Source organism: Rhinopithecus roxellana, chromosome 7, assembly GCF_007565055.1.
Source record: "Rhinopithecus roxellana isolate Shanxi Qingling chromosome 7, ASM756505v1, whole genome shotgun sequence".
Taxonomy (NCBI): Eukaryota; Metazoa; Chordata; class Mammalia; order Primates; family Cercopithecidae; genus Rhinopithecus; species Rhinopithecus roxellana.
Window position 1 is genome coordinate 89862082 of NC_044555.1, and position 144179 is coordinate 90006260.

The 144179-nt window shown below is 42.6% G+C and overlaps 2 protein-coding genes and 1 pseudogene across 7 annotated transcripts; 1 reads left to right on the forward strand and 2 right to left on the reverse strand.

Annotated features, from left to right (window-relative positions):
- Nucleotides 1-7032: 7032 nt before the first annotated feature.
- APOO (apolipoprotein O) lies at nucleotides 7033-73953 on the reverse strand. 4 transcript variants are annotated; one of them, XM_030934394.1, is made up of 9 exons: nucleotides 73707-73953; nucleotides 54545-54652; nucleotides 52632-52751; nucleotides 48051-48105; nucleotides 42509-42604; nucleotides 31897-31988; nucleotides 29548-29628; nucleotides 13001-13065; nucleotides 7033-7188 (listed from the first exon to the last, which is right to left on the reverse strand). In XM_030934394.1, the coding sequence occupies exons 1-8, from the start codon at nucleotides 73713-73715 to the stop codon at nucleotides 13030-13032; spliced, it is 597 nt and encodes a 198-aa protein (XP_030790254.1). In that variant the 5' UTR covers nucleotides 73716-73953; the 3' UTR covers nucleotides 7033-7188; nucleotides 13001-13029. The 4 variants fall into 4 exon arrangements, with proteins under 4 accessions (XP_030790254.1, XP_030790252.1, XP_030790251.1 ...); XM_030934392.1 differs by having other exon boundaries at nucleotides 7033-7290; XM_030934390.1 differs by lacking the exons at nucleotides 7033-7188; nucleotides 13001-13065 and adding an exon at nucleotides 18152-18446.
- Nucleotides 55090-55724, reverse strand: LOC104677174 (annotated as a pseudogene). Its single transcript, XR_750014.2, has one exon. The product of XR_750014.2 is annotated as a protein S100-A10 pseudogene (transcript).
- Nucleotides 73954-74018: 65 nt separating the features above from the next.
- Nucleotides 74019-105845, forward strand: C7HXorf58 (chromosome 7 CXorf58 homolog). 2 transcript variants are annotated; one of them, XM_010382139.2, is made up of 9 exons: nucleotides 74019-74341; nucleotides 76565-76700; nucleotides 78018-78117; nucleotides 82004-82098; nucleotides 82524-82635; nucleotides 92683-92814; nucleotides 101093-101322; nucleotides 104885-105038; nucleotides 105580-105845. In XM_010382139.2, the coding sequence occupies exons 2-9, from the start codon at nucleotides 76585-76587 to the stop codon at nucleotides 105637-105639; spliced, it is 999 nt and encodes a 332-aa protein (XP_010380441.1). In that variant the 5' UTR covers nucleotides 74019-74341; nucleotides 76565-76584; the 3' UTR covers nucleotides 105640-105845. The 2 variants fall into 2 exon arrangements, with proteins under 2 accessions (XP_010380441.1, XP_010380442.1); XM_010382140.2 differs by having other exon boundaries at nucleotides 104885-105032.
- The last annotated feature ends 38334 nt before the right edge of the window (nucleotides 105846-144179 follow it).

Sequence of the window (144179 nt, forward strand, 5' to 3'; positions counted from 1 at the left end):
AAAAATACAAAAAATTAGCCAGGCCTGGTGGCGGGCACCTGTAGTCCCAGCTACTCGGAGGCTGAGGTGGGAGAATGGCATGAACCTGGGAGGCGGAGCTTGCAGTGAGCCGAGATCGCGCCACTGCACTCCAGCCTGGGCAACACAGCGAGACTCCGTCTCAAAAAAAAAAAAAAAAAAGAGCCAGTAACACAACATGAGGAATGGAAAACAATACCATGTTTGTTTGGTAAGATAGAGAGGAAGTATGGAAAGGAGAGGAGGTACAAACAGGAGACAAGTAGGGTGTATGAAGAAGCACGGTGTATCCGAGGAGCACGATGCTTCCAGTTCTGAAGAGCACCTGCAAGGGGAACAATATACTAAGTGGTCTCTGCTTTTCTTCATAAAATGACACAACTTCCAATCCAGGGAAACAGGTCCACCAACAGGCTACAGCTTCCCTCTTGAGCAATGTTGGAACTGAGGGTTGTATTCCTGACAAAAGATTCAGAAAATGAATCAGAGCTTTTTTTTTCTTTTTTTGAGACAGGGTCTCATTGTCACCCAGGCTGGAGTGCAGTGGTGCAATCACAGCTCACTACAGCCTTGACCTCTGGGGCTCAAGTGATCCTCCCACTTCCGCCTTCTGAGTAGCTGGGAATACAGGAACACATCAGCACAACTGGCTAATTTTTGTATTTGTTGTAGAGACAGAGTTTCACCATGTTGCCCAGGAGTTGTCTTGAACTCCTGGCTCAAGCGATCCACTCATCTCAGCCTCCCAAAGTGCTGGAATTACAGGCATGAGCCACCATGCCTGGCATTTTTTTCTTCCCCTTGGAGACAGGGTCTCACTGTCGCCCAGGCTGGAGTGCAGTGGCACAATCATGGCTCACTGCAGACTCGATCTCCTGGGCTCAAGTGACCCTCCTGAGTAGCTGGTACTATAGGCGCATGTCACTAAGCCCGGCTAATTTTTAATTTTTTATAGAGATGGGGGTCTCACTGTGTTGCCCAGGCTGGTCTCAAACTGCTGGGCTCAGGCAATCTTCCCATCTTGGCCTCCCAAAGTGCTAAGATTACAGGCATGAGCCACTGCACCTGGCTGAATCAGAGCTTTGACAAAGTGCCACAGACACAAAGACACCTATAACCTTCTAAATTTTTTTTTTTTAATGGTGAGAAATCTATCATATGCCTTCACTACAGGAAGGGTCCCAGTGGACACACAGAATCAAAGTTTACAAAATAAATACTATATATATATATATATATATATATATTTTTTTTTTTTTTTTTTGAGAAGGAGTCTCGCTCTGTGGCCCAGGCTGGAGTGCAGTGGCGCGATCTCAGCTCACTGCAACCTCTGCCTCACAGGTTCAAGCAGTTCTCCTGCCTCAGCCTCCTGAGTAGCTGGGATTACAGGCGCCCACCACAAACTAGCCCAGCTAATTTTTTTATTTTTTAGTAGAAACGAGTTTTCGCCATGTTGAACTCCTGACTGCAAGTGATCCGCCTGCTTAGGCCTCCCAAAATGCTGGGATTACAGGCTTGAACCACCGCACCTGGCCAAATACAGGGTTTTAATACTAACTTCCTTGCCTTTTGTAGAATTCGCTTCTAAATATTTTCATTATTTTTATTTTTGTCAATGTTACATGGGTACAGAGTTTCAAACAATTCTGCTGAGTCTGTTGTGAAAAACAAGTCCCATTGTCTCCTCTCTCCATCCGTTTTCCTTTTTCTTTCTTTTAGTGATAGAGTCTCCCTCTGCGCTGCCCAGAACTCCTCCGCCATCCTTTTCTTACATGCGAATGCTACATAAAAATCCCTTTCTTCCTGTCTTCCTGGGGTTTCAGGAGTGAGTTATGTATGTATTCACACATACCATTACCTGGAGGCCATTCTCTCATAATTTAGAAGGGATATGGGAGATAAATTAAACAGCTGATATTAAAAAGCTGATGCTTTTTCTGTAGTAAACAAAACATTTAAAAATCATCCTCTGACCATACACAAATTGGGGGTTCCTCCTAACAAAATCCCAGTATTATGTCATCTAAGCATTTGAAGGGCTCACTATGACTTCTGAGTGTGGAGAGCAGTCTTTGAATTCTATATTTTTCTCCTTCTTTGTCTTTCCCTTGTTCTTCTATGTGTTCTCTACACCTATCAACAAATCAGCATTGAACAGCAAGTCTCACCAGGCATACCTGAGGGGAGAGAATTTACAGACTGACTATAGGGATACTGAGTCTTAAGACTATTTTTTTTTTTTTTTGAGACGGAGTCTCGCTCTGTCGCCCACCCTGGAGTGCAGTGGCGCGATCTCGGCTCACTGCAACCTCCACCTCCTGGGTTCAAGCGATTCTTCTACCTCAGCCTCCTGAGTAGCTGGGAGTACAGGCACGCACCACAATGCCTAATTTTTGTATTTTTAGTAGAGATGGGGTTTCACCTTATTGGCCAGGCTGATCTGGAACTCCTGACCTTGTGATCCACCTGCCTTGGCCTCCCTAAGCCCTGGGATTACAGGCTTGAGCCACTGCGCCTGGCCTGAGTCTTAAGACTATTTCACAGGTTGCAGGTGGGCAGGAAAAAGAATTACTTCCTTGGCTATTCTTCTGTCTTCCAGAGTCACAGCTAAAGTCCAGCAACAAAACTCTATAGTCAGTTAAGATAAAGGCCCCTACATGTGAAATACAGATGACTTATTCTGCACTGCTAAGTGAATGAAATGTGAAACACCTGCTTATAAAAACAAACTTTTCTTCCACCCAGGCATTTCCTTGGCTATAATTTCATAAACATAATTAAGCCTGAACTTTGGTCACATCTGGAGTTTGACCTAACTGTATACCCTTAGTGTTATGTGTTGGTTAATTACAGGTTGAGCATCCCTACTACGAAAATCTGAAATCCAAAACACTCTGAAATCCAAAGTTTTTTGAACACAGACATGATGCCACAAGTGGAAAATTCCGTTATCTTACCTTGTGTGACAGGTAACAGTTAAAATATAGTGAAAACTGGCCGGGCGCGGTGGCTCACACCTGTAATCCCAGCACTTTGGGAGGCCGAGACGGGCGGATCGCCAGGTCAGGAGATCGAGACCATCCTGGCTAACACGGTGAAACCCGTCTCTACTAAAAATAGAAAAAATTAGCCAGGCATGGTGGCGGGTGCCTGTAGTCCCAGCTACTTGGGAGGCTGAGGCAGGAGAATGGCGTGAACCCGGGAGGCGGAGCTTGCAGTGAGCCGAGACTGCGCCACTGCACTCCAGCCTGGGCAACAGAGTGAGACTCGATGTCTCAAAAAAAAAAAAAAAAAAAAGTGAAAACTGACCAGGTGCGGTAGCTCACGCCTGTAATTCCAGCCCTTTGGGTGGCCGAGGCGGGCCATCACTTGAGGCCAGGAGTTTGAGACCAGCCTAGTGAATATACTGAAACTTTGTCTCTACTAAAAATACAAAAAATTAGCTGGGTGTGGTGGCACATGCCTTTAATCCCAGCTACTAGGGAAGCTGAGACACGAGAATTGCTTGAACCCAGGAGGTGGAGGTTGCAGTGAGCCAAGAGCATGCCACTTTACTCCAGCCTGGGCAACAGAGTGAGACTGTCTAAAAAACAAAACAAAAACTATATATATATATATATATACACACACACACACACACACATACACACACACATATACACACACACACTCAAAACTTTGTTTAGTGCACAAAAGTATTAAAAATATTTTATAAAACTACCTTCACCCTAAGTGTATAAGGTACAAATGAAACAAATGAATTTCATGTTTTAGACTTGGGTCCCATCCCCAAGATATCTCATTATGTATATGCAAATATTCCAAAATCTAAAAAAATTCCAAAATCCAAAATATTTCTGGTCCTAAGCATTTTGGATAAGGGATACTCAACCTGTACTGACTTTAAAGTTGAACATATCAGAAGGGAAACAAAACATCAGACAGGAGAAGGTTTACAGGGTGAAAACCAAAACCTAAAGCAAGTTTCTTTCAACCACTGGTGAATGAAAACATGATTTCCAATACTTACTTTAAATGAAAATCAAGCCATAAGGAGAGTTTAGTCCTACAAATGTACTACCAGTTCCCTGACAGTGGTTTCTGCATTAGACTGGGTTGGTACATTGAATTAAAAAGTGGAAACTTGGGCTGGGCACAGTGGCTCACGCCTGTAATCCCAGAACTTTGGGAGGCTGAGGTGGGTGGATCACCTGAGCTCAGGAATTCCAGACCAGCCTGGGCAACATGGCAATCCCTATCTCTACAAAAAATACAAAAACTAGCGGGGCATGGTGGCATGTGCCTGTGGTCCCAGCTACGCAGGAGGTTAAGGTGGGAGAGGCATCTGAACCCAGGGAGGTCAAGGCTGCAGTGAGCTGTGATCGTGCCGCTCCACTCCAGCCTGGGCAAGAAAGTGAGACCTTGCCTCAAAGAAAAAACAAAACAAAAGACTTTCCAAAATGATGAGTGCAAAGTGTATTCATTAAGATAAGACAAGGTGGAGGCCGGGTGCGGTGGCTCACGCCTGTAATCCCAGCACTTTGGGAGGCTGAGGTAGGAGTTCAGGACCAGCCTGGCCAAGGTGGTGAAACTCCGTCTCTACTAAAAAATACAAAAATTAGCCGGGTGTGGTAGCAGGCACCTGTAATCCCAGCTACTCAGGAGGCTGAGGCAGGAGAACTGCTTGAACCCGGGAGGCGGAGGTTGCAGTGAGCTGAGATCGTGCCACTGCACTCCAGCCTGGGCAACAGAGCAAAACTCCATCTCAAAAAAAAAAAAGACAAGGTGGCCGGGCACGGTGGCTCACGTCCGTAATCCCAGCACTTTGGGAGGCCAAGGTGGATAAATCACTTGAGCTGGGGAGTTCGGGTCCAGCCTGGACAACATAACAAAACCTCATCTCTACAAAAAAATAAAAGATTAGCTGGGTGAGGGGGTGCACACCTATAGTCCCAGCTACTCGGCAGACTAAGGCAGGAGAACTGCTTGAGCCTGGGAGGTCAAGGTTGCAGCAGCTGTGACCATGCATGCCACTGCACTCCAGCCCAGGTGGAAAAAAAGAAAGAGATAAGATGAGGAAAATATAACCCCTATCTATTACTTTTTCTGAATTCAAGGATTCTGAATTATATGTTTAGACTAATAAAAATCAGTAATATTCACTGCATGACCTAATTTTACCTGCCATTGATTTGCTATTTAACCTCGAGCAAGTCATATTTTTCCATTTATATATGTGAGCACAGGCATTTTGCCTACATTTTGAGTTTTTTTTTTTTTTTTGAGACAGGGTCTTGCTCTGTGGTCCAGGCTAGAGTGCAGTGGTGTGATCTTGGCTCAATGCAACCTCCTCCTCCTGGGTTCAAGCTATTCTTGTGCCTCAGCCTCCTGAGTAGCTGGGATTACAGGCACCCGCTATCATGCCCAGCAAGTTTTTGTATTTTTAGTAGAGACAGGGTTTCACTATGTTGGCCAGGCTGGTCTTGAACTCCTGACTTCAAGCAACCCGCCTGCCTTGGTCTCCCAAAGTTACAGGCGTGAGCCATTGCGCCTGGCCTTCTTTCTTTCTTTTTGAGACAGTCTCACTCTGTTGCCTAGGCTGGAGTGCGTGGATTGATCTTGGCTCACTGCAAACTCTGCCTCCTGGGTTCAGGCAATTTTTCTGCCACAGACACCCGAGTAGCTGGGACTACAGGCGTGCACCACCACACCTGGCTAATTTTTGTATTTTTAGTAGAGACAGGGTTTCACCATGTTATCCAGGCTGGTCTCAAACTCCCGGCCTTAAGTGATTCACCCACCTCGGGTGATTACAGGCGTGAGTCACCGTACCTGGCCTAAAATGTTTTAAAGCAATGTTTCAATACTGAGTAAAAAATTTAAAAAGGGAGGTAATATCTTAGATAGGAGGCACTCAAATTATTGATTAATGACCTGAGCATGCTGACGTGTAGGCCATTTCTTCTTAATCTTCTCTAGGTCAGGCAACTGCAAGGAAGAAACTCAAGGAATCGCTACTTTCCAGAGGTGACATGGGAGGCCAAGCCAAATGGAGAAAGCCTGGAACAATAGCATATTTATAATGAGATATAGGCATGGCTTTCATATATTTGGGTGATTGGTACAATAACACAAAAGTACTTTGGCATAAAGGAAATAAAAGACTTCTGGGTGACTATGGAGATCATTCTAGGGACAAATTTGCTTCAGCTCATTAATCTGGTAACAGTGCTGCCACTGTTCCTGCCATTTTGGCTCTCTTAAATATATATAACACGAATATGTGCATGTCCATCTGTGTATTGCTATCTTACTGACTGCTATCAGTTCTGGAAGGTCAACGATTAGGAATTCAATTGATGATACAAGTATACAAGGAAGATTTAGAGTTCCCAAATCTAATTGAAATCTGGAAATTCTAAATTCTCTTTGACATTCTGTTCCCCTGCCATCCTTACTGGCTGGCTGACAAGTCAAAAGAGGCTCCTGCAGTGGGACTACAGCGTTCAATGAGCTGTGCATTCAGGGGCCACAGAGGAGGAAAATACAAGCCATACACATACAGAGAATCCAAACACACACCACATCCCCATTCATCCACTGGCAGAGGACAGAGACCTCTTCATTCTGAATCTCCCACTGGCATTCAAGAATTGCAAGTTCTGTACAAACTAGGAGGTGACAGCCACAATAAGGGGTCACTGTTACTGTTTCCTTTTATATGTCTTTAATCATTGTCAGGGAAACTGTATTACAAGTTTTGGACCTTGTGCTGGTTATTGAAGCATCTCTCGGACTCCAGAGCTACTCTTCTATACTATGTGTTGTGGGGCTCAGACTCTGCAGGCTGCAAGCTGGTACTTCCCTAAGAAGAGTTACCTGTTGTCTCTAACTCACATACACCATCCATACCACACACACACACAAACATGCACCACACACACAAACCATGCATACACACACCATACACACAGGCACCAGATACACTTAGACCGTCACTCAATGATATCGGAATTTTTTTTTAACTTGGGTTTTAATTAGGTACATAAATAGCAACATGAGAACGAGGAGTTCTAAGGCTTGTACATTATCTCTAGGTGAAGGGATTCCAGATTAGTTTGCTTGTAGGATGATATCACAGAAGATAACAGAGGTCTGGTCTAGTTTTTCCTGAAGAAGAAAGCCAATTTAATACATTCAATACTGACTTCTCTGCCATTTTTCTGTAGAAATACTGATTTACTCTATGGAGTTTCCAATGTTTACCTATAACTAAAAGAAGGAAAAGAAAAACATAAGTAAACTGTGCCAGAAAAAATTTTGCATTATGAAAATTCTTCAGACTTAAATAGAGAAACCAGGCCGGGCGCGGTGGCCAATGCCTGTAATCCCAGCACTTTGGGAAGCCGAGGCGGGTCGATCACCTGAGGTCAGAAGTTTGAGATCAGCCTGGCCAACATGGTGAAAGCCCATCTCTACTAAAAATACAAAAAAATTAGCTGGGCATGGTGGCAGGTGCCTGTAATCCCAGCTACTCAGGAGGTTGAGGCAGGAGAATTGCTTGAACCCAGGAGACGGAGGCTGTAGTGAGCTGAGAGCATGCCATTGCACTCCAGCCTGGGCGACAAGGATGAAACTCTGTCTCAAAATAAATAAATAAATAAATAGAGAAACCATAGACAATATTTACATCACCATTATATAACCATAAGAAACATGAGCCAGAGAAAACTGTAATTATTCCCATTTTACAGATAGTTAAACTAAGAATCAGAAAGAAGGCCAACTGTGGTGGCTCACATGTGTAATCCCAGCACTTTAGGAGGCTGAGGCAGGTGGATCATCTGTGGTCCGGAGTTCGAGACCAGCCTGGCTAACATGGTGAAACCCCATCTCTACTAAAAATACAAAAAATTAGCCGGGCATGGTGGTGGGCGCCTGTAATCCCAGCTACTCGGAAGGCTGAGGCAGGAGAATTGCTTGAACCCGGGAGGCAGAGGATACAGTGAACTGAGATTGAGCCATTGCACTCCAGCCTGGGTGACAGAGCAAAACTCTGTCTCAAGAAAAAAAAAAAAAAAAAAAGATTTTGTGTTCCATTAACAGTACATATACTACATTCAGATCCTCAACTGGCTGTGTATCTGAGCGTAATTAGCCAAATGGATGGGTGAATAAAAAAAAAATAAATGTCTAAATGGCACAGTACACATCACATCTGAAGATTAAACAACTACATTTCCATCTATCTGCTGGAAAGCATGATTACATCACCCTCAGTTTGATGTGTAATTTTCCTCACATCACCCTCATCATACTTTTCTGGAACAAAATACACTTATATTCAAAGACATGTCAAAGACAAACCGAGTCTTCTCCAGATTGCTTTTTTCATAATTTTTTTTTGAGATGGAGTCTTGTTCTGTCACCCAAGCTGGAGTGCAGTGGTGCGATCTTGGCTCACTGTAACCTCTGCCTCCCGGGTTCAAGCGATTCTCCTGCCTCAGCCTCCTGAGTAGCTAGGATTACAGGTGCCCGCCACCACGCCCAGCTAATTTTTTATATTTTTGGTAGAGACAGGGGTTTACCATGTTGGCCAGGCTGGTCTCAAACTCCTGACCTCAAGTGATCTGCCTGCCTCAGCTTCTCAAAGTGCTGGGATTACAGCCGTGAGCCATCACGTCTGGCTTTTTTTCATAATTTGTAATGAATATACTCAGCAATTAGAGATTTCTTTTTTTTTTTTTTTTGAGACGGAGTTTCGCTCTTGTTGCCCAGGCTGGAGTGCAGTGGTGTGATCTCGGTTCACCACAACCTCCACCTCCTGGGTTCAAGCGATTCCCCTGTCTCAGTCTCCTGAGTAGCTGGGATTATAGACATGTGCCACCAAGCCTGGCTAATTTTTTGTATTTTTAGTAGAGCTGTGGTGGGGCAGGCTGGTCTCGAACTCCTGACCTGAGGTGATCCGCCTGCCTCAGCCTCCCAAAGTGCTGGAATTACAAGTGTGAGTCACCATGCCTGGTGCAATTAGAGATTTCTAAATATTTTAGAGGCCAGTGACTATTCACTTGATTTTTTAATATACAACCAAAAATTCTTAAACATGTAAACTACTAGCTTATTTTTTTATCTCAGTTTATTAATCTGTTTTTGTCTTCCCTAGGAATTTGATAGATTTATTGCGTTGTTAAAAACTACAAACTGAAAACAACCTATGTTGATAAGGATTAAGTAGATATGGTAGTCCGTACTAGGAAACCATTAAGCAACTAGAGAAGGAATGGGCAGATCTATTAAGTACTGACAGGGAAATATTTACATGATATGTTATATAAAACAAGTTCATTCATTCATTCAACATAGCTTAACATAGTACTGTCTATGGCATTCTTAGCAAAAAAAAAAAATTGAACCTAAGTCCAATTAGGCCTTCGGATCCAACTACAAGTTTATGGGAAATATAGAGAAGAAAGGAACCAAGAGATAAACAGAATGATACTAAATGGATACATTCAGCCACAGCCAGAACATGAGAAATTATTTTTTTCCCCTCCCAGCTCAATCCCTGTAGAACACAGGAAATTCTAAAGGACAAATAAGCCAGGTTTTTCAACAAACGAATAGCAAGGGACAATGAGGGAGCAGAAACTTTTACAGTTTTAAGAGACCTACCAAACACAACAGGCAGATCTTGTTTGGATCCTGGTTCAAACGAACCAACTGTAAAAAGTTATTCATGAAACAACCAGGCAAATATGTACATTGACTGGATACTGGATATTAGATGATGTTAAGGAATTAGTGCTAATTTCTTTCTTTTTTTTTTTTTTTTAAGACGGAGTCTCTCTGTGTTGCCCAGGCTGGGAGTGTGCAGTGGCACGATCTTGGCTCATGTGACCTCTACCTCCCAGGTTCAAGCAATTCTCCTGCTGCAGCCTCCTGAGTAGTTTGAACTACAGGTATGAGCCACCATGCTCGGCCTTAATTTCTCTTTTCTCTTTTTCTTTTTTTTTTTTTTTTTTTTGAGACGGAGTCTCACTCTGTCACCCAGGCTGGAGTGCAGTGGCGTGATCTTGGCTCACTGCAACCTCCACCTTCCGGGTTCAAGCGATTCCCCTGCCTCAGCCTCCTGAGTAGCTGGGACTACAGGCGCACACCACCATGCCTGGCTAATTTTTGTATTTTTAGTAGAGACAGGGTTTCACCATATTGGCCAGGTGGTCTCAAACTCCTGACCTCATGATCCACCCGCCTCAGCTTCCCAAAGTGCTGGGACCACAGGCGTGAGCCACCGCGCCTGGCCCCGGCCTAATTTATTTATGTACGATAATAAAATTACAATTATATGCCTTCAGAAAGTTTTCTGTGCAGCTACTCAGAAGGGTGAAGTGGGAGGATCACTTAAACCCAGGAGTTGAAGTCCAGCCTGGTAATACAGCAAGATCCCATCCCACCAGATAAATAACAGTAAAAAGAAAGTTTTCTGTGAATTTGCAGAACAATATGAGGAATATGATCCCATTTTGTCAAAAAAACGAAAACATGCATGTATGCATGAAAATATTATAAATATACAAATAAATTTATCTAATTTATACATTTTAAATATAAATAAATACATATATATTTGTTTTTGAGACAGGGTGTCACTCTGTTGCCCAGGCTGGAGTGCAGTGGAGTGATCATGGCTCACTGCAACCTGTTTCTCCCAGGCTCAGGTGATCCTCCCACCTCAGCCTCCAAGTAACTGGGACTACAGGTGTTCGTCATCACACTCAGCTAATTTTTTAATTTTTCTATAGAGACAGGGTTTCGCTATATTTCCCAGGCTGTTCTTGAACTGCCAGACTCATGTAATCACCTACCTCGGCCTCCCAAAGCGCTAGGAGTACAGGTATGAGCCACTGCACCCGGCCCATCTATCTATCTATCTATCTATCTATCTATCTATCTATCTATCTATCTATCTATCTATCTATCTATAAGTCTGGAATGATACACCAAACTATTAACAAAAATTACCTCTGGAAACAAGAATAAAGTGGCCAGACATGGTGGCTCATACTGGTAATCCCAGCACTTTGGGAGGCCGAGGCAGGCGGATCACCTGAGGTCAGGAGTTCGAGACCAGCCTGACCAATATGGTAAAACCCTGTCTCTACTAAAAATACAAAATTAGATGGGCATGGTGGTGCATGCCTGTAATCCCAGCTACTTGGGAGGCTGAGGCAGGAGAATCACTAGAACCTGGGAGGCCTCAGAGGCTGCAGTGGGCGAGATTGCACCACCGCACTCCAGCCTGGGCAACAAGAGCGAAACTCCATCTCAAAAAAAAAAAAAAAAAAGAAAAGAAAAGAATAAAGGATAAGACAAGCTTTAAAAATAGTTAGCTAAAAACATTTTTTACAACCAACACGAATCACTTTTACAATTAAAAGCTATACCTCCTCCAATGAAGTTCTAAAAACAATAAAGAATGAAATCAAGGTTGTGTATTACAGCAAGCTGAACTCTGGCGCAGAGTATCTTTGAAAACTGAAAGGGATACTTACCTAATTTCCCTTTATTCTATGTCTTTTTCATTGTCCCTGTACAGAAATATAACCATTCTGGCTGACAAGGATTTAAAAAAATGAGAGAAATATAACCATATTAAAAGTCAAGTCCCTAGAGGACATGTGTCACTCTGTGGCTGCTCACCCTCTAGTCATCCTTCTAATGGCACATCCCATGCATAACTGGCAGATATGCATTCCCATGCATTCACCAGAGATACTGATTCTGGGGTGGCCTTTGCCTTTTACCAACTCCCCGGGTAATAGTTTGTATCTGAGAACCTACTGATTTTGGGTTACTGTATGAACGGCTATGCAGTGAAAGAGGAACTGGATTTGTTTTCTGTGGCCACTAAGGAGACATATTTTTGCTTAGCAGAAGAAAGAGCTTCCAAAAAATCAGAATTGTCCCAGGATGGCTGCCCCATGGGGTGAGTTTCCCATCAGTGCTGGTGTAAAAGGAGGAACATACAGGGCTTCAGGGGAGTCTGTTTGAGGCTGGGGGTTGGGCCAGATAACCACTTTCAAATTCTCAGTTTATGTGACTCTTTGGGTCTCCAAAAATATAAAGAAAGCTTGAAGAAAAAAACGTTCAAACTCAGGGTTTTCCTAAATTTTAAGTAGGGGCCATGATTTACAATAAATGTAACACCAATTTTCAAAAAACTTTCTGATTATAAAACACATATTCATTGCAGAAAATTTTTAAAATACAGAAAGTTATAAAGAAGAAAAAATATAAAAATCATCATACCACTGAAAGATATACACTTTCTGTTGTATCTCCTGGCTTCATCCCCTCTATAAACATATCACACTACCTTTTTTCATTTAACAATAATTGTGCACATGTTCCCATGCAATTAAATACTGTAGAAACAGAATAATAATATTCCACTTTATGGATATACCATAATTAAGCCATTTTCCTATAGTTGAATATCTAGGTTGTTTCCAATTTCAATTATAGTCTTCTAATTACCAGGAAATCACAAGTGTTATTACACAATTTTTCATATATACACAAACAATATAACTACTGTTTTGAGCCTCTGTGTAACTGTCATGCATTCCAGTGTACACTGAGTATTAGATAAATACAAGTGTACTTACTATAATAAAGTGTTGTTTGAAAAAAATAAACCTAAGGAATAATGACACTTTCCAACTGTTTGAAATACATTTGTAGACAAATCCCAACTGTCTGATTCTAGCTTGTCTAAAAAACCCAGGTAACATCAGTGGAACAAACCCAAATATATAAGTCACAGCATTTAAGCCCAGAAATTAAAGATGGAAGAAAATATGACCCTTATGTTTTCACATCAAGTTGAAACTGTTACAATTAAATGAAATTAATTAAACACAACTCATTTCAGCTGGCACTACAATGCTGAAAACAATCACAGAGATTTCTTGTTCTTTACCTGATTAAGATGGCAGAGCAATGAGCTTTCTACTTAGTTCCAGGTGAATTCTTCACATTTCCTGGCTTTTAAAACAAAAGAAAGAGCTTGAATGCAGTTTGAAAAGAAACAGTGCAACTCCTTAGTGTCCTGAGTATTTGGCTGAACATGAACATTAAAAATTATTAGGCGGGACAGGGTCAAACTATTTTATTGAGGACTTGGGGGGTTGTTGAAGAAAGGCTGAGGAGGACAATGAGATTCCACATTCTCGCAGTTGCCGACCATTAAATATTATTATATTGCAAAGTGATCCATCTCTCAGTAAATTGAAGAAGTTACTAGGGCTCTCTGAGGGCCCTGCTGTAGAATGACTTGGGCAGAGAGAGCAGGAAATAAAGCGCCATTAATCCTCATTATGCAGATTCAGCCAAACAGTTGATTCTATTTAAAAAAAATCAATATATCGTCCTATTTTATTTCCCGAAATAAAGGTTTTACACCTACGGGAAGGCTTCCTGTAGGTATTTACTCCATGCATTATTCACCATTATCCACCATAGAAGCCAATCCACAAAACATGTTTACTGTGAAAGAAGTTAGACCACACCCATTCTGCCTAGTGGCCATCCGGGAACATATAATTAGGTCATGTAATCCATAAGAAGCAGTGTAAGAAAAGCTTGTAGTGGGAAAAGTTCACGTGCTAAACTTTTAAGGCCTTACTTTCTTTTCTATATGTTTTTTAGACTTTAATTCTCAAAACACATTAATAGAGATCAGATGGCAGTGTGAAAAACAGGAGGCTGCAGCTGGGTGGCCTACAGGGCTATGATTCTGTTGTATAGACTTGGAGCAGTTTCTCCTGGTGCCCCTCTTTCAGTTATTAATGGGTGAAGGAAGGGGAAAAGGTGACAAAGCAGGAGCACATGACTAACCCTGTCATTTCAGAGCACGGTTTCTAGGCAACTTTGGGGCTCCCTGGAGTGGCTGAGAACTGGTCTATAAGTACTGTTTTATACCCGTTGTCCCAGCATAATTAATAGTGTCCCCTTTCACTCTCAAGAGTATCCCGGTTTGCTGGGTGTGTTGGCTCACGCCTGTAATCCCAGCACTTTGGGAGGCCAAGGTGGGAGGATCCATTGAGCCTAGGAGTTCAAGACCAGCTTGGGCAATATTAAAAAAAAAAAAAAAAGTTTAAAAAAAAATGAGGCCGGGCGCGGTGGCTCAAGCCTGTAATCCCAGCACTTTGGGAGGCCGAGACGGGCGGATCACGAGGTCAGGAGATCGAGACCATCCTGGCTAACACGGTGAAACCCCGTCTCTACTAAAAAATACAAAAAACTAGCCGGGCGAGGTGGCGGGTGCCTGTAGTCCCAGCTACTTGGGAGGCTGAGGCAGGAGAATGGCGTAAACCCGGGAGGCGGAGTTTGCAGTGAGCTGAGATCTGGCCACTGCACTCCAGCCTGGGTGACAGAGCAAGACTCCTTCTCAAAAAAAAAAAAATAAATAAATAAATAAAAAAATAAAAATAAAAAAAAATGAATATCCTGGTTTTGATGATAAAGTATATGGTTACCACATCCGCTTGATTATGGAGTTCTGGGAAACAAGGCCATACGAACTGCTTGGTGGACCAATGATCAACAGACAATTCTCAGCTCTACCTGACGTTCTGAACAGGAGTGCTACAGGACTGAGAATCTGCGCCCTTCTCCTCCTCCAGAGCCACTCCCCACCCCGCCTCCTCACATGCATGCACACAAGCGAACACACATACCCATATGTGAACACACACCCACCTACACCCCAGAGGCCTTTTTGCTGTTGCTTGAAATTGCCAAACTCCCTATTGGGACAAGACTTTTGCAAAATATACCCCTTGACCAAGACCAGTCAATCCCAATTTTTGCCTAGCTAAATGTTATTCATCCTTTACATCGAGGCTTTCTTTGTACCCTGTCCTTCAATTTTGCAGAATCTTCCATTCCCTTTCATAGCACTCATGTACTTCCTGATTGTATCATTATTTCTTTCATGTTTGAGTCCTTCATTAATCTGTAAGCTTCATGAGGGCACACTATCCCTAGGGCCTCCTAGCACATACTATTCAAATATTTGTTGCATAAACAAATCGAAAGCCAGGGGCAGTGGCTCACATCTGTAATCCCAGCACTTCAGGAGGCCGAGGCAAGTGGATTACTTGAGCCCAGGAGTTCAAGATCAGCCTGGGCAACGTGCTGAAATCCTGTCTCTACAAAAAAATACAAAAATTAGCCAGGTGGGATGACACATGCTTGTGGTCCCAGCTACTCAGGAGGCTGAGGTGGGAGGATCATTTAAGCCAAGGAATTTGAGGCTGCAGCAAGTTGTAACTGCACCACTGCACTACAGCTTGGGCAACAGAGTGGGACCCTGTCTCAAAACAAACAAATGGAATGCGGTAGAACTTAGAGATCTGATGACTGTAAAAAAGTTTGGGTTTCTATTTTCTTAACACGTTCATGAACACGAATAACACTTTCTGTTAGCAAAATTAAAACTTTAAAAAAATCAAAACACTGATTTCTAATTAGTATGACTGCTATGTGAAGGCTGATTGCCAGCCAAACCTTTGAGGTACACCAGCCTACTGAAATGTCTGGGTCCCTCACCAGATTAATGAAGAACAAGAAGAGAGAAAAAAAGGCTTATGAGAGCCAGCGAGATAATCATGTCCAACAATTGGGTCTGGCATAAAAACAAGGTGGTTCTCAGCAGGGCGCAGTGACTCACACCTGTAATCCCAGCACTTTGGGAGGCCGAGGTGGGCGGATTACCTCAGGTTGGGAGTTCGAGACCAGCCTGAACAACAGGGAGAAACTCCAACTCTACTAAAAATACAAAATTAGCAGGGCATGGTGGCACATGCCTGTAATCCCAGCTACTCGGGAGGCTGAGGCAAGAGAATCGCTCGAACCCAGGAGGCGGAGGTTGCAGTGAGCCGAGATCGCGCCACTGCACTCCAGCCTGGGCAACAAGAGCGAAACTCCATCTCAAAAACAAACAAACAAAAAAACAAGGTAGTTCTCTACCTAAATATAGTTTAGGTCTGAATTAGCATACTGCTTGCCAAATACTTCCAATGATAATCTTATATATTCTACTATCTATACTCGCCAGTACCTCAATCTCAAAAAAAAAATAAGATGCTAAATTCACAAGCTTTTTTATCTTTTGGACAATAAGAAAATGAGCACACAAAAGCATTCTTCTGATTCGGGAAAACAACTTTGTTGCTAGGAAAATTTCCTTGTTTGGTTACATATCACTTATAGTATAACAAAACATCACAGTCCAATATCTCATTAAAAAAACATTGAGCCCCTCCACCACCCTATTACAAATCAGATCTCTCTTGACACAGAACTCCATGATCTCAGACAAAACAACATTCTGACTTCAAAAAACAGTTCGTGATTTAGCACAACCCAGAAATCAATTTTTTTTTGCATTTTCAGACAGAGAAACAGTTTTATCTAGAATATTTTGTAACTTAACCATTTTAATACATATCTGATTTCAGTTTTTATTTTCTTACCACGTCCATGAACACAAATGACAATTTTTTTTCTTTTGAGACAGAGTTTCCCTCTGTCACCCAGGATGGAGTGCAGTGGTGCAATCTCAGCTCATGTAACCTCCACCTCCTGGGTTCAAACGATTCTCCTACCTCAGCCTCCCGAGTAGCTGGGATTACAGGCGCGCACTACTACACCCAGCTAATTATTATAGTTTTAGTGGAGACAGGGTTTCACCATGTTGGCCAGGCTGGTCTCGAGCTCCCGACCACAGGTGATTCGCCTGCCTCAGCCTACAAAGCGCTGGGATTACAAGCGTGAGCCACCGTGCCTGGCCACAAATGACAATTTCTGCTAGCAAAACTGAAACTTTTTAAGAAAATCAAGACACTGATTTCTAATTAGTATGCCTGCCATGTGAAGGCTGATTGCCAGCCAAACCTTTGAGGTACAGCAGCCTACTGAAATGTCTGACTCCCTCACCAGTTGAATTATTTTCAACAATTACTTAACTTCTCCAAAATGCAGTTTCCTCACTTATAAATGGGGATAATAGAACCCACCTCAAAGACTCTTCCTGAGCAAAGAGCTTAGCGCAAAGGGCCAAGCTCACAGCAAGTAAGTGCTCAATAAACATTATCTATCCTATATGGTAGGCCACTTTATTTTTTATTTATTTATTTTTTTTTGAGACGGAGTCTGGCTCTGTTGCCCAGGCTGGAGTGCAGTGGCCGGATCTCAGCTCACTGCAAGCTCCGCCTCCCAGGTTTACGCCATTCTCCTGCCTCAGCCTCCCGAGTAGCTGGGACTACAGGCGCCCGCCACCTCGCCCGGCTAGTTTTTTGTATTTTTTAGTAGAGACGGGGTTTCACCGGGTTAGCCAGGATGGTCTCGATCTCCTGACCTCGTGATCCGCTCGTCTTGGCCTCCCAAAGTGCTGGGATTACAGGCTTGAGCCACCGCGCCCGGCCACTTTATTTTTTGGATGAAGAAAATAAAAGGTAAGGATAAATGGCCTGTTAAAGATCCCAACAAAATTCTAGTTTACTGGATGAGTAGGCAGAATAATGGCCCCTCAAAGATGTCTTCTATTTCTGGAACCTGTGACTGTTACCTTACACGGCAAAAGGAAATTAAGGTTGCATTGGAATTAAGTTTACTAATCAGTTGCCCTTAAAATAGTGAGATGATCTTGGATTATCTGGGTGGGCCTGATTCAAGCATATGAGTGCCTGTAGTCTAAGAGGGAGGCAGAAGAAGGGGTCAGAGGGGGGACCTGCAAAGGACTTGCTGCAGGCTTTGACAATAGAGGAAGGAAGCTGGAAACAGCCCTCAGCCAGCAAAACAGACCTTGGTCCTACAACCTCGAGGAACTGAGTTCTGTCAACAATCTAAATGATCAGGAAAGAAATTCTCCCCTAGGGCCTCAAGAAAGGAACGCAACCCTGCTGATACCTTGATTTAGAATTGAACTTCTGACCTACAGAACTAAGATAATCATTTGCATTACTTTCAGCCTGTAAATTTGCAGTCATTTATTTTGGCACCAATGGAAAACTAAAACAATGACATAAGAACTCCTGACTACAGGGTATGGTTCCATTTTCTATTAGTGGACATTATCTTCTCAGGCAGAAGCGAAAATGTGCAGTATCACATGAGTGGTGGTTAATGACTATCATGTGGCTAGAGTCCATCCATTGCATATGTTCCTCACACAGATAACCTTACTTAATCCTCAAAACAGCTCCAGGAGGGACTATGCCAGTTCCCACAGTGCTGGAGTAACTTCCCAAGGTTTCAGGGCTAGTTAGAGGCAATGGTGGGGTAGGAGTCTGGTGCTCTTGCTCCTCAGTCCACTGGACAACGCTGTATCCTGCCCACTGATACCAGTAGTGCATTCCTTTCTAAGGAAGAGATGACAATTATTACTCAGGATTTCTAACTTTTCGTTTTGCTAAATAACGGTGTTTTCTAAAAAGAAAGAAAAAATCATTTCAAAATCATTTCCTAATACCTGTAGTTCTTAGAATTTTAGACAGCAAAAAATTACAAAGAACACAAATTCATAACTTTGTGGAAAACCCATCAAGCTGTCATTTTAAAAAAAATACAGTGGTAAGAATACTTAACATGACATCTGCCCTCTTGGCAGATTTTTAAGCGTACAATACAGCACTGTTACCTATAGGCACGATGTTGTGCAAGGGGTCTCTAGAACTTATTCTCCTTGCTTGACTAAAACTTTGTTGATTACCAACTCCCTATTTCTCCCTCCCCCAATCCCTGGCAATTGCCATTCTATTCTCTGCCTCTATGAGTTTGACTATTTTAGATACCTGATACAAGTAGAATCATGCAGCATTTGTCCTTCTGTGACTAGCTTACTTCAAAGATGAACATTTTAAAACCACATGACTTACTTTCAGCCAAACTTTGCTGTGTTTAGAGAGCCGAGGAATTTCTAATGGAGGAAGAAAAAGCAGTGCATGTTTACTCAGGGTGGTGGTTGCTGCTTCCCTTTCATTTTCCTGCTGAGCCAGCAAGGGCCTGAATAAAACTATTAACAGCTCAGCTTTAGAAGTTCTGCTCAGTTTTCATGGCCAGGCGCGGTGGCTCAAGCCTGTAATCCCAGCACTTTGGGAGGCCGAGACGGGCGGATCACGAGGTCAGGAGATCGAGACCATCCTGGCTAACACAGTGAAACCCCGTCTCTACTAAAAAGTACAAAAAACTAGCCGGGTGAGGTGGCAGGCGCCTGTAGTCCCAGCTACTCGGGAGGCTGAGGCAGGAGAATGGCGTAAACCCGGGAGGTGGAGCTTGTAGTGAGCTGAGATCCGGCCACTGCACTCCAGCCTGGGCGACAGAGCCAGACTCCGTCTCAAAAAAAAAAAAAAAAAAAAAAAGAAGTTCTGCTCAGTTTTCATGTTGGTAACAGGTTTATGCTTCTTTATTAATTTTCTGCCCTTTAAATAATTAGTGTTGGCCTTTAACAGTCATTCTACAATTCTGTGATAGTAATTTGTTGCATTAAAAAAAAAAGATAGTGAAAAACTAAAATATGATATTTATTGAGACATACTGCTGTGTTTAGCTAATTATATATAAGACAACTCTAGGCTGGGTGCGGTGGCTCACACCTGTAATCCCCTTTGAGGCCGAGGCAGGGGGATCACCTGAGGCCAGGAGTTTGAGACCAGCCTGGCCAACATGGCAAAACCCCGTCTCCACTAGAAGCACACAAAAAAATTAGCCAGGTGTAACAGTGAATGCCTGGAATCCCAGCAACTTGGAAGGCTGAGGCGGAAGAATCGCTTGAACCCAGAAGGCGGAGGTTGCAGTGAACCAAGATGGTGCCATTGCACTCTAGCCCAGGTGATAGAGCGAGACTCCATCTCAAAAAAAAAAAGACAACTCTAGTCGGGTGCAGTGGCTCACGCCTGTAGTCCCAACACTTCGGGAGGCTGAGGTGGGTGGATCACTTAAGGTCAGGAGCCCAGGACCAGCCTGGCCAAGATGGTGAAACCCCGTCTCTACTAAAAATACAAAAATTAGCCGGGTGTGGTGGTGCATGCCTATAATCCCAGCTACTCGGGAGGCTGAGGTAGGAGAATTGCTTGAACCCAGGAGGTGAAGGGTGCAGTAAACGAGATCACACCACTGTATCACTGCACTTCACCCTGGGCTATAAAGCAAGACTCCGTCTCAAAAAAAAAAAAAAAAAAAGATAACTGTAAAGAGCCATCTGTGACCCTGAGGACTGACACGTACAACTGGCCTTCATCTCTGATACTGAGACCTTGGGTTAGGACTATTCTGAAAGGGTTTCACATTAGCAATGGACAATCAATAAATATTTCATGCTTTTATTAAGCTCCTAGAGTCAAAGAGTGAAAACCATAATGGAAAACGGTCAATAAATCAACAAGAAGAACTTCTGATCATCGAGACACCAAAACTGAAAAGACAAGTCATATTGAGAAAAGACATCTACAAACATCTGGCCGAAACTATTAATATCTAGGAAAAAAAATAAAGAACCCTTATAAATCAATAAGGGACAAATGACCCATACAAAAAGTGGCCAAAAGACATGAACAGGCATTTCAAGAAGAAGTCAATAAACCTGTGAAAAAATGCTCAACCTCATTAGTAATCAGGGCAATGTAAATGAAAACCACGATGTGAAATTCTGGGAACATCTTCACATGCTAGATAGTGAGGTAACTATCCAGACTACTTGGGTCACGTCAAGAGGACTCAGAGCCAACTTCCACTAACAAAATGGGACAGTTTGAACTTGAATAAGACCAAGAATTACAAAGCATTCAAAACTATCAAATATGTTTAAATCTATAAACCCATAATGATTTTTAATTTATTTATTATTTTAAGAAACAGTCTCAGCCAGGCATGGTGGCTCACGCCTGTAATCCCAGCACTTTGGGAGGCTGAGGCAGGCAGATCACGAGGTCAGGAGATCGAGATCATCCTGGCTAACACGGTGAAACCCCGACTCTACTAAAAATACAAAAAAATTAGCCAGGCATGGTGGCGGGCGCCTGTAGTCCCAGCTACTCGGGAGGCTGAGGCAGGAGAATTCACGCCATTCTCCTGCCTCAGCCTCCCGAGTAGCTGGGACTACAGGTGCATGCCACCACGCCTGGCTAATGTTTTTATATTTTTAATAGAGACAGGGTTTCACCGTGTTAGTCAGGATGGTCTTGATCTCCTGACCTTGTGATCTGCCTGCTTCGGCCCCTCAAAGTGCTGGGATTACAGGCGTGAGCCACCGTGTCTGGCCCTATTTTTTTGAGACAAAATCTCCCTCTGTCACCCAGGCTGGAGTTCAGTGACGCGATCTTGGCTCACTGCAACCTCCACCTCCCAGGTTCAAGTGATTCTCCAGCCTTAGCCTCCCGAGTAGCTGGGACTACAGGTGCGTGCCACCACACCTGGCTAATTTTTTATTTTTAGTAGAGATGGGGTTTTACCATGTTGGCCAGGCTGGTCTTGAACTCCTGACCTCAGGTGATCCGCCCACCTTGGCCTGCCAAAGTGCTGGGATTACAGGCATGAGCCACCGCACTTGGCCGATATTTTTAAGGAAAAACTAACAGGTGATCTTCTGAGGAAAGGGAATGAATTCATTATTTTGAAACTGGATAAATAAGAGAAAAAAAATCAAGTAATTATCTTGTTTTTCCTATATAAACTATAACCGGGTAACTAGTAGATAAGGGGTTCTTTATCAAAATATTTCAGCTAATATGAAAAAATGAAACAACAGAAGTAAAATATCACCATTTTCTTTTTTTTGAGACAGTCTTGTTCTGTCACCCAGGCTGGAGTGTGGTGGCACGATCTTGGCTCACTGCCACCTCTGCCTCGCAGCTTCAAGCAATTCTCCTGACTCAGTCTCCTGAGTAGCTGGGACTACAGGCACGTGCCACCATGTGTGGCTAATTTTTTTTTTTTTTTTTTTGAGATGGAGTCTTGCTCTGTCCCCCAGGCTGGAGTGCAGTGGTACGATCTCAGCTCACTGCAAGCTCCGCCTCCTGGGTTCACACCATTCTCCTGCCTCAGCCTCCCGAGTACCTGGGACTACAGGTGCCTACCACCACGCCTGGCTAATTTTTTGCATTTTTAGTAGAGACAGGATTTCACTGTGTTAGCCAGAATGGTCTCAATCTCCTGACCTCGTGATCCATGTGCGGCTAATTTTTTTTGTATTTTTAGTAGAGCTGGGGTTTCACCATGTTGGCCAGACTGGTCTTTAACTCCTGATTTCAAGTGATCTACCCTCCTCAGCCTCCCAAAGTGTTGGGATTACAGGTGTGAGCCACTGCACCCGGCCAGTATCACCATTTCTATCCCCCAAAGATTCAATGGGTCTAGGCATTGAGCATCCACAGCTGCTAAAACAAATAAAAAACCAGCTGCTAAAACAAATAAAAAACAAAGCAAAAACCAGACATATGTGCCTATGTGGATCTAGAGCCTTGCCAAAAGAATCAAACAGGATCTGGATCAAGTAGCCTGTGGATCCAGCTGCCAATGTGCAGCAAGTACAGAGAACACGTTAAACTACAGCATAAACGTGTGCAAAACCCAAACTGTTAGAAACTCCATAGGTGAAATGTGCCAGATTGTTTTAACAGATAAACTGTAAGGAAGTCAACTCCAAAATATGGAAGGGGAGCCTGTAGATGAAGAGAGACTTAAAAAGAAAGAAAGAAAAAGAAAGAAAGAAAAAAAAAATAGGCCGGGCATGGTGGCTCACGCCTGTAATCCCAGCACTTTGAGAAGCTGAGGCAGGTGGATTGCCTGAGGTCAGGAGTTTGAGACCACCTGACCAATATGGTGAAACCCTGTCTCTACTAAAAATACAAAAATTAGCCAGGTACAGTGGTGTGCGCCTGCGGTCCCACCTACTCTCGAGGCTGAGGCAGAATTGCTTGAACCCAGGAGGCAGAGGTTGCAGTGAGCCGACATCATGCCACTGCACTCCAGCCTGGGCGACAGAGTGACACTCTATCTCAAAAAAAAAAAAAAAAAAAAAAAAAAAATCAAGAGTTGTTTAAGGCAAGTACATTATTGGGGCAACTAGGGAAATTTGAACATGGGCTATATATTATATAACATTTGTGTAAATAATGAAGTGTCAACTTTCCTGAGTACAATAACGGTATTGTGATTATATAAATGAATGTCCACGTTCTTTGGAAATACATGCTGAATTAGATACAAATGGAAAATGCAATGATATCTACAATTAATTCTCAAATGGTTCAGGAAAATAAAATATACTCGTGTGTATTAACACCATGCATAGGTGAAAAAACAGATTATGCAAATGTAGCAAATGTTAGTGAATCTAAGTGAAAGGTATATTCATTGTACTAGTCCTGCACCTGATCTGTAGTTTTAAAATTTTCTCAAAATGAAAACTGGGAAATAAAGTAAAGCCACATACACATATACTCCACAATGAAAAACTCTTTTAAAGTCACCAGACTGGCAAAAATGGAAACAATTACTTGGCATCATCTAGTAAAACTGAAGATATGCAGACCCTATGAATCAGGAACCCTGGTCTAGAAAAACTGTTCACAAATTATGAAGCCATGCTGTGTTGTAATAGTAATATACTGAAACCCACCCAAGGAGCCACCAACATGGGTATTTTCCCATAAAGAAAATATGACCAGGCACGGTGGCTCATGCCTGTAATCCCAGCACTTTGGGAGGCCGAGGAAGGCGGATCACCTGAGGTTAGGAGTTTGAGACCAGCCTGACCAACATGGTAAAACCCTGTCTCTACTAAAAAGACAAAAATTAGCCAGGGATGGTGGCGCATGCCTGTAGTCCCAGCTACTTAGGAGGCTGAGGTGGGAGAATTGTTTGAACCCAGCAGGCGGAAGTTGCAGTGAGTCATGATTGCACCACTGCACTCCAGCCTGAGCAACAGAGTGAGACTCCATCTATTAAAAACAAAAACAAAAACAAAACAAAACAAAACAAAAACACAAAGAAAACAGTCTACAGCAGTGAAAATGAATGTACTACTGCCATACATAACCCATAAACAAAATGTTAAGGGAACAAAACAAGTTGCAAAACAATATGTAGTAAGACCCATCTAGATAAACTTATATAATATGTTTATTTAGACTTAAATTTGGTATGTTTTTATAAAGGCAAAACCAGGCAGGCTCAACTACAGTATTTCAGAATATATACATATATGGTTAAACTGGAAGAAAAGTTCAAAGAAAAACAAGGGGATAAAATAAAATTCCAGATAGTGGTTCCCTCTGGGGAGACTTGGGGGTGAGGGGACCCATGGAAGCCTTGAAAGGCATTGGTAATTTCCTTTTTTTTTTTTTTTTGAGATGGAGGCTTGTTCTGTCGGCCAGGCTGGAGTGCAGTGGCGCGATCTTGGCTCACTGCAACCTCTACCTCCCGGGTTCAAGCAATTCTCTGCCTCAGCCTCCCGAGTAGCTGGGATTACAGACACCCACCACCACGCCTGGATAATTTTGTTGTATTTTTAGTAGAGATGGGTTTTCACCATGTTGTCCAGGCTGGTCTTGAACTCCTGACCTCGTGATCCACCTGCCTCGGCCTCTCAAAGTGCTGGGATTACAGGCCTGAGCCACTGCTCCCGGCCAATTGTTTGTGTTCTATTCATGTAACAGATGTACTGGCTTTTGGTTGTACATAGTCAGAGAAATTGTGGACACTGTGTTTAAAACAGGGCGCTGGCCAGGTGTGGTGGCTCATGCCTGTAATCCCAGCACTTTGGGACATGGAGACGGGTGGATCACTTGAGCCCAGAAGTTTGAGACCAGCCTGGACAACATGGCGAAACCCCGTCTCTACTGAAAGCACAAAAATTAGCCAGGCATGGTGGCACGCACCTGTAATCCCACCTACTTGGGAGGCGGAGGCACAAGAACCACTTGAACCCGGGAGGTGGAGGTTACAGTGAGCTGAGATTGTGCCACTGCACTCCAGCCTGGGCGAAGGCAGGGAGGCTGAGGCAGGCAGATCACGAGGTCAGGAGATCAAGACCATCCTGGACAACATGATGAAACCCCATCTCTACTAAAAACACTAAACCCCGTCTCTACTAAAAATTAGCCAGGCATGGTGCCATGCACCTGTAATCCCTGCTACTTGGGAGGCTGAGGCAGGAGAATGGCTTGAATCCGGGAGGCGGAGGTTGCAGTGAGTTGAGATCGTGCCACTGCACCCCAGCCTGGGCCACAGAGCAAGACTCTGTCTCAAAAAACAAACAAACAAACAAACAAAATATATATATATATATATGAATTAGATGATACCTAATTGAGACTGGTACTTAAAGCCGGACTTGAAAACCAACTCCCTTGAAACAAGCTAAGAAACAAAAAAGTCTCCTTCACGAAGTGTCCCTTAATTCCCCTCAATGAAGACAAGATATCTTCATCCAAAAATCATACCTTTTTTTCTGCGCCTTTCTTCTGGCATTTATCACATTTTATCTTGTATTTTGGTCATATGCTTTCCTCATCTCCTTTACTAGATTATGAATTATTTGATAGTCTATGAAGAGAATATACTCAGCTCCAGGGTCCCAGAAAGATTCATTTTCCAGGGTAGCTTACATCTTAGCTCTCATTAAAAAAACAAAAACAAGTCTGGGCCCGATGGCTCACGCCTGTAATCCCAGCACTTTGGGAGGCTGAGGCAGGTGGAGCACCTGAGGTAAGGAGTTCGAGGCCAGCCTGACCAACATGGTGAAACCCCATCTCTACTAAAAATACAAAAATTAGCTGGGTGTCGTGGTGGGCGCCTATAGTCCCAGCTACTCAGGAGGCTGAGACAGGAGAATGGCTTGAACCTGGGAGGTGGAGGTTGCAGTGAGCCGAGATTACGCCACTGCACTCCAGCCTGGGCAACAGGGCGAGATTCCATCTCAAAAAGAAATAAATAAACCAGAAAATAAAAAACAAAACCCCCCCTGAAGCCCATGAAATCTAAAGTGGGGGTGAAGCAAGATCAACAAAAAACAATGCCACTTCATTATATCAAGTAATTCCTGAACTCTAAGAATACTAAATTTTGAATTAATAGGGCCCTCTGCTATTTTTTCCTTTAAAATTTGTAATAGGCCAGGTGTGGTGGCTCACGCCTCTAATCCCAGCACTTTGGGAGGCTGAGGTGGGTGGATAGCAAGGTCAGGAGGTCGAGACCACCCTGGCTAACACGGTGAAACCCCGTCTCTACTAAAAATACAAAAAATTAGCCGGGCGTGGTGGCGGGCACCTCTAGTCCCAGCTACTCAGGAAGCTGAGGCAGGAGAATGGCATGAACCCGGGAGGCAGAGCTTGCAGTGAGCCGAGATCGCGCCACTGCACTCCAGCCTGGGTGATAGAGCAAGACTCCGTCTCAAAAAAAAAAAAAAAAAACTTGTAATAAAAATTTAATGCAATCAACATCAATTTTATTACCTTTTATTTTAATTTAATTTAATTTTATTTTTTTTGAGACAGAGTCTTGCCCTGTCGCCCAGGCGGGAGTGCAGTGGCATGATCTCGGCTCACTGCAAGCTCTGCCTCTCGGGTTCATGACATTCTCCTGCCTGAGCCTCCCGAGTAGTTGGGACTATGGGCGCCGGCCACCACGCCTGGCTAATTCTTTGTATTTTTAGTAGAGACAGGGTTTCACCATGTTAGCCAGGATGGTCTCGACCTCCTGACCTCGTGATCTGCCCACTTCAGCCTCCCAAAATTCTGGGATTACAGGTGTGAGCCACCACGCCCGGCTGTTTTTTTTTCTTTTTGTTTTTTATACAGGGCTTCACTCCCATTCCCCAGGCTGGAGTGCAGTGGGGTGAACATGGCTCACCACAAACTCCACCTCCTGGGCTTATGAGATTCTCCTGCCTCAGCCTCCCAAGTAGATGGGACTACAGGTGCATGCCACCACACCTGGCTAATTTTTTTTTTTTTTTTTTGGTAGTTTTTGTAGAGACGGGGTTTTGCCATATTGCCCAGGCTGGTCTTGAACACCTAGGCTCAAAGCGATTTGCCTGCCTCAGCCTCCCAAAGTGCTGGGATTATAGGTATAAACCACTGTGCCTGGCCCTGATTTTATTACCTTCTACTGAGAACAGACAGCTGTCAGTAAAATTATGCTTGGAGAGTAACAAACGGGAGAAAGTCTTAAGTTCTCAATGACTCTGAAGAAGGCAAGGGTATAAAGAGAGAGAGAAACACAAACCAATTAAAAATCTTTATCACCTCACTCCAAAAAGATCTGCATACAAATTTGAGTAGCTTTAATATCTAATGTTTTCAAATTATCAGAAAATGTTGGCCTGCTTAACTGGTATTCTAACCACAGGCCAGTTGCTTCTGCACTGGGCTGAATTCTTAGCACAGTCAGAGAATGCTGTTTCCAAGCCAGAGGCTCCCGCAGCCCCCACTTTAGCTTTGGTGTGCGTGTGTGTATGCACAGACACCACAGTGAGCACTCCAGGGAGCCTATGGGACTCCCTCCGGCTTTGATGTGCCTCAGTCTGCAGTCACACCACAGTGAAGGCTCACAGTTGAGGCTTTTAGGCTCACTTTCCACATTTCTGTCTAGGGCTGTGTAGAGATTGCTTGATATTTTACTTCCTTTCCCATATAAAATTTAGTGGGCATTTTTTTTTTGTTTGTTTTTGTTTTTTGAGATGAAGTCTCGCTCTGTTGCCCAGGCTGGAGTGCAGTGGTGCAATCTTGGCTCACTGTAACTTACACCTCCCAGGTTCAAGCAATTCTCCTGCCTCAGCCTCCCAAGTAGCTGGGATTACAGACGTGCATCACCATGCCCAGCTAATTTTTGTATTTTTTTTAGTAGAGACAGGGTTTCGCCATGTTGGCCAGGCTGGTCTCGAACTCCCTACCTCAGGTGCTCCACCCGGCTTGGCCTCCCAAAGTGCTGGGATTACAGGCATGAGTCACCGTGCCCGGTTGCATTTGTTAAGGAACTTTTTAAAAAGGAAAGGAAGCTTCCATAGAAAATATCAGAGAAATAAAACAAAAAAACAAACAAAAAAAACCCTACGAATATTTACTCTTTAAAAAGGATTGCCAAAAGACACTTGATATTGGTATAGTATTTCCTATTCAAGAGCTAGTTTAAATAGGCTCGAGAGGGACTAATTCCTTTAGAAACCACAGGTATAAAAAGTAGTGGGTTTTTTTCTTTTTCTTATTTATTTATTTATTTATTTTGAGACAGGGCCTCACTGTGTTGCTCCAGCTGGAGTGCAGTGGCGCAATCATGGCTCACTCTATTTAGCCCCTTACCTTCTGGGCTCAAGCAATCCTCCCACCTCAGCCTCCCAAAGTATGCCACCATGCCTGGCTAATTTTTTTATTTTTTGGAGAGATAGGATCTCACTATGTTGCCTAGGCTGGTCTCAAACTCCTGGGCTCAAGTGATCCTTCCACCCTGGCCTCCCAACGTGCTGGGCGTGAGTCACTGCACCTGGCCAAAAAATGAATCTTAAGATTTCACTGGAAGATTACTTATGTAAATAATAAAGAGGGCTTATAATTTATTCTGTTACTTCCAAATCCCAGTTCAAAATTCTGGATTTTAATTCTGAGATAGTTATTTATATGTATTTTTTTAACTTGTCAGTGATTTGAAGCTCATTTATATTTTTTAAAAAAGTATTTTCATTGAAAAATGAATTTTCTTCAATTTGTGATGTAGAAGGTATATTAATATAAGAAGTCCAATTCTTCCTTAGCTGGCTGTGCTTCTCAGTGCTTAGTAGAGACACGATACCTTATTCTCTACTCATTCTTCCTTATCAGTAGGAAGGGAATGTTCCAAGCGAACATAGGCAACATTTAATCAGCTATGTGGCCACTAAAAGAGATGAAAGGTGACAAGTTCTTGCAATTACACAACTTCTTCCCTCTGTTGCTCATGTACTAGACAGCACAGAGAACGTGGCCTTTAGCTGGTAGCTAGTCCTCAACATACCATGGCTCACACCCTCAGCTGAGTTGAGAAGCCTGGGGGATAAACAGAAACGGCAGTGCTAGGGAAAGAACAGAACTTATGATAAGTGAAAAACCAAGAGGAAGAGGCTCTCAATTATGTCTTTTTCCTGGGAGCATAGTACATTCCCTTTGAATTCAGTTTCAATAAAACTTTTAAATAATATGCTATACTTGGAGGAAACTATGAATACAATATAATGGAAAATATGGTCTAAGACTATGGTGGAATGCATTGCATTTTATGGTCACTACTTATTTGGCCCTGCCGATAATAACCAAATGCTCAGAAGTTCTACTGCTCTACCAAGGAAGGTCACCTGAAAAATCTGAGCTGGAGACATAACTAGAAGCAAACAGAAAAAGCAATAAATCAACAGGGTTATCAAATATTTTACAAAACCCTAGAGAAACCACATATTTAAACCAAAAGGAAGAAAATGAAAAAGATGTTTCTCACCTTTTGAAAGTTCTCCTTCCACAAATCTTCTATGACTATATATCCTCGTAAACCCCAGTCATATAATCTCTCCCCACTGACCTTGAAACAAAATAGAAAAGATCTTACCATTTGACCCAGCAATCCCTATTATTGGGAATAATAATGGAATGATGGAATATAAATCATTTTACTATAAAGATACATGCATGCATATGTTCATCATAGCAGTATGCATAATAGCAAAACATGGAATCAACCTAAATGCCCATCAATGGTAGATTTTTTTTTTTTTTTTTTTTTTTGAGATGGAGTTTTCGCTCATTGCCCAGGCTGGAGTGGAATGGCGCAATCTTGGATCACTGCAACCTCTGCCTCCTGGGTTCAAGCAATTTTCCTGCCTCAGCCTCCCAAGTAGCTGGGATTACAGGCACCCGCCACCACACCCAGCTAATTTTTTGTACTTAGTAGAGACAGAGTTTCACCACGTTGGTCAGCATGGTCTCAAACTCCTGGCCTCAGGTGATCCACCTGCCTCAGCCTCCCGAAGTGCTGGTGTGGTTCACCACGCCCGGCCAATGGTAGACTTGATAAAGAAAATGTGGTACTTATACACCACAGAGTACTATGCAGCCAAAAAGAATGAGCTCATGTCCTTTGCAGGGACAGGGATGGAGCTGGGGGCCATTATCTTAAGTGAACTAACATAGGAACAGAAAACGAAATACCCCATGTTCTTACTTGTAAGTGGGAACCAAACCTTGACAACAAATGGACACAAAGAAGGGAACAGAGACCAAGGCCTACTTGAGGGTGGAGGGTGAGAAGACGGCGAGGATCAAAAAACTACCCATCAGGTACTAGGCTAATTACCCAGGTAACAAAATAATCTGTACACCCAACCCTCATGACACACAACTTACAATAACAAACCTGCACATGTACCCCTAAAGCTAAAAGTTAAAATAGAAAGAAATGAAAAAAAAAAAAAAAAAAAAAAGACTCCTACTCTGGGCATAGCCACATAGGCTTCTCAACCAGCAACCAAGTTCACCCTCTCCACTCCAGCCATTTACTGCTTAAACCATAACAGGCTGAAATAATGTTTGATTATTTTTATATCTAGGGCTGGAAGATGTTACTCACTATTCCTGATCTGGGGCTGGAGCAGGGACAGAAGCATTAACTATCTGCCTCCAGGACTGTTACAAACAATGTTGAGCAAATGCTGGAAAGTACTGGTATTTGTCACCAAAGCCATCAAGCTCCCTGAGCTGGGGCCACTGGACTCCCACATATAACTATAGCCCACTTTAGGAATCTGGACTCAATTCTGTCATGAACAACCAAGGGAGCGCAGTCTCAGGTCAGTCTGGCTCAGAGTCCAATTAGGGTGACTGCACTGCTGTCTGCTCCTGGAACTGAGTTTCCGTGTGATGTGGTAGTTCGAGCAACTAAAGTCCCTATGTCCACAATCTGCCCAGGACCTCAAAACCTAGAGCCTGCCTTGCTCTTGCCAGTTTCTGAGGGACACCATCTCTAGCGTTCCACTAACTCCAGATAGCACCCTTTTCAGACTACCTACTGGTCTCCATCAGTGGTTCTCAAACAACATAGGCATTAATAACAAACCACCGGAGGGCTTGCTAAAACACAGACTGCTGGCCCTTATTCCCAGAGCTTCTGATTCAGCCAGTCTGGGGTGGGGCCTGAGAGTTTGCATTTCTAACAAGTTCTCAGGTGATGCTGCTGCTTCTGGTCTGGCAATGCACTTTGAGAATCAATGGTACAGCTTTATCCATGTTGCCTGCCACTGTGATCGACCTGCCTGCCAGGTTACCATAAGACTGAGGCTTCAAGGGTAAGAAAGGAGCAGCCAATTGAAAGCCCCGAAAAGGGCACTCCCAGCAGAGGGGATTACAGTCCCCAAAGTCCCCAACAAGGAAAGCAAGGGCACCAGTACCAGGGAGTAGAGGAGGTCAGAGTAGTCTGTGTCTACAATACCAGCAAGAGCAGGTTGTGACTGGATACGCATAAACTGAGTGACCCATAATTATCAGCTTTGGAATTTGAGTCTGTAGACTTCCATGTAAGTATACAAAAAATGTATCATAAATTTTTGCTGATGAATATTCAAACAATCATGCAAATTCGTGTTCAAATTCTGTGAACACTGGCATTACTGGAAGAAGGGCCAGAACTGAGACATACAGTGGATAAAATCATTTAAATTTGCTGTATTCACCTATATGTACAAACAAATTTTAGTCTGGTGTTATAAGAACTGCAAAATAAAATAAAATTAAGCATCAGATTCATACACACACAAACAAGAATGAGGGACATCAGGGATTACAGAGTTTCTCTTACCTGGGCAAACACGATGGCTTGTTGTGGATAATAGAGGGAGGCAGCTAACCCCATGAAACCAGGCGGATACACTAGCTTCTTTATTTTTGAACCTAATAAATAAAAGGTTGTACATGCCATCAGATGATCCATTATCCTCACCATCACAATTTACCTTATCCATTTAACACGGAACGAGGCCAGGCACAGTGGCTCACGCCTGTAATCCAAAAGCTTTGGGAGGCCAAGGCGGGAGGATCACTTGAGGCCAGGAGTTTGACACCTGCCTGGGCAACAGAGTCAGACCCTGTATCTACAAAAGTTAAAATAAAAAAATTAGCCAAGCATGGTAGTGTGCGCCTACAGTCCTAACTACTTGGGAGGCTGAGATGGGAGGATTCCTTGAGCCCAGGAGTTCGAAGTTACAATGAGCTACGATCACACTCTGCACTCCAGCCTGGGTGACAGAGCAAGACCGTGTCTCTTAAGAAACCCAAACAAAACTAAAATAACCCCACCAATGAATAAGATTTCTTTGGTCCTAAACTGAAAGAATGTTCCAAATAAAGTCGTGTGCACCAAAATGCTTTTGCACAGCTTTATTGAGATAAAATTCACATTCACCCATTTAAAGTACAGTTCAATGGCTTTTAGTATATTGATAGAGGTTTGTAACCATCATTACAATAAATTTTAGAGCTTTTTCATAAATCACCAAAAGAAACCCATTAGCAGTCACTCCTCAACTCCCCCGTACTGTCCAGCCCTAGGCAACCACTGATGTACTTTCTATCTCTATATGTTTGCCTACTCTGGATATTTCTTTTCTTTTCTTTTTTTTTGCTCTTGTCACCCAGGCTGTAGTGCAATGGTGCAATCTTGGCTCACTGCAACCTCTGCCTCTCAGGTTCAGGCAATTCTCCTACCTCAGCCTCTCGAGTAGCTGGGGCTACAGGCACACACCACCACACCCTGCTAATTTTGTATTTTTAGTAGAGATGGGGTTTCGCCATGTTGGCCAGGCTGGTCTTGAACTCCTGACCTCAGGTAATCCACCCATCACAGCCTCCCAAAGTGCTGAGATTACAGGTGTAAGCCACTGCGCCCGGCTCTCTGGATATTTCATATAAATGGAATCATGCAGTAAATACATGGTCCTTTGTGACTGGCTTCTCTCACTCAGCACCAAGTATTTTCAAGGGAACGCCTTTTTTTTCCCTAAGAGAGCAGAAAAAAAGATCGTTTTAAAAACAAACAAATGAGTATTTTGGTTTCTAGGGTTTATGTTCTTTTACAGCAATCTGGCTTCCTATTTAAATATTAAACACAAGCGTTCCTCTACTCCCCTTTCTGTAACCCCGTTAAAAAAACAGTAAGAAAAAACATTAATAAGCCGGGCGCAGTGGCTCACACCTGTAATCCCAGCACTTTGGGAGGCCGAGGTGGGCGGATCACGAGGTCAGGAGATCGACACCATCCTGGCTAACATGGTGAAACCCCGTCTCTACTAAAAAAAATACCAAAAAAATTAGCTGGGTGTGGTGGCGGGCGCCTGTAGTCCCAGCTACTTGGGAGGCTGAGGCAGGAGAATGGCGTGAACCCAGGAGGTGGAGCTTGCAGTGAGCAGAGACCGTGGGCACTGCACTCCAGCCTGGGCAGCAGAGCGAGACTCCATCTCAAAAAAAAAAAAAAAAAGGAAAAAACATTAATAAACCCACTATGAAGAGAAAATGTGTGGAGGGGCCACTGGCAGACAGGAAGTGTCAATCAATTTTCGGAAAATGGAGAGTGAATGGAAATAAGAGGACACACTGCCTTGAAATCTTGAAATCTTGAGGAGGAGTGCGGCCTCAGAGGGCCGTCCCAGGCAGCCCCAGGGAGATTCCAGATCCAGAGATGGCAGGTACTGTGGGGAGTGGAGATGGCAACCAGGGGGCAAGACAGGGGGACAGGACAAAGGCAAGTCCGATGCATGGACCAGCACGGCCCTTGCTTCCCCTATGCCATCCCAGTACAAAACTACCCCTGGCCAGGAAGTCACACCAGGTCAAAATGTTAAAAAGGGGCAGGGTTACTAGGCACAGTGGCTCACACATGTAATCCTAGCACTTTGGGAGGTCAAGGCGTAAGGATTGCTTGAGGCCAGGAATTGAGACCAGCTGGAGTAACATAGCGAGACTCCGTCTCCATTTCTATTTTTCTGTTGAGAGAGGGTCTCACTTGGTCTCCCAGGCTGGAGTGCAGTGACCCAATCATGGCTCACTGCAGCCTCGACCTCCCAGGTTCAAACTATCCTCCTGCCTCAGTCCCTCAAGTAGGTGGGACTAGAAGTGCAAGCCATCATGCCTGGCTAATTTTTTTTTTTTTTTTGTAGTTTTTGTAGATACAGGGTTTCCTCACATTGCCCAGACTGGTCTTGAACTCCTGAGCTCAAGCAATCCACCTGCCTCAGCCTCCCAAAGTGCTGGGATTACAGGCATGAGCCAGTATGCCCAGCCCCCTATCTTTATTTCTTAAAAAAAAAAGTGAGCCAGATGCAGTGGCTCACACCTGCAATCCCAGCACTTTGGGAGGCTGAGGTGGGAGGACTGACTGAGCCTAAGAGTTTGAGATGAGCCTGGGCAACTTAGGGAGACCACATCTCTACAAAAAATTTAAAAATTATCAGGTGTGGTGGCATGGGCCTGTGGTCCTAGTTTCTCAGGAGACTGAGGCAGGAGGATTGCTTGAGCCCAGGAGTTCAAGGCTGCTGTGAACAGTGTCTATGCTACTGCACTCTAGAGTGGGTAATATTTTGGATGTTGTTCCCTCTGAATCTCATGTTAAATTGTAATCCCCAATGTTGGAGGTGGGGCCTGGTGGGACCTGACTGGATCATGAAGGTGGATTTCTCACAAATGGTTTAATGCCATTCCCTTGGTGCTGTCCTCGTGCAACAGTGAGTTCTCTTGAGATCTGGTTGTTTAAAAATGTGTGACACCTCCCCCACCTCTTTCTCTTGGTTGCACTCTTGCCATGTGAGACACCAGCTCCCCCTTTGCCTTCCACCATGATTGTAAACAGCACAAGGCCTCACCAGAAGCCGAGGAGATGCTGGTGCCAGGCTTCCTGTACAGCCTGCAGAACTGTGAGCCAAATAAACTTCTTTTCTTTATAAATTACCCAGTGTTAGGTTATAGCAATGCAAGAATGGCTTAACACACTGGGCGGCAAAGCAAGATCCTGTCTCAAAAAAAAAAAAAAAAAAAAAAAAAAAAAAAAAGAGTTAAAACAGTGGGGGCAGGGCATCACTAAAGAAACACCATGGATTTCCTGCTGAGAACCAAGAGAGCCGGAAGGGGTGAGTATGTCAGTGCCTGAGAGTAAAGCCCTCCTCACACTGGCACCCTCGTATATGGTCACTTCCTATCCAGCTCCCCTGAGGTACAACCTGCCCGTCAGTGGGTCCCATGTATGGACAGGGAGTTCTTTTTATTTATTTATTTTTTTTGAGACAGAGTCTCGCTCTGTTGCCCAGGCTGGAGTGCAATGGCGCCATCTCAGCTCACTGCAACCTCTACCTCCTGGGTTCAAGCGATTCTCCAGCCTCAGCCTCCTGAGTAACTGGGATTACAGACACCCTCCACCACACCTGGCTATTTTTTGTATTTTTAGTAGAGATGGGGTTTTGCCATGTTGGCCAGGCTGGTCTTGAACTCCTCACCTCAGGTGATCCTCCCGCCTCAGCCTCCCAAAGTGCTGGGATTACAGGTGAGAGTTCTTATTAGCATTTCAGCTGCCTCACTTTGAAACATGACTGGATAACCAAGAATCACCAGTCATTTGTGGAAAGCCTGAAGCATAAAGGAGAAAGACCAAGACAAGCCCAAAGAAAAAAAAAAAGACCCCACAGGAAACAGAATTTCAAAACAAAACTAAACCTATTACTAAGTATCATCAAATAAATTTTAAAAGCCACTACATTAAAATAAAAAAGAATTCTATGAAAAAAAGAACATTCAAAGAACAGGAAGGAGCTCTTGGAAATGACCAAAGCAAAAAAAATTCAAAAGGAACAAAATAATCAAGAAAATATAAGAGACACATAGGGTCCTTTTAAATAACTCAATTGCTAATTAATGAGTTGAGGAAGGAAAAAGAATGAGAGTAAATTTTCAAAGATACACAAGATAGGCCGGGTGCAGTGGCTCATGCCTGTAATCCTAGCACTTTGGGAGGCTGAGGAAGGAAGACTACTTGAGTTCAGGAGTTTGAGACCAGCCTGGGCAACATGGTGACACCTGGTCTCCACAAAAAATACAAAAATTAGTCAGGCGTGGTGGTGCACACCTATAGTCACAGCTACTCAGGAGGCTGAGATGGGAGGATTGCTTGAGCCTGGGGAGGTCAAGACTGCAGTGATCCTTGATCATGCCACTGCACTACAACCTGGGTGACAGAGTGAGACCATCTCTCAGGAAGGGAAAGGGAAAAGGAAAGGGAAGGGAAGGATAGAAAGAAGGAGGGAGGGAGGGAGGAAAAGAAGATACTTTCTTTCAGCTGGATGCTGCAAGCCACCATATTGTTTAAGCAAGAATGAAAACACCTATATCCAAGGCCGGGCATGGTGGCTCATGCCTGCAATCCCAGCACTTTGGGAGGCTGACGCGGGTGGATCACTGGAGGTCAGGAGTTCAAGACCAGCCTGGCCAACATGGTGAAACCCCGTCTCTACTAAAAACACAAAAATTAGCCAGGCGTGGTGGTGCATGCCTGTAATCCCAGCTAATTGGGAGGCTGAGGCACGAGAATCACTTGAACCCAGAGGTGGAGGAGGTTGCAGTGAGCGGAGATTGTGACAGTGCACACCAGCCTGGGCGACAGTGAGACTCCGTCTCAAAAAAAAAAGAAAAGACCACTATCTAGTCACAACACCACAGAAATTCAGAACACTAAAGATTCACAGAAGATCTTCAAAGCTTCCAGGAAGAAAAAAAAAATGTATCACCTGTTCAGAAGCAGCAAATATCCAGACTGGCTATTGACTCTCAAATCTACAATGCCAGATGCTAGAATACATGGCTTTGAAAGTTTCAATTTCAATGGCAAACAAATTCAGTGCCCAACCAAACTATCACATGGTATGAGGGCAGAAAGTGATTTTCAGACATGGAAGGTCTTGGGAAGTTTACCTCCAACTTGGTATGCTTGGGAAGCATACCTCCACATGCTTTTTTGAAAGTGACTTAAGCATGTAGTTCGATAGCATGGCAGAGTAAACCAAGGAGAAGATGACATGGAACCCAGGTAAAGGGGGCTTAAACCCAAGAAAGTGTGAAGAAGACCAGTCCCAAAACAAGAACTGTGTTGAAGTCTCAGGCCAGATTGTAGGAGGATACAGAGCTGTGGAGCAAGGGGAATGGACAGAAGAGATAGCAGGACGCAGAGCTTGGAGAAACCTGAGAATGAGGTTAAAAAAACCAGTAGAGGATGAAACTAGAGAATACACATGGCCTTGACTCCACTGAGAGGCACAGTGTTTTTGTCATGGGACCCATATAGATGCTAGTAGAATGTGTGTGTTATTGATTTTTTTTTTTTTTTTTTTTTTTAAGATAGAGTTTTGCTATTGCTGCCCAGGCTGGAGTGCAATGGTGCAATCTCGGCTCACTGCAATCTCCACCTCTTGGGTTCAAGTGATTCTCCTACCTCAGCCTCCCAAGATTCTGGGATTACAGGCATGCGCCACCATGCCCAACTAATTTTGTATTTTTAGTAGAGACAGGATTTCACTATGTTGGTCAGTCTGGTCTCGAACTCCTGACCTCAGGTGATCCACGTGCCTTGGCCTCCCAAAGTGCTGGGATTACAGGTGTTAGCCACCATACCCGGCCGATTTTTTTTTTTTTTTTTTTGAAATGGGGTCTCGCTCTGTTGCTCAGGCTGGAATGCAATGGTGCAATCTCGCCTTGCTGCAACCTCTGCCTCCCGGGTTCAAGTGATTCTCCTGCTTTCGCCTTCCAAGTAGCCAGGATTACAGGCACCAGTCACCATGCCTGGCTAATGTTTATATTTTTAGTAGAGGTGGGGTTTCACCATGTTGGCCAGGTTGGTTTTCAACTCCTGACCTCAGGTGATCCATCCGCCTTGACCCTCCGAAGTGCTGGGATTACAGGTGTGAGCCACTGTGCCCCGCTAGAATGTGTATATTAATCCTTAAACAGTTCTAATCATGTAAGTGCTGCTTATTGGCTTTAAAACTTTAAACAGACAAATCCCCAAAGATGGAACTGGGGTTGCTGAAGAGAATACAAATGCTATCAACCTAGACTATTAATGATTTATTGTTTCTCTCCCGATCCTGTTGCATGAATTGAAAGGGTGTAATTCTCCTGGAAGAGAAAAGCCTGTCATATCCCTGCATAGTGCCCCTCCCCTGCTCCCATCCACTTGAAGCAGCTCACCCAAGTGAGGACCAGGGAAAGAGCAGCCAACCTGCCACCCAGTCATTTCTCACTCCTCCAGGGAGAGCCGAGAAGTGGCAGCTCTCGGGCCTCCAGCTCCTGCTGGTTCACACAATGAGCTGGGGACCCCAGAACTTCAGGAAGGAGGTGTAATCGTATTCCCCAGCCCCTACTTCCATGCCCACATCTCCCAAGAGGCCAGTGGTATGGGTTGTCACTATCAGCACTGCTAGGGGCAGGGGGAACCACTGGTTGCCAATGCTAGGGAGAGCCACCAGAAGGCAACAATAGTGTCAACAACCATGTGTCATCTTGGAGTGGTCCGGCTGGGCCCACCTCCTCTGAATGAACATCCATTCACCTCTCTGAGAGCCTCTTGTCACCACCACAGTCATGGCAATCCTCATCAACTGAAGCAGACTACCTTAGCAGATACGCTCAAGAAACCCCACCAGGCCGGGCATGGTGGCTCGCAACTATGATCCCAGCACTTTGGGAGGCTGAGGCGGGAGGATCACTCGAGGTCAGGAGTTCAAGACCAGCCTGGTCAACATGGTGAAACCTCATGTCTACTAAAAATACAAAAATTAGCCAGGCATGGTGGTGCACGCCTGTAGTCCCAGCTACTTGGGAGGCTGAGGCAGGAGAATCACTTGAACCCAGGAGGCGGGGTTGTGGTGAGCCTGAGATCACACCACTGCACTCCAGCCTGGATGATAGAGCAAGACTCTGTCTCAAAAAAAAAAAAAAAAGGAAACCCATCAGGAGGGACCTTCTGCACCCACCCATCCTGCTGCTGCCCTCAAAGGGGATCATCCACCTGGAGTGGCCTGCAAACCACTCTGGCTACCCACAGACATCCCTACCATCCCATTCATCCTGCTTGGTGAACCCCTCTGATGCTACTCACCTCAGGCCTTTCTATACCCAGAGCTCAGGGGAAAAGACCTGCTATTGCACATGTGTGTGTGCGTGCCCGCATGAAATATTTGTGAAAAAGAACTAAGGTGTCAAATTATTTTAATACTACCAAGCTCTCCCCAGGAAAAGGAAGAAGAGAGATAGAAACAAACAAAATCAGAGAACTAGGACCCACTGTAGCAGATGTCCTCATGCTGCTGCTCTGGCCAGGAGAGCACGGTCTCCAATCCTCCTTAGGATGGTCACCCTAGTGGGTGTGCCGGAGACAAACTCTCCGCACTGTAGGAACGTGCCTACAGCACAGAAAAAGTTTTCTTTGGACCTGGAAGACTTCCCTAGGGCCAGCTCTAACCACGGAGAGGGAGGGGGAAGCTCCTCTCACTCACTTCTACATTCCTATCTCCCTAACAATAGCTGAAATCCCAACACCCTGGCCTTGGGATGTTCATCAATCTCAAACACTATCTAAATAAGACCGAATGCTCTTTTGAACAGCTTTGCAAGAAATGAGGTGAAAGAAGTTTAGGGGAAAATGTTGGTTCATAAGTTTATTACAAAAAATAAGCTGGAAATTTAATTCTGACATATTCTGCATGAGACAGGAGGAGGGCATGAAGACTGTGACATGAGTTGCTTTCACAGGTGAGCTGGTAGTACCACCAGGGCAGTGTCTACCCTCCAAATTAAAAAATAACAGCCAGGCGGGTGCGGTGGCTCACGCCTGTAATCCCAGCTCTCAGGGAGGCAGAGGCGGGAGGATAGCTTGAGCCCAGGAGTTCGAGACCTGCCTGGGTAATATAGCGAGACCCAGTTCTCCACAAAAAGGAAAAAAAAAAAAAAAAAAGACAAAAAAAAAAAAAAATAAGCGCAACTCCCCTTAAAGCAAAAAATAACAGCCATTAGCAGGGCACAGCAGCTCAGGCCTATAATTCCAGCACTTTGGGGGGCACCAAGGGAGGTGGATGGCTTGAGTTCAGGAGTTCAAGACAAGCCTGGGCAACATAGTGAAACTCCATCTCTACTAAAAATACAAAAATTACCTGGGCATGGTGGCGAGTGCCTGTAATCCCAGCTACTTGAAAGGCTGAGGTGAGAGGATCACTTGAGCCCAGGAGGTCCAGGCTGCAGTGAGCTATGATCACACCACTGCACTCCAGCCTGGGTGATAGAGTGAGACCCTGTCTCAAAAAAGAAACCAATTTAAAAAAATAAAATAAGGCTGGGCGTGGTAGCTCACACCTGTAATCCCAGCACTTTGGGACATTGAGGCAAGCCAATCACTTGAGGTCAGGAGTTGGAGACCAGCCTGGCCAACACGGTGAAACCCCATCTCTACTAAAAATACAAAAATTAGTTGGGCGTGGTGGTGCACATCTATAATCCCAGCTACTTGGGAGGCTGAGGCAGGAGAATCATTTGAACTCAGGAGGCGAAGCGTGCAGTGAGCGGAGATTGTGCTATTGCACTCCAGCCTGGGTGACAGAGCAAGATTCTATCTCAAACTAAAGTAAAATAAAATAACAACTATTGCATGTAGAGGGAAGATTTTTTAAATTGGAGGAATAGGATCGATACGGTTTTAATGAGTCTACCCTCCAAATCTCATGTTGAAATGTGAATCCCCATGCTGGGAGGTGTTTGGGTCATGGGGGTGGATCCCACATGAATGGCTTGGTGCCCTCCCTGTGGTAATGAGTAATTTCTCACTCTATTAGTTCACACGAGGGCTGGTTGTTTAAAAGAGCCTGGCATCTCTCTAGCTCCCTCCCTCACCATGTGATGCACCTTCTCCCCCTTTGCCTTCCACCACGATTGGAAGCTTTCTGAAGCCCTCAACAGAAATAGATGTTGATGCCATGCTTCTTGTACAGCTTGCAGAACTGTGAGCCAAATAAACCGCTTTTCTTTTTTTTTGAGATGGAGTCTCGCACTGTCGCCCAGGCTGGAGTGCAGTGGCTCGATCTCAGCTCACTGCAAGCCCCGTCCCCCAGATTCACGCTATTCTCCTGCCTCTGCATCCCAAGTAGCTGGGACTACAGGCGCCCGCCACCACGCCCGGCTAATTTTTTGTATTTTTAGTAGAGACGGGGTTTCACCGTGTTAGCCAGGATGGTCTCGATCTCCTGACCTTGTGATCCGCCTGCCTCGGCCTCCCAAAGTGCTGGAATTACAGGCGTGAGTCACCATGCCCAGCACCTCTTTTCTTTATAATTACCCAGCCTCAGATACTCCTTTAGAGCAATGCAAAACAAACTAATACAGGGACCAAACTAGTCTCTATGGTTCTTGTATTGGGGTCTGATTACAGGGTTCATAAACTTTCTTCATTAGGAACGATGGTAATGTCAGAATTTTATATCATAAACATTAAGTTTCCAACCAGTGAAACTTCAAGTTGTTCATAACAAACTCATCTCATCATAGCAAAGTATTTTATCAGCCTTTATTTCCTATAGATATTTTATAATTTAGCAGTATAGTAATATTTTTAAGTTGGCATTTGTTAGCATTTAATTTTAAGCATTTTTAAAGTTTTTGTCGTCACTGACTGAAGCCATGACAAATCAAGAAGGTAATAAAATCTCTATTAAATCACTGCCCTATTTACTGTGATTAATACAGCCTGATCTTAATAGTGAAATGTTTAGGAACAGTTTCTCAGGTGTGAAAGACTTTAAAATTTTGCTCTTTCTGGACCAAAGAACAATAGAGATTTGATCAAGTAAATGTGCCTATAAAGGATAACTTCTTTTTTTTACCAAGAGTATACAATTTCTATTTATGTTTAAAATCAAATATGATAACCGTATCAATTATACATTAAGAAAGCCATATTTAGGAACCAACTCATTATTCTGAAACCTGGTAAATGAAGGGAAAGAATGAAACATATATTCTTTTTTTTTTTTTTTTTTTTTTTTTTTGAGACGGAGTCTCGCTCTGTCACCCAGGCTGGAGTGCAGTGACTGGATCTTGGCTCACTGCAAGCTCCACCTCCCGGGTTTACGCCATTCTCCTGCCTCAGCCTCCCGAGTAGCTGGGACTACAGGCGCCCGCCACCTCGCCCGGCTAGTTTTCCTGTATTTTTTAGTAGAGATGGGGTTTCACCGGGTTAGCCAGGATGGTCTCGATCTCCTGACCTGGTGATCCGCCCGTCTCGGCCTCCCAAAGTGCTGGGATTACAGGCTTGAGCCACCACGCCCGGCCTGAAACATATATTCTATCTCTGCTTTATGAGCTGACTGTTAAACCCACAAAATTGCACCTACCTCTAGCCAAAAGGAGTCCAATAAGGCCAGCAAAACCAATAACACCAAGTCTCGGAAAAAATCCAGGAGGTGCATTTTGGAGATAATCATAGCTGTCTACAATAGAATTAGACCAGGAAGCAGTTCCATAAATTTCTCATTAAAAAACAAAACAAAAAGTCTTATACAGTATATAATATGTATATATAATATCAAGGGCTTTTCAAATCACATATTCTCTGCATTCTACTACTGTACTGCTTTTCAACATATTCTTTTTATGTAACATGTAAACAAGATTTACTATTCACATAACAAGTGTCCAATTTTCTTTTCTTTTTTTTTTTTTTTTTTTTTGAGATGCAGTTTTGCTCTTGTTGCCCAGGCTGGAGTGCAATGGTGTGATCTCAGCTCACAGCAACCTCTGCCTCCCGGGTTCAAGCGATTCTCCTGTCTCAGCCTTGAGTAGCTGGGATTCCAGGTGCCCACCACCTCACCCGGCTAACTTTTGTATTTTTAGTAGAGATGTGCTTTCACCATGTTGGCTAGGCTGGTCTCGAACTCCTGACCTCAGGTGATCCACCCGCCTCAGCTTCCCAAAGTGCTGGGATTACAGGTGTGAGCCACTGCGCCTGGCTGCAAGTGTCCAATTTTCAACTACCTTTGGTCCAACAACCTACTGACAATGAAGTAATGTTAAATTGCTTTCATATTCCTGAAAGCAACAGATCTGAATCAGCAATTTGCACAGGGAGGAATACAAATACAGGGATCCTATGCTATTCAAATTCTTGTTATGCAAACACAAAAACAGAATAGATTTGGATAAATCTTTGGATAGATCTATTGCTATCTGAAGCTTTGCTACTTGCTCTCTGAAACTCAGGAACCAAAAACAAGCTGTGAGTGGTGGCTCATCCCTATAAGCTCAACACTTTTCAAGGGTAAGGCAGAAGAATCACTTGAGTCCAGGAGTTCAAGGCTGCAGTGAGCTAGGTCCGCGCCACTGCACTCCAGCCTGACAGCCTGAGCCACAGAGCAAGACACAGCCTCTTTAAAAAAAAAAAAAGGCCAGGCGCGGTGGCTCACTCCTGTAATCCCAGCACTTTGGGAGGCCGAGGGGGGAGGATCACAAGGTCAGGAGTTCGAGACCAGCCTGACCAACATGGTAAAACCCCATCTCTACTAAAAATACAAAAAAATTAGCTGGGTGTGGTGGCACATGCCTGTAATCCCAGCTACTCAGGAGGCTGAGGCAGGAGAATTACTTGAACCCGAGAGGTGGAGGCTGCAGTGAGCCAAGATCATGCCACTGCACTCCAGCCTGGGTGACAGAGTGAGACTCCTTCTCAAAAGAAAAAAGAAATCAAATACCTTAGACTCAGAAAAATAAGTATCCTTTGCCATCTGAACTCATTATTCGAACTCAAGAACAGAATAAATTTGGATAATAAAGGAAACTTGTAAGTTCACTCAGGAAATAGCCACTGTTGACCACTGCTGACGGTGATAGAATCAATAAAAATAAGTACAACATGTGAACCTATTCATGCCTGAACATGCCTTCTGACTTCATTCACATAATGCCTCCTCTCCTTTCCACTGAGCCAATCCCACCTCATAAAAGCCAGCTTGAGTCCTACCTCCACACAAAAGCCTTTCCTAAGCTCATCAGTCCATACCTCTCTCCCTCCTCTAAAGTACCATCATATTTATTCTCTGTACCATCACTTGCTACCTAATCCTATAGTATCCTGTGTTTAATTATTCAGGTGTGTATCTGGTGTCTCCCCAAGGAGAATGTAAGCTCCATAATGATGGATTGCTTATACTCCTGTGTTATCTTCCTTCAGTGGTAATAACGGATGTTCATTCAATAGATATTTATTAAGAATGATGGCCACGTGTGGTGGTTCACACCCGTAATCCCAGCACTTTGGGAGGCCAAGGTAGGAGGACTGCTTGAGTCCAGGAGTTCAAGAACAGCCTGGGCAACATGGCAAAACCCTGTCTCTCCAAAAAGTTTTTAAAAAATTAGCCAGGGGTGGTGATGCATGTCTATGGTCCCAGCTACTTGGGAGGCTGAGGTGGGAGGATTGCTTCAGTCCAGGTCAAGGCTGCAATGAGCTATGATCATGCCACTACACTATAGCCTAGGTGACTGAGACCCTGTCTCCAAACAAAAACAAAAACAGGCCAGGCTTGGTGGCTCATGCCTGTAATCCCAGCACTTTGGGAGGCCGGTGAGGGCAGATCACAAAGTCAGGAGTTCGAGATCAGCCTGACTAACATGGTGAAACCCCATCTCTACTGGAAATACAAAAATTAGCCAGGCGTAGTGGCATGTGCCTGTAATCCCAGCTACCCAGGAGGCTGGGGCAGGAGAATCACTTGAACCTGGGAGGCAGAGGTTGCAGTGAGCCGAGATCATGCCATTGCACTCCAGCCTGAGCAACAGAGCAAGACTCCGTCTCAAAAAAAAAAAAAAAAAAAAAAAAACACACTGCCAGGAGTTGATAAATACTGGATGAATTAACAAATGAATTTTAGCTAGGTCATGACTTAAACAAAGCCCTCATGTCTCCTTCTCAATCTCATCTTCAGCACTCCCTATCTGCTTAGGGTTCCTCAAACATCCAATACCAACTCACACCTCTAAGCCTGATCATGCTGTGACCAGTGCGCAATGCCTGCTTCCAGCAGTCCCATCCCCACCTTTTGGTGTGGCTAACACTGCTCCTTCAAGATTCATTTCAGAAATCCTTCCCTGACTGCTCCCACCTCCTCAATTTCAATTAAACTAATCTCCTTCCTCTGTACCTTCAGTAACAGTCTGTGATTATCTCTATATTTGCACTAGTACTAAATAATGTGTTACATGCATCTCAATGGTTGTGACCACTGTCTTAACCAATCTCAATTTTCAAGGTCTGGTAGAATGGTGACTTAGAAAATATATGCAGAACTGAAGTAATAAACTGGAAAACTCAGTATTTCTGTCCCCTAAGTAATACCAGATACATGCCAGTTTTCCTTTTCCTGGGTTCTTTGGGAAATGTGATCACTTTAAATACTACTATAGGGCTTGTATTATGTTTGCATTAATTATTGTCTGGCCTGTTACTTATTTTGCCTTTAGCCTAGTTTTTACTTTCCATCCTCTAGTCTGGGTCATTTGAGGCAATTTTTTACTTCCCTTTATTTTTGCCTACTAGCCCAGTGTTGCTCAATTCTAGATGTGTACACAGAGCAGTTGACGGAGGGACACCCAGATGGCTGTGGTGAGCTGGGCCAAAGTGGGTAAATCACAAAGAAAGGGGAAAGAAGATACGTTTTAAGACTGCACAGAGTCTGGGCAACAAAGTGAGACCCTGTCTCTACAAAAAAATGGAAAAAATTAGCTGGGTGTGATGGCACATGCCTGTAATCCTAGCTACTCGGGAGGATGAGCTGGGAGGATTGCTTGAGCCCAGGAAGTCGAGGCTGCAGCGAGCTATGATCACGTCACTGCATTCCAGCCTAGATGACAGAGTAAGATCCTGTCTCAGAAAAATTTAAACAAGAGACCGCTCAGCCACACATGTACAAATAGAAGACTATATCAGGAGTTCTCTAGTTTCCTCAGATAAAAATGAAGATAATAAGGTATCTGTCAGGTTGTTATGAGGATTAAATTAATATATATATATATATATTTCAAATTTTTGTGGGTACATAGTAGGTATATATATTTACGGAGTAAATGAGGTATTTTGGTTCAGCCATACAATGCATAATAATCACATCAGGGTAAATAAGGTATCCTTTACCTCAAGTATTTATCATTTTTCTTTGTGTTACAAGCATCCCAATTTTACTCTTTTAGTTTATTTACAATAACTAAAAGAGTATAGCTTTTTCAGTTAAATAAAATGTACAATAAGCCAGGCGCGGTGGCTCACACCTGTAATCCCAGCACTTTGGGAGGCCGAGGTGGGTGGATCGCCTGAGGTCAGGAGTTGGATACCAGCCTGACCAATATGGTGAAACCCGTCTCTACCAAAAATACAAAAAATAGGCTGGGCATGGTGGTATGTGCCTGTAGTCCCAGCTATTCGGGAGGCTGAGACAGAATTGCTTGAACCTGGGAGGCGGAGGTTGCAGTGAGCCAAGACAGCACCACTGCACTCTAGCCTGGGCAACAGAGTGAGAATCTGTCTCACAAAAATAAAAAATAATAAAATAATAAAAAATAAAATGTACAATAAAGTCTTGTTGACTGCAGTCACCCTACTGTGCTACCAAATACTAGGTATTATTCATTCTAACTATATTTTTGTACTCATTAACCATCCTTACTCCTCCCCTAATAAACTGGAATTTTTAAAGCACTTAGAATAGTACCTGATATATAAGTCTTAAATAAGTGTTTATGAAATTAATAAAATTAAGATGTTACTTATTAACATGCCTTAATAATTTAAAGAACCAGTAGGGGGCCGGGTACAGTGGCTCACACCTACAATCCCAATACTTCGGGCCAAGGTGGGCAGATCACTTGAGGTCAGGAATTTGAGACCAGCCCGGCTAACAAGGTGAAACCCTGTCTCTACTAAAAATACAAAAATTAACTGGACATTGTAATCCCAGCTACTCAGGAAGCTGAGGTGGGAGAATCGCTTGAATCTGAGAGACAAAGGTATTAGTGAGCTGAGATTGTGCCACTGCACTCTAGCCTAAGTGACAGTGAGATTTTGTCTCAAAAAAAAAAAAAAAAAGAACCAGTAGGCAGCTATTACTATGTCTGTCTTCTAATGATAAATTTATCTGACAGTCTCAGAAATATCAGGACATCAATACACTATGATGATCTTAGCAAAGAAATAAACTGTATTCATGTTTATTTTGTTCTATCATGGAAACAAACCCTTGTAAAAACAAGATTTTGTTTCCGAGATGCCGAATAAGGGGAATGAAATACGATCGGCAGCTTAACTAATTCACCAGTCTCTGATGAACATTAGTCAGAACATGGACTGTGAATCCAGTTTGTGAGTGTATGTGATAAGTGGCCCACAACTGAAAAACAATCAAGGAAAATAAAACCAAATGAAAAAAAAAAAATGTAAGAACACTATCAATTATGCAATAAGACCTTTCACAGGAGTACCAGCTCAGCTCCTTCCTGCTTCAAAACTTCTAGAGCATGTAATTGCAATGCAAATGAGCTATTCCGATTCAGAAAATCTATTGATGAATTAGTATGGTGTATTTATTACACTGCACCTGGAAATGAGATTTTTTTTTTTTTTTTTTTTTTTTTTTTTAAGCAGTGTTATCTGTACTTGCTAGCCCAAGAATACTAACGACCTGGAAGAGACTTACCTGACTATTTGGGGACACTAGTTGCCTGAAATCTGATGAAAACAACAGTTCCTCTTCCCAGAAAAATCCACATAGCTCTAAAATTCTGCATATACTTTTAAGGAGTCCACAGATTTCTTGGAGCTCATTCATGGAACTCCGATTAAAGAGTTCAATGTTAATGAAGTAGCTGATTATGCCTAATTTAAAATCAACTTACCTAACCCCCATTGAACCAAATTTTGCATCTTGGGCTTAGTTTGGGAGTACGTTTCCTAAAAAGGTAAAAAGAAACTGAATGAAACTATTCACAGGATCTGCTGATTAGAAAGTTAACAGAATAAATATACTTGTCTTTACTGAATAAATTATCATGTTATTAACACTTTTTGAACAAAGGGATACACTGTCTATCTGGGTCTTTTTGTTTGTTTTTCCTATTATAATCTTCCCTTCACTGCAAATAACTCAGTAGAATGGCTTACTACTGCCACAGGAAGCAGACTCCAAGCAGAGTGGTTTCAACAATCCAGCCGTTTCACTCTTCCATTAAAATGGAAAAAAGAGACTAAAAATCAATCTCCTCGATACTTAACTGGCAAGCTTTTCTCCATAAGATTAAATCTGTCTTTCATATTAACTACTTCCTGATCTGCCATTAATTAGAGCCTACATCTGGAAACTGCCCATTTGAAGCAAGAATGACCAGCTTTAATAAGACAAAGAAGCCTATAGCCCAAAGCAAATGAGGTGTCAACATTCTCTTAAAAACAATAAAAAGGCTTTGTGGCCAGGCATGATGGCTCACTCCTCTAATCCCAGCACTTTGGGAAGCCAAGTTGGGCAGATCACCTGAGGTCAGGAGTCAGAGACCAGCCTGACAAACATAGTGAAACCCTGTCTCTACTAAAAATACAAAAATTAGCCGGGTGTGGTGGCATACACCTCTAGTCCTAGCTACTCAGGAGGCTGAAGCAGGAGAGTCACTTGAATCCAGGAGGCGGAGGTTGCAGTGAGCCGAGATGGCGCCACAGCACTCCAGCCTGGGTGACAGAGCGAGACTCTGTCTCCAAAAAAAAAAAAAAAAAAAAAAAAAAGGCTTTGTACATGAACATCACATGATCCTAAAGAAAACAAGGGGACCGCTAGAAGGTACCCACCTTCAAGAAGTCTACAGTGAAGACAAGAAGAAATACATAGGTATCAGAAGGTATCAAAACTGGTTGCCATTTGGAAAAGGAATTTTTTTTTAAATTTTAATTTTTATTATTATTATTTTTTTTTTTGAGAGAGAGTTTCGCTCTTGTCGCCTAGGCTAGAGTGCAGTGGCGCGATCTCTGCTCACTGCAACCTCCGCCTCCTGGGTTCAAGTGATTGTCCTGCCTCAGCCTCCTGAGTAGCTAGGATTACAGGTGCCCACCACCACACCCAGCTAATTTTTGTATTTTTGGTAGAGACAGGGTTGCACTATGTTGGCCAGGCTGGTCTCCAACTCCTGACCTCAGGTGATCTGCCTGCCTCAGCCTCCCAAAGTGTTGGGATTATAGGCGTGAACCACTGCGCCCCGCCTGGAAAAGGATTTGTTTTCTGTACTTCAGTTCAAGTCAGGACAAGCTATTCTCATTCTTTTAAATGACCTGAAATAATAAATGCCGAATTAGGCAGAAGATCTAAAGAACTGAGTATCACTTCAATAGAATCCATTATTTCACGCCTGTAATCCCAGTACTTTGGGAGGCTAAGGCAGGAGTATCTCGTGAGGTCAGGAATCTGAGACCAGCCTGGGTAACAGCAGAGACCCCATCTCTACAAAAAAATAAAAATATTAGCTGGGCATGGTGGTATATGTCTGTAGTCCGAGCTACTTGGGAGGCTGAGGTGGGCAGATCTCTTGAGCCCAGGAGTTCGAGATCAGCCTGGGCAACACGGTGAAACCTTGTCTCTACTAAAAAAAAAAAAAAAAGAAAAAAGAAAAGAAAGGAAAGGAAAGGAAAAGAAAAGAAACGAAACCTTCAGATCAATATCTAGAATGACTGCCCACTTCTTTTGATAGCTTAATATTTTTGCTATTAAAAAAATTAAGGCTGGGCACAGTGGGTCATGCCTATAATCTCAGCACTTTGGGAGGCCGAGGTGGGTGGATCACAAGGTCAAGAGATCAAGAACATCCTGGCCAACATGGTGAAATCCCGTTTCTATTAAAAATACAAAAATTAGCTGGGTGTAGTGGCACATGCCTGTAGTCCCAGCTACTCGGCAGGCTGAGGCAGGAGAATCACTAGAACCCGGGAGGTGGAGGTTGTAGTGAGCTGAGACTGCACCACTGCACTCCAGTCTGGCGACAGAGCGAGACTCCGTCCCCCCCCCCCAAAAAAAAAAAAACAAAAAAAAAACTTAAATTGGTTCTTCAAGAAAAGGGCCAGAAATTCCTGGTCTGAAAAAGGAACCAGGAATCAGAAATATTTCTATTCATGAAGACTTTGTTCTACCCAGGAAAATAAAACCATTATAATTACAAAAGCTATTATAATTATAAGAAAGTTTTTATATTTAGTAGTAGTGGAAATAAACATGTAGATAACTAATCTATCATCCAGAGAGGTATTTTGCTGCAATGAGTATCACGCATGGAAGAAAAGGTAAAAAACAAAAAGCAACCTTAGGCTAAAAGGTACAAAGTACTTTTATTGCCAAAAAAAAAAAAAAAAGACAGACTACAAATAACAGTAGTCATGCCTACATGATACAAACACAAATGTGCTATCTTAACTACCAGAAGTTTTAAAATCTTCTAGAACAAGAGAATAAAGTCTAGTCATTTTACAACACATTATGTATAAAGTCTTTAGGTATTACTTAACTCAATAATATGGTTATGATACTTAAGTATAATGGCCTAATTTATATTGTTGATACAGTCCATGCTTACTATTTTCTTTCTAAATTGGTGAACAAAAGTTCAACAGCAGCATAGGCAAAGGAATTTAAAAATTTTTAAATAAGCTCTGGATGAAAATTGAATTTAGGCCAGGCGTGGTGGCTCACGCCTGTAATCCCAGCACTTGAGGAGGCCAAGGTGGGCAGATCACTTGAGGTCAGGAGTTCGAGAACAGCCTGGCCAACATGGCGAAACCCCATCTCTACTAAAAATACAAAAATTAGCCAGGCATGGTGGCTCATGCCTATAATCCCAGCTACTCGGGAGGCTGAGGTGGGAGAATTGCTTGAACCTGGGAGGTGGAGGTTGCAGTGAGCCGAGAGTACACTACTGCACTCCAGCCTGGGCAACAGAGCGAGAATCCGTCTCAAAAAACAAACAAAATAAAAAAACAAAAAACCAAAAACCAAAAAGACTAAATTTATAAATCTCAAGCAAGGTAAATCTAGACAATTTCCCACACATCTACATCTATTAGTTTTTATTAAATTTGTCCTCAATTTTCAAAATCAGGATCAAGTATAGCAAATATATGTATCAAAGCCTACAAAAGCATTCTGTAGATTGTAAACGTTGGTTACTTATGTTAAAAATCACAAAAATAGGCCGGGCGCGGTGGCTCAAGCCTGTAATCCCAGCACTTTGGGAGGCCGAGGCGGGCGGATCACGAGGTCAGGAGATCGAGACCATCCTGGCTAACACGGTGAAACCCGTCTCTACTAAAAAAATACAAAAAAAAAAAAAAAACTAGCCGGGCGAGGTGGCGGGCGCCTGTAGTCCCAGCTACTCCGGAGGCTGAGGCAGGAGAATGGCGTGAACCCGGGAGGCGGAGCTTGCAGTGAGCTGAGATCCGGCCACTGCACTCCAGCCTGGGCGGCAGAGCGAGACTCCGTCTCAAAAAAAAAAAAAAAAAAAAAAATCACAAAAATACTTTTCATTTACGTAATGACAAATGCCTGACCTAAAACCCAGGCAGGGACAGACACCAATCTGTGTATGTAGTTCTTTGGTCACTAGGACAAATAGTTCAGTAATCTAGTATGGAATTCTACCCTATTTTAGTATCTACCCTACTATTATGGCATTCAAAATGCCATATCCACTCCTGGTTTAAGTGGCACTGATTTGTATACTGGGGGAGAAAAACTTCACAATTTTTATGTAAGTGTTTACACTGCATCTTTTTCCTTTGTTTAGAGTTCCAGGCCACAAGCCTCCCCTGGTAGACAACAATGTTTTCATAACTGCAAGCAACAAGGTAGTTCCTAGCCCCTCTGCTCTCTAGTCAAGGTGTTACACACTGCCCAGGGAGAGGGAAATTCTCTCTGCAGCTGTGGCAACAGCTGTCACCAGGAAGCTAGAGCATCTCTACACCCCCTCCTCAGATGGCACTTAAGAACATCTGTAAGTCAGGCACTTTTAGCTTGGAGCCTGTTATTTAAAAATATTTTGTGGGTATGCAGTAGGTACACACATTTATGGTGTACATGAGATGTGTTGACACAGGCATGCAATGTGAAATAAGCACAATATGGAGAATGGGGAATCCATCCCCTCAAGCATTTATCCTTAGTGTTACAAACAATCCAATTACACTCTTAGTTATTTTAAAATGTACAATTAAATTATTGACAGTAGTCACCCTGTTGTGCTATCAAATAGTAGGTTTTATTCATTCTTGCTATTTTCTTTGCACCCAGTAGCCATCCCCACCTTCCCCCCAGACCCCCACCCTTCCCAGCCTCTGTCAACCACCTCAGGGCCCTTTATCATGTCTTTTTCCAAAAACATGCAGCCAATACAGACTTTTCTCTATTGACTCTAAACAGAAATGCGTTCACTCCATTTTCAGAACAGTTGTACCTGACACCAGGTTGTGTATGGCTCGCAATAGTGTCGGAGCTGTGAAATGCTTTCTTCAAGCTGGCTCCTTGCCTCCTCCACATACTTCGATTGACCCTCGGGAACTGAATAGAGTGAAAGCTGCACACATTAAAACAAAACAAATATTTAAAAGACGTATTGTCTACAGGATAAATTTACCAAATTTGTAAGTATTTAATATAATATTTCTAATAATTCATGAATTACAGTGACTCTGTGGTCGGGTGTGGTGGTTCACGCTTGTAATCCCAGCACTTTGAGAAGCCAAGGCAGGCGGATCACTTAAGGTCAGGAGTTCAAGACCAGCCTGGCCAACATGGCGAAACCCCATCTCTACGAAAAATACAAAACTTAGCCAGGTGTTGTGGTAGGTGCCTGTAATCCCAGCTACTCGAGAGGCTGAGGCTGAGGCAGGAGAATCGCTTGAACCTGGGAGGTGGAGGGAGCGGTAAGCCAAGATCGTGCCACTGCACTCCAGCCTGGGCAAGAGCAAGACTCCATCTCAAAAACAGTAATAATAACACTTCATTAATTCCAGTGACTCTTAAGGGTTATGAGCAACCTGAACTTTACCTCAAACCATCTTTGCACCTTATTTCCTTAATCAACAAGGCCAAGGCCAAAAGGGCAGGGCTATGAGGTATCCTACCTTCTCCCCACCCACTGACTGCAAACAAAGCAGCTCCTCTTTATCCATTTTATATACTGGTATTTGGTATTCCACCTTAGATTGAGTTTGGAAAAAGGATTTTATTACTCTAAAGGGTGGGTGAAGGGGTTAAAAGAGCTTGAGCGTAACCAAAGGGCATGTCATTCAGTTCAAATGATTGGTCTGATGTTAATCAAAGCAGGAGAGCAGGTTTGTTCCCCACCCAGAGAACTTCTCACAGCCATGGCTGGCTGCCTTCTTCACCCTCAAAAAATGCCACTGTGCCAAGGCCTGAGAAGAGAGTAAAGGGCAAAAGATAAGCTAATTAGCTTTATGTAAACACCAATCAAGTAACCCTACCTAGGACTGAAGGTAGATCCTTACCTCACTTTATTCAAAGGCAACAGAAACTGAATATCCAAAATAGTTAGTGGGAAGTACAGACCAAAAAGGAATGTAAACAGTAGAGAGAAGATTTCTTGTTTTTTTAAATTTAGTATTTATTAAGTATATACTTATGAGCGTCTTCTCCAGCCAAGAAACAGAAAGGATCCAGATCTCTAATTTCTTAGAGAAGAAAAAATGTGAGTATCTTCTTGGCTTGATAAGAATCAAGATAAGCCAAGAATCAGAGAGACCACTTAGAAAAGTGAGTTGTGCTTATAACCTATTTGGACACAGTGGATTCCCCAGTAAACATTTATAAAGTATTCCTTAATTGTGCCCTTAGCTAAGTATCATTAAAGTTTACCTGTTGAAAAAGCCATAGTTTAATAATTTCCCACAAATTAAACAAACTATAAGGAAATATATTTTCTCCGTTTAAATGTCTTCCGGCTGGGCACGGTGGTTCACGCTTGTAATCCCAGAACTTTGGGAGGCTGAGGCGGGTGGATCACCTGAGGTTGGAAGTTTTGAGACTAGCCTGGCCAACATGGTGAAACCTCGTCTCTACTAAAAATACGAAATTAGCTAGGCGTGGTGGTACATGCCTGTAATCCCAGCTACTTGGGAGGCTGAGGCAGGAAAATGGCTTGAACCCAGGAGGAGGAGGTTGCAGTGAGCTGAGATCGCACCATTACACCCCAGCCTGGGCAACAAGAGCGAAACTCTGTCTCTAAATAAATAAATAAATAAATGTCTTTTAAACAGTCACATCTTCCTGATAAACAATTTGAAAAAAATTATCCTACAGTAATTAATCAGACACTCAAAATATATCACAACATGAACAACATGTTACCTCATCAACCTTCACGGAATTTTTGGGAGGTGAGTCCTTTTTTGGTGCTGCATAGACTTTGAAGGTGAGCAAGCTCAGGCTGGCTGGCCCCACGGACCTCTGAATTACCTGAAATGCAGAAGCAATCTTAAACCTTCTACCTTACAGACCGAATGTGAAGAACGTGAGCATATTCATAACCTCAGCCACTCCCCACCCTGAAAGGCTTACTGTGCTTAATTTAATTTTTATGTTTTCGAGATGGAGTCTTGCTCTGTTGCCCAGGCTGGGCTGTAGTGGTGTGATCTCAGCTCACTGCAACCTCCACCTCCCAGGTTCACGTCATTCTCCTGCCTCAGCCTCCCAAGTAGCTGGGACTACAGGCGCCCGTCACCACGCCCGGCTAATGTTTTCTATTTTTAGTAGAGACGGGTTTTCACCGTGTTAGCCAGGATGGTCTTGATCTCCTGACCTCGTGATCCACCCACCTCGGCCTCCCAAAGTGCTGGGATTACAGGCGTGAGCCACCACGCCGGGCCCACCTGGGGAGTTTTTTTTTTTTTCCCGGAACTAAAAAAGAACTTTATTTATTGAGGGCAAGGGGATGCAAACAATAGAAAAATCAAAAGCTTATCTGGTATTTAACTTTCTTTTCTCAGCTTGTCAAATGGGAGTTTAGATTTTATTTTTACATTTGCTAAGGGTCCTGATCTGCTCATGAAATCCTTCTATGGGGGAAGCTGTGGGGCAGATTCCTTAAGCGATCCTTTGGGACAACTCTTATCAGGGAGGAGGGAATTGCTCGTTTCTGCCTACTTCTTTCCCTTCTGCTTCATGTGTACTACAAAATAGTCATTGCATGCAATGGTGAGGCCCGCAATTAGGGAAAAGAAGCTCTGGAAGCCCACTTTGCCACCTCTGCACTGGTCCAGGTCCTTCATTATTTTGTCCACGGCCAGAGGGTCTTTTTGATTTTCCAAAAATCCAGGGAACTCCTTTTCCATGAGTACTCTCAGGTCCTCCTTTGTTAAGTAGCCTTTATCCCCCGCGAATTTGTGAAATGTAAACATCATGGTTTCCATGGCGTGCTCCATTTGAGATGGCATTTTGGTGTGGTCTGTTGAAGCCTTGGCCGAGGCGCGGCGGACGCTGGGCGAGCTGGACGCGGGGCGGCGAGGCGAGCGCGGCGGGCTGTGCGCCTTCCTTCGGGAGTTTTTTAAAAGCATAGACTCTAACACCTTCCCCCAGAGTGTCTGACTCAGCGAATCTAAGAGGAGCCCAAGAATCTATTCCCAAGATAAGCAAAGTTTTGAAAACCACTATTCCACAAACATATGCTTAAAGAACAGTTATTCAACTTAAGTTTGTGTAAGCACTCAAACATACTTTTAAAAACATTTGAAAGTATAAAATGAAAACTGTCCTAAACATAAAAAGAAACAGAGTGACTGTTCACCCACTAGAGAAATTATGACATTTATTTACATTCAAGAAAATCTCTCCCATCTAAACAAAACAACAAATACCTTCCACCCCTAATTCCCTCTCTAACTACTACCTTACCCTTCTACCAACCTCCATTGACAAATTTATTTTAAAAGTAGACTATGGTTAGAAGGCAGAATAGTGGATACCCTTAGCAAGCCGGGGAGTGACTAGAAGGGCCATGAGAAGAGCTTCTAGGGTGCTAGTATGTTTAGTTTGTAAAAATTCACTTATGACCCGTTTACTTTCCTATATGTATGTTATACAAATGGTCTCCGACTTACAAATGGTTCAACCTTACGATGGTGCAGAAGCGATACGCATTCCATAGAAATCGCACTTTGAGTACTCATGTAACCATTCTGCTTTTCACTTTCAGTACAGTATTCAATAATGTACATGAAATATTCAATAGTTTATTATAAAATAGGCTTTGTGTTAGATGATTCTGCCCAACTGTGGGCTACTGGAAGTGTTCTGAGTACATTTAAGGGAGGGTAGGCTAAATTATGATGTTTGGTAGGTTAGGTGTGTTAAATGCATTTCTGACTTAATGATATTTTCAACTTATGATAGGTTTATCAGAATGCAACTGCACCACAAGCTGAGGAGCATACACATTTAAGCACAAAGTAAAAAAGACAGACTCTATTTGCCTTCTCAATTTTATCTCCTCCTCCCTTTACTACTCAATGCACCTAAAACCTTTCTTCCCAAGGCCACCAATGGCCTCCCAGTTGCTAAACCCCAATGGACATCTGGCATCCTGGTTGCACCCTGAAACTGGTGACTACTCTATATCTTCAAACCCTTTATTTGGCTTACAGGATTCTACCCTACCCCTATTCTAGAAGCTTTCTAGGTACTCTCCTCCCCTTTTGGGCCTTCTCTTCCTCTGCATAGCTCTTCAAGGTTGATGAGTCATGGAGTAGTCTTTAACTCTCTCCTCTTCTCACTCCAGGGCAATTTCATTGAAATCTAATTCTTTTTTTTTTTTTTCTTTCAGACAGAGTCTCCGCTCTGTCACCCAGACGGGAGTCCAGTGGCACGATCTCGGCTCACTACAATCTCTGCCTCCCAGGTTCAAGGTATCCTCATGCTTCAGCCTCCCAAGTAGCTGGGATTACAGGCACCCGCCACCACGCCCAGCTAATTTTTGTGTTTTTAGTAGAGACGGGGTTTCGCCATGTTGGCCAGGCTGGTCTCAGACTCCTGGACTCAAGTGATCCACCGTGCCTCGGCCTCCCAAAGTGCTGGGATTAGAGGCATGAGCCACCGCGCCTGGCCAAAATCTAAGACTTTAACTCCCACCCATATGCTACTGATGCTCATATCAGTATCCCTAGCCTGGGCCTCTCCCTAAGCCTCAGGCTTATGTGTTTCTTGTGTTTCTAACTCCCTGATTGACATGTTACCAGGCTCTTCAACTGCTACTTCAAACAGACTATATCCAAAGGTGACCTTTTCTTTTCTGAAGTGATGGAATGTATTATTTCTTTTATATTTTCCATATATATAATTTAAACTCTCTCTCTATATATAAGTATATACTTACACTACCTTACCCTTCTACCAAGTTTATATATATGTATATAAACGATGTGTCTATACATACTTATATATACTTATATATACTATCTATACTTAAAAATAGTTTAAATATATATAGTTTAAGTATATATAATATAGTTTATGTATTTCTATATATAGTTTAAATTTATATATTTAAAATGTATGACATTATGTTTTCAACTATCTTTCTCCAAAACCTGTTTTCCTGAGATTGTCTACCTTATTTGATGATCCTACAAGACACACAAAGGACAACATAAAAGCAACTCTTCAATGATAAAGAATAAAAAAAAAATTTTTTTGTTGAGACAGAGTTTTGCTCTTTCACCCAGGCTGGAGTGAAGTGGCTTGATCTCAGCTCACTGCAACCTCTGCCCCCCTGGGGTTCAAGCAATTCTCCTGCCTCAGCCTCCCGAGTAGCTAGGATTACAGGTGGCCGCCACCACACCCAGCTAATTTTTTTTTTTTTTGAGATGGAGTCTCACACTGTCACCCAGCCTGGAGTGCAGTGGCACAATTTCCGCTCACTGCAACCTCCATCTCCCGGGTTCAAGCAATTCTCCTGCCTCAGCCTCCCAAGTAGCTGGCATTACAGGCACCCACCACCATGCCCGGCTGGTTTTTTTTTGTATTTTTAGTAGAGACAGGGTTTCACCATGTTGGCTAGGCTGGTGGTCTCAAACTCCTGACCTCTGGTGATCTGCTTGCCTTGGCCTCCCAAAGTGCTGGGATTGGCCAAGGCAGGCAGATTACAAGGTCAGGAGATCAAGACCATCCTAACACGGTGAAACCCTGTCTCTACTAAAAATACAAAAAATTAGCAGGGCATGGTGGCGGGTGCCTGTAGTCCCAGCTACTCGGGAGGCTGAGGCAGGAGAATGGTGTGAACCCGGGAGGTGGAGCTTGCAGTGAGGTGAGATCGCGCCACTGCACTCCAGCCTGGGCGACAGAGTGAGACTCCGTCTCAAAAAAAAAAAAAAAAAAAAATTGTTGCTGCGATTTACAGGCGTGAGCCACCGCCCCGGCCTCAATCAACATTTTCTGCAATAATTTCCATTCTGACAGCATTTTTCACTCAAAACAAAACTATTTTAATCTGATTCTTTCTAATTATTTAGGAAGTAAAAATCTGAAATGGGTCTTTTACAAAAAAAAAAACTATGAAACACTGACAATACTTGTGAGATTATTCTTATTCTAAGTAACTAACATAAAACAAAGAACTATGCGAAAGAATTGAGTAAAACAACATGACGAAAACAATAAAAAAATTTTGTCCAAATCAGGCTACACTGTTGTCCTTAGTAAGGGGTTATAAATTGAATTAAAAATCAAGAGAAAGGCCGGACGTGGTGGCTCACGCCTGTAATCCCAACACTTTGGGAGGCCAAGGAGGGCAGATCACAAGGTCAGTAGATCGAGACCATCTTGGCTAACACGGTGAAACCCTCGTCTCTACTAAAAATACAAAAAAAAAAAAAAAAAAAAAAAAAAAAAAAAAAAATTAGCCGGGCGTGGTGGCAGGCACCTGTAGTCCCAGCTACTAGGGAGGCTGAGGCAGGAGAATGGCGTGAACCCAGGAGGCGGAGCTTGCAGTGAGCTGAGATCATGCCACTGCACTCCAGCCTGGGTGACAGAGTGAGACTCCATCTCTAAATAAATAAATAAAAATAAATAAAAATCAGGAGAAATAAAATGAGTCCACAATTCTTGAAACGTCAAAAGAATACAGAATACTCTCCTCCATAAGGAGCATTCAGGACAGTACGTACGTTTTATATAGGAATCTCTTATTTTATTTTTATATTTTTAATTTTTTGAGACAGAGTTTCACTCTTGCCACCCAGGCTGGAGTGCAGTGCCGCAATCTTGGCTCACTGCAACCTCCGCCTCCCGGGTTCAAGTGATTCTCCAGCCTCCTGAGTGGCAGGAATAACAGGTGCTCGCCACCACGCCCAGCTAATTTTTTTTGGTATTTTCAGTAGAGACAGGGTTTCTCCATGTTGGCCAGGCTGGTCTCGAACTCCTGACCTCTGGTGATCTGCCCGCCTCAGCCTCCCAAAGTGCTGGGATTATAGGCATGAGCCACCACGCCCGGTCAGCAATCCTTTCTAATCTGGAGGGTCACACACCAAACAGAACAGAGGCTTTCTCTGGGAAGGGGGCTGGCAGGAGGCGGACAATAGCAACCTGATCAACTGCACTATTTTGACTTTTTACAAGGAAAAGGTATTTCAGTATTACTTATAACATTTTTAAAAAATAGACGTTTTCTTTTCAAAGCAGTTACCTTGATAAATCATATGTGGAGTCGGAATTTATTGCAACTATTTATATAAATTTCATAAGTGAAATTTATCTTTTTAAATTATTATTATTATTTTTTGAGACAGAGTCTCACCCTGTCACCCAGGCTGGAGTGCAGTGGTGTGATCTCGTCTCACTGCCACCTCCGCCTCCCGGGTTTAAGTGATTCTCCTACCTCAGCCTCCCAAGTAGCTGAGATGACAGGCACACGTCACCATGCCTGGCTAATTTTTGTATTTTTAGTAGAGACAGGGTTTTGCCACGTTGGTTGGGCTAGTCTTGAACTCCTGACCTCAGGTGATCCACCCACCTTGGCTTCCCAAAGTACTGGGATTACAGACATGAGCCACCACACTCAACCAAAATTTACTTTTAATATGTAATCATATGGCTTCCATTTCTAAATGCCTTCAGATCATATTTTAAGCCTAAAAGACAATCAGTCTCGGCCAGGCGCAGTGGCTCACACCTGTAATCCCAGCACTTTGGGAAGCCAAGGTGGGTAGATCACCTGAGGTCAGGAGTTTGAGAGCAGCCGGGCTAACATGGTGAAACCCCGTTTCTACTCAAAATAGAAAAAATTAGCCAGGCATGGTGGCGTGTGCCTGTAATCCCAGCTACTCGGGAAGCTGAGGCAGGAGAATCGCTTGAACCCTGGAGGCAGAGGTTGCAGTGAGCCAAGATCACGCCACTGTACTCCAGCTTGGGCAACAAGAGTGAAACTCCGTCTTAAAAAAAAAAAAAAAAAGTAAAGAAAACCAGTCTCAATATATTTTAAATAAGAGCGGTAAAGAATAGAAAATGAGCCGGATGCAGTGGCTCAGATCTGTAATCCCAGCACTTTGGGAGGCCGACGGCAGGCAGATCACCTGAGGTCAGGAGTTTGAGACAAGCCTGGCCAACATAGTGAAACCCTGTCTCTACTAAAAATACAAAAATCAGCCGGGCATGGTGGTGGGCTCCAGCCCCAGCTACTTAGGAGGCTGAGGCAGGAGAATCGCTTTAACCCAGGAAGCAAAAGGCTGCAGTGAGCCGAGATCGTGTCACTGCATTCCTGCCTGGGCAACGAAGTGAGACTCCGCCCCCCCCAAAAAAAAAAGAATCACTATCTCCACACACACACACAAAGATTACAAAATGGCATCTGTACACGTATGTTTATTGCAGCACTATTTACAATAGCAAAAACTTGGAAGCAACTCAAATGCCTATCAATGACAGACTGGATAAAGAAAATGTGGCACATATACACCATGGAATACTATGCAGCCATAAAAGAGAGTGAGTTCTTTGCAGGGACATGGATGAAGCTGGAAGCCATCATTCTCAGCAAACTAACACAGGAACAGAAAATCAAACACCACATGTTCTCACTCATAAGTGGGAGTTGAACAGTGATAACACATGGAAGGGAACATCACACACCAAGGCCTATCAGGGGGTGGAGGGCAAGAGGAGGGAGACCATTAGGACAATTACCTAACGCATGCAGGGCTTAAAACCTAGATGACAGGTTGATAGGTGCAGCAAACCAACATGGCACATGTATACCTATGTAACAAACCTGCACGTTCTGCACATGTATCCCAGGACTTAAATAAAGTAAAATAGAAAAAAAAAATTACAGTATTAGTCATCATTAAAACAATCTCTACTTGAATCTTTTCTACATCTCCTAATTAAACATAGTGTCCAACATAAGCTTTTCTTTCTGTAGGGGTGGTGGTGGTGGTAAAGAATCAAGCTTTATGTAAACTTGATCAATAATAAGATTATCTCATTCTACAAAAAAAAAAAAAGAAAATGGCATTTGTTTAAAAAAAAGGGGGGGGGGAAGGGGACTTGTAGTATGATTCCACTGAGCTTTTTGAAAATTTCATACCAAGGGTATATTTGAGTATGTCCAGAATGGAGTCTAAAAAGATGTTAGGGCCGGGTGTGGTGGCTCACGCCTGTAATCCCAGCACTTTGGGAGGCTGAGGTGGGCAGACCACGAGGTCAGGAGTTCGAGACCAGCATGACCAACACGGTGAAACCCTGTCTCTACTAAAAACACAAAAATTAGCTGGACATGGTGGCGCACGCCTGTAATCCCAGCTACTCGGGAGGCTGAGGCAGGAGAATCAGTTGAACCCGGGAGGCGAAGGTTGCAGTGAGCCAAGATCATGCCATTGCACTCCAGCCTGGGTAACAGAGTGAGACTCCGTCTCAACAACAACAACAAAAAAGATGTTAACAGTGGTTGTCTATAGGTGGTGATATTAAAGGTAATTCTTAATATTATCTGTATTTCCTGAAGTTTTTCCAAAAAAACATTGATTTGTTTTGTAACATGCAAAGAACAAAAATGGCTTGCTCCTGAGAATATTCTAAAGAGCTTGCCACAAAGTTTGAAGATAATTCCAAACGAGGAAGAGTAAAAATGCTTTGATCAGTGATAGAATTTTTGGAATAAATATATTGACAGTATAATTAAATCTATCCTCTCAAAACAACTGTTTTGATGCATCCATTTGAATGTAAAATTTGGGAGCACTCATACTTTAACAATAACAATAAAAACCATAATCATTTTGATCTGTTTCACAGCAAAGGAGGTTATAAAGCCAAGAATTTATCTCCCTTTGTCACTCAGGCTGGAGTGCAGTGGTACAATCACAGCTCACCGTGGCCTTGAACTACTGGGCTCACCTAATCCTTCTGCTTCAGCCTCTCAAATACCTAGGACTATGGATGCAATGGAGCACACTTAGCTATTTTTTTCTTTTTCTTTTTTTTTTTTGGTACAAATGCAGTCTCACTACGTTTCCCAGGCTGGTCTCGAACTCCTGGCCTCAAGCAATCCTCCTGCCTTGGCCTCCCAAAGCGCTGGGATTACAGGTGTGAACCACCATGTCCAGTAAAGTTCAGACTTTAAACAACATAAAACTCTTCCTGCTGTGACAAACGTAGAACTATTTTATGAGAAATTTTTAATTCTTTAGTTCTGTACTACAGTAATTGGCATTTTCTAGTTCTTTCTCATCCACTATAAACAGACTACAATCTAAAGAGATAAGCAAAGAAAAAAATGAGACTGTTTTCAAGACTAATATTATCTTTTTCTCACAGAAAACCGAGTTTTATCTTATCTTTGGAGGGTAGAATTCACCACAAAATTAGGTCAGCAAAGCAAACAAAATGTCTCATCTGCAATTGTTTCATTTTCTACTCTTTAAAAATAGCGATTAGATTTTATAAAATTCATGTAGAAAAATAATAAACTTGTGTGATAAACAGGCCAAAGAGTGAGGTAATTGTTCATTTAGGCAGGTTTTGAGTCATCCAGTTGGGCTATACTGGTTTCAAAGTCTTGGAACACAGATAATATGTAATTTATCAGGTTCAGAATTTATTTTGAACTTCCTCATCCAGATAGAAATTTACTGCTACCTAAGACTCCTACATATATATGCTTTTTTCTCTATTAGAATGGCATCCTGGGATCCACTCAATCTTTTCTGAATTAAGGGAATATAGGGAGGAAGAAATCGTAGGGGAACATTTACTTCAAGTTTAGCTTTTCTAATGCATCTGTGTTTTCAAGCAACTAATAAAATGTACATCATTTAATAGGAGAGCTATTCTGTCAAAGTAAAATCTATCTGGGCTGGGTATGCTGGCTCACACCTATAATCCCAGCACTTTGGGAGGCCGAGGCGGGCAGATCCTTTGAGCCCGGGAGTTCAAGACCAGCCTGGGCAACAGGCTGAAGGTGAAACCCCCTCTCTACAAAAAATACAAAAAATTATCTGGGCATGGTGGCACGTGCCTATAGTCCCGGCTACCCAGAAGGTTGAGGTAGGATTGCATGAGCCTGGGAGGTGGAGGTTGCAGTGAGCTAAGATTGCACCACTGCACTCCAGCATGGACGACAAAGCATGACTGTCTCAAAAAAAAAAAAAAAAAAAAAAAAAAATCTATCTAGACACATGGCTCTGTCTCAAAAAAACAAACAAAAAAAATCTATCTAGACACAGGTTTCTATCTAGACATATGGCTCTCTCTCAAAACAAAAATCTATCTAGACACAGGTTTCATATCTCTTTTTTTTGGGGGGATAGGGTCTTGTTCTGTCACTCAGGCTGGAATGCAGTGGCACGATCACAGCTCACTGCAGCCTCAACCTCCTGGGCTCAAGTGATCCTCCCATCTCAGCCTCTTGAGTAGCTGGGACTACAGGCAGACGCCACCACACCCGGCTAATTTTTGTATTGTTTGTAGAGACAGGGTTTCACCAAGTTGCCCAGGCTGGCCTCGAACTCCTGGGTTCAAGGAATTCACCTGTCTCAGCCTCCCAAAGTGCTGGGATTACAGGTGTGAGCCACCACGTCAGGCCTAGACCCAGGTTTCATATCTTAACAGACCACCATGTGCACAGAGAACTGTGAACTCACTAATGAAAACTGCCTTCGACTTCATCTCAGTTACTCATGTGCGTGCTTCTTCTTTAAGGAAAACTGTAAGCCTTTTTTAGGAAAAAAAAAAAAATCACATAAAAGACTCAATTTGGCTGATGACCATCTGACCTCATAATGAAAATCTGCAAAAATAAGGAACAAAAACAAGGAAAGTAAATGTTTGGATTATACCCAGCAACTTTAACAGGACTCCCAAATGGTGTGACTCCACAAACAGGCTCAGTTGTATCTGCCAAGTGAGGTAAACCATCAACAGACAATTTAGGAAACTTCTTGGAGCCTTCATAATCACTTTTTGCTTACTTACTCACTCACCAGTCTAACCCATGTCACATGAATCAGCACCTCTAATAGGAGAGGAGACTCATTTCAGCAAGCACAAAGAAAAACAGGCTAGTTCACAAGGACTGAAGTTTGTGGAATGGGGGAAGAGAAAAAAGAACCTTTATTAGTTAGTTTCATATATCCTATTTTAAAAGACTGTTCAGAAGAAGGAATAGACATATCTGAAGAAAAAAACTACTGGGAATTCCTCCACACTAAGGCAATGAACATGCACTTGTGGATCTATCTCTAGCTCCCACAGAGGGGGCTCCTCATCCTCATGGAACCAAACAAAGAAGTCCTTAAGCGGGAGCCAGTGTGGGCTTTGAATAAAACACTCTGCATTGCTTCAAACGGCCAGAAATAGGAAGACAAAGGGTAACTGTACTTAAAGTGCCTTTAAAACAATATTCACTCAAAATTCAACTATACTATCCATAATGCATAAAGCTGTATCAGGAAAATATAGCTCAACAATCAAAGTTATAGGCTTTCAGCATACTGAAAACTCTACGACCCTTGCCCTACATTCCTGCTTCTCCAAGTTTTAGTGAACACCGAAAATAAGTTTAAAAACCTGCCACATTAAGAAATTGGCACTGATTAAATTTTCTAACAAAACTGGCATGAGGCCATGCAAAACTTAGGAAAAACTCAGCAAAAGTGAAAAATAAGTAACTTCCAAATTCTAAAATATATCTTCAGACTAGGATTTTTTTTGCCCCTGAAAATATATAAAGTTTCATGCTGTATGAACTAACTGTAAAATTCCACTTAAGCATTAGTGGGGAAAATCAACTGATACACTCTAAAAATTCCTTTATTTTAAAGATCTTTTAGTACTTTCTTGTCATATTAAAAATAAGTCTAAACTTTTTGAAACAGATATCTTTGCTACTGAGATTTATTATACAACTAATAACTTGCATTTATATATCTAATTTTAAATGTACAATACAAACAAACATGAAAGTTCATTTCCTAGCCTCTAAGAAGTCCCAGTCTAGCCTAGAAAGGACATGGGTGTAGAACACATATACATGTAGATTATAAATTAAACCTTTATGTCATAAAAGTCTATAAACATCAGCACACCTCATGGGGTAATCAATTCATTCATCATAAATGTCTGGTACATTATCTACTTTTTTCCTCCACTGTGTCTCTAATCTCCCCATTCTTTTTTTTTTTTTTTTTTATTTTTTATTTTTTGAGATGGAGTCTCGCTATGTCGCCCAGACTGGAGTGCAGTGGCGCCATCTCGGCTCACTACAAGCTCCGCCTCCCGGGTTCACGCCATTCTCCTGCCTCAGCCTCCCCAGTAGCTGGGACTACAGGCGCCCACCACCACGCCCGGCTAATTTTTTGTATTTTTTTTCTTCTTCTTTCTCCTCTTCCACTGTTAGTTACAACTGTGAGGCTATCTGCATTTTAGAAGTAGATAGAAGAATGCTACAGTGTCCTGAGCAGAATTCATTTCCAAATGAGAAGTGAAATAACCCAAGTTAATTCACTTTTTAGAGTTGTTAAGTCCAGAGTGCTAACCTGAAAGCATAGATCACTTCAGTGGACAAATGTGATACAAGAGGAACAGAAAACACCTTACTTACACTGATATAGTGCTTTGTAGTTCACAGTTCTTTTCATATATCATCTCATTTGAATCTCCCAACAACCCTGTGAGATATGGAGGGACATATCACTATCCCCACAGGATCATGATCAGAGGACGCTGAGAAATTAAGAAATCTCAAGGGGCCGGGCATGGTGGCTCATGCCTGTAATCCCAGCACTCTGGGAGGCCGAGGAGGGCAGATCACTTAAGGTCAGGAGTTTGAGACCAGTCTGGCCAACATGGTGAAACCCCATCTCTAATAAAAATAAAAAAACTAGCCAGGCGTGGTGGTGCATGCCTGTAGTCCCAGCTACTTGGGAGGCTGAGGCAGGAGAACGGCTTGAACCCAGGAGGTGGAGGGTGTGGTGAGCCAAGACTGTGCCACTGCACTCCAGCCTGGGTGACAGGGCAAGACTCTGGTGCAAAAAAAAAAAAAAAAGAAAGAAAGAAAGAAATCTCAACAAGGGCGCTCAGCCAGAAACACAACTAGAACCTGAGGCTGAAAAGATTGCATCCAGAGCTACAGAGCAGTTTTTTCTTTGTCTCTGTGATCTACTGTCTAACTTCTTTGAAAGGTAAGAAAGGAAAAAGAAGCAACCAATTAATTCTGTACATAAAAAATGTATTTGTGTGAGTAAAAATGTAGTTACTACAATTCCTCAAGAATTCCCCTGAAGATGCTTAAACTGTTAGGGAAAAAAACCTTTATTACCTTTCCAAATATGTGGCTTTTAAAATAATGCTCAAGTATAAAAGTTACATTACTTTTCCAATTTACAGATGATTTCCTTTTCCATTTAGCATTGTAATTCTCCTTCGGTTTGTACTAGTAACATACTAGTAACATGGTAAGAAAATTAATTTCAGGAACACAGGCAATGTAAGTATTACACTAAGCCACAAAGAATGTGTGAGGTAATAACGCCTTACAGCCATGGACGTGTTCACTCAGGCTCCTCAGTGTGGTGAGCTCTGAGTACAGGTCACATTACTTGCCCTTGAGGAAGAAAGTGACACAGACCAGTTTTCACTAGGCCACCTTCTTGCCCTGGAGGCTTTAGTTAGCAGCTGACGATTTCCCAATTTCCAGTCCAGGTCTGTGGCAGGAAAAGTCCATACCCTTGGGTTCTACGTCAACTGATTTCCCCCTCCCAATGCCCAGGTATTTCAACAAGCCCAACCCGCTCAAAACCAAACCATCACCTCCCCCTCAAACCAAACTCAACCTTCTTCCACTTTCCCACCTCAATGAATAGTTCCCACAGTCAAAAGTCAAAAGCCTGGGCAGAATCCTCAATTTATCCTTCTCCCTCAGTTGCCACATCCAACTGACTACCAAGTTTTAAAATAAAAAATACTTTTAGAGAGCCCCAAGACTGTGCACTACCGTAACACTATCTTAGCAGCCTCTTACAAGATGCCAACTAAAAGTTACAGCTCACATTTCCTGAGCCCTTACTTTGAGTCAAGCATTGTTCTAAGCTTTGGGTAGGAATGAATTTAATCCACGCAATAATTTGAGGTTGGTAAGCATCTCATCCTTGTTTTACAAATGAGGAAGCAGCTACAGAAAACTTTAGTATCTCTCACAAGGAACACAATGAAGCCCAAGGTCTTTAACATTGTTCTGAACTCTCTCACACTTCTGGGTCCTTGCATGCGCTTTTCTTCTCTGTTTGGAAGGCCCTTTCAACCTTGTCTGCCTAGCTCCAAAGGTCAGCATAGGCATGTTCTTCTCTATAAAGCCTTCTGATGCCCCCTGCTGTTGCTCTTCCCTTTCTCAGCCAGTAGTTCTCAAGGCTGGCTGCTTGCTCCAAAAACTAGATGCCTAATCCTACCCCTAGAGATCCTTGATGTCATTGGTATAGGTTCTAGACTGGGCATCGGGACTTTTAAAAGCTCCCCAGGTGGCTCTAACATGCAGTCAAGGTTGAGACCCACTGCATCGTAATGGACCTTTAATATCTGTGCTGGTAACTGCATTGTAAGCTTCGGAAATGAAAGTTTCATAATCACCTTGGGGGGCTTTTTCAAAACTAGTGGTTCCTGGACTCCACCTAAAAAGTCAGTCAGAACCATGGGCAGGGGCTTGGAAACCATCTCCTTGAATAATTCTGATGTGTGGCCAGATTTGGGACCTCTCTCCTAGATAAGAACTGGGTCTTTTCACTTGTACCCACCAGAGTCCAGCATGATGCCCAGCCCATAGCTGGACTAGGATAAAATCTGTATAATGAAGGAAATCTAATAACGTGAATCTGGGTATATGTATCCAATATTCAAACTTCCTGCAGCAGCACAAGGATAAGCTGCTTCCTACAATGAAATGCAAATACTGGGCAGCTTTTCAAATGTGTTTTTTAATCCACCAATGCCCCCTAGTGACCTGAAGATGAATAACTATATCAAAACATTGCAGTATTTATTTTAAGTACAGTGTGTACTTAATATGCACATAACTAGTCAGACACATTGTACTTGTACCACCATTGTACTTTTGCTACCAACACCTATACTATTAACTGCTTTGTCCTCCAGTTATAGTTGACCCAAGCTGTTAACTCCCAAATCCCGATCAATCCTACTGTTTACTCCATCCCCAGTCTGCACAAACATGCAGGAGGAGCGCTCTCAGTAGAGCCCTCAAAGGGTCTGGCCTATCTTTTTGTTCCTTGGTCAGTGCCAGTCCCAAATCCCACCACGTTCATAAAACCATCCATCTTGAAAACACAAGAACGATTCATCTACTGATTTGCCTCCATTCTTGCTACTTAAAGGGCACCAACGAAAACTACAGAACCCAGAGCTGGTCAAAAAATGGAGAATCTGGCCTGGTGCGGTGGCTCACGTCTGTAATCCCAGCACGGTGGGAGGCCGAGACAGGCAGATCACGAGGTCAGGAGTTTGAGACCAGCCTGGTCAGCATGGTGAAACCTCGTCTCTACTAAAAATACAAAAAATTAGCCGGACATGATGGCGTGTGCCTGTTAATCCCAGCTACTCAGGAGGTTGAGGCAGGAGAATTGCTTGAACCGGGAGGCAGAGGTTGCAGTGAGCAGAAACTGCAACACCGCATTCCCGCCTGGGTGATAGAGCGAGACTCCATCTCGGAAAAAAAAAAAAAAAAAAATGGAGAATCTGAGGCTGCATCCCAGACCTACTGAATTAGAATCCATTTTAACAAGAGTCACATGCCCATTAAAGTTTGACAAGCACTGGTTCTCAACTACTAGACCTAACATCACCATTTTATGACAAATATTTTGCGACACTCTTTTGGTATCCTGAAATAAAATTCATCACTAAGTTACATGCATAAGTCCAAAAAGTAAATCAGTATAGTATGATGGTAGCATAAAGGTGAATAAAAAGGAAGATTTATGTGAATTATATTTCAGTATGTAAATGTTCAACACAACTAAAGACATAAAGAACAACCCCATTTTCAGCTATAATTTTTGTAAAGTTTAAAAAAAAAAAAAAAAAGAGGGCTGGGCACAGTGGCTCACGCCTGTAATCCCAGCACTTTGGGAGGCCGAGGCGGGTGGATCACGAGGTCAGGAGATCGAGACCATCCTGGCTAACACGGTGAAACCCCGTCTCTACTAAAAATACAAAAAATTAGCCGGGCATGGTGGCAGACGCCTATAGTCACAGCTACTCGGGAGGCTGAGGCAGGAGAATGGCGTGAACCTGGGAGGTGGAGGTTGCAGTGGGCCAAGATCGCACCACTGCACTCCAGCCTGGGCGACAGAGCGAGACTCTGTCTCAAAAAAAAAAAAAAAAACAATCCCACAAGTTTCCAAAATGTACCATTCTGTATAGTCGTACCATTCTATAGAGAACCACTGGTCTACAATCCCTCGCACCTTTCTTTTCCTTCCATCTCTCGGGTGGGAATATCTCTTCCTTGCAAAGCTGAGGTATTCTCTCTAGAATCTTGACTGAACATATCCTTCTAGTTACCAAGTTCTCTCTCCTTCCCTTGACAGTCAAGCTTATCAACCACCATAGTGTCCATTTACTCAGCCCTCAGTCACCAACCCAGGTTAATCTACCCTTCACTTCAATCAATAAACCTAAAGTTTAAGGATCATAAAAGCTTTCCAAAGTGCCCAAATGAACACACCTCATGATATCTAACTAATTCATATCTCATCTAGCTTATATCTCCGTCATGGACACTGTTGGTTGCATATCCAGTCTCTACTCTCCCTCTTCCTTCCTAAAAGAACGCCATTGTGTTCATGAATGCATTCCTCTCCCCTGTGATTAAGTGATACCACCCTGGGTTGATCCTGTTTAGTCTAAGCCAATAAGATCACGTCCTTCCTCTGACAACTGTTATAGGGTCAGACAACTGACCCAAGTTGGTCCAATCAGACTGAAGGACTAATTGTGGGAGTTTTTTCTCTCTCCTCCTCTTGCTCTAGAGAATGAGAAAGTGTGTATGCTACTGACAGTCATTTTGCAACCCTAAAGGAAACCAACCTGACTGTGGAAAGCCAAGAAGAGATGGGTCCTTGATGACACTGTTGACCAACCGAATCAGAGCCTGGAATCCATTCTTCCTCTGGACTTTGTGAGAGAATTTTCCTTACTATTTAAGCAATTGGGTTTTCCCAACTGAAAGTATCCTAATATAGCCATTTCTCCTTGAAACTTTTCTCTCTCGATTTTCTAAACATCACTCTTTTCTGCTCCTACTGCTACTTCTCAAGTCTGGCCTCCCCCTTTCCTCTGCCTACTCCTTATATTTTGGTGTCCTCCAAGGTTTGTTGTGATCTTTCTACTTTGCTACCCAAAGTGCATGTTCACCTGAAATAATCTCAGTTCAGTCGGGCGTGGTGGGTCACACCTGTAATCCCAACACTTTGGGAGGCCGAGGTGAGCGAATCACGAGATCAGGAGTTTGGAGTTTGAGACCAGCCTGGCCAACATGGTGAAACACCATCTTTACTAAAAATGCAAAAAAATTAGCTGGGTGTGGTGGCAGGCGCCTGTAATCCTAGCTACTGGGGAGGCTGAGATAGGAGAATCACTTGAACCCGGGAGGCGGAGGTTGCAGTGAGCCGAGATTGCACCACTGCACTCCAGCCCAGGCAACAGGGCCAGACTCTGTCTGAAAAACACAATGATAACAATAATAATCATCTCAGCTCACTGTATCTTTCCCTTGACACATCAAAACTGAGTTTCCAGCACTTCCCCCAATGGAATACCACTGATGTTCCCCCGCTCATTACCTGAAGAACTCCTACCTGTCTCAAAACTAAATTTAAGTGTCCCGTCTGTGAAGTCGTCTCTGAAGTCCCCAGGGGTTCTTTACCTTTTTTTGTGCCATGGACCTCTTTGGCCGTTGGTGAGTCCTATAGACCCCTTCTCAAAATGATGCCTCTAATTGCATACAAAAAAGTGCCAACTATATTGAAATAATCTTATTTTTTAAACTCAAATATCTGATATAAACAGTATGTGCTTCTTTACTAGCCCACTAAACAAAAAGATCTAGCAGTAAGTCTTATTAACTACCATAGTTCTGAAGTAGTAAATAGCATAAATGATATTTTGAGATCTGCAACAACTGTAATGTGATATGAAAATGTCTGTGACTTGTGCTGATACTGTGACTTCCACTGGTAACAGGTACTGCTAATATTACTGTAGTTTGTTAAGGTAGGAGCTTGTAAAATGAATGGCCCCAGCGAAGTGCACCAACTCATGTCTATGACCTTGTGTAGTTCCCCACCATATCAACTCTGGACTTGGCTGCGTGACTTGTTTTGACATCAGCAAACATGATGCTGTGTTTGTGCCTTGGGACTTGCCCTCTTGGAAGTCAGTAACCAAGTGAGGAAGTCCAAGCTAGGCACACGGAGGGGCACCAAGCCCCCAGACATGCGAGCGAGGCCAACTTTCACTCAAGCCACCAGCAGAACTACCCAGCCAACCCATAGATTTTGAGAAACAATTCTTGTTTTAAGGCACTGGTTTGCAGTGATTTGTTACCCAACAATAGATAATTGAAACATTACCCACAACTAAAGGAAGTGCTCAATTCCAATTGGAGATTGCTAAAAATAGTTATATTTTTTCCCCATCAGAGTTCAGGGACCCCCTGAAATTAACGTGCAGGTCCTTTGAGGAGCTGAGGGCCCCAGGTTAGGAACCCCTGGTTAAGCCAAGTGGATCCTGCTCTCCTTTTCACTACCTTACTACAGTGTTGGTACACATATAGTTAAACTGGCCACAGCATATCTTTCCTTGTTGTAACCCTGAAATGGAGCTGAGCTCCTAGCACATAACAGGTGTTTAACACACAAATTTATCAAATGAATGTTGGTTATAGGATCTGTCTTCCTGACTAAACTGTGAGCTGCCTGAAAACAGAATAAGAGCAAATACTAGGCCTTTTCCAAGTGCTTTACACGTACCAACTTACTTACTCCTTATAACAACCCTATGAGGTAGATGTTATTACACCAATTTCACCAAAAAAGAAGATAGGCACAGAGAAGGTAAGTGACTTGCCCAAGGTCACACAGCTAGAAAGTGGCAATGCTAGGACTAGAAGGCAGAATGCATGTTCTGATTTTACAGCCTTTATTAACGTACCCAAAGCACATTGCAGAGCTCAACAAAACTTTTAAATGAATACTACAATTCTGAGATTTCATTTAGCACTATTTTATGGGTACCATGCTTCTTGAAGATTCAATTTTGTAGATTAATTTCTGGTAGCCTGTGATTTTTTATGACAAAATACATATAATTTACTTTTTAAAAGGTAGAATAATGGCTTTATACTACAGTGCAGATTTTCGAAAGTAAGTCTCCATTGTAAAAGTCTATTTTTTTCCAAAGGACACGAGTTCACAAAACGCAGGGAAGGGGGTCCACTGGTCCGTATTAAATAATGTTCCCTGGGGAATGGAGCAAAGCTCCAGCTTTCGTCGTCACCCAGCCATCCCACCCCAGCCTCCCCCATACCCTGCACAGCCTCTCCTAAAATGACCCTCCCCCATCCACACATCAGGTTCTGAAACCTGACCCTGCCAGGCAACTAAAGCCGCGAACCCCGCAGTGCCCTGAGCTGGCCTCCCCCTACCCACGATCCCAAGACGGCACCAGCCGAGGGGATGGGTACTTTGGGGGAAGGCACTTTACATTTTCAAAGTGTTTAATTCACGAAAGCACAACCCAAAGGGCCGCCCCCACCCACCCGGGGGTCTCGCGCCTCCGCCCGGCAGCCGCTCATCCCCAGTAAACCAGTGAATGAACCGCGGGGCCGGGACGCAGCCGGCCCAGTGGCGGGAAAAGCCTCGGGCCTGGCCTGTGGAGAGGCCCCAAGAGAGCGCGGGGAGGGCTCGGGCAGCCGGGAGGGGGCGGTGACAGCTGTGACCCGGCTCCACGCTCTCACCTTGAACATGTCGCTAGCAGCGGTGGCTCCAGCAGGGTCACCCCGGCCTCGGCCACGCCCACTATAGAGAGGTGACTACGGAGGCCCGGTAGGGCCTTGATTTCTCCAACCGCAAGCGGGCCGCGGTGCGGGTAACGGCCGTACTGCAAACTCGGTGCGGCGAAGACTTAGTTCAATCACCCCGTTCTAGAAGCCGCGTCGCTGAGCTGCAGCGCGTCGCGCCCGGGCGGCGGATGAACGTAAACCCCGCCCTCCAAGAGGCTCCGCCCCTGCGCCGGCGGTTGCTAGGCGGCAAGAAAGCGCTGGCTCTGTGTGGGTGGTACGCGGAGGCGCGAGGAGGGAGGTGCCTGGCGTCGCGCGGCGCTGGGAAACTGTCTTTGCCGCGGCGACCTGGCGCCCAGCGGCGTGGACTGGGATTTCTGTGAGCAGAGGCTGCCGGGAGGGGGCGCTTGGAGGGCCTCGGGCGGCTTCGAAAGCCTCGCAGCCGGAAGCCGCCGGTTGGCGACCTGGATTTATCTTACGAAAGGTTTTAACCGTGGACTGGAGGTTTCTCAGGTTTTAAATTTAAACTAATATGCTGTGTCCTTTAATCGGAAAAGGCTCTGACCTTATTTTTTCCCTTTAAGGAACAAGCGGTAAGCCTCCTCTCTGGGAATCAAATGTTTGTCCCTTAATACTTGTAGAAGTAAATGATAATGGCAATAATTATCTTATTAACAAGAGTAACAAGCACTGATACAGCAGTTTGATATGCGCAGTCATGATCTAAGTTCTTTATTCACATTTATCTAATCTTTCCAACGACAGAAGTAGGTGGGCATGATTATTATTCCCAATACATAGATGAAAAAACTGAGGCACATAGAAGTAATTTGTACGAGACCACACAGAAAGTGGGAAGCTAGGATCCAAACCCATTAGTCTGCCTTTGAAACCTGTGTTCTAGCCAAAACAATTGTTGCACTGTCTCATAATGAGGATGTATTTCCTATTTCATTCTGTATTTCTGTCCTAATCCTATAAAAAGCGTAAGCCCTATCCGGGCGGGCATCTGGAAAAATTTGGAATTTGTGCAGTGATGTGCCACTGCCCTCCAGCCAAAGACCACTAGGGGCACACCTGTAGTTGAAGAAATTTGGGTTTCTCATTGCTCCAAGGAGAACGCACATATAGGAACACAGTGGCATATTTCAGTAAAAGAGTTAGATTTATTATAGGATTTGGGCTTTGGTTCGGTGATTTTGGGGTAAGTTCAAGGAAGCAGGAGCTTTGCTCTGATCAGGTGTTGTTAGGAAGCAGTGATAACACCAAGGCCCAGCTGTGACTGCCAGCCAACTCCCAGATGTTAAGGGCTGCTTTTCTCTTTCTTAAGAGGATTGTATATTCCAAGGCATCCCCAAGGAGAAATATTGAATAGACTCAGAAGGCTCTCTGCATCAGCAGTGTAACATCACACATACGTAAAAGTGTGAAACATATTGATAAATTAGGGCAGAAGGTCTTAATTCATGGGGTATGCGAACTTGTATGGGGGGAAAAATGACAACTTCATTTTCACTAACCTCTAACTGAACTTCGTTTCTTTCAATTATAGTGTAGACAACAAGCCACAGTAGTATTAGCATTGATGACTTTGTCATCAATGGAAAGCACGGATATTTTCATGTTACATTGCAGTCATGTCAGAGATCTTGAAATATTTACGCTCATTACTACTTCAAAAATACAGTAGTTATTAGAGCTCATTTAATGCATTAAGAAGACACATTTACTATAATTTTGTTTTAAAAAGTATTTTGATGATTTCAGTATAATTGGAACACTTTGTAATCCTATGTATGTTATGCGTGTTTTTTTGGTGTTTTTTTTTGAGATGGAGTCTCGCTCTGTCACCCAGGCTGGAGTGCAGTGGCGCGATCTCCACTCACTGCAAGCTCCGCCTCCCGGGTTCACGCCATTCTCCTGCCTCAGCTTCCTGAGTAGCTGGGACTACAGGTGTGCACCACGGCACCCGGCTAATTTTTGTATTTTTAGTAGAGACGGGGTTTCACCGTGTTAGCCAGGGTGGTCTCGATCTCCTGACCTCGTGATCCGCCCGTCTCGGCCTCCCAAAGTGCTGGGATTACAGGCGTGAGCCACCGCGCCCGGCCATGTTATGCGTTTTAAAGAGATCTGTCCCTAGGGGTCCATGGCACCAAAAGAAATGATAACGAGCCCCTGGTTTAGTAACAAAGACCAAGCAGTGACTAAGAATTGGGGAGCTGCATCCAAATTGGAGTGTTACTGCATCCAGATTGGATGCTTTAAAGAATAGAAAGTTGGAGGTGGAATCAGAAATTTAGTGTATACCCTCTCACTTTACCAAGGAGGGAACTGAACCACTGAGAGGTTAAGTGACTTGCTCAAAGTCTCACTGCTATTTGATGATAAAACTGGGACAAAGCGTTTTTAGACAAACGTAAAAACTCTCCGCTGTGCTAGGCACTGAGGACTCCATAGTCAACAAGATGCCTCCTGCCCTGAATGAGCTTGTTGGTAGACAGCCGGGGAGTGATGAGATTGAATTATTGAGTTAAAAAGTTAACTCCAGGTGTAGTGTGGAAGATGAATAAGAGGAGAAAAAGACTAGAGACAGACCAGTTATAAGACTGTGGATAGATTTACTTGTCTTTTCCATATACCATATAATATTTTTAGTACACAAAGAATGTAAACTGTAAGCAACTTTAAGAGATCCACAATGCCTTATTTTTTAAAGGATTCAGAATTAGTACAACAATCATATGGCACTTGAGTCTTGTCCAAACAGTGTAATAGTATAAATTATGACCTCAAAGGCTTAATTTATGTACTTTCAGATTACTTCATTGGAGGGAAAATGAACCGTTCCTCAAATGTACCAGGTAAAGGTATTCTGAAATTGGGTACAAGATCCTTAGGAAAAGTTCACAGAGTACATTTCGCAAATGCACCAAATTCAAGATCATTACTATCGTAAGTACCCGTATTTTGCCTTGTGTTATTTTCCACAACTGTACAGTTTCCAAACAGTACTTATCCAGATCATTTCAAATGCTTCTTGTTTTGTAAATCAGAGATTTTGTGTTTTAAAATTACTTTCAAATTGAATAATTATAATTGCATTTTCTAATTTACAAAGCATATTAACACACATCTACTTGATCCTGATACAACCTTGTGAAACAATTTTTATATTTTATAAATGAAGTAGTAGCAACCGGGAGAAGGTAAGTGGCTTGAAGAAAGTTAACAGCTAATAGATGGCATCAGATAGGATTCAAAGGTTTGTCTCCATACTTCAGGCTTTTTCCTTTTTTTTGAGATGGAGTCTCGCTGTGTCGCCCAGACTGGAGTGCAGTGGTGCGATCTCAGCTCGCTGCAACCTCCATCTGCTGGGTTCAAGCGATTCTCCTGCCTCCCCCTCCCGAGTAGCTGAGATTACAGGCGTGCACCACCACGCATGTCTAATTTTTATATTTTTAGTAGAGACGGGGTTTCACCATATTGGCCAGGCTGGTCTCGATCTCCTGGCCTCAGGTGATCCCTCCCGCCTCGGCCTCCCAAAGTGCTGAGATTACAGGCATGAGCCACTGCGCCTGGCCTAGCCTTTTCTTCTTTATATCTTGTAGCCTGCATTTTGCCAGCCAATGGGTAGCATTATGCAGGAGTACCTGTCTTTGTACATAGCACTGTAAGGGGTAATGACGGAGTGAGAAGGTATGAAGGAGGAGACCCCTACAACCTGCCAGTGCTGGGATATGACCAAAAGTAGAATAATTCTGACTTGACCTGGATGAGCCTGGTTCAAGCAAAGATCAGAGAAGGAAGTTTCTTTTTCTAGGGCGTAGTCGTCCACCCCCAGAAGAGAACTAGGCCTCCTGTAACTTTGACTATTCCCCGTTCCATTTTCATAGCACTTGAACTAGTTGGACATTTCATTTTAGGTTGTGAATGTTTTTGGGAAGTGAGCTTGTCTCCTCACACTTTTTGTTTATAATATATATGCCTCTTAATGATACATTTATATTTTATATGCCTTTTGATGATAAAGTTTTAGCCAGGACTTTTTTTTTTTAATCTCAAGGGAAATCTCAAGTATTTCATATCCTCATTCTGAGTAGGTTCTGCAAATGACCACTTCCAATTACCACATCCAAATGTTCCTCATTAGGTCAGTCTTAGAGTGGGGGATGGGGAGGTACAGGAGGAGGAAGCATACATTGATAGTTCTCTAAGGTTTTAGGAAAATGAAAACTACTTTATAAATATTAACCTCTTTTTTTCTCTCAGAATGCTTAAAGACATTTCAGCTCAAATAATACAGAGGGCTTGGTTATCTCATACAAACAAAATGATATTTCGACTCCTGAAACACGCAATTTGTGCAGCGGTAAGTAGTTTGCTTTTTTTTTCTCTGATGGATTTAATTATCAAGCCAAAAGATCTATTAATGAAAGATCGAATAGATAACCTTCTTTATCTCTCTCTCTCTTTTTTTTTTTTTTGAGACGGAGTCTCGCTCTTTCACCCAGGCTGGAGTGCAGTGGCACAGTCTTGGCTCACTGCAACCTCTGCCTCCCGGGTTCAAGTGATTCTCCTGCCTCAGCCTCCTGAGTAGCTGGGATTACAGGCGCCTGCCACCACACCCGGCTAATTTTCTGTATTTTTAGTAGAGACGGGATATCACCATGTTAGCCACGATAATGTCGCTCTCCTGACCTTGTGATCTGCCCGCCTCAGCCTCCCAAAATGCTGGGATTACAGGCGTGAGCCACCACACCCGGCCCTTTCTTTATCTCCTATTTGGATCTAATAATATTGCATGGAGTTCTGGAATTGTTTTTTCTGTTATCCCTAAATGAATATTTCTGGATTTTTTGAAATGTGGATGACCATTATTTTTTCTGAAATTAATATACTGCTTGTTTTGTTTTTAAATTTGATTCCTTATTTGAAAATGTGAAACAGTTCTCTTCCAACAATAAAAAGCTCCAAATCTGCAAGGTGCAGTGTCTCACACCTGTAATCCCAGCACTTTGGGAGGCCGAGGCAGGGAGGGCCAGGAGTTCAAGACCAGTCTGGCCAACATTGAGAAATGCTGTCTCTACTAAAATACAAAAAAAAATAGCCAGGCGTGGTGGCATTCACCTGTAGTCACAGCTACTTGGGAGGCTGAGGCAGGAGAATTGCTTGAACCCAGGAGGCACAGGTTATGGTGAGCTGAGATCACGCCACTACACTCCAGCCTGGGTGGCAGAGTGAGACTCTGTCCCCTCTCAAAAAGCTCTGAATTAAAAGTTCCCTTACCTTTCATCCAGCAATTTTACCTCTTAGAATCTATTCTACAATATATATACAATTTGATTGCACCATTGTTTGTAACAGCAAAGGAAGTAAACTGTATAATATCTATTGATAGGATGCTGGTTAAATAAATGTTGCTGCTTTTATAGTGTTAAACTTTGCAGCTTTAACATGATTATGCAATAGAAAGAAAAAGGAAGATAGCTCATCAGTTAAAAAAGCAAGCACCAGACAGTATGAAGAATATGATCCTACTTGAATGAAAAACAAAACCAAAAAAAAAAAGCATATCCCCCCCTCCTCCAGAAAGCAACTCTGGAAACCTTAGCAGAGGCTTCCTTGGTATAGTACCAAATATTCTAATAAAACAACCTATAAATCCAGTAGTCTATTACTAGTGATACTCTTTTTTTTTTTTTTTTTTTTTTTTTGAGATGCAGTCTCACTCTGTCGCCCACACTGGAGTGCAGTGGCATGATCTTGGCTCACTGCAACCTCCACCACCCAGGTTCAAGCGATTATCCTGCCTCAGCCTCCCTAATAGCTGGGACTACAGGTGTGTGCCACCATGCCCAGCTAATTTTTTCTTTTTTTGTATTTTTAGTAGAGACAGGGTTTCACCATGTTAGCCAGGCTGGTCTCGAACTCCTGACCTCAGGTGATCCGCCCGCCTTGGCCTCCCAAAGTGCTGGGATTACAGGCATGAGCCACCACACCTGCCCAATTAGTGATCCTCTTAAGGGAATTTTAGCAGCTCTGAAAAAAATAATAAAGTCTGAGCAATGTATACACCGTTCATCTGACCCACAAACCCATTTCTGATGTCAGTAAAAGCAGAATACGGCCGGGCACAGTGGCTCACGCCTGTAATCCCAGCATGAGCTGGGATCTTTAGGACGCTGAGGCGGGTGGATTGCCTGAGGTCAGGAGTTTGAGACCAGTCTGGCCAACATGGTGGAACCCTATCTCTATTAAAAATACAAAAAAATTAGCTGGGCGTGGTGGGGTGTGCCTGTAATCTCAGCTACTCGGGAGGCTGAGGCAGGGGAATTCCTTGAACCAAGGAGGTGGAGGTTGTAGTGAGCCGAGATTGCGCCACTGCACTCCAGCATGGGTGACAGAACAAGACTCCATCTGAATACTTCGGAGAAAACCCACCCAGGTAAACTCCTGACATTTCAGGTCTATTATCCGTTGTCTTTGAATATGGAACTTGTATTTAATTTTATAATGCTGGTTTCATAGTATTTTTAGACTCTTTTGTAACAGAAGGAAATTCTTTTTTATCTGTTATAGTAATGCTTTAAGTTAATACCTTAAATTAATAATGTTTTGTCCTTTTAAAAGCTATTTATTTATTTATTTTGAGATAGAGTCTCACTCTGTCACCCAGGCTGGAGTGCAGTGGCATGATCTCGGCTCACTGCAACCTCTACCTCCCAGGTTCAAGCGATTCTCCTGCTTCAGCCTCCAAAGTAGCTTGGACTACAGGCACCCGCCATCATGCCCAACTAATTTTTGTATTTTTAGTAGAGACGGAATTTCACCATGTTGGCTAGGTTGGTCTCGAACTCTTGACCTCAGGTGATCCTCCAGCTTTGGCCTCCCAAAGTGCCAGGATTATAGGTGTGAGCCACAGCACCCAGACTAAAAGCCCTTTAGTGTGCATTTTTATGTGATTATCTTAGGTATAAAGGGGTTGTTTGGGGTTGTTTGGGGGAAAGAGTTGGGGCTTTAGAGTCAAACAGAACTAAATGAATCCTGGCTTCCCAATTTACTACCTGTATGCCTTTTTATAAATTACAAAAATTCCCTGAGCCTCAACCTTCTCTTCTGTAAAACAGACATGATAATAGTCTCATAATGGGCCAGGTGCAGTGGCTCACACCTGTAATCCTAGCACTTTGGGAGGCTGAGGTGGGCGGATCACCTGAGGTCAGGAGCTCGAGACCAGCCTGACCAACATGAAGAAACCCCATCTCTATTAAAAATACAAAATTAGCCGGGCGTGGTGACACATGCCTGTAATCCTGGCTACTCAGGAGGCTGAGGCAGGAGAATCGCTTGAACCCAGGAGGTGGAGGTCGCAGTGAGCCGAGATCGTGCCATTGCACTCCAGCCTTCTTGGTGGCTCACACCTGTAATTCCAGCACTTTGGGAGGCCAAGGCAGATGGATCACAAGGTCAGGAGTTTGAGGCCAGCCTGGCCAATATGGTGAAACCCTGTCTGTACTAAAAAAATACAAAATTAGCCGGGCTTGGTGGCAGGTGCCTGTAGTCCCAGCTACTTGGGAGGCTGAGGCAGGAGAATTGCTTGAACCTGGGAGGCGGAGGTTGCGGTGGGCAGAGGCTGCAGTGAGCTGAGATCACACCACTGCACTCCAGCCTGGGCGACAGAGTGAGATTCCGTCTGAAAACAAACAATTCTCATAGTGTTGCTGGTGTAAGGATTAAATGAGCTGATGTATATAAGGCACCTAACGTAGTATATGGTGCATAAAAGGTACTTAAAAGCTAGTAACTTATTACTATTATCATCCTCATCTTACAGTGATTCATTCAACAAATACTTGTTAAGCATCTGCTGTGTTCCAGGCACTGTATTAGATGCTAGGAATATAGTGGTAAAAAGAAAAGCCAGCATGCCTACCTTCATGAAGCTTACAGTCTAGTAGGAGGCACAAACAAGTTAATAAGTAATTATAATATATTGTGAAAAGTGCTGTCATAGGGAAATAATAGTGCCTTTGATCTCAAAGAGGGACAGATACCCAAACTTGGAGGCAAAAATGATTAAGTAACTGGCTTAAGGCTACACAGATGGTAAGTGGAGGTGCCAAAACAAAAACCCACCCCTTCAGAACTCCAAGTCTAGTGTACTGTTCACTTTACCACGTTGCCTCTGTTATAGTCCATAAATTATGTCTGGGTGGGATACTGCTTTCCCTTTACAGCTCTGTCCTCTATTTCAGGAATTCTGTGTGACACATGAAATACTGAAGAAAGTGTCCCCCTTAGAGGCTAAGCTTATTAAGGATCCTACCATGCAGTGTAAAATTAGATTCAGGTAATGTATCTATGCTGATTTATTTCAAGAAGTACTTAGTTAATATGAGGAAATCTTAGTTATGGATTTTTTTAACCTCATAACTTCTCAGAACTTAATTACAAAGTAAATGTAATTTCAACTTTTATTTACATTTGTTATGTGAAGAAACTGAGGCATGACTCTGTGGCTAAAAGTTGCGATGAGAGTAGCTCTCATCTCCCATTCGGTATTCAGTCTTACACAGGTGTGAGAATAGTTGTGAGCACACCAAAGTGTGGGTCTTACATCCTACGTGATCCATTTAATTACCAGTTCTTTATATGCTCTGGCATAGCTTTTACCCTGTACGCAAGAAACTATATGAACTATCTTAAGTATAAGGGGGAAAAGCAACTGACCCCAAAACCTGATGCCAAATAACTATTTTTTTATCTTTATTTCAGATTTAGAGGTGAAACGTTTCCACCTTTCATCGTGTTTAAAATTTTTCTTCATACTGATGGCCATGGTTACAAGTATTTTAGCGGAAAAAATGTATTAATGCCGTCAAGTAAGGTGACATTTCATGATATACATTTTATGTTAATTTAGCTTCTTAACATTTATGTAGTATCTGAATTGCATTCAAATTATACAAAATAAGTTATTTCACCATGAAACAGCCCACCAGGTAGGTTGTGTGTGTGTGTGTGTGTGTGTGTGTGTTTTAAGCACCATGTTTCAAAGTGTCTCCACTTATTACCTAAAAATCAATTTGGAGTGAATTACTTAAGACTCTAGAAAATATCCATCCATTTTTTGTATTAAAATTTTGATTTGTTAATAATAGACTAGGCCAGGCACAGTGACTGATGCCTGTAATGCCAGCACTTTGGGAGGCCGAGGCGGGCAGATCACCTGAGGTCAAGAGTTTGAGACCAGCCTGGCCAAAGTGGTGAAATCCCGTCTCTGCTAAAGATATAAAAATTAGCCAGGTATGGTGGCACATTCCTGTGATCCCCGCTACTCGGGAGGCTGAGGCAGGAGAATCGCTTGAACCCAGGAGGCAGAGGCTGCAGTGAGCCAAGATCGTACCACTGCACTCCAGCCTGGGCGACATAGTGAGATTCCATCTCAAAATAAAAAAAAGACTAAAATTGGTCAGGGCTCTTAAATTATGCAGAACATTTAATGCCATTTTATTTGTTTTAATGGAATGTTATTGTTTCTTTGATTCTGGTAGCACATTTAGAAACAAAATGTGCTGGACTATGCTTTTGAAAATGAACTTTCGGCCGGGCGCGGTGGCTCAAGCCTGTAATCCCAGCACTTTGGGAGGCCGAGACGGGCGGATCACGAGGTCAGGAGATCGAGACCATCCTGGCTAACCCGGTGAAACCCCGTCTCAACTAAAAATACAAAAAACTAGCCGGGCGAGGTGGCGGGCGCCTGTAGTCCCAGCTACTCCGGAGGCTGAGGCAGGAGAATGGCGTAAACCCGGGAGGCGGAGCTTGCAGTGAGCTGAGATCTGGCCACTGCATTCCAGCCTGGGCGACAGAGCGAGACTCCGTCTCAAAAAAAAAAAAAAAAAAAAATGAACTTTCAGCCGGGCGCAGTGGCTCACGCCTGTAATCCCAGCACTTTGGGAGGCCAAGGTGGGCAAATCACCTGAGGTCAGGAGTTTGAGACCAGCCTGGCCAACGTGGTGAAACCCCGTCTCTACTAGAAATACAAAAATTAGCTGAGCGTGGTGGTGCATGCCTGTAATCCCAGATACTCGGGAGGCTGAGGCAGGAGAACTGCTTGAACCCAGGAGGCAGAGGTTGCGGTGAGCTGAGATCGCACCACTGCACCCCAGCCTGGGCAACAGAGTGAGACTCTATCTCAAAAAAAAAAAAAAAAAGAAAAAGAAAAAAAGAAAATGAACTTTCAAAATATTTATCCTTTTTTCACATGAATTATCATCATATTTATTTATTTATTTATTTTGAGATGGAGTTTCGCTCTTGTTGCCCAGGCTAGAGTACAATGGTGTGATCTCAGCTCACCACAACCTCTGCCTCCCAGGTTCAAGTGATTCTCCTGCCTCAGTCTCCCGGGTAGCTGGGATTACGGGCATGCACCACCACACCTGGATAATTTTTGTATTTTTAGTAAAGATGGGGTTTCACCATGTTGGCCAAGCTGGTCTCGAACTCCTGACCTCAGGTGATTTGCCCGCCTCAGCCTCCCAAAGTGCTGGGTTTACAGGCATGAGCCACCACGCCTGGCACTCTCCCCATACTTTTAAGTTTCATGAATATTCACCACAAATTGTGTCTATAGTACAGGAATCACCTGGGAATCTTGTTAAAATGCTGCCACTGCTGCTGGTCCATAAACCACACTTTTTAAAAAATTCATTCAGCCACTCTATATCTTTTGATTGGAGAGTTTAGTCCATTTACGTGAATGTTATTACTGATAAGTACAAACTTAGTTTTGCCGTTTTCTTATTTGTTCTGTTTTGCCATTTTCTTATTTGTTCTGGTTGTTTTGTGGTCTTTTCTTCCTTCTTTCCTTCCTTCCTGCCTTCCTTTTAGTGAAGGTGATTTTCTCTGGCGGTATGTTTTAACTTCTTGCTTTTTATTTTTTGTGTATCTGTTGTATGTTTTTGGATTTGAGGTTACCATGAGGCTTGCAAACAATATCTTCTAACCCATTATTTTAAATCTGCTTGGTGTTCTGTAACCTTCTTTACTTGAATATTGATACCGTTCTCTGCTAGTATCCCTTTGAATAAACTTTCTCCCCTGATCTATCTCTAGCTCCTTTTTAGGGCCAATAATTCTTAGATTCACCCTTTTGAGGCTATTTTCTAGATCTTGTAGGCGTGCATCATTCTTTTTAATTTTTTTTTCTTTTGTCTGCTCTGATCGTGTATTTTCAAATAGCCTGTCTTCAAGCTCACTAATTCTTCTGCATGAACAGTTCCACTGTTAGGAGACTCTGATGCATTCTTCAGTGTGTCCATTGCATTTTTCAGCTCCAGAATTTCTGCTTGATTTTTAATTATTTCAGTCTCTTTGTTAAATTTATCTGATAGGTTTCTGAATTCCTTCTCTGTGTTATCTTGAATTTTGTTGAGCTTTCTCAAAACAACTATTTTGTTTGTTTTTTGTTTTTTTACGTCAGAACATGAACACAAAAACAGCTATTTTGAATTCTCTATCTGAAAGGTTACATACCTCTGTCTCTCTAGGTTTGATCACTGGTGCCTTATTTAGTTTCTTTGGTGAGGTCATGTTTTCCCGAATGGTCTTGATGCTTATGGATGTTTGCCAATGTCTGGGCATCGAAGAGTTAGGTATTGTAGTATTTATTGTAGTCTTTACAGTCTGGGCTTGTTTGTAACCTGTCCTTCGTGAAAAGGCTTTCCAAGTATTCAAAGGGACTCAGGTGTCGTGATCTAAATCTTTGGTCACTGCAGCCATATCTGCATTAGGGGGCACCCCAAGCCCAGTAATGCTGTGGCTCTTACAGACTTGTAGAGGTACTGCCTTGTTGTTCTTGGCTAACATCTGAAAGAATTCCCTGGATTACCAGGCAGAGACTCTTGTTCTCTTTCCTTACTTTTTCTCCAATAAATGGAATCTCTCTCTTTCTGTACTGAGCAGCCTGGAGCTGGGGGAGGGGTAAAACAAGCACCCTTATGGCCACCACCACCACTGGGACTGCATTGGGTCGGACCTGAAGCAGGCACAGCACTGGGTCTCTCCCAAAGGCCCACAGTGACCACGGCCTGGCTACCATTTATGTTCACTCAAGGCCAAGGGCTCTACAGTCAGCAGGTGGCGAATCTGGACAGGCTTGTGATATAAACCACACTTTTAATAGCAAGGCTCTACAGTACAGGTTTTACTCCTTGGACCCTTATATGTGACTATAATTAAGTTTAAAAAAGATGGACATTCTCATATTTAGCCATTTATAAACCACACATCAAAGGTTATTTTTCTGTAACCCCGGCAAGATTCCGCTTCTGAAAATGTTGTACACAAAAACTATGGCCCATCTTAAATCATGAGTTCTAGCACGTATGCAGGAGAGAAGACCACACAGCCTGGCAGTTTCTGATCAGATCCTGCATGTGCGGCATTGACTCTGAAGAGTTTTAGAAAAGGAAAAGGGACTACTTTTCTCTGTGTTCTCAGGTAGTATCAGATAAAATTTAACTTTATTTCAGAAATATATCAAATGAGGCCAGGCACGATAGCTCACACCTATAATCCCAGCACTTTGAGAGGCTGAGGCGGGAGGATCACCTGAGGTCAGGAGTTCGAGACCAGCCTGACCAACATGGTGAAACCCTGTCTCTACTTAAAATACAAAATTAGCCAGATGTGGTGGTGGGCACCTGTAATCCCTACTACTTGGGAGGCTGAGGCAAGAGGATCGCTTGAACCCGGGAGGCAGAGGTTGCAGTGAGCCAAGATTACACCATTGCACTCCAGCCTGGGCCACAAGAGCAAAACTCTGTTAAAAAAAAAAAAAAAAAGAAAGAAAGAAAAAAAAAAAAACCTAGAAAACGAGCTACATGTTTTCATTATGGAATATGGTGTTTCAAGAACATTAATATTTATATAGATTGATTTCAAATGTAGAAGTATATGTTTATCCTGTTTGAAGGATAAATTTATGCCACATTTATGTATAGAATAAGCTTGTAGTTACCCCTATAACACATCATCAATTGTTTCTTTCCTAAGATTATATAATGAGGCTTTTTCAAGAACTGAGATCCTCCTGGGTCTCCTCCTGCCAGCCCCCATGCTGTACATGGGTTTGAGCAAATGAGAAACTTAGAGGCAGTGATCGGAAATCACTGCTTATGCATTAAAACTCATCATAATGCTGTATAATAACTTAAATGTTTGTTTAAATTAGCCCACAGATAGAAAAATATGCCTCCGTGCCTTTATCTTCTGTGCTACAACTTTCACTCTCCTGGGGTAGTCATTGTTAATGGTTTGCTGTGTATCCTTCATGTTTCCCATGAAAATATACACACAGAGATTTTAAAATTTTGTTCTTATTATAAAAATGTGGTCATACTATTGACCTTGAATTTTTCACTAAACATAATAATGGGTTTCACATGATCAGAACATACCCAACTTGAAGAGAACAGTTTAAGCTTCCTTTTTCCCTTTGGTTCGGCTTCAAAACAAACTCTGGTAACACTTGGATTCGTGGCTGATACAAAACTTATAAATATGGAATTTTTCTCACTCTAAGCTTACTCAATTCTGTTGTTCTTTGTCTCTTTGTTTTTGGTGTTTGTTTGTTTGTTTGTTTTTTAAGACAAGGTCTTAATCTGTTGCCAAGGCTGGAGTGCAGTGGGGCAATCTCGCAATCTCGGCTCACTACAACCTCCCGCTCCCAGGCTCAAGCAATTCTTATGTCTCAGCCAGCTGAGTAGCTGGGATTACAAACATGTGCCACCACGTCTGGCTAATTTTTGTATATTTTTAGTAGAGACAAGGTTTTGCTATGCTGGCCAGGCTGATCTCGAACTCCTGGCCTCAAGCGATCTGTCCACTTCAGCCTCCCAAAGTGTTGTGTCTATTGAGCACTTTCTATTAAATATGATCTTAAACATTTTATGCACATTACTATATTTAATTATCATAAACACTACAGTGTATTTTCTGTTATTATCCTCATTTTAAAAAAGACTGAGGGCCGGGTGCTGTGGCTCACGCCTGTAATCCTAACACTTTGGGAGGCCAAGGCAGGTGGATCACTTGAGGTCAGGAGTTCGAGACCAGCCTGGCCAACATGGTGAAACCCCGTCTCTACTAAAAATACAAAAATTAGCCAAGCATGGTGGCACATGCCTGTAATCCCAGCTACTTGGGAGGCTAAGGCAAGAGGATCACTTGAACCCAGGAGGTGGAGGTTGCAGTGAGCCGAGATTGCGCCACTGCACTCCAGCCTGAGTGACAGACTGAGATTCTGTCTCAAAAAAACCAAACCAAACCAAAACAAACAAACAAAAAAACACTAAGTAACTTGCCTGAAGTCTCATACCTAGAAAGTGAAGGAACTGAGATCAAGACCTAGTTAGCCTGCCTCCAAAGTCCAATTTCTTAACCACTCCTGAGAGTTAGGAACTATGCTAAACAGCAGCATACACATTCTCTTCGATGGCCCTGCAATAACTCTGGTTAGGGACACATTGTTCCCATTTTCCCTGTTAGGAAGCTAGAAGTTGGAAAGACTTGCCTGGAGCATAACTGAGACTTGAACACTTCTCTGTGTTTCCACTGTACTATGTATATTTTGAGGTTAAAACAACCATGCAGTTATGGTGGTTTTGTTTATTCTGAGCCTGTATATAATTGAACTGTTCCAAACCAAGAAACTGTTCCAATGCAGGGATACCAGTTATTACCTCCTCCATGAATGACAGCTCCCAGTAGGAACGGGAAAGTGTCTTGAGATACTAGAGTAGCTTTACAAGCCCAAGTGTGGATCTAGGCCAGCAAATAGCCACAGAGCTGTGGGGGCTTCTGGCCACAGAGATGCTGAGTATCAGGATAAGTGCCAGATTTAGAGATGGCCCCCTTTGACCCTTTGAGTCACCCACCAAGAACAGAACCTGCATCTTGAATTATACCCTGATTGGCTGATATCCTGGAATCTTTGCCTAGTTTTCGCCCTTGCTTTTCTCCTGGCTCTGGGCTCTTCTTTCCCATTGCTTCCTATGGAGAAGGACTTTCTTGAATTTGGCCATACACTGCAGATGTCTGAGAAAGAACATCTTGGCCATCGGATGGCAAACATTTTTCAAACCCCTCTCATAGGTGGCCAGAGAGCTTGCCCTATGCTGCCAGGCATGTTTTCTTTGGCTGAGGGACCAGAATGGGCCAGACACAGATGAGGCACACAGCTGAGACACTGCACACATAAGGAAGCTGGGTCTTGGAGAGATTGGTGGTGGTGACTGAGTAGGGCAGTGTAGGGAGGACCTGTCAATAAATACCTTTCTGGGAGGCTAAGGTGGGCGGATCACTTGAGGTCATTTCAGGACCAGCGTGGCCAAAATGGCAAAACTGTCTCCACTAAAAATACAAAAAAAAAAATTAGCCAGGCATGGTGGCACGCGCCTGTAGTCCCAGCTACTCAGGAGGCTGGAGCAGGAGAATTGCTTGAACCCAGGAGGCGGAGGATGCAGTGAGTCAAGATGGCACTACTGCACTCCAGCCCGGGCGATAGAGGGAGACTCTGTCTCAAAAAAAAAAAAAAAAAAAAAAAAAAACCTAAATAAATACCTTTTGTACTGTGGCTCACGCCTGTAATCCCAACACTTTGGGAGGTCAAGGTGGGTGGAACAGAAGGTCAGGAGTTTGACACCAGCCTGGCCAACATGGTGAAACCCCGTCTCTACTGAAGATACAAAAATTAGCTGGGCGTAATCCCAACACTTTGGGAGGATGAGGCGGGCGGAACAGAAGATCAGGAGTTCGAGACCAGCCTGGCCAACATGATGAAACCCCATCTCTACTGAAAATACAAAAATTAGCTGAGCATAATCCTAACACTTTGGGAGGCTGAGGCGGGTGGAATAGAAGGTCAAGAGTTCGAGACCAGCTTGGCCAACGTGGTGAAACCCCGCCTCTACTGAAAATACAAAAATTAGCTGGGCGTGGTGGTGGGCGCCTGTAGTCCCAGCTACTGAGGAGGGGCAGGAGAATCGCTTGAGCCCGGGAGGCGGAGGTTGCGGTAAGCCGAGATGGCACTACTGCACTCCAGCCTGGGAGACAGAGAAAGACTCTGTCTAAAAAAATAATAATAAAAATTTTAAAAACCCTTTTTTAGTAACTTGAGCTAAAGTAAATTATAGTTATGCCTACAGAAATTCCTAAAGCAGAAATTATATGGTCTTCATACCTGTTCAGTGTACAATTACTTGTTTTTACCTTTAGTGTCACTGTGGGGCTGGTTAATTAGAACCATAAAATGTTGGAAATTAATTGCAAGAAAACATAACGGAGAGATTTGCCAATACTATAATTAATTAATTAATTAATTAATTAATTTTTGAGATGGAATCTCACTCTGTCGCCCAGGCTGGAGTGCAGTGGCACGATCTTGGCTCAGTGCAACCTCCGCCTCCCGGGTTCAAGCGATTCTCCTGCCTCAGCCTCCCAAGTAGCTGGGGTTACAGGTGCTCACCAGCTCGCCCTACTAGTTTTGGTATTTTTTAGTAGAGACAGGGTTTCACCATGTTGGCCAGGCTGGAATCAAACTCCTGACCTCAGGTGATCCACCCGCTTCGGTCTCCCAGAGTGCTGGGATTACAAGCGTGAGCTACTACACCCGGCCTATGTTTTCTTTAGTTGTGTAATGTATAAAGAAATTAATGAAATATAAAGCAAAAATGTTCTACCTAAAGGAAAGCTCCATGTCACATTTTCACTAAACTGTTTGTCTCTTCAGTTCTATACATTAGGAATAAAACTTCAACCATTCAACCATTTGAATGTTTTCTTCCTTTTTCATTTTCTGCATGTGTCTGTGATATTCTAAGCTGTGGAATTTAAAAAAATAAATAAAGGAATAGTCTGAATAACAAAAGTGAGAATTGGAATAGAAAATGCATTATAGCTTGCTGTTGTGTGTTAAGTAAAAAGAACAATGATTCTCAGTTTTGATCCTGTCTCAACCACTCTTTCTTTTTTCTTTTTCTTTTCTTTTTTCCTTTTTTTTGTGAGACAGCGTCTCGCTCTGTCACCCAGGCTGGAGTGCGGTGGCATGATCTCAGCTCACTGCAACCAACCTCCGCCTCTCAGGTTTAAGGGATTCTCCTGCCTCAGCCTCCCGAGTAGCTGGATTTACAGGCACACGCCACCACGCTAGGGTAATTTTTGTATTTTTAGTTGAAACAGGGTTTTGCCATGTTTGCCAGGCTGATCTCAAACTCCCGACCTCAGGTGATCCACTGCCTCGGCCTTCCAAAGTGCTGGGATTACAGGTGTGAGCCACCGTGCCTGGCCTCAACCACTCTTTTAGGGCTTGTATCAACATTATAACACAGAGTTCCCATACTTTCACAAATACCACATTCTAACATACAGAAGAAAAAAGAAACTTATCTGGAATCAAAAGATATTTGAATTTTCTTTTCTTTTTCTTTTTTTTTTTTTTTTTTTTTGAGACAGAGTCTTGCTGTGTCCCCTAGGCTGGAGTACAGTGGTGCAATCTCTGCTCACTGCAACCTCCACCTCCCGGATTCAAGCGATTCTCCTGCCTCAGCCTCCTGAGTAGCTGAGATTACAAGTGCCTGCCACCACGCCCGGCTAAGTTTTGTATTTTTAGTAGAGACGGGGGTTTCACCATGTTGGCCAGGTTGGTCTTGAACCCCTGACCTCAGGTGATCCACCTGCCTCGGCCTCCCAAAGTGCTGGAATTACAGGTGTGAGCCACCATGCCCACCCTGAATTTTCTTTTGTGCTATCCTTCCTCCATATAAACATACCCTTTGTGGCCAGAAGTACAGATCTGTAATATAAATATATGTTAGAAGAGTCAGCACATACTTATGGGGGGGTGCAAAGTACTTAAGTCTCTACTCACAGTCTATGTATAGCTCTTAGCACAGGATACTTATATGTGGAAGGGTATGGTATAAGTAGGGCCCAACAGGATTTGAGCTTCCATATAGTCTGTGATTCTTCTGTCTCTGACCTCTCAGGTGCTTTCCTTGAGCATAAAATGTTGACATTTGGAAGAGAAAAAGAAAACCCCTTTATTTGCTACTTTTTAGCTGCTGAGAATGAAGTCTGAAGGGAGGGAGGCTTAAACAATCTGAAACATACATGTTTCCACTTACTAGCAGTGTATAAATACATAAAAGAGAAGTGGTACCAGTGACACCTTTCATTGCAGTTCCTACGATAACTCATTGAATCACCAGATAAGTTTTCTCTGCATTGACAGCACAAATGATGTTATAGGTTTGTTTTGCTTTTTAAAATAAAAGAATTAAAAGTCTTTTAACGGGAAAAACCAGCTGTTTTAAAACTATGTTCTCTGAGGATTCTGGACTCAGCAATTCCTCTAGCTGCATTTGAAAACTGTGTAGATGGCCTGGTGCGGTGGCTCATACCTGTAATCCCAGCACTTTGGGAGGCCGAGGCGAGCGGATCATGAGGTCAGGAGATGGAGACCATCCTGGCTAACACGGTGAAACCCCATCTCTACTAAAAATACAAAAAATTAGCCAGGTGTGGTGGCATGCGCCTGTAGTCCCAGCTATTCCGGAGGTGGAGGCGGGAGAATCTCTTGAACCCCAGGAGGCGGAGGTTGCAGTGAGCCGAGATGGCGCCACTGTTCTCCAGCCTAGGTGACAAAGCAAGACTCCATTTCAAAAAAAAAAAAAAGGCTATGGAAATAATTTTAAGTGGTTTAATAATCCCTATGTGATCTCTTTGCAAATGCAACCTTTCTATTGAATAGCAAGCTGCTAGAAGAAAGGAACAATATTTGATGTATTTGTCAGAAGAAATATGTAAAGGGTGTGCTGATAATTAATCCTGTTCTACTATTTTTAAAGCCTGTTTTCTATTCTCTTTACAGGCAGTGGTTGATGCTTGCAAACTAATGGGGGAAAGGAAATTTCACCATATAATTGTGGAAGATGAGCGTATTTTCCCGAAGTCCAAAGTAACTGATATAATGGATGTTGTCACCGTGCAAGATTATATACAAGTAAGGAATTTAGATTTAGATGTTGAAAAACAAACCAAGCAAGTCTTCCTAACTCTGTCGTCCAAGAAGAAAGAATCATACTTTTTTATTATGGTAAAATATAACACAATATAAAATTTACTATTTTATTATGTTTTATTTTTCAAATATATTCTATAGAATGAAACTTATTTTTGGATACCTAAGCACTAGAACTTTCTTTCTTTTTTTTTTTTTTTTTTGAGACAGAGTCTCGCTCTGTTGCCCAGGCTGGAGTGCAGTGGCCGGATCTCAGCTCACTGCAAGCTCCGCCTTCCGGGTTCACGCCATTCTCCTGCCTCAGCCTCCCGAGTAGCTGGGACTACAGGCGCCCGCCACCTCGCCCGGCTAGTTTTTTTGTATTTTTTAGTAGAGACGGGGTTTCACCGTGTTAGCCAGAATGGTCTTGATCTCCTGACCTTGTGATCCGCCCGTCTCGGCCTCCCAAAGTGCTGGGATTACAGGCTTGACCCACCGCACCCGGCCTATAACTTTCTTTTTAAATTTTTTTAAATTCAACTTTTATTTTAAGTTCAGGGGTACGTGTGCAAGTTTGTTATTGTATATAGGTAAACTTGTGTCAAGGGAGTTTGTTGTTCAGATTATTTTGTCACCCAAGTATTAGGCCTAGTACCCATTGGTTATTTTTCCTGATCCTCTCCCTCCTCCCACCCTCCACCCTCTGGTAAGCCCCAGTGTGTGTTTTCCCCTCTATGTGTCCATGTGTTCTCATCATAAAATTGACCATTTTAAAGTGTACAATTCAGGGGCATTAAGTACATTCACAGGGTTGTGCAAGCATCACCACCATCTAGTTCCAGAACCTTTTCATTACCCCAAAAGGAAACCCTGCATCCAGTAAGCAGTCACTCTCCATTCCTGCATCATTCCAGCCCCGTAAACCACCAGTCTGCCTTCTGTCTCTATGGATTTGCCTAATCCGAATATTTCATATAAAGGAAACCGTGTGATATATGGCTTTTTGTATGTAGGGAAGGTGATAGCTAAGGAATTTGGGGGTTCTTTTGGGGTGATGGAAATATGCTGAAATATTCATAGGACGTGGTAATAGCTGCACAACATTGTGAATATACCAAAAACCATTGAGTTGAGTTGCATACTTTTTTTTTTTTTTTTTTTGAGACGGAGTTTCGCTCTTTTCGTCCAGGCTGGAGTGCAGTGGCACAATCTCAGCTCACTGCAACCTCTGCCTCCCAGGTTCAAGCGATTCTCCTGTCTCAGCCTCCCAAGTAGCTGGGATTACAGGCATGCACCACCATGCTCAGCTAATTTTTTTGTATTTTTAGTAGAAATGGGATTTCACCATATTGGCCAGGCTGGTCTTGAACTCCTGACCCCAGGTGATCCGCCCATCTCAGCCTCCCAAAGTGCTGGGATTACAGGCGTGAGCCACTGCACCTGGCCGATGTTGTGTTTTCACAAATGGAAGGTTTGTGGCAAACCTGCATCAAGCAAGCCTATCGGTGCCTTTTTTCCAATAGCATGTGCTTGCTTTGTGTCTCTGTGTCACGTTTTGGTCATTCTTGCAATATTTCAAATGTTTTCATTATTATTATATCTGTTATGGTGATCTGTGATCAGTGATCTTTGATGTCACTATTGTAATTGTTTTGGGGTACCACAAACTGAACCCATGTAAGATGGCAAACTTAACCAATAAATGTGTGTGTGTGTTCTGACTGCTCTACCAACCAGCCATTCCATTATCTCTCTCTCTCTCCCCTCTTGTCTCTCTATTTTCTGAGACACAACAATATTGAAGTTAGGCCAATTAATAATCCTACAGTGGCCTCTAAGTGTTCAAGTGAAAGAGTCACGCGCCTCTCACTTTAAATCAAAAGCTAGAAATGACAAAGCTTAGTGAGGACCTTAGTGAGGAAGGCATGTCAAAAGCTGACATAGGCCAAAAGCTAGACCTTTGCACCAAAGAGTTAAACGTGTTGCGAATGCAAAGGAAAAATTTATGAAGGAAATTAAAAGTGCTACTCCAGCAAATACATAAATGATAAGAAAGCAATACAGCCTTATTGCTGATATGGAGAAAGTGTTAGTGGTCTGGATAGAAGATTAAACCAGCCACAACATTCTCTTAAACCAAAGCCTAATCCAGAGCAAGGCCTTTACTCTCTTCAGTTCTGTGAAGGATCAGAGAGGTGAGGAAGTTGCAGAAGAAACTTTGGAAGCTAGCAGAGGTTGGTTCATGAAGTTTAGGGAAAGAAGCCATTTTTATAACATAAAAGTGCAAGGTGAAGCAGCAAGTGCGGATGGAGAAGCTGCAGCAAGTTATCCAGAAGATCTCGCTAAGATAATTATTGAAGGTGGCTGCACTAAACAACAGATTTTCAATGTAGACAAAACAGCCTTATACTGTTGGAAGGTGCCCTCTTGGGCTTTCACAGCTAGAGAGGAGAAGTCAATGCCTGGCTTCAAAGGACAGGCTGAGTCTCTTGTTAGGGGCTAATGCAGATGGTAACTTTAACTTAAAGCCAGTTCTCATTTACCATTCTGAAAATTTTAGGGCCCTTAAGAATTATGCTAAATCTGGTCGGGCGCAGTGGCTCAGGCCTATAATCCCAGCACTTTGGGAGGCCAAGGCGGGCAGATCACTTGAGGTCAGGAGCTCGAGACCAGCCTGGCCAATATGGTGAAACCCCATCTCTACTAAAAATACAAAAATTAGCCGGGCATGGTGGCACATGCCTGTAGTCCCAGCTACTCAGGAGGCTGAGACAGGAGAATTGCTTGAGCCCGGGAGGTGGAGGTTGCAGTGAGCTAAGATTGCACCACTGCACTCCAGGCTGGGCAACAGAACAAGACTCTGTCTCAAAAAAAAAAAAAAAAAAAAGAAAAGAAAAGAAAAGGAATTATACTACATCTACTCTGTATAGAGTAGTTATATAGCCTGTGCTCTATAAATGGAATAACAAAGCCTGGACGACAGCACATATATTTACAGCATGGTTTACTGAATATTTTAAGCCCCCTGTTGAAACCTACTGCTCAGATCAAAAAAAAAAAAAAAAAAGATTCCTTTCAAAGTATTACAGCTCATTGACAAGGTCACCCAAGAGCTCTGATGGAGCTATACAAGGAGATGAATATTTTCATGCCTGCTAATACAACATCCATTCTACAGCCCATGGATCAAGGAGTAATTTCAACTTTCAAATCTTACTATTTAAGAAATACATTTCATAAGGCTATAGCTGCCATAGACAATGATTCCTCTGATGGATCTAGGTAAAGTAAATTTTAAAAATCCAGAAAAGATTCACCATTCTAGATGCTATTGAGAACATTCATGAGCTGGGCACAGTGGGTCATGGCTGTAATCCCAGTACTTTGGAAGGCTGAGATGGGAGGATCTCTTGAAGACAGTTTGAGACCAGCCTGGGCAATATAGGGAGACCCTGTCTCTACAAAAATTACCCCCCCAAAATTAGCCAGGTGTGGTAGTATGCCCCTATAGTCCCAGCTACTCAGGAGGCTGATGTGGGAGGATTGCTTTAGCCATGATTGCACCACTGCACTCCAGCCTGGGCAACAGAATGAGACCCTGTCTCAAAAAAAAAAAAAAAAAATGCCACATCCATCCCAACCTTCAGTAACCAGTACCCTGATCAGTCAGCAGCCATCCACATCAAGGCAAGGCTCTCCACCAGCAAAAAGAATAGGACTCACTGAAGGCTCAGATGATCATTAGCATTTTTTAGCAATAAAGTATTTTTTTTTTCTTGTTGTGGAGGTGGGGTCTTGCTATGTTTGCCAGGCTGGTCTCAAACTTCTGTACACAAGTGATCCTGTCAGCTCTTCCTCTGTAAGTTCTGGCATTACAGGCATCAGCCATTGTGCCCAGCCACAACAAAGTATTTTTGAATTAAAGTATGTACATTTTTTTGAAATAATGCTGTTATACACTTAACAAACTACAGTATAACGTAGACATAACTTTTATACACACTGAGAAACCAAAAAATTAGCATGACTCTATTTGCAATATTCACTTCATTACCGTGGTCTGCAACTGGACCCGCAATATCTCTGGGGTATGTCTGTATACAGTCTTAACTATTCATTCATTTGCTTCAGTGTGAAACATGAAATTAATGCAATGCCTTAGAGACTCCCAATTATGTTTTCTTTCTTTTAGAGTCTTAGCCTGTGAGTTTAGGGAAGTGAACCAGGAAATAAATAGAGCCAGGGATGGCAACTATCTTTGCTAAGGACAAAGACGACATACTTTCAGATTGTGAACATGTCAAGGATTAGTGTCAGAGAGAGGAGTCCCCAGATAGACATATTGGAAGAGAGAGATAAGATCATTGTTGACGTTTGTTGAGTCCTTATACGGGTGTGGCACTGTCTTTATCTCTTTACATGCGTATTATCTTCTTTCATCTTCAAGTTTGTAAATTATGTGACCTTTTTTTACAAAAGAGAAAAATGAAGTTTAACAAGCCTCAAAAAAACTTGCCTGAGGTCACAGACAGATCTGATAAGTGACTGCGCAGATGATTGACAGATCTATGATATTTACCCATTTTGCAACTTCACTGAGGAAAAAAAAAATACACAGTCTTACTCTGCATGTCATTGCAGGACCATAAAAATGACCAGCAAATTGAAACCATGCAAAACAAACTTAATATCTGTGGGGAAAATTGTGATTGTCCTGTGACTTTTCAAAATGTTTGTCTGTAGTCCCAGCTACTCGGGAGGCTGAGGCAAGAGGATCACTTAAGTCCAGGAGTTTGAGGGTAGCCTGGGCAACATAGTGAGACCCCATCTCTAAAAAAAAAAATCTTCTTTATCAAAACATTAAAAACTCTTTTGCTGTCTCTTATAAATACGTAGGAAAATGGAAGAAAAAAACCCAACACATTTAGTACACTTTTAGTACACTATAATTTAAAACATTAGAAACACAAGAAAGAAAAAAAAAAAATAAAAACATTAGAAACACAAAGTGTTTTCTTTCTTCATAAAATATCTTACCAACTGTGAATATACTGGAAACCATCGAATTGTACACTTTAAATGGTGGGTTGTATGGTATGTGAACCTCAATAAAGCTGTGAAATAAAAACTTACCAAGAGTACTTTAAACTAGTGCTTGCCTTCTTGTTCTTCTAGTACAACTTACAAGCATCTTTTCTATGTCTTGGTGTATTGTCATATTCCTTTTAAAATTTGGATCAGCTGCCAACATTTTATTCTTTGCGCTTTAAATGTTGCAAAATATCTCAGAGTTCCTTCAGTATGAAGTTTTTTTTTGGCCAGCATCACTTCCACTGGGAAAGCTTCATCCTTTTATCATAGCCACTTTCCTCATTTATGTTGATAAGTTCATCCTCACCAAGTTCCTATAGCTGTAGATCTGCAACGTCTTGAATTATGGCAGTGTCAGCATCCCCACAGTCACTTATTTCTTCTAGAACTCCATGTACGGTTGATTCCAATTTCACTTCAAGTGGTACCACTTTTTGTTTCTTTGATGGCTAATTCTCTCTTTTGATTTTCCATTTTTGTAAAATGTCACATGGGTTTATCACTGGGAGACAAAAAGGCAACACAACTATATACTTTGCTGTTTGTGTGTGAAATGAATAACAGATTCACAGTGACCAGTCACTGATTGACTTTGGAAGGTATGACATGATTTGTCACTAATCATGATGAACATCTGTCATTTATATTGTGATCTTTGAGCTGAAGAGCTAGCAACAGGAGGCCGGGCATGGTGGCTCATGCCTGTAATCCCAGCACTTTGGGAGGCTGAGGTGGGTGGATCACCTGAGGTCAGGAGTTCGAGACCAGCCTGGCCAACATGGTGAAACCCTGTCTCTACTAAAAATACAAAAATTAGCCGGGTCTGGTGGCACACGCCTATAATCCCAGCTACTGGGGAGGCTGAGGCAGGAGAATTACTTGAACCCAGGAGGCAGAGGTTGCAGTGGGGTGAGATTGCGCCACTGCACTCCAGCCTGGGTGGTAAAGCAAGGCTCCATCTCAAAAAAAAAAAGTTTGAAAAGGCCGGGTGCGGTGGTCCGTGTCTGTAATCCCAGCACTTGGGGAGGCAGAGGCTGGAGGATTGCTTGAGCCCAGGAGTTTGAGACCTTCCTGGGCAACGTAGCGAGACCCCATTCTCCAGAAAAGGGGAAAAAAAAAGATGAAATGGTGCAAAAATAGGATTGCCTGTGTGTGTGTATGTGTACGAGTGTGTATGTGTATATGTGAGTGTGAGGGTGTGTGCTGAGAGTGTATGCGTATGTGCATCTGTGTGTGTGCGCTTGAAAGCATGAATGTGACTGTGTAATATACCCTAAAGGCCTTGTTGTAATTCTGTTTCCTAGCACTGTAACTTCTCCTGCCCTATCCCTGGCTCTTAAATGCACAATTATAATGTTAAATTGATGATATATATTTGGTATTTTTAATTCCTAATTTGATATCATTTTAAATTGGAAAAAAAGAAAAGTGGGATTTCTACAAATACTCCAAATGAAAATAGTGAAATTCTCCACTTCATACTAGAGATGTACTCATATTTCTAAAAAGGTTTGTGCAAAAGTCCTCTCAACAACCTGGGCAACATAGTGAGACCTTATCTCTACAAAAATTAAAAAATTGGCCGGGCTTGGTGGCTCACACCTGTAATCTCAGCACTTTGGGAGGCTGAGGTGAGTGGATCACCTGCGGTCAGGAGTTTGAGACCAGCCTGGCCAATGTGGCGAAACCCCGTCTCTACTAAAAATACAAAAAAAATAGCTGGTTGTGGTGGCATGCACCTGTAATCCCAGCTACTCGGGAAGCTGAGGCAGGAGAATTGCTTGAACCTGGGAGGCGGAGGTTGCTGTGAGCCGAGATCGAGTCACTGCGCTCTAGCCTGGGCAACAGGAGCAAAACTCCGTCTCAGTAAAAAAAGCCAGACATGGTGGCATGTACCTGTAGTCCCAGCTACTCAGGAGGATCACTGGAACCCGGGAAGTTGAGGCTGCTAGCCATGATCATGTCACTGCACTCCAGCCTGGGTGACAGAATGAGACCCTGTCTCAAAAAAAAAAAAGTCCTGTCAACCCAAGCATGTCATGAACAAGCTCTACCAGGTATGCAGAGCACATAGCTATTATCATTAATTTTTAGGCCCATCTGAGTTTAACTTATCTGAGTTATATTTGCCATAAAATTTTTGATGCATTAAATAAATATTTAGCGAGTATGATACTATGTGCATGATAATGTGTAGCATAGCTCCTGCCTTCCAATAAGGGAGCTAAGTCATACACAGATGACTAAAACATTGAGTAGTCAGTAATAAGAGTCATAGAAGAGAGATCCCAATAAAGTTCAGAGATGGGATCAAAGAACGCCTTTTGGATGAAGTGACATTTGAATGGAGCCATGAGAAATGTGTCTAAAAACATTTAGAGCACCCACAACCAATCAATTTTTTTTTTTTTGAGACAGGATCTTACTCTGTCACCCCAGCTGGAGTGCAGTGGTGCACTCTCAGCTCACTGCAACCTCTGCCTCCTGGGCTCAGGTGATCCTCCTGCCTCAGCCTCCCAAGTAGCTGGGACTACAGGTATGCGCCACCATGCCTGGCTAATTTTTGGATTTTTTTTATTATTATACTTTAAGTTCTAGGGTACATGTGCACAACATGCAGGTTTGTTACATATGTATACATGTGCCGTGTTGGTGTGCTGCACTTATTGACTCGTCATTTACGTTAGGTGTATCTCTTGATGCTATCGGGTTTCACTATGTTGGCCAGGCTGGTCTCGAACTCCCGACCTCAAGTGACCCAACGGCCTCAGCCTGCCAAAGTGCTGGGCTTACAGGTGTGAGCCACCGCACCTGGCCAACTATTCATTCTTGTTTCTCTTTTTCTTTTCCTTTCTTTTTTTTTTTTTTTTATTAATTGAGATGGAGTCACTCTGTCACCCAGGCTGGAGTGCAGTGGTGCAATCTTGGCTCACCACAACCTCCACCTCCCGGGTTCAAGCAATTCTCCTGCCTCAGCCTCCCAAGTAGCTGGAACTACCCGCGCACGCCACCATGCCTGGCTAATTTTTGTATTTTTAGTAGAGATGGGTTTTCACCATGTTGGCCAGGCTGGTCTGGAACTCCTGACTTCAGGTGATCCACCCACCTCAGCCTCCCAAAGTTGTGGGATTACAGGTGTGAGCCACCACACCTGGCCAACTAATCGTTCTTGATTGTTTTTTCCTTACAGTATCGCAGTTTTTTCGATGAGGCCCCTGCGTTTTCTGGTGGCAGAAATAACAGCTGGCGCAAATTAAATCTTGAAAGTATTCCCAGGACAACGCTAATGTATGACATAGTTCATTATTCAGAGTCTGGAGTAATCTCAAACCGTCTACGAAATGAAATGAAGTTTCTATTACAGAGACCAGTAACGCAAGAGATCCATAAGCACCAGCTACGGATTGTTTCTGAAAAAAGGTAAAACAGATTCTTCACTGGGGTTACAATACTAGGGGTATATCTGAAAATGTTCACATTCTGCCAGATAGCTCACTAAAGATAATAGGATATATGGGAAAAATAGAGTTGGGGCAGATTGCTCAAAACATATGCAACTTTGTAAACACAGCACCAACAAAAAGGACAATTTGTACTTGGGGAGATGACTTGTACCACCAGACAGGCAACTCAGTGTAGCTGGAGGCTGCCACAGAAAATATAAAAAATGAACAACCATACAGTGGAGATGCTGGCAACTCTTTCATTAGAGCAGTTAGTGGGCATGGAGACAGTGCACATGGAAGTGGGACCCTGGGCCAGCGTGGTTGCCTTTTTTTTTGAGACGGAGTCTCACTCTGTTCCCCAGGCTGGAGTGCAATGGCGCAATCTCGGCTTACTGCAACCTCCGCCTCCTGGGTTCAAGCGATTCTCCTGCCTCAGCCTCCTGAGTAGCTGGGATTACAGCTGCCCGCCACCATGCCCGGCTAATTTTGGTATTTTTAGTAGAGACTGATTTTCACCATATTGGCCAGGCTGGTCTCGAACTCCTGATCTTGTGATCTGCCCACCTCAGCCTCCCACAGTGCTGGGATTACAAGTGTGAGCCACAGTGCCCGGCTGCATGGTTGCCTTTTAAGTGGACATGAGAGGCAGTGCGATCTGCCAAGAACCAGGAGCCATCCAAGGCCGGAGTGGGGGTAGGGGAGGAGTAGGGTGAAGGGCAGTGAGGGTGAGTTGGGGGTGGGGTGTGCCTCTCTGGGAAGGCAGCACTTGATGCAGGTGTTCATTTTTGTTTTCATGAATACAGCCAAAAGGGCTACCCTTGCCCATGCAGCACAGAACTAAGGGCTTTTTCCTTTTTTGCTGAAGGTTATAATTCTATTCTTGCTACTATGGCTCCCCTTGCCTAAGATAAATTGCATATAAATTAGAGTGACGTCATTCCCCTTTTTACCAATAGCATGTGAGCCAGTTCACATTGTAGAAATGGATGTTGTAGCAAAATAGATGTATTATGATCTGAAACAACATGGACAGAATATAACCACTCCCATTATATTCCTTTTCTCTTTCCATTACTAAGCCTCACTTAGCCCATCTTATTTACAAATTAGCTGCTTTCTTAAAAGAAGAAAGAGATAATAATATGTAAGAGGACCTACTGGTAATCTATTTTCACACTCTTATAATTGAAATGAAAAATACTCCCTTTGTGCCTGAAGAAGACACTGATGACCCACTGTCAAGAAAACACACTGGGTTTTTTTTTCAGGAGTAGAGATGAGTGATTCTGACCCAATAACATAATTTAACCCATATATTTTATGATCAAGGCTATACATTTGCCAGACAGATGGCCTGGTTTAGGGCACAGTCTGTCATGAAATAGATTTTCTCTAACTCATCCATATGAGCACTGAGTATAGAATTTAACCCTATTACCACCAAGGTCAAATAAATGATGTAATTTTCTCTGCCACCATATATAACCCCAATCTCCCTGCTATTTGGATTTATCCTACTGAGTATCCAAGAATAAGTCATTTCAGAGCCAAATAAGTAGCCAAATTATTAATCAATTGAATAGAAAGAATACTTTCATAAAGCCGTCTTTGAATGCAGTTGTAGTTTAGCGTCTCCCAGAAGCAAACCCTGAGACAGAGATTTGGGAGGTGATCTTAGGAACAACTGAAGGGAGAGGGTAGAAAAGTGGAAGGCAGCCAAAACAGTGTGTGTTAGCAAGCAAGTTACCACTGTGGGTAACTGGAGCTTAATCCCCCCTGGGAATGTGAGAGACAATGTAGAACATGCAACTTAGAATTATCCCACAGGGGGCAAGGGAATTACAGTATTGATACATCAACACCCATCAGTCATTGGTTAAGGGTTGCTTAGGAAGGGACATATTAATTCTCAGGCACTTTTGACCTTCCCTGCACATGAGCTTTTTTCTTTTCTTTCTTTTTTTTTTAGACCGAGTTTTGCTCTTATTGCCCAGGCTGGAGTGCGGTGGCGCGATGTCGGCTCACCGCAACCTGCGCCTCCCGGGTTCAAGCGATTCTCCTGCCTCAGCCTTCCTGAGTAGCTGGGATTACAGGCATGAGCCACCACACCTGACTAATTTTGTATTTTTAGTAGAGACAGGGTTTCTCCATGCTGGTCAAGTTGGCCTCGAACTCCCGACCTCAGATGATCTGCCCACCTCAGCCTCCCAAAGTGCTGGGATTACAGGCGTGAGCCACCGCGCCGCCGGGCTTTTCTTTTCAAAGAAAGTTTTCAGACTGAGTGATGCAGATGCTGGCAGTTGAAAGTTGAGTCTATGTGCCTTATAATAGTAAGGACAGGGGGATTATGGACATAGCATCTGATCCCAGCACTGACAAAAACAGCTTGTTTGTCCAACCATTATGAAATGTAATACTTTTTTTTTTTTTTGAGACGGAGTCTCACTCTGTCGCCCAGGCTGGAGTGCAGTCGCGTGATCTCTGCTCACTGCAAGCTCTGCCTCCCGAGTTCACGCCATTCTCCTGCCTCAGCCTCCAGAGTAGCTGGGACTACAGGCGCCCGCCTCCATGCCCGGCTAATTTTTTGTATTTTCGGTAGAGACGGGGTTTCACCGTGTTAGCCAGGATGGTCTCGATCTCCTGACCTCGTGATCCACCCGCCTTGGCCTCCCAAGTAGCTGGGATTAAAGGCACCTGCCACCACACCCAGCTAATTTTTGTATTTTTTTTTTTTTAGTAGAGACAGGGTTTCACCATGTTGGCCAGGCTGGTCTCAAACTCCTGACGTCAGGTGATCTGCTTGCCTCGGCCTCCTAAAGTGCTGGGATTACAGGCATGAGCCACCGCGCCTGGCCGAAATGTAATACTTTTTTGTGTTAGTATATGGTGTAAAAAAATAAGATTCAAATGGCTACTACACAGTATTTTCTAGGAAAGCTGATTTTAAATTGATAACAGGTTTTATAATTTTTATCATCATTGCTGTCAATATCATCATCTGTACACCTTCATAAGTGCCAGATAAAGAACTATGCTATGCAAACTCAAGCAGAAATGATAACTTTAACCTAAAAGCTTACATGAAATGCTGCTCCAGGCCGGGCGCGGTGGCTCAAGCCTGTAATCCCAGCACTTTGGGAGGCCGAGACGGGTGGATCACGAGGTCAGGAGATCGAGACCATCCTGGCTAACATGGTGAAACCCCGTCTCTACTAAAAAATACAAAAAAAAAAACTAGCCGGGCGAGATGGCGGGCGCCTGTAGTCCCAGCTACTCGGGAGGCTGAGGCAGGAGAATGGCGTAAACCCGGGAGGCGGAGCTTGCAGTGAGCTGAGATCCGGCCACTGCACTCCAGCCTGGGCGACAGAGCGAGACTCCGTCTCAAAAAAAAAAAAAAAAAAAAAGAAATGCTGCTCCAATGTTGCTGAGGTTTATGATATATTTGCTAGAGAAAGCTTTAATAAAATTTGGAACTTGCTTTGCATTTAAATTTTATTCTGTGTGATTTTTCTGTTTTTAATACAAACATTTTCTAGGGGTCCATCCTTAACTGTCCAACCTCTGTATCGGCCCTACAAACAGCAAAATCAAGTTAAATTTCTGGGTCGCCGGTCCAAGCAAGCTCAAATGAAAGTTGAGAAAATGAGAAAGGTGTATTTGGCAAAAGAAAAAAATACTTCTGAGGTGACTGTAAGTTTAACTTGTACTGAATTCATTGTTTTGGACAATATTCAAACTGTCTGTAAAGTAGCTGTACTTACGTAAATGAAATTTTCCTAATCTAAAGTTCAAGGCTGAAACACATTTGACACATTTATCATGAATAGTATAAAGCGAATTTCATCTTGGTAATATTTTTTAAAAATTCTTAATATTGGTAGCAATTCTGATAAAAACCAGCTGTTTTGACTCCATATCAGCATGAGTTGGCAAAAAAATTATTTTCTCTGTATGTTCACACTGTTGATTCAGCACATCTCTGATGGTGGTTTTCTCAAAATGGAAGTCATTTCTATCTAAATTTATTAAGAACTATGCTATATAAAGTCTGCCTCAGTATACTTTTACATCATAGGAATTTACAACAGACATGTATTCATGTATTACTTTGTAATTTAAAAAATCCCTGTAAATATTTTGAGATGAGGATAAATATAGTCAAATATTAAAATATAAAGTAGTAAAAACCAAATATATAATACTTCCTACTTTTATTGATAATTCTGCCTAGGAACCAAAAACAGACCCATTAGGTACAAAGGATAACTGTCATCTCCACTCCATCTTTTGACATTGTGAAAACTAAGGAATCTATGTCAGAGCATCAGCTGGAAAAAGAAAGAAAAGGACTCATTTTCCTGGTATCGAAACTTGGCAGTTGGTGATTCTCCATCATGATAATGCACAGTTAATTGACAGAAAACCAAAGTTGTTTAACAATCTGCTTGTCTGTCTATAAATGATGAGTATGAGTAATAAAGGAAAATAACATAGAATAAGTCCTGAGTATGCTCTCTTAACTAAATGTGTGACATATTTTAAGCCTTTTTGAATTGCCATAGGAACAAATTCTTTTACTGACAGAATTTTAATCTAAACAAATTATTTCTATTAGATGCCCTTGAACTAGCAGTATACAGTTTTGTTCAAGAGATTAGTCCCTGGGACTTTTATTCGATTTTGATTTTCCTTCATTTAAACAAATATCTAAACAGACCATGCTTAGCATAAATATTAGAATTCATAGAATGAAAGGCTCCTTTTGAGTCAGCTTCTAGTATATTTTTTTAAGTTGAAATTCATTTTTACAGAACAGCTTGTGAATGACCTATTCTGAATTATAATAAAAGTAATAATGGATTTATTGCTACGGGAGGCATGACATGGCATAACTAATCATTATTGAGCATTGAAGCACCTGAGACAGAATGCTGCATCTGCTTTAATCTACTTTGGATATTTTTCAAGTATCAAGTCTGTTTGGAGTAATATTTATCAATTTCATTTTCAATTGGTAAATTGTCCTTCCTAATATAGTATAAATTATTGATTTCTTTTGTGATCCAGGCTGTTGGATTATATCAAACTTTACACAGAGGCTATGATAATTAAAGTGCAATAATTTATTGAACTTCAAAGATTCAATTTTTAATTTTACTTAACATTTAAAATGTGTAGGTTGATCGCTGATCTAATTCAGGCACGGCAGCCTATAAAAAGGATCTCATTCTCTGCTAAAATATTCTCTTACATGATAAAGAATATTGGAGTAAATGTGTGTGATTCTCACTGGAATATACTTAACATAAATGTTCTCTCTTTGATATTAGTGCATTGTCATTTGATGTTCACAAATGGAGTGATAATCCCCTTGTTTTCAGAGCGTGTACTGGACACTGGTTGAATAGAAAAACAGCTATTTGTCCTCATGAGTCACACATGTTTTCATTCATTAATTTGGGTTGTAGTCTCTCATCTGATCAAATGCATATCAGACTCCATCTGTAGTGTGTGTAATAACAAACGAAGATTTTAGGTAGCAAGATGGAGGGAAAAGACAAAGGAAGGCCGGGCGCGGTGGCTCAAGCCTGTAATCCCAGCACTTTGGGAGGCTGAGACGGGCGGATCACGAGGTCAGGAGATCGAGACCATCCTGGCTAACACGGTGAAACCCCGTCTCTACTAAAAATACAAAAAACTAGCCGGGCGAGGTGGCGGGCGCCTGTGGTCCCAGCTACTCGGAGGCTGAGGCAGGAGAATGGCGTAAACCCGGGAGGCGGAGCTTGCAGTGAGCTGAGATCCGGCCACTGCACTCCAGCCTGGGAGACAGAGCCAGACTCCGTCTCAAAAAAAAAAAAAAAAAAAAAAAAAAAAAAAAAAAAAAAAAAAGACAAAGGAAGGACATACTCTTTATGTTTCAGGATTCCCATTTATCATATTTCGTTAGCTATAACTTTGTCTCATCGTAACATCTAGCTCCAGGAGAGTCTGGGAAATGTATTTTTGTTTGGGGCATGTATGTACCCAACTAAAATTCTGTTGTCATAAAAGAAGTGGTAGTGGATATTAAGGTACAACTAGCTTCTGCTCCCAGAGATCATGTCTTCTATCAATTCTTTTAACTCACATTAAACAATATAACCACATCACAGAAAATCTTTTTGAAAGTAGAATTATACATAATCCCATCACCATAATATAACAACTGTTTTAATTTGCTTATACCTTTCTAATCTGTCTAGATGCACACATATTTTTCACATAGTTGTAATAATAGCTAACATATAGATTTAAACTTTTCACTTGTACCTTTTTTTTTTTTTTTTTTTTTTTTGTGATGGAGCTATGCTCTTGTTGCCCAGGCTGGAGTGCAATGGCATGATCTTGGCTCACTGCAACCTCTGCCTACCGGGTTCAAGCAATTCTCCTGCCTCAGCCTCCTAAGCAGCTGGGATTACAGGCATGCACCACCCGCCTGGCTAATTTTGTATTTTTAGTAGAGACAGGGTTTCTCCATGTTGGTCAGGCTGGTCTTGAACTCCTGACCTCAGATGATCGCCCGCCTTGGCTTCCCAAAGTGCTGGGATTACAGGCATGAGCCACCATGCCCGGTCACTTTTCACTTATATCTTAAACATAATCCACTTAAAAATAATTTAATGGGTATACAATAGCCCATTGAATTGATAAAGCATAATTTATCTAGCCATACTCATATCATTGGATGCTTCAGTTGTTTCTTTTTTTTTTTTTTACTACTACAGGTAATTAATATTAGAATGAACATTTTCATACACAGTCTTCTTTTGTTTTTTTTTTTTTTGTTATTTATTTTTAGCATAATTGCACTATAATCGGAGAGTATGATTTGTATGATACTGATTCTGGGAAGCTTGTTGAGACTTGCTTTACAGCCAAGTACATTGTCCATTTTCATAAATGTTTCTTGTACTCTTAAGAAAAAATGTGGCCGGGCGCGGTGGCTCAAGCCTGTAATCCCAGCACTTTGGGAGGCCGAGACGGGTGGATCACGAGGTCAGGAGATCAAGACCATCCTGGCTAACACGGTGAAACCCCGTCTCTACTAAAAATACAAAAAAATTAGCCGGGCGAGGTGGCGGGCGCCTGTAGTCCCAGCTACTCGGGAGGCTGAGGCAGGAGAATGGCGTGAACCCGGGAGGCGGAGCTTGCAGTGAGCTGAGATCCGGCCACTGCACTCCAGTCTGGGCGACAGAGCGAGACTCCGCCTCAAAAAAAAAAAAAAGAAAAGAAAAAATGTGCATTCGGCCGGACACAGTGGCTCAAGTGATCCTCCCGCCTCATCTTCCCTCAGCTTCCCAAAGTACTGGAATTATAGGCATGAGCCACCACTCCTGGTCCCTTTATTCCTAATAATGCATTTTGCTTGGAAGACTTTTTTGTTTGTTTGTTTGTTTTTTGAGACGGAGTCTTGCTCTGTCACCCAAGCTGGAGTACAGTGGCTCAATCATAGCTCACCACAACCTCCACCTCCTGGGTTCGAGTGATTCTCCTTGCTAGCCTCCCGAGTACCTGGGATCACAGGCATGCACCACCATGCCCAGCTAATTTTAAAAAATATTTTTAGTAGAGGCAGGGTTTCACCATTTTGGCCAGGCTGGTCTTGAACTCCTGACCCCAGGTGATCCACATGCATCAGCCTCCCAGAGTGCTGGGATTACAGGCGTGAACCACCGCGCCCGGCTGGAAGACTATTTTGTCTCATGTGAACAGAGCTACTCTAGCGTTCTGGTTAGTGTCTGCCTGGCATATCCCTTTCCATCTTTTTAAATTTTCAACCTTTTCATGTGTCAGAAACTGGCTAGATGCTCACTGACTTCATTTTCTCTTCCTGAGAACACATTTCCCAACATTTTTTGCAGCTATGTTGGGACCCTGTGAACTGACTTCTGGCTAGAGGAATGTGAGCAGAAGTGATGTATACCACTTCTAGCCTTGGCCCCTAAAATAAATGTGGTCTTCTATTCTCCCTCTCCCCTTCCTCTCATTCCTGTGGCTGGAGGCAAAGAACTCCATGGTGGTAGAAGCAGGATTGAAGGATTCCAGATTACTATTCTCCTTCAATCCTATGACTGATTGAAGAAGAGACAGCCAGAGCAGCAGCCTGACTTGATGAACTGTAATGTGAGCAAGAAATAAACTTCGTTGTGTTAAGTCCCAATAATCTTAGGAGTTATTTGCTACAACAGATAACATCAATCATTCTGATATAATGTCAAATACACTGTCTTTGTGTTTTAGGTTTTCTCTAGGATACTGCAAATATCTAGATTGTTTTTGTTTTAATTCAATCCCAGGACATCTTTAACTGGTGAGTTTAATTCATTTATACTTTATTGCAATTTTAATTAATTGCTAACATATTTGGAATTATTTTTACCATTTTATTTTGTGCTATCTCTCCTGCATTTTCTTTTTCTTTCCCCTGCCATTCCTGTTTTCTTTCAGATTTCAATTCTACATTTTTCCCCCTACTATTTTGGAAGTTATATACTCTGGGTTTGTTGTTGTTGTTTTTGAGACGGTGTCTTGCTTTGTCACCCAGGCTGGAGTGCAGTGACTCGATCTCAGCTCACTGCAACCTCCGCCTCCCAGGGTTGAGCGATTCTCCCTCCTAGTGTCCCGAGTAGCTGGGATCACATGCATGCGCCACCATGCACAGCTAATTTTAAAAAATATTTTTAGTAGAGGCAGGGTTTCACCATGTTGGCCAGGCTGGTCTCAAAACTCCTGGCCTCAAGCGATCCTCCTGCCTCAGCCTCCCAAAGTGGTGGGATTACAGGCATGATCCACCATGCCTGGCCAACTCTGTTTTTATTCTTAGTGATTATGTGTAAATTTTGGCACGTGTACTTACAATCTAAAGTTAATCAATAGCTCCACTCTCCTCCCAAACTAAGAATGCTAATCACCATCCTTTTGTCTTACAGGTTATTGCTATATCTAATATTTTAGCACTATCTTGTTTTTAACTTCCAGCTTAGATATTATTATTGTTAATCTCAGACTTTCCTTCTGAGATCATTTTTCTTTATCCTGATGTGTATTCTTAAAAGCTCCTTTAAGGAGCATCTTTTGGTAATAATTACTCTTTCAGTTTTTGGTTTTCTGAAAATGTCCTCATTTTGCCCCTATTCTTAAATATGTAATTTAGGTAGGTGTCAAATTCTACATTGGATATGGTTTTCTCTCTGCAATGCAAAGTCTTGTTCCACTGTCTTCTGGCTGCTGCCTCCAGTCTAATTGTTATTCCTTTTAAATGATCTCTTTTTTTTCTCTGACAACTTTGAAGATGTTCTCTTTGTATTTTGTGTTTCTCAGTTACACTGAAGAAGACTGTCTCTCCCATGTTCTTTCTCTACTTACATTTCTTTTTACCTTACTGTCCTTTGAGGGTCTGACTTTATGTAGAGGTCTCATTTTCAACCCCCTACTTTCCCTGAGCACAAGAACTTGTCTTCTACACACCTGAGGTCATTAAAATCAAAACACGGCCGGGCGGAGTGGTGGCTCATGCCTGTAATCCCAGCACTTTGGGAGACCGAGGCAAGTGGATCACCTGAGGTAAGGAGTTCAAGACCAGCCTGACCAACATGGTGAAACCCCGTCTCTACTAAAATACAAAAATTAGTCAGGTGTAGTGGTGGGGGCCTATAATCCCAGCTACTCATGAGGCTGAGGCAGGAGAATCGCTTGAACCCAGGAGGCAGAATTTGCAGTGAGGTGAGATTGTGCTATTGCACTCCAGCCTGGGCAATAGGAGAGAAACTGCATCAAAAAAAAAAAAAACCCGAAACTTTAGGTCCCTGGTGTTGACACAAGTGCCCAGGGCTTCAGTCATTTACCTTGCTAGTGTGTAGGTTTCTCTTTATTTTTCACTCCTGAGGATTTTTCCTTCTTACAAGCTCAGTTATGCCTTTTAAAAGATGTTTTTGCATTTTATCTAGAATTTCTATGGTTTTTACAATGGGTTGGTTTTTTTCAGGATATTTGGTCTACTGATTTCTCCTAAGCCAGAGTCCATGTTGTCACTTCATTATGTTTAATTATAGGCTTAGGCTAAAATCTTGAGAGTGGTACTACTTACATCAGAGATTTTAAACATTTTTATAGCTGTTTATATGCATTGTCATATTGCTTTTCAGCCGTTTGCTCTTTGAGTGGTGTGATATTGATGTTTGTTTATACTTCATGGAGGCAGAGTGCTATGATAGAGTATGGGCTTTGAATCTGCCAAATTTGGTTCTCTCTCTCCCTATCGTCATCTCTCCCTCACCCCCTCCATTATTTACATATATAGAGATTAGAGAACATTTTTTCCTTAAATGTTTTGTTGTGGTTTGAAATGTGAGAGAATTAAGAAAAAAGGTGCCATTTGAGAGGGAGAGAAGAAAGATACATGTAGGAGAACTTCTGGCTGAAAATGCTGGCTTGAGCATCGAAGTCTCTTTCCCCCTTCAAACCCCACTTCAATAACAGTAAGGAGATTTTTTTAGAGCCTAAACCTTGATGAAGAAGAGAAATCAGAGAAAACAGTAGCAACATCTTGTCAGTCAGAAAGCTTTTAAATGAGTGCTGGTTGAATAGCAGATCTGAGAAAACTGAGTTTTAAACTGGTGTTGAAAAACAACTAAGAAGCAAATCAGTTTACAGTGAAGGAGCCACCTAGAAGACTCAGGAATTGGCAACAGCAGGTAACCTTTGGACGTGAGGGGTGAAGTAGAAAGAGTTGGTTGAAAATCTGTTTAACAAGCAGTTACAGCACCAAATTCCTTCCCCACTGTTAGGAGTTGAATTGTGACTACCCCGCCACCTCTCATCCCTCCAATCCTCCTCTAAAAAATATGTTGAAGTCCTAACCCCCAGTACTTTACAATGTGACCTTATTTGGAGATAGGGTTGTTGCAGATGTAATTCATTAAGATGAGGTCATACTAGAGTACGTTGGGCCCCTAATCCAATATGACTGTTGTCCTTATAAGAAGACAGCCATGTAGAAACAAAGACCCACGGGGAGAACACCACGTAATGATAAAGAGACTGGAGTTACACACTTTGAAGCCAAGGGATGTCAAAGATTGCCAGCAAACCACCACAAACTACACAGAGGCAGGGAAAGAGTCTTCTCTGCAGGTTTCAGGGGGAACATGGCCCTGCAGACACCTTGATCGTGGACTTCCAGCCTCCAGAACTGTGAGACAATAAATTTCTGTTGTGTTAAGTCATCCACTTTGGAGTATTTTGTTACTGCAAATACCTAGGAGACTAATATAACCACCTTGCAGTCAGGCAACTGCTTCTCCTTCACTTGGGCACAAAACCGGACACTTTTTTGTCTAGAGAGAGCAAAGCAAAAGTTCTCTGAACTGGAAAACATAAGGGACAGCTAGGGGCCAAGGTACTGTCCTGAGAATAGCAGTTAAGCAAAAGTTGACATATTGAATGTTGAGGCTCCTGCCTTCTTCTCCTACCAGGCACTCAAAATGCTGGCCGTTAGGGTTACACCCTCCATGAAATTTAGAAGAGACTTCTCTGGAGAGTCTGGCCAACAAGGGAAAAGACTTCAAAATACTGGTATGAAGGGAGTCTTACAACTCATGGCCCAACTAGGCAGGGAAGCCTATAGCTTCTGTGTAGCCAACTACACAGAGCCTCCAATCTTGTTTTTTTGGCTCCCCACTTATAAATAAGCACAGATGGCTGGGCGCGGTGGCTCACACCAGTAATCCCAGTGTTTTGGGAGGCTGAGGTGGGTGGATCACCTGAGGTCAGGAGTTCAAGACCAGCCTGGTCAACATGGCAAAACCCTGTCTCTATAAAAATTCAAAAAATTAGCTGGGTGTGGTGGCATGCGCCTGTAGTCCCAGCTACTTGGGAGGCTGAGGCACGAGAATCACTTGAACCCAGGAGATAGAGGTTGCAGTGAGCTGAGATCACGCCACTGCACTTCAGCCTGGGCAACAGAGTGAGACTCCATCTCAAAAAAATAAATAAAATAATAAGAAACAAATAAGCACAGACAACCAGCCATCACTGGACATCTGAGGAAAGCTTGTGGCATGAAAGACAGAGAAGCAAACAGAAGAGAAAACTTGAAGGAAACAAATGATCCAAATATAGAAACCTCAAAAAAAAAAAAAAAAAAAAAAACAGACCACTAATAAGATATAAGAAAAGATACTGCCTTCATGAAATAAGAACAGCATGGTTGGCTGGGCGCAGTGGCTCACACTTGTAATCCCAGCACTTTGGGAGGCCAAGGTGGGTGGATCACCTGAGGTTGGGAGTTCGAGACCAGCCTGACGAACATGGAGAAACCCCGTCTCTACTAAAAATTTAAAATTAGCTGGGCGTGGTGGTGGGTGCCTGTAGTCCCAGCTACTCGGGAGGCTGAGGCAGGAGAATCGCTTGAACCTGGGAGGCAGTGGTTGCAGTGAGCCGAGATCACGCCATTGCATTCCAGCCTGGGCAACCAGTGAAACTCTGTCTCAAAAAAGAAAAGAAAAGAAAAAAGAACAGCATGGTTATATGTATGTGTGTGTATGAAAATTCTAATCGTTTTGGATTTTAAAGCCTCAAAGCTTTGAATTTAAAGTTAAGGAAGTCAAGGCCAGGCACAGTGGCTCACACTTGTCATCCCAGCACTTTGGGAGGCTGAAGCAGGTGGATCACTTGAGCCTGGGTTCGAGACCAGCCTGGGCAATATGGCAAAACCATGTTTAATTTAATTTTGTATTTAATTTTTAATTATGAAAATTAGCCAGATGTGGTGGCACACACCTGTGGTCCCAGCAACTCAGGAGGCTGAGGTGAGAGGATTGCTTGAGCTCAGGAGGCGGAGGTTGCAGCGAGCTGAGATTGCACCACTGCACTCCAGCCTGGGCAAAAGAGCAAGACCCTATCTCAAAAAATTATATAAAATAAAGTTAACAAACTCTTCCAGGAGTAAATCAGAACCACAAGGTTTCATTGTAATATTTTAAAATACTGGGGCCAAAGACAAAGAAATGGTCCCATAAATTTCCAGAGAGGAGAAACTGATTTTACGTATAGAATCAAGATCAGACTTCTCAACAGCAACACTGAAGCAATCAATGTCTTTATAATTCTGAGGAAAACAATTTCCTACCTAGAATTCTAAAACCAGGCAAACTCTAAATGAGTTTGAGGGCAGAATAAGGACATTTTCAGACATGCAAGAGTACAGGAATTTTTACCTCCCATATGCATTTATCAAGAAACTTTAGAGGATGTTGTTTCACCAATACAAAAGTATAAACAAGGAAAGAAGGTGAATATGGGATCCAAGAAACAAGGGATGCAGCATAAGAGAGGTAAAGGGAATCCCTGATGAGAAAGTCTCCAAACAGCAGACATTGAGCAGACTTAGAGAAACAAATCCAGATTGGAGCAGACCAGATGGTTCCAGAAGAGACTTTTTAGGTAGATGAACTCATAAACTTAATATGTTTGAATATGAAAGATTTATGCAAGTGAGAGAAAGTCTGAGGATATGGATTTAGGAAACCAAACAAAAGGGAAAAAATAAGAAAAAAAGAAACCCAGAACAGTTATTAGCTTCAGGAAAAAACCAAAAAGTTGGAAAGGAAGAATAATCATAGTATATTACACATTTGAGCAGTAAATAACATTTTCCTTTACTGATCTAACTAAAATTAGAATATAACCATATGTGAAACCTGGAGAGATAGGAAATGTGTATGTGTGTAGCTGGGTAGGGAATGAGAGAGAATTTAATCCTTACGTCCCGTAATGGAAAGTCAATAAATGATGTCTGTCTTAGTCTGTTCAGGCTACTATAACAGAGTACCATAAACAGGGCGATTTATAAACAACAGAAATTTCTCACAGTTCTGGAGGCTGAGAAGTCCAAAATCAAGGCACTGGCAGATTCAGAGTCCGGTGCGGCCTTGCTTCCTGGCTTGTAGGTGGCTGTCTTTTCCCATGACAGAAAAGGGCAAGTAAGCTCTCTGGGGTCTCTTATGAGGGCACTAATCCCATTCATGAGAGCTCTACACTAGTGACCTAAATCACTTCCCAAAGGCCCCATCGCTACCATCACACCAGAGGTTAGAATTTCAATATATGAATTGGGGTGGAGGTGGGAACACAATCATTCAGTCTATAGCCATGTCCAAAACTGAAAAATCAAGAGGTATCCAATTTTGAGAGGTGGAGGTCAATACCAAAAGAATCAGATAAAATACTTGAAACTGTTGCCTCTGAGGATCAGAAAATGGAGAACTATTTGATTTTTAAAACTGCAAGTATACATTTGATTTTAAAAACTAAATTTAAAAAGCACAAGAAAGTTGGGGAATTGTTAGGATGAATACAAGAGTGTGCTAAAGTGGCTCACACTTAGCTTGCTGTTGTTAAATTTTTAACACTCATTGTTAAATTTTCAGGAATTTTGTGAGCTGGTTGTTAAGTATAGCCATTATTAAAAATTAAATTGTAGTCAGGCACAGTGGCTCATGCCTGTAATCCCGGTGCTTTGGGAGGCTGAGACAGGTGGATCACTTGAGCACAGGAGTTTGAGACCAGCCTGGGCAACATGGCAAAACCCCATCTCTAAAAAAAAATTTTTTTAATTAGCTGGGCATGGTGGCATACTTCTGTAGTCCCAGCTACTTGGGAGGCTGAAGTGGGAGGATCGCTTGAGTGTGGGAGGCAGAGGCTGCAGTAAGCTGAGATCGCACCACTGCACTCCAGCTTGAGCGACAGAGCCAGACACTGTCTCAAAAAGAAAAAAAAAAATTGAATTGTATAAACTTGCAATTGTATAGTTTACTTAGGTAAGCTATATTAAAATCACAGGTAAAACTACTCAAAAAGCATCACTTCTAATTATTTTAATTATTATTTAAGGAGAATCATTCTAATGATTCTCTGTATATATGTATATTTCTTGTTGTGTATTTCTTAAACTTTTAAAAGTATAACACATCCATGTCAGAAGAAAGAATCATACCTGACCACCCCAGAAAACTTCTACCCGGCCCTGCACCCTGTCTCTTAAGAGTAACCATTCTCCTGGCTTTTATGGTAATCACCTCATTCTTTTACAGTTTCCTCACCTAAGTATGCACCCATACACACTGTAGTTTAATTTTGCCTCTTTTTTTATATGGTTTTTATTTCTTTTTAATCTGTAGGTTCCCTATCTGCCTCTTTTTTTCTCCCCCTTTACAATTTGTTAACAAAACTGGATCATTCATTCTGTAACATTTCCCATGATCTAGACTTTGCTGGTTGAATTCCTTGGTGTAGCTAACGCGTAAGTCTGTCCTCTGTATTTCCTGTAAATTGGATCTAGAGAATCATTCTTTTTCTCCTTCTTTTTTTTTTTTTTTTTTTTTTTGAGACAAGTTTTCACTCTGTGGCTCAGGCTGGAGTGCAATGGCATGATCTCGGCTCACTGCAACCTCCACCTTCCAGGCTCAAGCAATTCTCCCACCTCAGCCTCCCAAGTACCTGGGACTACAGGCTGTGCCACCATGCCCGGCTAATGTTTGTGTTTTTTGTAGAGGCAGGGTTTCACCATGTTGCCCAGGCTGGTCTTGAACTCCTGAGCTCAAGCGATCGGGCCACCTCAGCTTCCCAAGGTATTGGGTGAGCCACCATTCCTGGCCTTAAGAGACTAATTCTTTATTATTAAAAACAGTGACAACAACAAAAATACAAATTCAGCAAATATATGTTGAATATCTACTACATGCCTGAATAGGATAAAAATATGAAGTAATTATTAAGGACGTTTATCATTTTAGGCAACTTGTCAGGATCTTCTAGGGGGACAAATTGTTATGGTTTACTCTGTGCCCTGAGGTTGGTCGTCAGCTCAGGAGATAGCTCTAAGAATGTGAGGCCTTATGGGTGAAATACATATTAACTGACAAAGGGACTCCTCAGAATAGCATAGAAATAGTGTAGCAGTGCCTTTCTGAAGAAATTATTAACTGCATGACCACTTGTATAGAAACAGTCGTCGGGGCGGAGCAAGATGGCCGAATAAGAACAGCTCCAGTCTCCAACTCCCAGCGCAAGCGACACAGAAGACCGGTGATTTCTGCATTTTCAACTGAGGTACTGGGGTCATCTCACTAGGGAGTGCCGGACAATCGGTGCTGGTCAGCTGCTGCAGCCCGACCAGCGAGAGCTGAAGCAGGGCGAGGCATCGCCTCACCTGGGAAGCGCAAGGGGGACGGGAATCCCTTTTCCTAGCCAGGGGAACTGAGACACACAACACCTGGAAAATCGGGTAACTCCCACCCCAATACCGCGCTTTAAGCAACGGGCACACCAGAAGAATATATCCCTCACCTGGCCGGGCGGGTCCCACGCCCACGGAGCCTCAAACATTGTTAACACAGCAGTCTGCAGCGATCTAACCGCGAGGCAGCAGCGAGGCTGGGGGAGGGGCGCCCGCCATTGCTGAGGCTTAAGTAGGTAAACAAAGCCCCTGGGAAGCTCGAACTGGGTGGAGCTCACAGCAGCTCAAGGAAACCTGCCTGTCTCTATAGACTCCACCTCTGGGGGCAGGGCTCAGCTAAAAAACAACAGGGGAAACAGCAGAGGCCTGAGCAGACTCGAACGACTCTGTCTGACAGCTTTGAAGAGAGCAGTGGATCTCCCAACACGGAGGTTGAGATCAGAGAATGGACAGACTGCCTGCTCAAGTGGGTCCCTGACCCCTGAGTAGCCTCACTGGGAGACATCCCCCACTAGGGGCAGTCTGACACCCCACACCTCACAGGGTGGAGTACACCCCTGAGAGGAAGCTTCCAAAGTAAGAATCAGACAGGTACACTCGCTGTTCAGCAATATTCTATCTTCTGCAACCTCTGCTGCTGATACCCAGGCAAACAGGGTCTGGAGTGGACCTCAAGCAATCTCCAACAGACCTATAGCTGAGGGTCCTGACTGTCAGAAGGAAAACTATCAAATAGGAAGGACACCTATACCAAATCCCCATCAGTACGTCACCATCAACAAAGACCAGAGACAGATAAAACCACAAAGATGGGGAAAAAGCAGGGCAGAAAAGCTGGAAATTCAAAAAATAAGAGCACATCTCCCCCTGCAAAGGAGCGCAGCCCATCGCCAGCAACGGATCGAAGCTGGTCAGAGAATGACTTTGACGAGATGAGAGAAGAAGGCTTCAGTCCATCAAACTTCTCAGAGCTAAAGGAGGAATTACGTACCCAGCGCAAAGAAACTAAAAATCTTGAAAAAAGAGTGGAAGAATTGACAGCTAGACTAATTAATGCAGAGAAGGTCATAAACGAAATGACAGAGATGAAAACCATGACACAAGAAATACGTGACAAATGCACAAGCTTCAGTAACCGACTCGATCAACTGGAAGAAAGAGTATCAGCGATTGAGGATCAAATGAATGAAATGAAGCGAGAAGAGAAACCAAAAGAAAAAAGAAGAAAAAGAAATGAACAAAGCCTGCAAGAAGTATGGGATTATGTAAAAAGACCAAATCTACGTCTGATTGGGGTGCCTGAAAGTGAGGGGGAAAATGGAACCAAGTTGGAAAACACTCTTCAGGATATCATCCAGGAGAACTTCCCCAACCTAGTAGGGCAGGCCAACATTCAAATTCAGGAAATACAGAGAACACCACAAAGATACTCCTCGAGAAGAGCAACTCCAAGACACATAATTGCCAGATTCACCAAAGTTGAAATGAAGGAAAAAATCTTAAGGGCAGCCAGAGAGAAAGGTCGGGTTACCCACAAAGGGAAGCCCATCAGACTAACAGCAGATCTCTCGGCAGAAACTCTACAAGCCAGAAGAGAGTGGGGGCCAATATTCAACGTTCTTAAAGAAAAGAATTTTCAACCCAGAATTTCATATCCAGCCAAACTAAGTTTCATAAGTGAGGGAGAAATAAAATCCTTTACAGATAAGCAAATGCTTAGAGATTTTGTCACCACCAGGCCTGCCTTACAAGAGACCCTGAAGGAAGCCCTAAACATGGAAAGGAACTGGTACCAGCCATTGTAAAAACATGCCAAAATGTAAAGACCATCGAGGCTAGGAAGAAACTGCATCAACTAACGAGCAAAATAATCAGTTAATATCATAATGGCAGGATCAAGTTCACACATAACAATATTAACCTTAAATGTAAATGGACTAAATGCTCCAATTAAAAGACACAGACTGGCAAACTGGATAAAGAGTCAAGACCCATCAGTCTGCTGTATTCAGGAGACCCATCTCACATGCAGAGACATACATAGGCTCAAAATAAAGGGATGGAGGAAGATCTACCAAGCAAATGGAGAACAAAAAAAAGCAGGGGTTGCAATCCTAGTCTCTGATAAAACAGACTTTAAACCATCAAAGATCAAAAGAGACAAAGAAGGCCATTACATAATGGTAAAGGGATCAATTCAACAGGAAGAGCTAACTCTCCTAAATATATATGCACCCAATACAGGAGCACCCAGATTCATCAAGCAAGTCCTTAGAGACTTACAAAGAGACTTAGACTCCCATACAATAATAATGGGAGACTTCAACACTCCACTGTCAACATTAGACAGATCAACGAGACAGAAAGTTAGCAAGGATATCCAGGAATTGAACTCATCTCTGCACCAAGTGGACCTAATAGACATCTATAGAACTCTCCACCCCAAATCAACAGAATATACATTCTTCTCAGCACCACATCGCACTTATTCCAAAATTGACCACATAATTGGAAGTAAAGCACTCCTCAGCAAATGTAAAAGAACAGAAATTATAACAAACTGTCTCTCAGACCACAGTGCAATCAAACTAGAACTCAGGACTAAGAAACTCAATCAAAACCACTCAACTACATGGAAACTGAACAACCTGCTCCTGAATGACTACTGGGTACATAATGAAATGAAGACAGAAATAAAGATGTTCTTTGAAACCAATGAGAACAAAGATACAACATACCAGAATCTCTGGGACACATTTAAAGCAATGTGTAGAGGGAAATTTATAGCACTAAATGCCCACAAGAGAAAGCAGGAAAGATCTAAAATTGACACTCTAACATCACAATTAAAAGAACTAGAGAGGCAAGAGCAAACACATTCAAAAGCTAGCAGAAGGCAAGAAATAACTAAGATCAGAGCAGAACTGAAGGAGATAGAGACACAAAAAACCCTCCAAAAAATCAATGAATCCAGGAGTTGGTTTTTTGAAAAGATCAACAAAATTGACAGACCGCTAGCAAGACTAATAAAGAACAAAAGAGAGAGGAATCAAATAGATGCAATAAAAAATGATAAAGGGGATATCACCACCGACCCCACAGAAATACAAACTACCATCAGAGAATACTATAAACACCTCTACGCAAATCAACTAGAAAATCTAGAAGAAATGAATAATTTCCTGGACACTTACACTCTCCCAAGACTAAACCAGGAAGAAGTTGAATCCCTGAATAGACCAATAGCAGGCTCTGAAATTGAGGCAATAATTAATAGCCTACCCACCAAAAAAAGTCCAGGACCAGATGGATTCACAGCTGAATTCTACCAGAGGTACAAGGAGGAGCTGGTACCATTCCTTCTGAAACTATTCCAATCAATAGAAAAAGAGGCAATCCTCCCTAACTCATTTTATGAGGCCAACATCATCCTGATACCAAAGCCTGGCAGAGACACAACAAAAAAAGAGAATTTTAGACCAATATCCCTGGTGAACATCGATGCAAAAATCCTCAATAAAATACTGGCAAACCGGATTCAGCAGCACATCAAAAAGCTTATCCACCATGATCAAGTGGGCTTCATCCCTGGGATGCAAGGCTGGTTCAACATTCGCAAATCAATAAACATAATCCAGCATATAAACAGAACCAAAGTCAAGAACCATATGATTATCTCAATAGATGCAGAAAAGGCTTTTGACAAAATTCAACAGCCCTTCATGCTAAAAAGGCTCAATAAATTCGGTATTGAAGGAATGTACCTCAAAATAATAAGAGCTATTTATGACAAACCCACAGCTAATATCATACTGAATGGGTAAAAACTGGAAAAATTCCCTTTGAAAACTGGTACAAGACAGGGATGTCCTCTCTCACCACTCCTATTCAACATAGTGTTGGAAGTTCTGGCTAGGGCAATCAGGCAAGAGAAAGAAATAAAGCGTATTCAGTTAGGAAACGAAGAAGTCAAATTGTCCCTGTTTGCAGATGACATGATTGTATATCTAGAAAACCCCGTCGTCTCAGCCCAAAATCTCCTTAAGCTGATAAGCAACTTCAGCAAAGTCTCAGGATACAAAATTAATGTGCAAAAATCACAAGCATTCTTATACACCAGTAACAGACAAGCAGAGAGCCAATTCAGGAATGAACTTCCATTCACAATTGCTTCAAAGAGAATAAAATACCTAGGAATCCAACTTACAAGGGATGTCAAGGACCTCTTCAAGGAGAACTACAAAGCACTGCTCAGTGAAATCAAAGAGGACACAAACAAATGGAAGAACATACCATGCTCATGGATAGGAAGAATCAATATTGTGAAAATGGCCATACTGCCCAAGGTTATTTATAGATTCAATGCCATCCCCATCAAGCTACCAATGAGTTTCTTCACAGAATTGGAAAAAATGGCTTTAAAGTTCATATGGAACCAAAAAAGAGCCCGCATTGCCAAGACAATCCTAAGTCAAAAGGACAAAGCTGGAGGCGTCACGCTACCTGACTTCAAACTATACTGCAAGGCTACAGTAACCAAAACAGCATGGTACTGGTACCAAAACAGAGCTATAGACCAATGGAACAGAACAGAGTCCTCAGAAATAATACCACACATCTACAGCCATCTGATCTTTGACAAACCTGAGAGAAACAAGAAATGGGGAAAGGATTCCCTATTTAATAAATGGTGCTGGGAAAATTGGCTAGCCATAAGTAGAAAGCTGAAACTGGATCCTTTCCTTACTCCTTATACGAAGATTAATTCAAGATGGATTAGAGACTTAAATGTTAGACCTAATACCATAAAAACCCTAGAAGAAAATCTAGGTAGTACCATTCAGGACATAGGCATGGGCAAGGACTTCATGTCTAAAACACCAAAAGCAACGGCAGCAAAAGCCAAACTTGACACATGGGATCTAATTAAACTAAAGAGCTTCTGCACAGCAAAAGAAACTACCATCAGAGTGAACAGGCAACCTACAGAATGGGAGAAAATTTTTGCAATCTACTCATCTGACAAAGGGCTAATATCCAGAATCTACAAAGAACTCAAACAAATATACAAGAAAAAAACAAACAACCTCATCAAAAAGTGGGCAAAGGATATGAACAGACATTTCTCAAAAGAAGACATTCATACAGCCAACAGACACATGAAAAAATGCTCATCATCACTCGCCATCGGAGAAATTCAAATCAAAACCACAATGAGATACCATCTCACACCAGTTAGAATGGCAATCATTAAAAAGTCAGGAAACAACAGGTGTTGGAGAGGATGTGGAGAAATAGGAACACTTTTACACTGTTGGTGGGATTGTAAACTAGTTCAACCATTATGGAAAACAGTATGGCAATTCCTCAAGGATCTAGAACTAGATGTACCATATGACCCAGCCATCCCACTACTGGGTATATACCCAAAGGATTATAAATTATTCTACTACAAAGACACATGCACCCGTATGTTTATTGCAGCACTATTCACAATAGCAAAGACTTGGAATCAACCCAAATGTCCATCTGTGACAGACTGGATTAAGAAAATGTGGCACATATACACCATGGAATACTATGCAGCCATAAAAAAGGATGAGTTTGCGTCCTTTGTAGGGACATGGATGCAGCTGGAAACCATCATTCTTAGCAAACTATCACAAGAAGAGAAAACCAAACACCGCATTTTCTCACTCATAGGTGGGAACTGAACAATGAGATCACTTGGACTCGGGAAGGGGAACATCACACACTGGGGCCTATCGTGGGGAGGGGGGAGGGATTGCATTGGGGAGTTATACATGATATAAATGATGAATTGATGGGTGCTGATGAGTTGATGGGTGCAGCACACCAACATGGCACAAATATACATATGTAACAAACCTGCACGTTATGCACATGTACCCTAGAACTTAAAGTATAATAAAAAAATGGAAAAAAAAAAAAAGATAATGCCTATAAAAAAAAAAAAAAAAGAAACAGTCGTCTATTTTTCAAGGCTGGTTTTCACAATGGTACATTGACCAAGCACCACTGACAGTGATTACAAATTTTGTAGGAACAATTTGCAGGAATTCAGCAATCAAGGATTATTAAAAAGAAGAGGAATAAATTTACTACATATTTCTATTATTAGAACCTATAATTAGAAATTATCAGAATCTTAAGTTTAAAAAGGACACAGAAGGCTGGGTGCAGTGTCTCACGCCTGTAATGCCAACACTTTGGAGGGCCGAGGCGGACAGATCACCTGAGGTCTGGGGTTCGAGACCAGCCTGGCCAACATGGTAAAACCCCGTCTCTACTAAAAACACACACACAAAAAAATTAGCTAGGCGTGGTGGCACATGCCTCTAATCCCGGCTACTTGGGAGGCTGAGGCAGGAAAATTGGTTGAACCCAGGAAGCAGAGGTTGCAGTGAGCCAGGATTGTGCCACTGCACTCCAGCCTGGGTGACAAGAGTGAGACTCTGTCTCAAAAAAAAAAAAAATAAATAAACAAATAAATAAATAAAATAAAATAAAATGAAAAGGACACAGAATAATAAGATTCTATAACCTGATACTCTCTATCACTTTTTCCTATGGTGAACCAATAACACAGTCTCCCTAACCAATGCTAATTATTTGTAGAATAATATTGACAGCTTGAAGAAATGTTGATTTGCTTGAAAGCAAACAGCAAGCCTTCCTTTTCGTTAACAGTATTTGGCTGAATTATTTTAAGTGTGTCTTAAGTTGCAATTGTTTTGTAGCTTATTTTCGTAATGTACTGTTGAATGTGTATACTGTTTATACAATTAATGAAGTTTTAGAAACATGAAAACTTACTTCACCTCTCCTTTTAAATGTTTGTAAGTAAGGTGAGTTGCTCAGATTTCTGGGCCAGGAAGATGTGAAAGAGTGAAGATTGTCCAAAGTCCAAAAATTTTCAACCCTAATCTATAAATTTACAGTATTATATTGGCTATGATTCATAGAAATCACATTAAGTTTAAAATATTCATGCATATTATTTTTTAAAGTTCTCCAAGAGTAAGTCATTTCCTTCTGTATTTTTGGAAAAGTGAATATTCATTTCTCCCTGGTAATATTAAATTATGACAATCTTTAGCATTCAAATTAACCTGTCAAATTATATTCTTCAAAATTCTCCAACATTTGCAGAGCTATGAGAAACTTCTGAAAGTGAAAAATATCAAGATTTGGTGGTTATGGACCCGAGTGAAAAAAATAAATACCAAAAATTATACAATTCCATCATAGACTATTAAGAAAGAATCAGATACAACCTAAGCATATTTTGGATCAATAATTATTACAGATTTCTATGAATAAAAAACCCTCCAGTGTTCAAAGACGTTGGATTAGCATTTCCGGAAATCTCTGACTAATGCCATTATACTCTGTCCCAGGGATTTTATTATTACATCATCTCTTGAGAAACTTTAAATATTAATCCATAGGTTATTCTCAGCATGCAACCCATTACCTTTTTTTCTCATTCAGGGTACCTTCTCATTTAGCACAAATAAATTAATGTAATTCTTTTAACATGCTAAAGTAAAGAGAATAAGATGATGATATTTAAGTTTGCATTAATTTAAAGTGAATAGAAATACTCTATGCAAAGACTATACCTTGCCAGTCTCTTTTTGTCTTCACAGATTATTTCTGAAGGCACAACCTCAAAGGAATATTATTTTTGACAAATACACCCCCAGAAATATTCTATAATTTAAGTAATCTTGAAATAAATCACAACATTCACATTTTCCTCCTAAAATCATACAAATCCTTCTTCGGAAGATAATTTCTCTCACGTGTTAACAAGGTAAGTCCTCTACCCTGCTGTGACACATGCAGGTGTAGGTGGGCTGCCTTTATCCTCTCACCTTTACCACTTCTGAGTACACAGCTTGACTTCAAACTTACCAGCTCAAGGACTTCTTTGTTTTAGGCATTCTCCATTGCTAGAACCCACTGCCACTGGTGCTTATGCAAGCAGGCCAGAAGTGCCAGGGAATGAATGCCCCTCTGGTTGCTCTCACTCAATGCCTGAGAGAAGTTGGTGTATAAATATCTCAGCTCTTTCTGCCCTGGGTGGAATAACCGAAGTGTATGTGTGTGTTTTGTAATGGTTCTCAGAATGTCCCCAGGACCAGTAAGTTCCAGGAACCCACAGTGGTAACTGACTTAGTAATACATCATTTATTGGCTGCCTTGCCTTTCTTACTTCCCCAGTAACTTCCCCATTCTACTGTGGCTGTTTCTTTTTGGTTTGTTTTGGTTTTGCACCTTCTAAATAATTATTATACTTGCACTGGAATGCTCGCCTCAGGATAGGCTTCTGGGGAAAACCAGAAGACCCTGTTTCTGGTTCATTCTTTCCTCAACATTTGAATTCATTTGTCATTTCTTGTTTTTATAGTGCAGTGAAGACAGAAAATGTCAAATTTGTTAGGAAATGGCTTTTCAGCTATTTCTGAACAGACTGTCTTCTTTGTACACTGTGTTAAGAATAGTCATTTTATTCCTTTTTTATTCCTCCAAGGTATAGAAATCTACCATTGATTTTGGCTACCTGGAGAGAAAAAATGGGGTCTCTGGTGTCTTTATAGTCAAATCAATGTTCCAGTCAGTACTGGGTGATTTCGAGGGTGTCTTTCAGTTTGAAAATTCTATGAGTTTTAGCACCAATTCTACAGAAACTATTCCAGAAAACTGAAGAGAAGGGAATATTTCCCAACTTGTATTATGAGAAGGTTAAGAATGGTGAAATGGTGAAGACTGAATGTCTATAGTATAGTTAACAGTAATTTACCAATATCGGTTTCCTGGTTTTGATATACTATGCCTTCATAAGATCTCACCACTGGGGAAAACTCAGGGAAGGGCACGTGGGGCACTTTGTACTATTTTTGCAACTTCCTATAAGTCTATAGTTATTTCACAGTAAATTTTTTTTTTTTTTTTTTTTTTTTTTTTTTTTTTTTTTTTTTGAGACAGAGTCTCTTCCAGGCTGGAGTGCAATGGCATGATCTCGGCTCACTGAAACCTCCACCTCCCAGGTTCAAGCAATCCTCCTGCCTCAGCCTCCCGAGTAGCTGCGACTACAGGCACATGCCACCACACCCGGCTAATTTTTTGTATTTTAGTAGAGACGAGGTTTCAGCGTGTTGCCCAGGCTGGTCTCGAACTCCTGAGCTCAGGCAATCCACCTGCCTTGGCCTCCCAAAGTACTAGGATTACAGGCATGAGCTGCTGCGCCTGGCCTCAAAGTAAATTTTTTAAAAATTCTGAGTTTATGTGATCATAACAGGAGAGGGAAAAGGCATGATAGGTATTGGTTTTAGATTATTGGCTGCTGTCACTTTGCAGGTGATAAAAGTATATAGACTGATAAGAGGTGCCCAAAGGCAATAAAAACTATCAAGGCCTGCCTGGGGCTAGAATAGTTACTTCTAGTCTACTGGTTTTTTTCACCGCATCACAGTGCCTCATTATCATTCCTGCAAAGGAATGGGAGTGGGATGGGGAGGAAAAGAGGCCTGGCCCACATACTTTGCTATCCTTTTTGATCTCGCCTCAATTGGCACACTAATAAGACTGAAGCAGGTGTACTGACAGGACAAACTGTATTCTTGCCCAGTGAGCCTTTCCCCAGCTCACTAACGTGGGAAAAGCTCTTTAATTAGAGAAAAATATATTTAACTCACAATTAGAAATGGTGTTCTTTAAAATATAATGTCCTAGGACAGTAAGCACGTTAGTGTGAGTTAAAATGTGAATTACACATCATTATAAAACAGTATTCTTGAAGCTTAAAGGAGAAGAGTTTGTTCTGCCTATTGGGGTGGAAATACTCTCACAGGGCGCAACCTTTTCTGCCTTTTCTACTGTTCTTTGTGTTTCTACCTGCTCTTCTGTCTGTATTTTGCCACTACTAGGAGTACAGAAAGATTCATCAACTATATATTATATAATTATAAAATATCCATCTTTGTCTTATCAAATGTTTGCTGCCGTGAATTCTGCTTTGCCTATTATTAAAATTTCCACAACTCTTTCTTTTTCATCAGAATTTGTTTGGTATAGCTTTGGCCATTTTTTTTTTTTTTTTTAGACCAAGTCTCACTCTGTCGCCCAGGCTGGAATGCAATGGTGCGATCTCGGCTCACTGCAACCTCTGCCTCCAAGGTTCAAGCGATTCTCCTGCCTCAGCCTCCCAAGTAGCTGGGATTACAGGCGCCCGCCACCACAGCAGGCTAATTTTTGTATTTTTAGTAGAGATAGAGTTTCACCATGTTGGCCAGGCTGGTCTCAAACTCCCGACCTCAGGTAATCCACCTGCCTCGGCCTCTCAAAGTGCTGGGTTTACAGGTGTGAGCCACCATGCCCGGCCCCAAATTTTATTTTTAACATTTGCTTGTCATTTGTGTCTTTGATAAACAGCATATAGCTGTGTTTTTCTTTATTTCCTCAATATGAAAGTCTTTTGTCTTTTAAAGAAGAAATTTACCCTATTATGTTTATTGTGACAACTTACTTTTGGTCTTATTTATATTATTTTATGCTTGCTGCTTCCTGTGTGTTCTTTTTTTTGCGGGCGATGGGCGGAGGTTGTTTTTTGAGACAGGGTCTTGTTCTGTTGCCCAGGCTGGAGTGCAGTGGCACAATCACAGCTCACTGAAGCCCTGACCTCCCGGGCTCCAGTGATACTCCCACATCAGCCTCCAAAGTAATACCACTATGCCCAGCTAATTTTTTTGATTTTTTATAAAGTCAATGTCTTGCTATGTTGCCCAGGCTGATCTTGAACTCCTGAGCTCAAGCTATCCTCCTGCCTCGGCCTCCCAAAGTGCTGGGATTACAGGATTGAGCCACTGCGCCGGCCCCGATGTGTTCTTGGTGTTTCACTTTTTTCCTTTCTGACTTTTGCTAGGGTTATTCAGTTTTCATTGATCTCTATTTTTCCTCTAGGATTTGTGAGACTTGTATATTATTTTTATTCTACTGTTATTTTCCTTAATTTCTAATTTTAATTTCATATTTGAAACTATTTACTATTTGAATTAATCATGAGAAGTAAAGATTACATCCACCCCACCCCATGCCCATCAAGAAATTTAACACACTTTAACCCTACCCATATATCAAATATGTTGTTGAAATATCTGGGTTTGAATTTTTTTTTTTTTTTTGAAGCAGAGTCTTGTTCTGTCGCCCAGGCTGGAGTGCAGTGGGGCGATCTCGGCTCACTGCAAGCTCTGCCTCCTGGGTTCACACCATTCTCCTGCCTCAGCCTCCAGAGTAGCTGGGACTACAGGCGCCCGCAAACACGCCTGGCTAATTTTTTGTATTTTTTAGTAGAGACGGGGGTTTCACCGTGTGAGCCAGGATGGTCTCGATCTCCTGACCTCATGATCCACCCGCCTCGGCCTCCCAAAGTGCTAGAATTACAGGCATGAGTCACCGCACCTGGTGAGTTTTAATTTTTTTATCTTACCTTTTTTCCAAAATTGCTTTTTATCACAATCATATTATTAAAAGGTATGTATATTTATTGCTTATGTTGGATTCATTGCTTGCCAATGTTTCTCATATCTAGAGCTTACTTGATTCTGATTAATATTTCTATGGCATTATATTATTGCTTCCAATTATGTTTTTAGAAAGGGACATGACTCCTGAAATGTCTGAAAATGTCTGCCTTTACACATGAAAAACAGCTGGATCAGGGCAGGGCGCAGTGGCTCACGCCTGTAATCCCAGCACTTTGGGAGGCCGAGGCGGGCAGATCACTTGAGCTCAGGAGTTCGAGACCAGCCTGGCCAACATGATGAAACCCCATCTCTACTAAAAATACAAAAACTATCCAGCTGTGGTGGCAGGAGCCTGTAATCCCAGCTACTCTGGAGGCTGAAACAGGAGAATCGCTTGAACCCGGGAGGCAGAGGTTGCAGTGAGCCGAGATCGTGCCACTGCATTCCAGCCTGGGCAACAGAGTGAGCCTTGGTCTCAAAAAAAAAAGAAAAGAAAAGAAAAAAAAAGGCCGGGCGCGGTGACTCACGCCTGTAATCCCAACACTTTGGGAGGCCGAGGCGGGTGGATCACGAGTTCTGGAGATCAAGACCATCCTGGATAACACGGTGAAAACCTGTCTCTACTAAAACTACAAAAAATTAGGTGGGCATGGTGGCACACGCCTGTAGTCCCAGCTACTCGGGAGGCTGAGGCAGGAGAATTGCTTGAACCCGGGGGCAGAGGTTGCAGTGAGCCGAGATCACACCACTGCACTCCAGCCTGGGTGACAGAGTGAGAGTTGGTCTCAAAAAAAAAAAAAAAAAAAAACAGCTGGATCAGGAGCTGAATAAGAGTCACATTTCTTTTCTGACAGAACTCCGTTTTTTCTATCATTTGGCTCCAGACTTGAAGTTCCACAGTAGCGACATTAATAATATTTAATAGTATTTTGGTCAGACTGAGATAAGAGATCAACAATGATAATGAACAAAACAGTATGGTAGTTATTTTAAATGTAATGTTTTCTTATCTTTTATTTCCTTCCTGCCTTTACTAAAACACTCCACATTTCAGCCAAACGTTGAAGTGTATTAATTGAAGAAGCTGAATTCTGCAAGTAAAAAGAATCATAATTTTCAAAGAGGAAAAAAATCATTTAATCCTTTAATCCCTGTTTTTCTGTTTCTGATAATTGGTGAGTGCCTAGTCAAGCACGACTATGGATATCATCTTCCCTTGTAAAAATGGGCCAGGGAAAAAAATTCTCAATACAATGTGAAAATTATAAAATAATTTTTTAAAGTTAACTGCTTTATTAAGGTAGAATTGACATACAGTATGTTACGCATATTGCACGAAGACAATTTGATAAGTTTTGACATGTGAAACTATCACCACACTCAAGATAATGATCCCCATACGTTTTCTCTTGCCTCTTTAGTCCCTCCCCTCTGTCTTTCCCAGCCCCCATTTCCAAGTGACCACTCATCTTTCTGCCAGTATAGTTTACATTTTCAAGAGTTCTATATAAGTGGAATCAACTAGCATATACTTTTCTTTCTTTTTTTTTTTTTTTTTTTTGAGACGGAGTCTCACTCTGTCGCCCGGGCTGGAGTGCAGTGGCCAGATCTCAGCTCACTGCAAGCTCCGCCTCCCGGGTTCATGCCATTCTCCTGCCTCAGCCTCCCAAGTAGCTGGGACTACAGGCACCCGCCACCTCGCCCGGCTAGTTTTTCGTATTTTTTAGTAGAGACGGGGTTTCACCGTGTGAGCCAGGATGGTCTCGATCTCCCGACCTCGTGATTCGCCCGTCTTGGCCTCCCAAAGTGCTGGGATTACAGGCTTGAGCCACCGCGCCAGGCCTGGCATATGCTTTTCTTGGTGGGGGGCCAGGGGGGCTGGCTTCTTTCACTCAATATAATTATTTTGAGACCCACCTATGTCTTTGCATGTATCAAAAGCTCATCTAGGTTGCGTTCCATTGTTTCAATATACCCCAATTTGTTTATCCATTCACCTGACAATGAACAATTGGGTTATTTCCAGTTTTTAACTATTGCAAATAAAACTATTTTGAGCATTTACGAGCAGTCTGTGTGGTTGTAGACTTTCATTTCTCTGGATATTGTCAATCTTTTATATTTTAGCCGTTCTAGTAGATATGAAGTAGTATTTCACTGTGGTTTAATATGCATTTCCTTAATGACTAAGGATATTAAGCATCTTTTCATACGCTTATTTCCCGTTTGTATATTTTATTTGGTGAAGTGTCTTTAAATATTTTGCATATTTTTTTGGCTGAGTTGTTTGTATTATTATTGACTTTTGAGAGTTCTATATGTATTCTGATTACAATTCCTTTATCCGAGATATGTTTTGCAAATATTTTCTCGCAAGGTGGTTTATTTTTTTTCCTTCCTTTTCTTAATAATGTTCTTTCAAAAAGTAGCAGTTCGCCAGGCGCGGTGGCTCACGCCTGTAATCCCAGCACTTTGGGAGGCCGAGGCGGGTGGATCACGAGGTCAGGAGATCAAGACCATCCTGGCTAACACAGTGAAACCCTGTCTCTACTAAAAATACAAAAAAAATTAGCCAGGCGTAGTGGCAGGCGCCTATAGTCCCAGCTACTCGGGAAGCTGAGGCAGGAGAATCACTTGAACCCGGGAGGCGGAGGTTGCGGTGAGCCAAGATTACACCATGCACTCTAGCCTGGGCAGCAAGAGAGAAACTCAGTCTCAAATGAAAAAAAGAAATGCCTTTGCATTCTTGCCAAAAGATCAATTGACCATATATGTGTGGGTCTGTGTCTGGACTCTGTTCCAGATCTATGGGTCTGTCCTTTTGCCAATACTACACTATCTTAATTACTCTAGTTTTGTAGTACTTCTTGAAATCAGGTACTGTGAGTTCTCTAACTTTGCTCTTCTTTCTCAAAATTGTTTTGACTATTCTAGTTCCTTTGCTTTATCATGTAAATTTTAAAGCCAGCTTGACAATTTCTACAAAAAATCTTTCTGGGATTTTGATTAGGGTTGCATTGAATCTATTAATCAATTTGGGGTGAATCGACATTGTATTATCTATTACTGCATTACCAATTAGCCCAAATTTTAGCAGCCTACAACATCAAATATTTATTATCTCACAGATCCTGTGCGTCAGGAATCTGGGTGCAGCTTAGCTCAGTGCCTCTGTCTCAAGGTTTCTCACAAGGTTGCAAGCAATCAAGTTGTCAGCCAAAGCTGAGTTGAAGGCTCAACTGGGGGAGGTTCTGCTTCCAAACTCACTCATGTGGTTGTTGGCAAGATTCAGTTCTTTGCTGACTGTTGGCTGGAGGCCTCCCTCAGTTGCTTGACTTGTGGGCCTCTCTGTAAAGCACCTCACTACATGGCAGCTAGCTTTCCTCAGAACAAGAGAGTGAAAGAGTGCTCAAGGCAAAAGCCATAGACTCTTTGCAACCTAATCGAGGAAGTGACGTTTCATCATTTTTGCCTATTCTGTTCGTTTCAAGTGCATGACTAGGTCCAGCCCACCCTTATGGGGAGAGGATTACACAAGGGCATGAATATCAGAAGGCAGGGATCACTGGGGACCATTTTAAAAGCTGTCTACCGCAGACATCTTAACAGTGAGTCTTCCACTTTAGGAGCACAATGTATCATTTATTTAGGTCTTCTTTGAGTTTTTCATTGATGTTTTGTAGTTTTCAGTGTACACACCTTGCACATATTTTATAGGAATTATGCCTAAAGATTTCATATTTCTGGTGCCACTGTAAATGGCACTGTTTTAAAATTTCAATTTCTAATTGTTTATTGCTACTTTTGTATACAATTGATTTGCATATTGGCCTTATATCCTGTGACCTTGACTAGCCCACTTACTGCTTTGAGTAGCTTTTTTTGTAGACTCTGGGTTTTTCTACATAGACTGGTTGTTAATAGAAATGGTTTTATTTCTTCTTTTCTGATTTGTATACCCTTTGTTTCATTTTCTTGTCTATTTTATTGACTAGGACTTCCAATACAATGTTGAATATTGATCACTTTTTTTTTTTTTTTTGAGATGGAGTCTCACCCTGTCGCCCAGGCTGGAGTTCAGTGGCGTGATCTCAGCTCACTGCAACCTCTGCCTCCCGGGTTCAAGTGATTCTCTTGCCTCAGCCTCCTGAGTAGCTGGGATTACAAGCACCCGCCACCACGACCGGCTAATTTTTGTATTTTTAGTAAAAACGGGGTTTTGCCATGTTGGCCAGGCTGGTCTTGAACTCCTTACCTCAGGTGATCTGCTGGACTCAGCTTCCCAAAGTTTTGGGATTACGGGCATGAGCCACCATGCCCGGCAATGATCACTATTCTTTCATCCCAGAGGTTCCACCTAGAATCATGTTTATCCTTCTGGGATATATTCTTTTTTTGTTTTTATTTTTTTTGAGTCAGAGTTTTGCTCTTGTTGCCCAGGCTGGAGTGCAATGGTGCGATCTCAGTGCACCGCAACCTCCGCCTCCCGGGTTCAAGTGATTCTCCTGCCTCAGCCTCCTGAGTAGCTGGGATTACAGGCATGCGCCATCATGCCCAGCTAATTACATATTTTTAGTAGAGATGGGGTTTCTCCATGTAGGTCAGGCTGGTCTCGAACTCCCGACCTCAGGTGATTCGCCCATCTTGGCCTCCCAAAGTGCTGGGCTTGAGCCACCACACCAGGCCTTTTTTTTTTTTTTTTTTTTTTTTTTCTGTTTTCGAGACAGAGTTTTGCTCTTGTTGCCCAGGTTAGAGTGCAATGGTGCGATCTCGGCTCACTGCAACTTCTGCCTCCCAGGTTCAGGCGATTCTCCTGTCTCAGCCTCCCAAGTAGCTGGGATTACAAGTGAGTGCCACCATGCCTGGCTAATTTTTTGTAGTTTTAGTAGAGACAGGGTTTCGCCATGTTGGCCAGCCTGGTCTCGAACTGCTGACCTCAGGTGATCCACCTGCCTTGGCCTCCCAAAGTGCTGGGATTACAGGTGTGAGCCACCATGCCCGGCCTGGATATATTCTTTAAAAGTTATTTTTATGTATTTATTTATTTATTTTGAGATGGAGTCTCGCTCTGTCGCCCAGGCTGGAGTGCAGTGGCGCGATCTCCGCTCACTGCAAGCTCCGCCTCCCAGGTTCGCACCATATTCCTGCCTCAGCCTCCCGAGTAGTTGGGACCACAGGTGCCCGCCACCATGCCCGGCTAATTTTTTGTATTTTTAGTAGAGACAGGGTTTCACCGTGTTAGCCAGGATGGTCTCGATCTCCTGACCTCATGATCTGCCCACCTCGGCTTCCCAAAGTGCTGGGATTACAGGCGTGAGCCACTGTGCCCGGCCAAAAGTTATTTTAATGATGTCTGTTTATGGTTGAAAATATCTTTATTATACCCTCATTCATAAAAGTTTATTTTCTGGGTGTAAAATTCCAGGTTGACAGTTACTTCTCTTGCCACTTCAAAGGACCTATTTCATTGTCTTCCAGCTACCATTATTGGAATGTCTTCTTGCTTGTCTTTGATATTCTGACATTTTATTACTATGTGTCTAAGCGTAAATTTATTTTTAATTATCCTGCTTGGAATTTCTTGGGTTTCTGTATCTGAAAATGGGTGTCTTTCACAATTTCTTTTCTTTTTTTTTTTTTGAGACTGAGTCTCAGTCTGTCACCCAGGTTGGAGTGCAGTAGCACAGTCATAGCTCACTGCAGCCTCAACCTCCTTGGGCTCAGGTGATCCTCCCACCTCGGCCTCTGGAGTAGCTGGGACTACAGGCAGGTGCCACCATGCCCTGCTAATTTTTGTATTTTTGTAGATACAGGGTTTTGCCATGTTGCCCAGCTGGTCTTGATCTCCTAGACTCAAGCCATCTTCCTGCCTTGGCCTCCCAAAGTGCTGGAATTACAGGTGTGAGCCACTGTGCCCGCCCGGCCCATAATTTCTGAAACATTATCTCTTTAATATTACCTTTCCCTCTATTATCCTTCTTCCTTCCTTCTGGAACTCTAGTTGGTACATATATTGGACCTTCTCACACTATGCTCCATGCTCCATTTCTCTTAACCCCTAATTAATATTTTCTGTAATTCTGTCTTTTTTGTCCTATATTGATAATTTATTTATGTCTATCTTCTAATTCTCTTTTCTCTTCAGTTCTATCTGCTGTTTATAACATCTTTTGAATTTCTAATTTAAATAATTTTTTTGGGTGGGGGACAGAGTCTTGCTCTGTCACCCAGTCTGCAGTGCAGTGGTGCACGCTTGGCTTACTGCAACCTCTGCCTCCCAGGCTCAAGCAATTCTCCTGCCTCAGCCTCCTAAGTAGCTGGGATTACAGGCGTGTGCCACCAAGCCTGTCTAAGTTTTTTGTACTTTTTAGTAGAGACAGGGTTTTATCATGTTGGCCAAGCTGGTCTCGAACTCCTGGCCTCCTGTGATCTGCCCGCTTTGGCCTCCCAAAGTTCTGAGATTACAGATGTGAGTTACTGCACCCAGCCCCTTTAATTCTTTACACACTATAAATGTCATTTTATACTCTATATATGAAAGTCTCGCTATAGGTTTTTGTGTGTGCCTTTTTCTGAAATTGATATTTCGGCTTATTCTCACTAATGATGGGGTATTTCCCCATGGGTTTAGTGATTTTTTTAATCCTGAATTTGTAACTTTATAGCAATTCTTTTAAGTCTGTAAAGTGCATTCCTCCAAAGAATTTTTTTGTTTGTTTGCTTTTCTGGTGGTTTTCTCCACCAACGACCATTTTGAACTCTATTTTTGGCATAGTGTTTATTTGGGGCCACAGAAATTCAGGTTTAGGTCTGTCCGACGCTGGTGTGAGTTTGCTTGTGCTTGGCTATTCTTGGGGAGTTTACTTCCATCACTTCCATCAGCAGCATGGGCTCTTTCCAGTTGAACTTCTCTGTTTTTGTTTTGTTTTGTTTTGAGACAGTCGCAATTTGTCACCCAGGCTGGAGTGTAGTGGCATGAGCTCCACTCACTGCAAGTTCCACCTGCCAGCTTCAAGCCATTCTCTTGCCTCAGCCTCCCAAGTACCTGGGACCACAGGTGTGCGCCACCACACCCGGCCTAATTTTTGTATTTTTAGTAGAGACGAGGTTTCATCACGTTAGCCTGGCTGGTCTCATACTCCAGATCTCAAGTGATCCGCCCGCCTTGCCCTCCCAAAGTGCTGGGATTATAGGCATGAGCCACCATGCCCGGCCCCAGTTGAACTTCTTGAGGATGTTGCTCTTTGGCTCTCCTGCCTTCCTGCAAGGATCTCCAGTCTGACCTCGTACAGTGCTTGGACTCTAGGCTTTATCTCCTGTCCCCCACAGGAATGACTCATTAAAACCTGGGGCTAAAACCACAGGAATCAGCAGATAGCTCCAGAGTAAATATGGTCTGCATCTCTCATGGATTTGTGCTCTCCTATCATTTCTGGCCTCCCAGGAATGTCCATACTTTCTTGCCACTACCCTACATATTAAAATATTAAAACTTTTTCTGGCTGGGCACAGTGGCTCATGTCTGTAATCCCAGCACTTTGGTTGGCCGAGGCAGATGGATCACTTGAGGTCAGGAGTTTGAGACCAGCCTGGCCAACATGGTGAAACCTCGTCTCTACTAAAAATATAAAAGTTAGCCAGGCGTGATGGTGCATGCCTGTAATCCCAGCTACTTGGGAGGGTTAGGCCGGAGAATCACTTGAACCCCAGAACTGGAGGTTGCAGTGAGCCAAGATTGCGCCACTGTGCTCCAGCCTAGGCAACAGAGTGAGACTCTGTCTCAAAAACAAAACAAAACAAAACAAAAACTTTTTTTTTTTTGGTATTTAATGTTCTGAACCAGAAGGAGTTTCTCTGAACATCTAGTCCAACAAGTTGTTGGAAACAGAAGTCCTGCTGTTAAGATATAAAGTGCATTCTTTTTCAGAAATTTTTTCTATGCAGATATATAATCTGTATACTAAGAAAGCACCATGCATACTACTTTATAACCTATCATTATGTCCTTTAGCAATATATTTTGAACATCTTTTTAGATTAATAAATATGTCACTGCTGTTGTGGGTGGGGTTGCCCAGGAAACAGACTCTGAGACAGATTTGTGAGCACAAAATTTATTAGGTTGTGCTCTTGAGGTCGACACCTACCGGGGAAGGGAATCAAGTAGGATTAGGCAGAGCGGAAGCTGGGAGGGCGCTGCAGAGCTGTCTGGAATTGAAGAAAGAAGGCTGGGCCTTTATACTCCTGCTGGGATGCTCCCGGGAAGGGATTCGGGATTACGTTGAGCAAGGCAGCGGACTACAGCTGAGTGCAGTTCCTAGAGGTAGCTCACAGAGGAAACAGCCCACAGCACTCCAAGTATCTGGCAGCCTTGAAGGAAGACCTGGGCAGCACGTCACAGAATCCACCATGGTTAGGGACAATTTTGGCTCCAAATAACAGAAAATACGACTGACCCCCTTTCCTAACAAATACTTAATTTTTCTCATTTAACATAAAGTGTGCAGTAGATGATTCTTGGCATCGACATCTGTCCCTGTCATTAGGAAAGCAAAAATCCTTCTCAAAAGCCCCCAGTAGACTTCTCTATACATCTCAATACTAGAACTGGACCACATGATCGCTCCTAGCTGTAAGAGAAGCTGGGAAAGTGGGATCGGGATTGTCCTAATTTTGTGCCTTAAGCACTGAACATTGCTGCCCTGAGCAATATCTGGGTGCCGTTAGCATAGAAGAGAGGAAAGGATATTAGACCTGCAATGAACAGAGTCTGCCATAAGATAGACCTCTACCAAATTTTTTTGAATAATTGAATACAGATGTAAGTTACTAAAACAGTCCCCATATTGCTGGATGTATTAGTCTGTTCTCATGCTGCTGATAGAGACATATCCAAGACTGGGTAATTTATAAAGAAAAAGAGGTTTAGTGGACTCACAGTTCTACATGGCTGGGGAGGCCTCACAATCATGGTGGAAAGCGAAAGGCATGTCTTACAAGACGGGAGAGAATGAGAAGCGAAAGGGGAAACCCCTTATAAAATCATCAGCTCTACAGGAGGCTGAGGCAGGAGAATCGCTTGAACCCGGGAGGCGGAGGTTGCAGTGAGCCGAGATTGCACCACTGCACTCCAGGCTGGCGACAGAGTAAGACTCCATCTCAAAAACAAACAAACAAATTATCAGATCTTGTGAGACTTACTCACTACCACGAGAACAGTATAAGGGAAACCACCCCCATGATTCAATTATCTCCCATCAGGTCCCTCCCACGACACGTGGGAATTATGGGAGCTACAACTGAAGATGAGATTTGAGTGGGGAAATAGCCAAACCATATCATTCCACCCCGGCCCCTCCCAAATCTCATGTCCTCACATTTCAAAACCAATCATGCCTTTCCAACAGTCCCCCAAGGGACTCAAAAGGCCACAGTCCCATTTCAGCATTAACTCGAAAGGCCAGAGTCCCAAAGTTTCATCTGAGACAAGGCAAGTCCCTCCCACCTATGAGCCTGTAAAATCAAAAGCAAGTTAATTACTTCTTGGATACAATGGGGGTACAGTCATTGGGTAAATACAGCCATTCCAAATGGGAGAAGTTGGCCAAAACAAAGGGGCGACAGGCTCCATACAAGTCCAAAATCTAGCACAGCAGTTAAATCTTTTTTTTTTTTTTTTGAGACAGAGTCTTGCTCTGTCGCCAGGCTGGAGTGCAGTGGCGTGATCTCAGCTCACCGCAACCTTCACTTCCTGGGTTCAAGCAATTCCCCCTGCCTCAGCCTCCCAAGTAGCTGGGATTACAGGCACGTGCCACCACGCCCGGCTAATTTTTTGTATTTTAGTAGAGACTGGGTTTCACCATGTTGGCCAAGATGGTCTCCATCTCCTGACCTTGTGATCCATCCACCTTGGCCTCCCAAAGTGTTGGGATTACAGGCACGAGCCACTGCGCCCAGCCTGCAGTCAAATCTTAAAACTCCGAAATGATGTCCTTTGATTCCATGTCTCACATCCAAGTCACACTGATGCAAGAGGTGGGTTCCCATGGTTGTGGGCAGCTCCCGCCCCTGTGACTTTGCAGAGTACAGTCCCCCTCCTGGCTGCCTTCACGGGCTGGTGTTGAGTGTCTGTGGCTTTTCCAGGTGCATGATGCAATCTGACAGTGGATCTGCCATTCTGGGGTCTGGAGGATGGTGGCCCTCTTCTCACAGCTCCACTGGGCAGTGCCCTGGTAGGGACTCTGTGTGGGGGCTTCAACCCCTCATTTTCCTTCCACACTGCCCTAGCAGAGGTTCTCCGTGAGGTCCCTGCCCCTGCAGCAAACTTCTGCCTGAACATCCAGGCATTTCCATACATCCTCTGAAGTCTAGGCAGAGGGTCCCAAACCTCAGTTCTTGACTTCTGTGTACCTGCAGGCTCAACACCACGTGGAAGCTGCCAAGGCTTGGGGCTTGCACTCTGAAGTCATGACCCAAGCTGCACGTTGGCCCATTTTAGCCACGACTGGAGCAGCTAGGATGCAGGACACCAAGTCTCTAGGCTGCACACAGCAGGGGACCCTGGGCTCAGCCTACGAAACCATTTTTTTTCCTCCTAAGCCTCTGGGCCTATGATGGGAGGAGCTGCCATAAAGGTCTCTGACATGCCCTGGAGACATTTTCCCCATCGTTTTCGGGACTTTTTGGCTCCTTGTTAATTATGCACATTTCTACAGCCAGCTTCAATTTCTCCTCACAAAATGAGTTTTTCTTTTCTATCGCATCTTCAAACTGCAAAATTTTCAAACTTTTATGCTTTGTTTCCCTTTAAAACTGAATGCTTTTGACAACACCCACGTCACCTCTTCAATGCTTTGCTGCTTAGAAATTTCCTCTGCCAGATACACTAAATCATCTCCCTCAAGTCCAAAGTTCCACAGATCTCTAGGGCAGGGGCAAAATGATGCCAGTCTCTTTGCTGAAACATAGCAAGAGTTACCTTTACTCCAGTTCCCAACAAGTTTCTCATTTCCATCTGAGACCACCTCAGCCTGAATTTCATTGTCAGCATTTTGGTCAAAGCCATTCAACAATTCTCTAGAAAGGTCCAAACTTTCCCACATTTTCCTGTCTTCTTCTGAGCCCTTCAAACTGCTCCAACCTCTGCCTGTTTGGAACTGGTTCCAAAGTCACTTCCACATTTACGGGTATCTTTACAGCAGCGCCCCACTCTACTGGTACCAATTTACTGTATTAGTCTGTTCTCATGCTGCTGCTAAAGACATTCCCAAGACTATGTAATTTATAAAGAAAAAGAGGTTTAATGAACTCACAAATTCCATGTGGCTGGGAAGGCCTCATAATCCTGGTGGAAGGCAAAAGGCACGTCTTACATGGTGGCAGACAAGAGAGAATGAGAGCCAAGTAAAAGAACCATCAGATCTCATGAGACTTATTTACTACCAGGAGAACAGTATGGGGGAAACCACCCTCATGATTCAATTATCTCCCACCTGGTCCTTCCCACAACACGTGGGAATTATGGGAGCTACTGTTCAAGATGAGATTTGGATGGGACACAGCCAAACCATATAACTGGACATTGTTTTATTTCCAACATTTGCTGTTATCCTCTATGCTGCAATAAACATCCTTGTCAGCCTATATCTGCAATTATTTCCTCAGGATAAAATGCCACATATGTAATTTCTGTGCAGAGAATGTACCTTTTTAAGGATTTTCATACTGATTACCGAGATGTACTTGAGAAGTCTACAAATTTGTTTCCAAGAGCAGTAAATAAAGGGGCCTATTTTCCCTTAGATCCTTGCTGACACTGGATATTAACATTCATTTTAATCAGACTTAGATTCTAAAAAAAGTACCTTGTTTTAATTTGCAATTTTGATTACTTTTTATTCATCACAGTCATTCGATTTTTGAATTATAGTCCAAAAATGGAGTTTATACAGTTTCAGCTTTTTGGAAATTATTGAGAGTCTTAGTGTCTTGCTCTTGTGCTGTAAGGGTTAATCACAGCAGGTCTGTAATTAGCCCGAGCTATTTGGATAAAGCTCCTGATTGACACTGACTCCTGGTCAAAGCATTAAACATATTGATTTTTTTTTTTCTTTTTTCAAACGGAATCTCACTCTGTCACCCAGGCTGGAGTGCAGTGACCTGATATCCGCTCACTGCAACCTCTGCCTCCCAAGTTCAAGCAATTCTCCTGCCTCAGCCTCCCAAGTAGTTGGGACTACAGGCTCCCAGCACCATACCCAGCTAATTTTTGTATTTTTAGGAGAAACGAGGTTTCACCATATTGGCCAGGCTGGTCTTGAACTCCTGATCTTGTGATCTGCCCTCCTCGGCCTCCCAAAGTGCTGGGATTACATGCGTGAGTCTCTGTGTCTGGCCAAAACATATTAATATTGTCTCTATGTAGCCATGAGCCTGAAGAGTTTTCAGGGCAGTTTGATCGAGCTTGTCAGCATTGTTTATTGATAACAATGAGATGGAAGAGTAGCACCTGGTCTTGATGTGATACCTCTCCCCCGCAGCCTCCTTCTCCTCCCCAGGGTTCTGTTGGTTATACATCAGACCTGCAAAATACACACCACCTCCGCAAAGACATCATTTTAGTCTCCCTGGTTCTGAAGTGTTCTATGCATACATTAGTGGTTTCGGATCCAGGAGACATCTGGCCTGGCCCTACGGAGAGGATAATGGGAGCCTTCACCTGGCCTCTCCAGGCCCCTTTTGGAGTCGTCTGCTTGGTGTATACCTTGACTTTCATGCTCTTGCTATAGTGGGTCCTTTCCCTGTAATAAAGCGTAGACTTGTAAGCTTCATCATTTCGGGTCCTGTGAGTCTTCTTTAGCAATTGAACCCTGTTTTTAAGTGTCACTGTTAGTGCAGCTATTTTTATAATTGTTGCGAGGGCACTAGATAAAAAAAAGGTTATATTGTCTGCTGTACATGCTTCTGTCCAGGAAGCTATTAAGTAAGCCTTTTTAATGGTCCTACTAAGTGAGTCTCTATCCTTCATGTTTTGGCTTTATACATTTCAATGCTATTTTATTCAGGGTTTTTTAAATCTCAGATTGTACCAATTTAAGTGTTTTAGTCTTTGGTTTCCCTTAATTTGGATCTGTTTTGTATATAGTATTTTTCCCATTCTCTAACATTGATTTTTTTTTTTTGCCACTGTTCAATTCTTTTAAATAACATATAATTGATTTTTTAAAATGCAATCTAGGAATGTTTATTTTTAAATACAGGAGTAGGCTCCATTTATATTTATCATTATAACTACTACATTTAGTTTATTATGTTTCATCTTTTTAATAGTATTTTTAATGCTTCTTTGCCATTTCTTTTGTTTTATAAGTTTTTTCTCTTATGAGTATTTTCATTGCTTTTATCTTCTTCGTTACTACGGAGAACATATATTCCTTTTAGGACTAGCAAGTATGACTTTAAGTGTTCTGTGAGTCTGGGGAAGAACACATACGAGATGTTTTGAGAGCAAGAAAGCTATCAAAGACGACTAGGCCATGGCAAAATGACTCCAGAGCCAACTTAAACAAGTTCCCACTAACCACAGTTGGAATAATTTGAGCATCAATAGAGATAATTGTAGTGGGAGCCAGGCGCAGTGGCTCACGCCTGTAATCCCAGCACTTTGAGAGGCCAAGGCGGACGGATCACCTGAGGTCAGGAGTTTGAGAGCAGCCTGGCCAACATGGTAAAACCCTGTCTCTACTAAAAATATAAAACTTAGCCGGGCTTGGTGGCACCGTGCCTGTAGCCCCAGCTACTACAGAGGCTGAGGCCGGGGGAGGATCGCTTGAACCCAGGAGGTGGAGGTTGCAGTTAGCCAAGATTGCACCACTGCACTCCAGTCTGGGCAACAGAGTAAGACTCTGGCTCAAAAAGAAAGAGAAAGGAAGGAAGGAAGGAAGGAAGGAAGGAAGGAAGGAAGGAAGGAAGGAAGGAAGGAAGGAAGGTTTGCAGTTGATTGAATCACATCAAGCAAGTGTGAGTCTGTGAGTTCATAATATTACCAGAAAAGAAACACTTGTTTACCTTTTGTAAAATAACATGTTGTTTCCTTTAGATAAGTTTATGTCACAAACTCTATTTGGAAAACTGCTGAATAAAATATTCAAGCAGAAAAACAATAATTTTATTGTGACATATTTGTACAGATTTTTGGGGTAGATGTGATCTTTTGTTACAGGCATATAGAATATGTTATAATCAACTCAGGGTATTTGGGGTATCCATCACGTGAAGCATTTATCATTCTGTGTGTTGGAAACATTTCAAGTCCTCTCTTGTAGCTATTTTGAAATATACAATATACTGTTTGACTATAGTCAGCCTACTCTGCTATCAATCAGTAGAATTTATTTCTCTTATCTAATTGTATGTTGTGCCCAATAACCAACCTCTCTTCATCCCCCGACAACTACCCTTCCCATCCTCTAGTGTCTATCGTTCTACTCTCAGCCTCCATGAGATTCACTTCCTTAGTTGCCACATGTGAGTGAGAACATGCAATATTTGTCTTTCTGCGCCTGGCTTATTTCACTTAATATAATAATCTCCAGTTCCATGAGAACAACAATAATTTTTAAAAAGCATTCTGCGGCCTATATTTCTTAAATTGTCAGAATTTTAAAAATGAAATGGTAACTTTTTAGTTCCTCCTCATTTGGCTGTGTTGAGCTCACTTTTTACTTTCCTCATTCTTTGTTAATAAAATCTTAGATTTAGACACAGATTACTTTTAGACTTTTAAAATTGCCTTTGAAGTTTGCACAAGTTTCTCTTTTTTCTTTTTCTTTGAGTCAAGGTCTCCTTCTATTGCCCAGACTGCCATCTCAGCCTCCAGAGTAGCTAGGACTATAGGAGCACACCACTACACCCAGCTAATTTTTGTATTTTTTGTAGAGACACGGTCTTGCCATGTTGCCCAGGCTGGTCTCAAACTGCTGGATTCAAGTGATTCTCCAGCCC

Excerpts from the sequence above, each read along its gene's own strand:
- C7HXorf58 (XM_010382139.2), top strand. The coding sequence starts at position 76,585 with ATGAACCGTTCCTCAAATGTACCAGGTAAAGGTATTCTGAAATTGGGT. Across the intron at positions 76,701-78,017 it reads AATTCAAGATCATTACTATC|AATGCTTAAAGACATTTCAG; the intron begins GTAAGTACCCGT and ends TTTTTCTCTCAG. Across the intron at positions 82,636-92,682 it reads TATTAATGCCGTCAAGTAAG|GCAGTGGTTGATGCTTGCAA; the intron begins GTGACATTTCAT and ends TTCTCTTTACAG.
- APOO (XM_030934390.1), bottom strand. Across the intron at positions 48,106-52,631 it reads CATACACAACCTGGTGTCAG|GAAACGTACTCCCAAACTAA; the intron begins GTACAACTGTTC and ends TTACCTTTTTAG. Across the intron at positions 31,989-42,508 it reads TGGACTCCTTTTGGCTAGAG|GTTCAAAAATAAAGAAGCTA; the intron begins GTAGGTGCAATT and ends TTTATTTATTAG.